General features: G+C 43.2%; 1 protein-coding gene across 1 annotated transcript; it reads right to left on the reverse strand.

Moving 5' to 3' along the window:
• Positions 1-40626: 40626 nt before the first annotated feature.
• Positions 40627-98871, reverse strand: LOC118357955 (calcium-binding protein 7). The gene is made up of 5 exons (XM_035735261.2): positions 97725-98871; positions 49362-49505; positions 48700-48812; positions 46243-46393; positions 40627-44724 (listed from the first exon to the last, which is right to left on the reverse strand). Exons 1-5 carry the CDS (start codon positions 97834-97836, stop codon positions 44597-44599), a joined length of 648 nt encoding a protein of 215 aa, XP_035591154.1. The 5' UTR covers positions 97837-98871; the 3' UTR covers positions 40627-44596.
• Positions 98872-144179: the final 45308 nt, after the last annotated feature.

Genomic DNA, 144179 nt, shown 5'->3' on the forward strand with positions numbered 1-144179 from the left:
TCCAAAGACTGTCCAGGATGGGGCACAAAGACATGTTCCAAAGACTGTCCAGGATGGGGCACAAAGACATGTTCCAAAGACTGTCCAGGATGGGGCACAAAGACATGTTCCAAAGACTGTCCTGGATGGGGCACAAAGACATGTTCCAAAGACTGTTCAGGATGGGGCACAAAGACATGTTCCAAAGACTGTCCAGGATGGGGCACAAAGACATGTTCCAAAGACTGTCCAGGATGGGGCACAAAGACATGTTCCAAAGACTGTCCAGGATGGGGCGCAAATACATGTTCCAAAGACTGTCCAGGATGGGGCACAAATACATGTTCAACACTTGGTTGAATAGTGACCATATGCTTGTCTTGCTGGTGTAGTTTTGCTGGTGTAGTTTTGTGATCCATTTGAGCTGAGTTCTGAGGACTCTCAGCTGTGATACAGATCAATCCAAGATAAGAGCAGTCATCATGCTAATTGATTGGTAAGGTGCACTACCTGTGACAGCATAAAAACAAGTAAATAATTGACCTCATCTGAGTTTCACCGGATGGAAACAATTCTCTGCAATTAAATGTAAACAGCAGATACCTTGAGAGTGAGTGACATTTCTGACTCTTTAGTTGTTATAGTTTTAAAAGAGGGAGCAGAAGGAGCTTGACGTTTTGATGAGCATGTGGTTTGAGGACGAAACCAGTAGAGGATTACTCACGATGAGACAACACATCTGGTCTAATAGATCTCCTATGGATTCATCCACAGCTTGGGTTACACACTCAGACACACACGTACGTACGATCGCAGACACACACATACACACACACAGGCACATGCGCAAACACACGCACACGCACACACACACAATCATTTCAGACATGCAAATGTGACGTGTTCTGAAATCCTTTCAACCCTTCCCTTCTATGTACTGCAGGCCCCCAAAGCGTCAAAGATGAAAAACAAACAGCATTACTCGTAGTAAAATAACTTAAAAATGGAAATTCTGTGTACATCAGAAATATTTCTTAGGGTTATGGCTAGGGTTAGAGTTAGGGGTAGGGTTGAGACTAGGGTTAGGGTTAGAGTTAGGGGTAGGGTTGAGACTAGGGTTAGTGGACTCCATCAGAACACAGTGGACTCCATCATTCTTAAATGGTAGAAGTTTGGAACCACCAAGACTCTTCCTAGAGCTGGCTGCCCAGCCAAACTGAACAATCGTGGGAGAAGGGCCTTGGTCAGGGAGATGACCAATAACCCGATGATCACTTTGACAGACCTCCAGAGTTCCTCTGGGGAGATGGGAGAACATTGCAGAAGGACAACCATCTCTGCAGCACTCCACCAATCAGGCCTTTATGGTAGAGTGGCCAGACGGGAGCCACTCCTCAGTAAAAGGCACATGACAGCCCGCTTGGAGTTTGCCGAAATGCACATAAAAGACTCTCAGACCATGAGAAACAAGATTCTCTGGTCTGATGAAAATTGAACTCTTTGCTCTTCGCCCCCTACCATGTCCGTAAGAATCCTGACACCATCCCTACGGTGAAGCATGGTGGATGTTCTCAGCGGCAGGGACTGGGAGACTAGTCAGGATCGAGGGAAAGATAAACGGAGCAGAGTACAGAGAGATCCTTGATGAAACCTGCTCCAGAGCGCTCAGGACCGCAGACTGGGGACCTCAGAAACCTTCCAACTGGGCAACGACCCTAGGCACACAGCTAAGACAGCACAGGAGTGGCTTCGGGACATGTCTCTGAATGTCCTTGAATGGCCCTGCCAGGGCCTTGCCTTGAACTGATTGAACATCTCCGGAGAGACCTGAAAACAGCTGTGCAGCGATGCTCCCCATCCAACCTGACAGAGCTTGAGAGGATCTGCAGAGAAGAATGGGACAAAATCCCCAAATATCGGTTTGTCAAGTTTTTTCGTCATAGCCAAGAATACTCACGGCGTAATCGCTGCCCAAGGTGCTTCAACAAAGTACTGAGCAAAAATTGATGAAGGAAAAAAATGATTTAATCCATTTTAGAATAAGGCTGTAACATAACAAAATGTGGAAAACGTCAAGGGGACTGACTTCTTCCCGAATGCAGTGTAACTGTAGCCTGCTCACATATTACAGTGATGCAGTGTAACTGTAGCCTCCTCACATATTACATTGATGCAGTGTAACCCTAGCCTCCTCACATATTACAGTGATGCAGTGTAACTGTAGCCTCCTCACATATTACAGTGATGCAGTGTGACTGTAGCCTCCTCACATATTACAGTGATTCAGTGTGACTGTAGCCTCCTCACATATTACAGTGATGCAGTGTAACCATAGCCTCCTCACATATTAACAGTGTGATGCAGTGTGACTAACTGTGATGACTCCTCCTCACATATCACAGTGATGCAGTGTGACTGTAGCCTCCTCACATATTACAGTGATGCAGTGTGACTGTAGCCTCCTCACATATTACAGTGATGCAGTGTAACTGTAGCCTCCTCACATATTACAGTGATGCAGTGTGACTGTAGCCTCCTCACATATTACAGTGATGCAGTGTAACTGTAGCCTCCTCACATATTACAGTGATGCAGTGTGACTGTAGCCTCCTCACATATTACAGTGATGCAGTGTGACTGTAGCCTCCTCACATATTACAGTGATGCAGTGTAACCATAGCCTCCTCACATATTACAGTGATGCAGTGTAACTGTAGCCTCCTCACATATTACAGTGATGCGGTGTAACTGTAGACTCCTCACATATTACAGTGATTCAGCGTAACTGTAGCCTCCTCACATATTACAGTGATGCAGTGTAACTGTAGCCTCCTCACATATTACAGTGATGCAGTGTAACTGTAGCCTCCTCACATATTACAGTGATGCGGTGTAACTGTAGCCTCCTCACATATTACATTGATGCAGTGTAACTGTAGCCTCCTCACATATTACAGTGATGCGGTGTAACTGTAGCCTCCTCACATATTACATTGATGCAGTGTAACTGTAGCCTCCTCACATATTACAGTGATGCAGTGTAACCATAGCCTCCTCACATATTACAGTGATGCAGTGTAACTGTAGCCTCCTCACATATTACAGTGATGCGGTGTAACTGTAGACTCCTCACATATTACAGTGATTCAGCGTAACTGTAGCCTCCTCACATATTACAGTGATGCAGTGTAACTGTAGCCTCCTCACATATTACATTGATGCAGTGTAACCATAGCCTCCTCACATATTACAGTGATGCAGTGTAACTGTAGCCTCCTCACATATTACAGTGATGCAGTGTAACTGTAGCCTCCTCACATATTACAGTGATGCAGTGTGACTGTAGCCTCCTCACATATTACAGTGATGCAGTGTGACTGTAGCCTCCTCACATATTACAGTGATGCAGTGTGACTGTAGCCTCCTCACATATTACAGTGATGCAGTGTGACTGTAGCCTCCTCACATATTACAGTGATGCAGTGTGACTGTAGCCTCCTCACATATTACAGTGATGCAGTGTAACTGTAGCCTCCTCACATATTACAGTGATGCAGTGTGACTGTAGCCTCCTCACATATTACAGTGATGCAGTGTAACTGTAGCCTCCTCACATATTACAGTGATGCAGTGTGACTGTAGCCTCCTCACATATTACAGTGATGCAGTGTGACTGTAGCCTCCTCACATATTACAGTGATGCAGTGTAACTGTAGCCTCCTCACATATTACAGTGATGCAGTGTGACTGTAGACTCCTCACATATTACAGTGATGCAGTGTAACTGTAGCCTCCTCACATATTACAGTGATGCAGCGTAACTGTAGCCTCCTCACATATTACAGTGATGCGGTGTAACTGTAGACTCCTCACATATTACAGTGATGCAGTGTGGACGTGACATTTCCTTTATTTGACGAAACGTAACAGACGGGACACACGTGTAATTCAACATTAGTGTTTAATAGAACGGAGAAAAATCGACGTAAATATGTAAAACACTCGTTTTCTAAACCTCGTCCAATGTGAGTCGTTTCAACCCATCCCACTGTTTCATACAGACACAGAGGTATAGATATGGCTCTAGAAATAATATTACAAGGTCTTCTTCTAATGTTATTGGGAAGCAGAGGAGGCTGATCGGCAGAGATTTAGGAGGACAGGCTCATCGTAATTGCTGGAACTAAAGAAATGGAATTGTATCAAACACTTCAAACCGTTCCATATATTCCGTTCCAGCCATTACAATGAGCCGGTCCTCATTTCATCCCCCTGCTGCCTTTTTCTAAATAAGTTTTTTTCTCACGCAGAGAAGATCACCTCCAAAATATGACTAGCTAATATCTAACAAAAGCACTATCTGTCAACTGCATACAGTGCCGTGACTCATTATTTCCCCCATTTATTATTTTCTACATTTTTGCATTTTTTTTTAATACTGAATGAAATCAGATCTTCAATCAAAACCTAATATTAGAGAAAGGGAACCTGAATTTACAAACACCCCCCAACAAATTGATACTTATTTTATTTATTTAATCAAAGTTTTAACAAAGTTATGCAATACCCAATTCCCCTGTGTGAAAAGTAACTGACCCCTTACACTCAATAACTGGTTGTGCCACCATTAGCTGCAGTGACTTCAGCCAAAAGCTTCATGTAGTTGTTGATCAGTCTCTCAAGTTGCTATGTGGGAATTTTAGCCCACTCTTGCATAGAAAACTGCTGTAACTCAGCAACTTTTGTGGGTGTTCAAGCATGAACTGCTTGTTTCAAGTCCTGGCACAACATCTCAATAGGGATAATGGGACCCACGTCGTCCAAAAGTTCTACTTTTGAATTATCTGTCCATACAACATTCTTCCAAGAGTCTTGATGATCATCCAGGTGCTTCCCGGTGTTTTTAGACAAACGTAATTAAACTTTTTGAAATACATGATTAATTGCCTGGTCATGTGACTTCAGCTGCACATATTTAAACACCTCTGTTTTGGTGTTTGTTGGCGGCCGCCCACAGGAAGTGATGCAGTCTGGAGGCATGGCGGACCCTTTTAGAAGAGTATGTGATGGCTAAAATAGAGTTAGTATGATAAACTAGAATGTATGAAGAGATGGTTCCTTACCTGCTGGACTATGTCGCTTTTTGCTTGGTTTGTCGTGCTGTAAATAGCATGGTTTGTCATGTTGTAAATAGCTTGGTTTGTCATGTTGTAAATAGCTTGGTTTGGAAATCTTAAAGTATAATACAATTATACGAAGTGTCACTGATTTACGGAACTGAAATAAGAATGTGAACTGAGAACATGCTTCAACTTTGATTGCAACTTTTTTTAAATGTTAACTGTCCTTATGTCTGCCACTGCTTCACTCTGCCAGCTCAATCCAGACTTAGAACCTGTCACATTCCACCCCGTGACACTCACATTAAAATCAAAGGAACGTATTACTGTATACTCCCAAACTTCATACCACCCCATGACACTCACATTAAAATCAAAGGAACGTATTACTGTATACTCCCAAACTTCATACCACCCCGTGACACTCACATTAAAATCAAAGGAACGTATTACTGTATACTCCCAAACTTCTGAATTGACTGAATGCTTTTTCTACCAAAATATTTCTGATTCTTAAGAGGAAAAATGATTTTTAAACCTTGGCTGACGGAGCTCTTCTCTCTTCTGGAAAGTCTGCATCTGTCACAAATAACTGATGAGGGGTCATTTACAATAAGCACATAACAGAGGCAAAATGTATGGACATGGAGAAGGTACTTTGTTTTCCCACATTCAAAACATTTACCATCTCGTGTCCTGAACATGAGCCGGGTCTATTAAGCTCAGATTGTACACCTGTGAGTGAGAAACAGGTGCAGCAGGTCATTACACCAATGCGAATGATTGTTTGGCAGGACTAATGGAGATGTACAGTCTATGATTGATGATCTTCTGTAAGTGACAGTAGCTAGGGAGAGGAGATTTCCCAACCACTTGACTGGGCAGTAAAAAAGAACTGATATAATTTAGGAACTATATCCAAAATATAAGGTAATAGCCAGGGGTACGGCCGGGTATGGCAGTCGCATAGCAGGGTACGGCCGGGTATGGCAGTCGCCATGACCATACTCAACACCAACCATTTTAAATATGCTACTAAAATCATTCAAATCCCAATTTAATATGCAATTTAGCGGTAAAAGGGGCAGACTTTAGGAGTGAAGGCTGTTTGTTTGGTTGTCTGGCTTTATGGAGAGCAGAGATCTGTATATAATGACGAGATGTGTATGTCTGCGCCCCAAACAAAAGGCGGGAAGGCAGGCGACAAGTTTACTACCAAAATAAACCCATAGAAACGCATTGGTGTTATTTTGGATAGATTTTGGCGTTTGTGCTCTCTACAGAGAGGTTTCAGTTAGATGCAGCTACAGGGAACAGCGGGACTTTTTCTCAACACATTGCAGAGGTAAAAATGGCTGTAGTACATGGCATTGGCTTGGTAACTGCTGTTTGACATGACATGAAACTAGAGTTTAATCCCGGTGCTGAGCTAGTGGGTAGCAGGCAGCTGATTATTTCTTGTATGATGTGTTTGTAGAATGTTGAATTCCCTATCGACTGAGGTGAATGAAGTTACAGCAACAAGGTGGTAATGGCTGGAGTCAATTTAGCTCATTTCAGCTGTTCTACAAATTGCGGTAAATTAGCTTTAAAAAAGTGTGTTTCCTTATAGAGCAGCTGCCAGTCTGGTGCCTTTATCTCATGTTTAGAATGGGAAAGCCAGTTTGCTTTGTCGGTCAGCCGTTTAGGGAGTGCGCAGATTGCTTTGAATTTGATGTAGGCATTTGAACTCGGCCTTGTAAACCTTGTTGTAATCTGATAGCCAGAGGTTGATTAAATTGGGAATTGGTAGACATGATATTTTAATTATTTCGCCCAGTAGGCTAGTGCAATTTTGGTTTCATGTATTGAAAATAAACACAACTGAACAACTTGCAATTTAGAGCATTTCCCCAAAATGCATGTCCTGTTTTTATTTTCAAAGGCAATAACAAGCGTAGGCTGTATCACAAATAATGATTACTTCGTCGGGCTAACTTTTTTGTTGTTGCTGTAGGCCTACTTCATCCTCCTCTGTCTGCATCCCTGATTCCTACTTGTTGCCTACCTGCCTCAGCTATAATGCATTTCCACTACTCACTCTATAAATCTTGCTCATCTGTCTTTCTGAATTAAAATGAGATGTTCTAACAGATCAATCTTGCTGGCAAAACGGAACAGTTTCCAACTGATGTGTGTGTAGGCAATACAATAACATCAGCCAGAGAAAAGCTGCCCTGGGGAAAAATGTGCACCCCCAATTTTCTCTTTTTGATTCCCTTAAGTAGCCTAGAATTATTCTTCATGTATATGTGTCAGATAAACATAATTTACAATTGATACCACCATTTCTAAAGATCTGCGTGTCAGTTATGATTTTAATATAGGCCTACGCATTGTTGGCTACTTAACTGTGCCCTCAAAAATATCTTAACCATAGAGTGAGTAGTGGAAATGCATTATAGCTGAGCCAGGTTGGCTACAAGTAGGAATCAGGGATGCAGACAGAGGAGGATGAAGTAGGCCTACAGCAACAACAAAAAAGTGAGTTGATAGCGTGTATTATGCATCCATTTCATGTATTCCCCATTCCACAAGTAAATTAGTCAATTCATGAAGAGGTTGAGTGGTGGTTGACATTGTAGGCGTACACTTCATTCCACAGACCTTTAAAACTAATGCAGTAAAATATCCCCGCGGCTACTGGCCAGTGTTAGAGTTGTGGCTACTGGTCAGTGTTAGAGTTGTGGCTATTGGTCAGTGTTAGAGTTGTGGCTCCTGGCCAGTGTTTGAGTTGTGGCTCCTGGCCAGTGCTAGAGTTGTGGCTCCTGGCCAGTGCTAGAGTTGTGGCTCCTGGCCAGTGTTAGAGTTGTGGCTCCTGGACAGTGCTAGAGTTGTGGCTCCTGGCCAGTGCTAGAGTTGTGGCTAATGGCCAGTGCTAGAGTTGTGTCTACTGGCCAGTGTTTGAGTTGTTACTACTGGTCAGTGTTTGAGTTGTGGCTCCTGGCCAGTGCTAGAGTTATGGCTCCTGGCCAGTGTTAGAGTTGTGGCTACTGGCCAGTGTTAGAGTTGTGGCTACTGGCCAGTGTTCGAGTGGTGGCTACTGGCCAGTGTTAGAGTTGTGGCTACTGGCCAGTGTTAGAGTTGTGGCTATTGGTCAGTGTTAGAGTTGTGGCTACTGGCCAGTGTTTGTTGTGGCTCCTGGCCAGTACTAGATTTGTGGCTATTGGCTGGCCAGTACTGGTCAGTGTTATTTGTGGCTACTGGCCAGTGTTAGAGAGTTGTGGCTACTGGCCAGTGTTAGTGCTAGAGTTGTGGCTACTGGCCAGTGTTAGTGGCCAGTGTTGTGGCTACTGGCCAGTGTTTGAGTTGTGGCTCCTGGCCAGTGTACCAGTGTTAGTTGTGGGCTACTGGCCTAGGCCACCAGTGTTAGAGTTGTGGCTACTGGCCAGTACCAGAGTTGTGGCTACTGGCCAGTGTTTGAGTTGTGGCTCCTGGCCAGTGCTAGAGTTGTGGCTCCTGGCCAGTGCTAGAGTTGTGGCTACTGGCCAGTGCTAGAGTTGTGGCTACTGGCCAGTGTTTGAGTTGTGGCTCCTGGCCAGTGTTAGTGTTGTGGCAGTGTTTGAGTTGTGGCTACTGGCCAGTGTTTGAGTTGTGGCTCCTGGCCAGTGCTAGAGTTGTGGCTCCTGGCCAGTGTTAGAGTTGTGGCTACTGGCCAGTGTTAGAGTTGTGGCTACTGGCCAGTGTTAGAGTTGTGGCTACTGGCCAGTGTTAGAGTTGTGGCTACTGGCCAGTGTTAGAGTTGTGGCTACTGGCCAGTGTTAGAGTTGTGGCTACTGGCCAGTGTTAGAGTTGTGGCTACTGGCCAGTGTTTGAGTTGTGGCTACTGGCCAGTGTTAGAGTTGTGGCTACTGGCCAGTGTTAGAGTTGTGGCTACTGGCCAGTGTTTGAGTTGTGGCTCCTGGCCAGTACCAGAGTTGTGGCTACTGGCCAGTGTTAGAGTTGTGGCTACTGGCCCAGTGCTTACTGGCCAGTGTTTGAGTGGGCTAGTGGCCAGTGTTAGAGTTGTGGCTATTGGTCAGGCTACTGGCCAGTGTTAGAGTTGTGGCTACTGGCCACTCCTGGCCAGTGTTAGTGTTGTGGCTACTGGCCAGTGTTTGATTGACCAGAGTTGTGGCTACTGGCCAGTGTTACTGGCCAGTGTTTGTGTGCTCCTGGCCAGTGCTGGCCAGTGTTAGAGTACTGGGTGTATGGCTCCTGGCCAGTGCTAGTTGTTTGTGCTAGCTGTGGCTCCTGGCCAGTGTTAGTGTTGTGGCGTGGCCAGTGTTAGAGTTGTGACTGGCCAGTGTCTACAGTGTTAGAGTTGTGGCTACTGGCCAGTGTTAGAGTTGTGGCTATCGGTCAGTGTTAGAGTTGTGTCTACTGGCCAGTGTTAGAGTTGTGGCTACTGGCCAGTGTTAGAGTTGTGGCTACTGGCCAGTGTTTGAGTTGTGGCTGGCCAGTACTAGACTGGCCAGTGTTAGTGGCTACTGGCCAGTGTTAGAGTTGTGGCTATTGGTCAGTGTTAGAGTTGTGGCTACTGGCCAGTGTTTGAGTTGTGGCTCCTGGCCGGTACCAGAGTTGTGGCTACTGGCCAGTACCAGAGTTGTGGCTCCTGGCCAGTGCTAGAGTTGTGGCTCCTGGCCAGTGCTAGAGTTGTGGCTACTGGCCAGTGCTAGAGTTGTGGCTACTGGCCAGTGTTTGAGTTGTGGCTCCTGGCCAGTGTTTGAGTTGTGGCTCCTGGCCAGTGCTAGAGTTATGGCTCCTGGCCAGTGTTAGAGTTGTGTCTACTGGCCAGTGTTAGAGTTGTGGCTATTGGTCAGTGTTAGAGTGTGGCTACTGGCCAGTGCTCCTGGTCAGTGCTAGAGTTGTGGCTACTGGCCAGTGTTCTACTGAGTTATGGCTACTGGCCAGTGTTCGAGTTGTGGCTCCTGGCCAGTACTGGCCAGTGTTAGAGTTGTGGCTACTGGCCAGTGTTAGAGTTGTGGCTACTGGCCAGTGTTTGTGGCTACTGGCCAGTGTTAGAGTTGTGGCTACTGGCCAGTGTTAGAGTTGTGGCTACTGGCCAGTGCTAGAGTTGTGGCTACTGGCCAGTGTTCGAGTTATGGCTACTGGCCAGTGTTCGAGTTGTGGCTACTGGCCAGTGTTAGAGTTGTGGCTACTGGCCAGTGTTAGAATTGTGGCTACTGGCCAGTGTTTGAGGTGTGGCTACTGGCTAGTGTTAGAGTTATGGCTCGTGGCCAGGGTTCGAGTTGTGGCTACTGGCCAGTGTTAGAGTTGTGGCTACTGGCCAGTGTTAGAGTTGTGGCTAGTGGCCAGGGTTGGAGTGTGGCTACTGGCCAGTGTTAGAGTTATGGCTCAGTGTTAGAGTTGTGACTAGTGTCCAGTGTTAGAGTTGTGGCTACTGGCCAGTGTTAGAGGTGTGGCTACTGGCCAGTGTTCGAGTTGTGACTACTGGCCAGTGTTAGATGTGTGGCTACTGGCCAGTGTTAGAGCTATGGCTCGTGGCCAGTGTTAGAGTTGTGGCTAGTGTCCAGTGTTAGAGTTATGGCTAGTGGCCAGTGTTAGAGTTGTGGCTACTGGCCAGTGTTAGAGTTGTGGCTACTGGCCAGCATTAGAGGTTTGGCTAGTTGCCAGTGTTAAAGTTACGGCTAGTAACAGGGCTATTACAGACATTACATTTCTTCGCATTCTTTTGTTAGCTTCTCAGAAAATAAACATTTCAATGCTCAATTATAATTCCATGAATATCAAATTTTCCAATTAGTATTTCTAACCCAAAGGCTACAGCTTCCTGTGGAAAGAGAGAGTAGCATTGATTCAATCACAGCAAGAAGTTAGGTGACTTCTGATTCAATTCCCATCTTGGCTGTGGTCCATGACTGTGCCCTGCATGAGAATGTACTCACTTCTCCACCAACGACAGACAGGACAGCAGACATCGGCAACATGACACAGAGTCTGTCAGCGTTCATGAAAATTCATGACGCTGCAAATAAATGTAAGATGGATGAGACAAAACACATGTCGATAGCCCACAGCAGCTTGTAGACCAGCTGTCATGTGTTTACGATGACAACACGATAGGAATTCAAATGGGACGTGATAGGCAAAAAAATATATCTATCTGTATAGTACATCCCTGTATGTTGCCATACTCGTAACAATATTATAATTTATAGCATCCAATAGTATTATTATGTCCTGCTAATATTGTTAATTCCATTGAAATAATGCAATGTTGATTTCCATTTTTGGTCATAGAAGACTTGAACCATTTGCCAAACATAAAATACTATAATAGCAAACCATAAAAATTCTGGCTACACAACCATAAACCATTTCCAGCCCACGCCACTATTAAGAAATACGCTGACAGACACTGATACAGGCAAGCCTTTTTATCCAAACATATTTTTAATCCCAATGATGAAATAAAATATAAACCCCCTCAACACAAACAATCCAGTGCTGACTCCCGTGTCAAATTGAGTGACATTTCCCCCTGGCTGGAAAGGTAACAATGTTTGGTTTCCTTGCAGTCGGTTGATTACTCCACAGTCACTGACCTGTGAAATTAAAGGGTGAGGGAACAGGGGAGAGTTAAAGGTTGAGTTACCCTAAATATTTCAGATTTGGTGGTAGCCTATCTATGTGGAACGAGTTTGCTTGTTGCACCTGAACATGTGGGACAATAGTGAGAAATATCACTAATGTAAATAGTGTGGCTTGTTAACCTGGCAAGGAGCTGGGTTAAGGTAAGATGGACTGCTGTATGGGTGTGTGACTGTATCGCTGTGTGGCAGCCCTTTGAAGATGGCTGTGTGTCAGGTGGTATGCAGGGGAAGTGGACTGAGGTAGGGTGTAGAGAACTTCACTATGACCATTTGCAGAAACATTTTGAAAAAACCCCACATCTCAAATGGTGTGGACAGGACATAGGCCTTGTGTAGCTCCGTCCAAACGGAGGGGTCAGGCAAAATGCTAAGGGAATTTTTTATCAATAATGACTAATTATGTATACATTTCAATCAGGACTGACTAATCAGAATACTATTATGTTACTGTATATGTATGATTTTTATTTTTAATCCTAGTACTGAATATAATGTGTGTAAATATAATCAAGAATTAGAACAATGACTGTCTGTTCCTTGGTAGAAATGAATGAACTATATCGCCAGTCTGGCTAGAAGGCTTATCTACACAAACATGACCTTGGCTCGGTCATATATTATCTTAAATAGGGAGAGACATGTGAGAACCATACAGCCATTGTACTACAGCGGAGATGACATGAGCTAGTACTGAAACTAATGACGTCATTTTCAGTTTATAACCTGTGGTAAAATGTGTAAGGAGCAGTACTCTCGTGAATAAAAGCTGCTGTTTGACTTTAAGACTGGGCACTGTCCATTTCTATAAAATAAGGGTCATACAAATCCTTATGAATTGACAGAGTGTTTGATTTTAATTGGGTGTTAAAACAGAGGAATTTAATTCCTGCAACACAAAATAAAACAGTTCCATCATTATCAGAACATCAGGGCTTTTAACCACTGTGGACTCTGTGAGGTTATAAGGACTGGACTGGACTACTAGCGTTCTCATCCATACACACCATCCATGTGTACGCACACCCACACGCACACCGCACACGCACACACAAACACCTCAACACACACGCACACACACACACACACACACACACACACACACACACACACACACACACACACACACACACACACACACACACACACACACACACACACACACACACACACACACACACACACACACACACACACACACACACACACACACACACACACAAACACCTCAACACACACCCACACACACACACACCTCAACACACACGCACACACACACACCTCAACACACACGCACACACACACACACACCTCAACACACACACACACACAAACACCTCAACACACACAACACACACACACACACACACAAAACACCACACACACACACAATAAAGGGCTATCTGACCACTGTAGTGTTCAGTGAGACAGAAAGCTAGCTTATGTAATTGGTAATAAACTGCTGCTTTATCCCATCTTGGATTGGGGAATACGCATTATGATCTGTATGGAAACTTGAGAGGTTAGAATTGATTGTGGTTTACAACAGGTTTAACGCAGCATGTATGAGCGTTAAAATGTTTTTTATTTATTTATTTGAATTTTTTTAAATTTAACCTTTATTTAACCAGGTAGGCAAGTTGAGAACAAGTTCTCATTTAGAACTGCAACCTGGCCAAGATAAAGCAAAGCAGTGCAACAAAAACAACAACACAGAGTTACACGTAAACAAACATACAGTCAATAACACAATAGAAAATAAAAATAGAAAAATCTATGTAGTGTATGCAAATGTAGAAGAGGAGGGAGGTAAGCAATAAATAGACCATAGAGGTGAAATAATTACAATTTAGCATTAATACTGGAGTGATAGATGTGCAGAGGATGATGTGCAAGTAGAGATACTGGGGTGCAAAAGAGCAAGAGGATAAGTAACAATATGGGGATGAGGTAGTCGGGTGTGCTATTTACAGATTGGCTGTGTACAGGTACTGTGATCGGTAAACTGCTCTGACAGCTGATGCTTAAAGTTAGAGAGGGAGAAGACTCAGCTTCAGAGATTTTTGTAATTCGTTTCATTCATTGTCAGCAGAGAACTGGAAGGAAAGGCGGCCAAAGTAACTGTTGGCTTTGGGGATGACCAGTGCAATATACTGTACCTGCTGCAGCGCGTGCTATGGGTGGGTGTTGCTATGGTGACCAGTGAGCTGAGATAATGCGTGGCTTTACCTAGCAAAGACTTGTAGATTACCTGGAGCCAGTGGGTTTGGCGATGGATGTGTAGTGAGGGCCAGCCAACGAGAGAGAGCATACAAGTCGCAGTGGTGGATAGTATATGGGGCTTTGGTGACAAAACGGATGGCGCTGTGATAGACAGCATCCAGTTTGCTGAGAAGAGTGGTGATGTTAGTCGGGCAGAAGGGTGCGGGCAGCAAACGGTTAAACAGCATGCACTTAGTTTTACTAGCATTTAAAAGCAGTTGGAGGCCATGGAAGGAGTGTTGTATGGCGTTGAAGCTCGTTTGGAGGTTTGTTAGCATAGTGTCCAAAGAAGGGCCAGACGTACCTAGAATGGTGCAGTCTGCATAGAGATAGATCAGAGAATCACAAGCAGCAAGAGCGACCTCATTGATTATATACAGAGAAAAGCATAGGTCCGAGAATTTAACCCTGTGGCACCCCCATAGAGACTGCCAGAGGTCCGGACAACAGGCCCTCCAATTTGACACACTGAACTCAAAACAAATCAAATGTTATTTGTCACATACACATGGTTAATGCGAGTGTAGTGAAATGCTTGTGCTTCTAGTTCCGACAATGCAGTAATAACCAACGAGTAATCTATCCTAACAATTTCACAACAACTACCTTATACACACAAGTGTAAAGGGATGGAGAATATGTACATAAAGATATATGAATAAGTGATGGTATAGAACGGCATAGGCAAGATGCAGTAGATGGTATCGAGTACAGTATATACATATGAGATGAGTAATGTAGGGAATGTAAACATTATATTAAGTGGCATTGTTTAAAGTGGCTAGTGATACATTTTGTTCATCAATATTTCCATCATTAAAGTGGCTGGAGTTGAGATTTTGGCAGCAGCCACTCAATGTTAGTGGTAGCTCTTTAACCTCTTGCTCCTACCCGACACGCAGGCGTCCCATCTAGACATCTGGAAATGCAAATGCGCTACGCTAAATGCTAATAGCACTCGTTAAAACTCAAACGTTCATTAAAATACACGTGCAGGGTACTGAATTAAAGCTACACTCGTTGTGAATCCAGGCAACAAGCCAGATTTTTAAAATGCTTTTCGGCGAAAGCATGAGAAGCTATTATCTGATAGCATGTAACACCCCAAAAGACCCGCAGGGGACGTAAACAAAATAATTAGCATAGTCGGCGCTACACAAAACGCACAAATAAAATATAAAACATTCATTACCTTTGACCATCTTCTTTGTTGGCACTCCTAGATGTCCCATAAACATCACTATTGGGTCTTTTTTTTCCGATTAAATCGGTCCATATATAGCCTAGATATCGATCTATGAAGACTGTGTGATCAAGGAAAAAAATAGCGTAACGTCATTTTTTAAAATTAAAAAAGTCGACGAAAAACTTTCACAAAACACTTCGAAATACTTTTGTAATGCAACTTTAGGTATTAGTAAACGTTAATAAGCGATCAAATTGATCACGAGGCGATGTATATTCTATAGCTGTACGTCTGGAAATAATATATAAATATATAAACCAAAATATCCGGTCGGAGACCGGAAGAAAGGCGCTGCCTTGTGTCCGTTTGACCAAGAAACAAATCGTAGGCAAATGACAAGACTGTTGACATCGTGTGGAAGCTGTAGGTATTGCAACCTCGGCCCCATTTAATGTGGATCACATACAACAATGGGTTCTAGTGGCCCATGGATATATTTTCCCATTTTCAGTGATCAGATTTTCCTGCGCTTTTCGATGAAACGCACGTTCTGTTATAGTCACAGCCGTGATTTAACCAGTTTTATAAACGTCTGAGTGTTTTCTATCCACACATACTAATCATATGCATATACTATATTCCTGGCATGAGTAGCAGGGCGCTGAAATGTTGCGCGATTTTCAACAGAATGTTCGAAAAAGTAGGGGGTAGGAGTAACAGGATAAAAGTGTCCTTGAGATGGAAGCTGTTTTTCAGTCTCTTGGTCCCAGTTTTGATGCACCTGTACTGACCTCGCCTTCTGGATGATAACGGGGTGAACAGGCAGTGGCTCGGGTGGTTGTTGTCCTTGATGATCTTTACGGCCTTCCTGTGACATTGGGTGGTGTAGGTGTCCTGGAGAGCAGGTAGTGTGCCCCCAGTGATGCGTTGTGCAGACCTCACTACTCTCTGGAGAGCCTTACGGTTGTGGGCAGAGCAGTTGCCGTACCAGTCGGTGATACAGCCCGACAGGATGCTCTCAATTGTGCATCTGTAGAAGTCTTTGAGTGCTTTTGGTGACAAGCCAAATTTCTTAAGCCTCCTGAGGTTGAAGAGGTACTGCTGTGCCTTCTTCACAACGCTGTCTGTGTGGGTGGACCAATTCAGTTTGTCCGTGATGTGTACGCCGAGGATCTTAAAACTTACTACCCTCTCCACTACTGTCCCGTCGATGTGGATAGGGGGGTGCTCACTCTGCTGTTTCCTGAAGTCTACTATCATCTCTTTTGTTTTGTTGACGTTGAGTGTGAGGTTATTTTCCTGACACCACACTCCGAGTGCCCTCACCTCCTCCCTGTAGTCTCGTCGTTGTTGGTAATCAAGCCTACACTGTAGTGTCATCTGCAAACTTGATGATTGAGTTGGAGGCGTGCATGGCCACACAGTTGTGGGTGAACAGGGAGTAAAGGAGAGGGCTCAGAACGCACCCCTGTGGGGCCTCATTGTTGAGGATCAGCGGGGTGGAGATTTTGTTAACTACCCTCACCATCTGGGGGTGACCCGTCAGGAAGTCCAGTACCCAGTTGCACAGGGTGGGGTCAAGACCCAGGGTCTCGAGCTTGATGACGAGTTTGGAGGGTACTATGGTGTTAAATGCTGAGCTGCAGTCAATGAACAGCATTCTCACATAGGTATTCCTCTTGTCCAGATGGGTTAGGGCAGTGTGCAGTGTGGTTGCGATTGCGTTGTCTGTGGACCTATTGGGGTGGTAAGCAAATTGGAGTGGGTCTAGGGTGTCAGGTAGGGTGGACGTGAAATGGTCCTTGACTAGTCTCTCAAAGCACTTCATGATGACGGAAGTGAGTGCTACAGGGCGGTAGTCGTTTAGCTCAGTTACCTTAGCTTTCTTAGGAACAGGAACAATGGTGGCCCTCTTGAAGCATGTGGGAACAGCAAACTGGGATGAGGATTGATTGAATATGTTTGTAAACACACCAGCCAGATGGTCTGCGCATGCTCTGAGGATGCGGCTGGGGATGCCGTCTGGGCCTGCAGCCTTGCGAAGGTTGACACGTTTAAATATTTTACTCACGTCGGCTGCAGTGACGGAGAGTCCACAGGTTTTGGTAGCGGGCCGTGTCAGTGGCACTGTATTGTCCTCAAAGCGAGCAAATAAGTTGTTTAGTCTGTCTGGGTTGGCTTTCTTTTGTAATCCGCGATTGACTGTAGACCCTGCCACATACCTATTGTGTCTGAGCCATTGAATTGCGACTCTACTTTGTCTCTATGCTGACGCTTAGCTTGTCTGATTGCCTTGCGGAGAGAATAGCTACACTGTCTGTATTCGGTCATGTTTCCGGTCACCTTGCCCTGGTTAAAAGCAGTGGTTCACGCTTTCAGTTTTACGCGAATGCTGCCATCAAGATGGAGAGGAAAGCACTTTTGAAGAAAAACAGTTTGATGGTTGTTCCATTCTGGGTCATTGGGTCATTGGTCCAGAACAGAACGTCCAGGTTAAGGGTCAGTGGCCCAGAGTAGAAAATCCATGTTAAGGGTCAGTGTTCCAGAGTAGAACATCCAGGTTAAGGGTCAGTGGTCCAGAATAGAACGTCCAGGTTAAATGTCAGTGTTCCAGAATAGAACGTCCAGGTTAAGGGTCAGTGGCCCAGAGTAGAACATCCAGGTTAAGGGTCAGTAGCCCAGAACACAACGTCCAGGAACATTACTTTTGATTTAGGTTTTCATTTGATGAGCTACTAGTACTGCTTGTTGATTTTTAGGAGGCAGCTACAGTAGCTGGAATATATTAATATCTTTGTTTTTATTTAATTTAATGTATTTTATTTTATCTGGGTGCTTACATCACCAGCTAGCACCCTGGTACTACCGGCAGCTTCTGTTCTCCTCAGTCCATGGAAACACAGAGAGAAAGAACAACTTGTCAGATTGTGCATTGAAGACTGATGTGTTTCTGTCCTGGACAGATATATATGACAGCCCTAAAACACAGCCGTGGTGTAGCTCTTAATTTATTTATGTATTTAGCTTACACAAATAGCATGAATGTGCTCAACACCAATTGGTAGGTGATAATGATTTGTGGTGTGATCTAAAGCTCAAGGGACTGAAGGCAATTTGCAGGACTAGACAGGGCAAAGCCTTTTGCACACCCATACCAAACGACCCATACCAAACGACCCATAACAAATGACCCATACCAAATGAACCATACCAAATTACCAAATGCTCTAGATACATTAGGAGAGATAGATGGTCAACTTCAATCTATTCAATAATGGATGCTCTTCAGCTTTCTGGGTGCTGATGGTGTTATGTAATCTAATCTAATGTTATCTAATGTTTGGTTATACTGTACAATCAAATAGAAAGTGTTAAAAAATGGGAAGGTAAGGTGTGTAATGGAAACCCTACTTTTGCCGGCGGCGATCTTATAGACTTAAAAAAATATATATATAATAATGGTTATCAAATCAAATAAAATCAAATGTATTTATATAGCCCTTCCTACATCAGCTGATATCTCAAAGTGCTGTACAGAAACCCAGCCTAAAACCCCCAAACAGCAAGCAATGCAGGTGTAGAAGCACGGTGGTTAGGAAAAACTCCCTAGAAAGGCCAAAACCTAGGAAGAAACCTAGAGAGGAACAAGGCTATGAGGGGTGGCCAGTCCTCTTCTGGCTGTGCCGGGTGGAGATTATAACAGAACATGGCCAAGATGTTCAAATGTTCATAAATGACCAGCATGGTCAAATAATAATAATCACAGGCAGAACCGTTGAAACTGGAGCAGCAGCACGGCCAGGTGGACTGGGGACAGCAAGGAATCATCATGACAGGTAGTCCTGGGGCATGGTCCTAGGGTTCAGGTCCGAGAGAGAGAGAGAAAGAAAGAGAGAATTAGAGAGAGCATACTTAAATTCACACAGGACACCAGATAAGACAGGAGAAGTACTCCAGATATAACAAACTGACCCTAGCCCCCCGACACATAAACTACTTCAGCATAAATACTGGAGCTTGAGACAGGAGGGGTCAGGAGACACTGTGGCCTCATCCGATGATACCCCCGGACAGGGCCAAACAGGAAGGATATAACCCCACCCACTTTGCCAAAGCACAGCCCCCACACCACTAGGCGAATATCCTCAACCACCAACTTCCATCCTGAGACAAGGCCGAGTACAGCCCACAAATATCTCCGCCACGGCACAACCCAAGGGGGGGGCGCCAACCCAGACAGGAAGATCACATCAGTGACAACCCACTCAAGTGACACACTCCTCCTAGGGACAGCATGAAAGAGCACCAGTAAGCCAGTGACTCAGCCCCTGTGATAGGGTTAGAGGCAGAGAATCCCAGTGAAAAGAGGGGAACCGGCCAGGCAGAGACAGCGAGGGTGGTTCGTTGCTCCAGAGCCTTTCCGTTCACCTTCACACTCCTGGGCCAGACTACACTCAATCATATGACCCACTGAAGAGAGTGTCTTCAGTAAAGACTTAAAGTTTGGGACTGAGTTTGCGTCTCTCACATGTGTAGGCAGACCATTCCATAAAAATTGAGTTCTATAGGAGAAAGCCCTGCCTCCAGCTGTTTGCTTAGAAATTCTAAGGACAATTAGGACAATTATACCACAAGACTCTGGAGAGCTACTCTCCTGTTTTTTTCGGTCCAACCCTGTTCCTGGAGAGCTACCGTCCTGTAGGTTTTCCCTCCAACCCTAATCTAGTTAGCTGGTTGATAAGCTGAATCAGGTTAGTAACAACTGGGGTTGGAGGGAAGAAAAAGCTTATCTTTCTTATGTCTCAAAGATAGGATAGACCCTTCAGAACAAACTTCCTTTAGTTTTTTGGGAAGGGACTATCTGTTGTTACATGTAGTAAATCTGCTGTTCAATGCATTTGTGTGGGATAATAGCAGTAAGTCTTTCTTATACACTATATATATAAAATTATGTGGACACCCATTCAACACCACTTTTTTTATTCTCCTCAATTAGGTTGGAAAAGTATTCTCGTCGGAAGACTTCCAGTTTGGTGGAGAGCCATTTTCATTCAAATCTTCTGGAAGCTTGCTTCAGGGCCCGGGTATCTTCTGTATTCCAGGAAGCAAATGTTTTATGACAAATGTTTTAGGTTTTTAGAGGTGCAACTGTATTTAGGGTATTACGCAAGGTGAAGTTTAGATCCTCGGTTAGGTGGTTAGCTGATTTTTGTACTCCGACATCCTTGGGTAGGTGGTGGGAGTAGGGAAGGGCATCTAGGAGTCTTTGGGTTGTCCAAAAATGCATAGTGTGGCTTTTTCCAATCCGTGATTGGGGTCTGAGCAGATTATTTGTTGTGTTTTATTTCTTTACTAACCTGTTGTTCACCTAATGCCTTTTTTGCACTATTGGTAAGACACTGTAAATAAGCATTTCACTGTAAGGTCTACTACATCTGTTGTATTCAGCACACGTGACAAATAAAATTTCATTTGATTACAAACATTATAAAATAGTGATCTGATAGTCCAGGTTTATGAGGAAAATCATTCAGAGTCACAATATGAATATATCTACAAAACTAGATCCAGGGTTTGACTGTGGCAATGCGTAGGTCCGGAGACATGTTGGACAAAAAGAGTCGATGATGGCTCCAAAAGCCTTTTGGATTGGGTCGGTTGACTTTTCTATGTGAATATTATCTGTCATGACTACGAGGTCTGATAGGAGTTCAGGGAACTCAGTGAGGAACGCTGTATACGGCCTGGGAGGCCTGTAAACAATAGCTATAAAAAGTGATTGAGTAGGCTGCATAGATTTCATGACTAGAAGCTCAAAAGACGAAAACAAAGGGAGGGAATATGGTCACGAGTGTAACCAGGATAAGAGGCCTCATTTAACACAGTAAATTCAGCAGGCTTGAGCCATGGTTCAGTCAGGCCGATCCCATCAAGGTTATGATCAGTGATTAGTTAATTGACTATTACTGCCTTGGAAGTGAGGGTTCTAACATTAAGTAGTCCTATTTTGAGATGTGAGATATTACCACAATCTCTTTCAATAATGGTAGGAATAGAGGAGGTCTTTATGGCAGTGTGATTGCTAAGGCGAACACCACCATGTTTAGTTTTGCCAACTTAGATTGAGGCATAGACACGGTCTCAATGAAGAAAGCTGAGCTGACTACACTGACTGTGCTAGTGGCAGACTCTACTAAGCTGGCAGGCTGGCTAACAGCCTGCCGCCTGGCCTGCACCCTATCTCATTGTGGAGCTAGAGGAGTTAGAGCCCTGTCTATGTTGATAGATAAGATGAGAGCACACTTCCAGCTTGGATGGAGTCCGTCACTCCTCAGCAGGCCAGGCTTGGTCCTATTTGTAGGGGAGTCCCAGAAAGACAGCCAGTTATCTACTAATTCTATCTTTTGGGAGGGGCAGAATACAGTGTTCATCCAGCAATTGAGTGAGACACTGCTGTATAGCTTATCACTCCCCCTAACTGGGAGCAACACAATTAATTATGCCAACACATCTTTCTAGCTAAGTTACACTCTGAAGTTATGTTGTGCTTGGTGACCTCTGTCTGTGTCATCCTAACATTGTTGGTGCCAACATGGATGACAATATCCCTATGCTCTCTACACTCGCCAGTTTTAGCCTCAGTCAGCACCATCTTCGGATTAGCCTTTACTCCGGTAGCCCTGCCCCCCAATATATGATCGCTGGATGATAATTTTTTAGTCTAATATTGCAGGTAATGGATTCGCCAATTATTAGGGTTTTCAGAGCTAATGGTGGGAGGCTTCGGCGGCTCACATTCGGGAATGGGTGGAGGAGAGACCTGAGACGGCTCAGACTCTGACTCCAACTTGTGCGCTTCGTCACCCGTGTGTGTGTGTGGTGTGTGGTGTGTGTGTGTGTGTGTGTGTGTGTGTGTGTGTGTGTGTGTGTGTGTGTGTGTGTGTGTGTGTGTGTGTGTGTGTGTGTGTGTGTGTGTGTGTGTGTGTGTGTGTGTGTGTGTGTGTGTGTGTGTGTGTGTGTGTGTGTGTGTCCAACTCTAGAGAATTTGCATTGATTACGTTGTCGTCAAGTTTTGTAGAAGAGAACCATTCTCCACCATGGCATTTTAATTTGTGTTTTGATATGCATCACTGATGTGGTGCACAGCTTCAGATGCATGTCATTTTCCAAGTATTCTCCTCTTTTTTTCACAAACTTTAATATAATTTGAGCGAACCAGCGCTGCTGCACAAAACCTTTGAAATGCTACAGACCACCATCGAGCAGTGGCACACTGAGACCAAAAATCACACCTGGCGTATACAGTGCATTCGGAAAGTATTCAGACCCTTAATTTTTTCCACATTTTGTTACATTACAGCCTTATTCTAAAATGGATAAAATATATATTTTTTAAGCTCAACTGAACTCAATTTTAAATGAATCATGGAGAGGTCACAGTCAAACTTAAATTAATCATGGAGAGGTCACAGTCAAACTTAAATGATTCATGGAGAGATCACAGTCAAATTTAAATGATTCATGGAGAGGTCACAGTCAAACTTAAATTAATCATGGAGAGGTCACAGTCAAACTTAAATGATTCATGGAGAGGTCACAGTCAAACTTAAATGCATAAGGTACCGTTCTGAAGTGAGCTCCACCAGGGCAGTCCCGTTAGTTCTGTTATACTGCTTACACAGACAAGTTATATTTGCATTATTTTGCTTATTCCTCATTCATAATTCATTATTCATTCATGTTTGGTTTATGCATGTGACAGACCAATTCCTCACGAGGCCTCTTCTCTCCTTTCGTTCTCAAAACAAGGCTCTGGGCGTACTGCCAAATTGCAGATACTGATAGTGAGGATTCTGCCTAGGCACATTCAATCAGTCACTTGCATGAATAAAGGAAATGGCTATTAGAAAAGCACATTATTAAAATGTTCCATCTCAAGATGTTTCTACAAATTGATTGGAGTCCACCTGTGGTAAATTCAATTGATAGGACATAATCTGGAAAGTCACACACCGGTCTATATAAGGTCCCACAGTTGACAGTGCATGTCAGAGCATAAACCGAGCCATGAGGTCGTAGGAATTGTCCATAGATCTCCAAAGAGGATTGTGTCAAGACATAGATCTGGGGAAGGGTACCAAAACAATTTAGCAGCATTGAAGGTCCCCAAGAACACAGTGGCCTCCATCATTCTTAAATGGTAGAAGTTTGGAACCACTAAGACTCTTCCTAGAGCTGGCTGCCTGGCCAAACTGAGCAATCGGGGGAGAATCACCTTGGTCAAGGAGATGACCAATAACCCGATGGTCACTCTGACAGAGCTCCAGAGCTCCTCTATGGAGATGGGAGAATCTTCCAGAAGGACAATCTCTGCAGCATTCCACCACTCAGGCCTTTATGGTAGAGTGGCCAGATGGAAGACACTCCTCAGTAAACGGCACATGACAGAGCGCTTGGAGTTTGACAAAAGGATCCTAAAGGACTCTCAGACCATGAGAAACAAGATTCTCTGGTCTGATGAAACCAAGATTGAAATCTTTGGCCTGAATGCCAAACATCACATCTGGAGGAAACTAGGCATTGCTTATCACCTGGCCAATACCATCCCTACGGTGAAGTATGGTGGTGGGTGCTCTTGTGTGTAGATTGATGAGCAGAAAAAACTATATAATCCATTTTAAAATAAGGCTGTAATGTAACAAAATATGGAAAAGGTGAATGGGTCTGAATACTTCACGAATGCACTGTATAACACACCGGCCCATTATTTTCCTTGAGGCCTCTATACTGGCCCATTATTTTCCTTGAGGCCTCTATACTGGCCCATTATTTTCCTTGAGGCCTCTATACTGGCCCATTATTTTCCTTGAGGCCTCTATACTGGCCCATTATTTTCCTTGAGGCCTCTATACTGGCCCATTATTTTCCTTGAGGCCTCTATACTGGCCCATTATTTTCCTTGAGGCCTCTATACTGGCCCATTATTTTCCTTGAGGCCTCTATACTGGCCCATTATTTTCCTTGAGGCCTCTATACTGGCCCATTATTTTCCTTGATATTCATGTTCAAAATCTGGTCACCTTAGGCTACACAACCATAAACCATGTTTAGCTATATAACTAACTTTCAGCCCACGGCACCTTTAAGAACGCAGGATGCTGGTGGTACCTTCATTGGAGAGAACTGGCTTGTGGTAATGACTGGAGCGGCATCAGTAGAAGGGTATCAAATACATTAAACACATGGTTTCCAGGTGTTAGATGCAATTCCATTTGTTTTGTATTAAAATAAAGACTTTTCGCTTCCGGCCATCATTATGAGCCGATATGTTGAACCTCCCTCTCTGCCGCCTCCACTGTCTGACACACTGATACAATCACCTATCCAGCTTTGTTGCTTTAAGCCAAATTTTTTCTCCAAACACAAAGCTTTTTTTGAAGGATGTGACACCCACAATGATGAAATAAAATATAAACCCCCTCAACACAAACAATCCAGTGCTGACTCCCGTGTCAAATTGAGTGACATTTCCCCCTGGCTGGAAAGGTAACAATGTTTGGTTTCTTGCAGTCGGTTGATTACTCCACAGTCCCTGACCTTTGAAATGGAGAGCTGAGGGGACAGGGTAAACTTAGAGATGTAACACTTCAGATTTGGTGGTATCTTCTATCTATGTAGAACAAGGTCTCCTGGTGCACCAGAACACGTGGGACAATAGTGAGAAATATCACTAATGTAAATAGTGGGGCTTGTTAACCTGGCGAGAAGCTGGGTGAAGGTAAGATGGATCGCTGTGTGGCTGTATGGCTCTATCGCTGTGTGGCAACTCTTTGAAGATGGCTGTGTGTCATATGGTATGCAGATGACCCCCCTAAAATTCACACATTGGGGAACATCTCATATGTAACAAGTTATGAATAACTCTCTAAGGTATGCAATGTCTGACATGACAAGAGGAACTGATGATGCAGCTATCCAATTTAGAAATGGCATCTTGTCCATTCTACATTTACAACTTTTAAGTTTAAAGCCGGACTGAGTTCAAACCCTTCGGCGCCCCACAGTTTGGGAGTTAGAGAACTTCGCTGTGACCATTTGCAGAAACATTTTGAAAAAATCCAATCACATGGTGTGGACAGGACAAAGGCCTTGCGTAGCTCAACGATGAATAAAGTCCAAACGGAGGGGTCAGGCAAAATGAAACAGTCCCATCATTATCAGAGAGATGAAACATTTCCATGTATCTGCTTGGTGTGAACATCGGGGCTTTTAACCACTGTGGACTCTGTGAGGTTATAAGAACGGGACTGGACTACTAGCGTTCTCAGCCATGCACACCATGCACACACACACACTCATGCACACACACACACACACACACACACAATTGAGGGCTATCCGTGAGATAGAAGGCTATTTGTCACCCTATGTTCTGTAATTGGTAATAAACTAATGATTTTTTCCGGCTTGGATTGGAGAATAAGCATGATGATCTGTATGCAGACTTGAGAGGTCAGAATTGGTTGACATATTTAACTTATATTCTCAAATAGCATAAATGTGCTCAACACCAATTGGGAGGTGACAATGATTTGTGCTGTGATCTAACGCTCTAGGGACTGAAGGCAATTTGCAGGACTAGACTGGGCAAAGCTTTTTGCCCACCCATACCAAATGACCCATACCAAATGACCCATACCAAATGACCCATACCAAATGACCCATATCAAACCACCCATACCTAATGACCCATACCAAATGACCCATACCAAATGACCCATATCAAACCACCCATACCTAATGACCCATACCAAATGACCCATACCAAATGACCCATATCAAACCACCCATACCTAATGACCCATACCAAATGACCCATACCAAACGACCCATACCAAATGACCCATACCAAATGACCCATACCAAATGACCCATACCAAATTACTCATACCAAATGACCCATACCAAATGACCCATACCAAATGACCCATACCAAATGACCCATACCAAATGACCCATACCAAATGACCCATACCAAACCACCCATACCAAATGACCCATATCAAACCACCCATACCAAATGACCCATACCAAATGACCCATATCAAACCACCCATACCAAATGACCCATACCAAATGACCCATACCAAACGACCCATACCAAACGACCCATACCAAATGACCCATACCAAATTACCCATACCAAATTACTCATACCAAATGACCCATACCAAATGACCCATACCAAATTACTCATACCAAATGACCCATACCAAATTACTCATACCAAATGACCCATACCAAATTACTCATACCAAATGACCCATACCAAATGACCCATACCAAATTACCCCAAACGACCCATACCAAACTTAAATTACTCATACCAAATGACCCATACCAAATTACTCATGACCCAAAAATGACCCATACCAAATTACTCATACCAAATGACCCATACCAAATTAAATGACATACCAAATGACCCATACCAAATTACAAAAATGACCACCAAATTACTCATACCAAATGACCCATACCAAATGACCCATATCAAAAATGACCACCCATACCAAATGACCCATACCAAATGACCCCCATACCAAATTACAACCAAATGACCGACCCATACCAAACGACCCATACCAAATGACCCATACCAAATTACCCATACCAAATTACTCATACCAAATGACCCATACCAAATGACCCATACCAAATTACTCATACCAAATGACCCATACCAAATTACTCATACCAAATGACCCATACCAAATTACTCATACCAAATGACCCATACCAAATTACTCATACCAAATGACCAATACCAAATTACTCATACCAAACGACCCATACCAAACGACTCATGCCAAATTACTCATACCAAATGACCCATACCAAATTACTCATACCAAATGACCCATACCAAATTACTCATACCAAATGTCCCATACCAAATTACTCATACCAAATGACCGATACCAAATTACTCATACCAAACGACCCATACCAAACGACTCATACCAAATTACTCATACCAAATGACCCATACCAAATTACTCATACCAAACGACCCATACCAAACGACTCATACCAAATGACCCATACCAAATGACCCATACCAAATGCTCTAGATCCATTATTGAATAGATTGATGTTGACCATCTATATCTTCTAATGTATCTTGAGCATCAGCTTTCTGGTACTGATGGTTTTATGTCATCTAATCTAATGTTATCTAATGTTTTGTTATAATGTACATTTAAATAGAACGCGTTATAAATGGTACGGTGGGGTAGGGTGTCACGCCCTGGTCGAAGTATTTTGTGTTTATCTTTATTTATTGGGTCAGGCCAGGGTGTGTCATGGGGTTTTTGTATTGTGGTGTGTTTTGTCTTGGGGTTTTGGTATATAGTGGGATTGTAGCTAGAATGGTGATCTAGCAGAGTCTATGGCTGTCTGGAGTGGTTCTCAATCAGAGTCAGGTGTTTATCGTTGTCTCTGATTGGGAACCATATTTAGGCAGCCATATTCTTTGTGTGTTTCGTGGGTGATTGTCCTTAGTGTCTTTGTTCCTGTCGCTGTGTTAGTTGACAAGTATAGGCTTGTCACGGTTTTCATGTGGTGAAGGAGAGTCGGACCAAACTGCAGCGTGTATATTGCGATCCATGTTTAATCACACAACGTAACACGAATCCAAAACACAAACTCTACAAAACAATAAACGTAATGAAAACCGAAACAGCCTAAACTGGTGCAAACTAACACAGAATAAGGACGTCAAGACACTCAGGACAATCACCCACGACAAACTCAAAGAATATGGCTGCCTAAATATGGTTCCCAATCAGAGACAACGATAAGCACCTGCCTCTGATTGAGAACCACTCCAGACAGCCATAGACTTTGCTAGATAACCCCACTAGCTACAATCCCAAATACATACACACCAAAACACACCACAATACAATTACTCCATGCCACACCCTGGCCTGACCCAATACATGAAGAAAAACACAAAATACTTAGACCAGGGCGTGACAAGGCTGTTTCGGTTTTCGTTACGTTTATTGTTTTGTAGTGTTTGTGTTATTTCGTGTTTACGTTTGTTTGATTAAACATGGATCGCAATCTACACGCTGCGTTTTGGTCCGACTCTCCTTCACCACACCTCGAAAACCGTTACAGAATCACCCACCAGAAACGGACCAAGCAGCATGTCAACAGGCAGGACCAGCCCAAAGAGGAGATGCGCAATAAGGATTTTTGGACATGGGAGGAAATCCTCGACGGGAGAGGACCCTGGGCTAAACCAGGGGAGTGTAGCCGCCCAAAGGTGGAACAGGTGGAGGCAGCGAGGAGAGCAGAGTCAGCCAGAGAGAGGAGCCGGCGATATGAGGGAACACGGTTGGCAAGGAAGCCTGAGAGTCAGCCCCAAAAATGTCTTGGGGGGCTCAGGGAGAGAGTGGCAGAGTCAGGAGTCAGACCTGAGCCAAATCTCCCTGTTTATCGTGAGGAGCCGCCAAGGAGGAGACCAGAGCCGGTGTTGGAGGTGAGCGAAGCAGAGACTGTGAAGGAGTTAATGGGGAAATTGGAGGAGAGAGAAATGAGGGAGTTGGTGCTTTTTGCATGGAATTCGCCCGACGGAACGTGTCAGGGATTTGATGGCACCTGGGTCAGCGCTCCATACTCGTCCTGAGGTGCGTGTTAGTCGGCTGGTGAAGTTGGTGCCAGCCTCACGCACCAGGCCTCCTGTGCACATCCCTAGCCTTGCACGTCCTGTGCCAACACTGCTCTCAAGATCTCCAGTACGCCTTCACGGTCTAGCCCATCCTGTGCCACCTAAACACACCAGCCCTTCAGGTAGCAGCTCCCCGCACCAGGCTTCCTGTGCGTGTCCTCGGCCCAGTACAACCAGTGCCAGCACCACGCATCAGGCCTACAGTGCGCCTCGCCTCTCCTGCGCTGCCGGAGCCTCCCGCCTGTTCAGCGCAGCTAGAGCCTTCTTCCTCTACAGCGCTGCTGGAGTCTCCTGTCTGTTCAGCGCAGCCAGAGCTGTCAGCCTGCATGGAGCAGTCAGAGCTGTCAGCCTGCAAAGAGCAGCCAGAGCTGCCAGTCTGCATGAAGCAGCCAGAGCTGCCAGTCTGCATGAAGCAGCCAGAGCTGTCAGTCTGCAAGAAGCTGCCAGTCTGCAAGGAGCTGCCAGTCTGCAAGGAGCTGTCAGCCTGCATGGAGCAGCCAGAGCTGTCAGTCTGCAAGGAGCTGTCAGTCTGCAAGGAGCTGCCAGTCTGCAAGGTGCTGCCAGCCTGCATGGAGCAGTCAGAGCTGTCAGTCTGCATGAAGCAGCCAGAGCTGTCAGTCTGCATGAAGCAGCCAGAGATGCCAGTCTGCAAAGAGCTGTCAGTCTACAAGGAGCTGCCAGTCTGCAAGGATCCGCCAGTCTGCCAGGATCCACCAGTCTGCCAGGATCCGCCAGAGGTGCCAGTCAGCCAGGATCCGTCAGAAGTGCCAGTCAGCCAGGATCCGCCAGTCAGCCAGGATCCGCCAGTCTGCCAGGATCCGCCAGAACTTCCAGTCGGCCAGGATCTGCCAGTCAGCCAGGATCCGCCAGTCAGCCAGGATCTGCCAGTCAGCCAGGATCCGCCAGTCAGCCAGGATCCGCCAGTCAGCCAGGATCTGCCAGATCCGCTAGTGAGCCAGGATCCACCAGTCAGCCAGCATCTGCCGGAACTACCAGCCAGCCAGGATCTGGTAGATCCATCAACCTGCCTGAGCTTACTCTCACTCCTGAGCTTCCTCTCACTCCTGAGCTTTCTCTCACTCCCGAGCTTTCTCTCACTCCCGAGCTTTCTCTCACTCCCGAGCTTTCTCTCACTCCCGAGCTTCCCCTCAGTCCCGAGCTGCCTCAGTCCCGAGCTGTCCTTCAGTCCCGATCTGCTCCTCAGTCCAGTGGGGTTCTGGGTGAGGACTACTAAGCCATGGTCGGCGGCGAGGGTGGACTATTCAGGGACGCGAGGAGAGGGGACTAAGACATTGACTGAGTGGAGTCCACGTCCCGCGCCGGAGCCGCCACCATGGACAGACGCCCACCCGGACCCTCCCTATTGTTTTGAGGTGCGTTCGGGAGTCCGCACCTTAGGGGGGGTTCTGTCACACCCTGGTCAAAGTATTTTGTGTTTATCTTTATGTATTGGGTCAGGCCAGGGTGTGGCATGGGGTTTTTGTATTGTGGTGTGTTTTGTCTTGGGGTTTTGGTATATAGTGGGATTGTAGCTCGAAGGGTGATCTAGCAGAATCTATGGCTGTCTGGAGTGGTTCTCAATCAGAGTCAGGTGTTTATCGTTGTCTCTGATTGGGAACCAAATTTAGGCAGCCATATTCTTTGTGTGTTTCGTGGGTGATTGTCCTTAGTGTCTTTGTTCCTGTCGCTGTGTTAGTTGACAAGTATAGGCTGTTTCGGTTTTCGTTACGTTTATTGTTTTGTAGTGTTTGTGTTATTTCGTGTTTACATTTGTTTGATTAAACATGGATCGCAATCTACACGCTGCGTTTTGGTCCGACTCTCCTTCACCACACCTAGAAAACCGTTACATAGGGGGCAGTATTTTCACGTCCGGATGAAAAGCGTTCCCAAAATAAACTGCCTGCTACTCAGGCCCAGATGATAGGATATGCATATTATTAGTAGATTTGGATAGAAAACACGCTGCAGTTTCTAAAACTGTTTGAATGATGTGTGAGTATAACATAACTCATATGGCAGGCAAAAAAACTGAGAAAACATCCAACCAGGAAGTGGGAAATCTGAGGTTTGTCGCTTTTCAAGTCTAAGCCTATCCAATTTACAGTGTCTGTGGGGTCATATTGCACTTCCCAATGCTTCCACTAGATGTCAATAGACTTTAGAACCTTGTTTCAGGCTTCTACTGTGAAGTGGGAGAGAATAAGAGCTGATTGAGTCATGGGTCTGCCAGAAGGGCATGTGCTCAGTCAGGCGTGCGCCAGTGAGAGTTACCTCCATTCCTTTTCATTTCTAAAGACAAAGGAATTCTCTGGTTGAAACATTATTGAAGATTCATGATAAAAACATCCTAAAGATTGATTATATACATCGTTTGACATTCCTGATATTGAGTGATTACCATCCACTCTGGCGAAGTTGTATTGATTACATTGTCCTTGTAAAAGAAAACATTTCTCCACCATGGCATTTTAAGTCTTTAAAAAATATATGTTTTGCTGATGAGGTACAGAGCAACCTTTAAGTGCATGTTCATTGTCAAAAAACAGTGAACATCTAAATATTATTACATAACTGGTTCCACAGCCTTTTTTTTGTTCTCTCAAAATGTTTGCTCAAAATGTTACCTGAATCCAACATTTTTAGTTAGCTCAAACAAAGCCCGAACATGAGAAAATATAGGCAAACATTCAGTTAACTTAAAATGATGTGTTTGCTCAATTTGACAGCAAATAAAACAGAGGGTTGAGGAGGTTTATGTACTTGCCAATGTTGTTTTGTTAGGGTGCCTGCACGTCACCTTTTCAGTGATATCCAATTGGTAATTACAGTCTTCTCCAATTACTGCATTTCCCATACAGACTTGGGAGGGGTGAAGGTCAAGAGTCATGCCTCCTCCGAAACACAACCCTGCCAAGCTTGCTTAACCCGGAAGTCAGCCGCACCAACGTGTCAGGAGGAAGCACCATACATGAAATCCAAATAAAATTCCTTTTAACTTCTTGCGTCGAACCATCCCGGATCCGGGATCGTGAATACAGCCTCAAGCTCATTACCATAACGCAACGTTAACTATTCATGAAAATCGCAAATGAAATTAAATAAATATGCTAGCTCTCAAGCTTAGCCTTTTGTTAACAACACTGTTTTTCAAAAATATGCTTCTCAACCATAGCAAAACAAGCATTTGTGTAACAGCATTTAGCATTAGCATAGCATTTAGCGTTAGCATTCAGCAGGCAACATTTTCACAAAAACCAGAAAACCATTCAAATAAAATAATTTACCTTTGAAGAACTTCAGATGTTGTCAATGAGGAGACTCTCAGTTAGATAGCAAATGTTCAGTTTTCCCTGAAAGATTATTTGTGCAGGGGTTTTCTGCGTCATGTTTGGCTACCAAAAAAAAACAAAAATTCATTCATCCAAACGCCAAACTTTCTTCCACATTAACTCCATAATATCGACTGAAACATGGTAAACGTTGTTTAGAATCAATCCTCAAGGTGTTTTTCACATATCTCTTCATGATATATCATTCCTGGAAGTCTCCTTCTCTGTCTCAATCACATGGATGAATGCGAGCAGCTTGGAGATTACGCAACAATTTCAACAAAGGACACCGGGCGGACCCCTGGTAAATGTAGTCTCTTATGGCCAATCTTCCAATGATATGCCTACAAATACGTCACAATGCTGCAGACAATTGGAGAAACGATAGAAAGGGCAGGCTAATTCGTGGCGCTTTCACAGCCATATAAGGAGACAATGAAAAACAGAGCGTCAAAAATCCTGCTCATTTCCTGTTTGAAGTTTCATCTTGGTTTCGCCTGTAGCATCAGTTCTGGGGCACTCACAGATAATATCTTTGCAGTTTTGGAAACGTCAGAGTGTTTTCTTTCCAAAGCAGCCATATGCATAGTTGAGCATCTTTTCGTGACAAAATATTGCGCTTAAAACGGGCACGTTTTTTTTATCCAATAATGACATAGCGCCCCCATAGGTTGAAGAGGTTAAATTACAGGTTGCAACAAAATAGGGAAAACACCAAGATTGATAAATGCTTTTGCAAGGCACTGTACACCAAACTCCTTAATATGCAGTAAGTGGTGACTGTATCAGTGCACAGCCATAGGGTCACTAAAGCACAATGGGACAAGGATACCCCAGCCAGCCAAACCCAGATGACAGTGAGCTAATTGTGCAGCACCTCACTGTGATGCAGTACCTTAGACCACTGCTTCACTCACTCAGCCTTTTTCTTTTCTGTGTGTCTGGGATTAGATCCTGGTCCGAGGTGAGCAGTATGTCCTACGTCTCCGACTCGTTAAAGTACAAACTTTCATCCAAATCGAGGTTTGTTATCGCTGTTCTGATGTCCAGAAGCTGTTTTTGTTTCTAGGAAATGATGGTGGAAACATTATGTAAAAAATTATCAGCGCAAAAAAACACACACAATAGCAGAAATGGTCAGGAGCCCATTGTAGCTTTTTCCAATGTTCCTGCGACGCCATTAATATCTGTGTTAATAACTTATTTCACATGTATTGCTACACTTTGCACTTCAAAGTAAATCTCAGCTCTGTTGAAAGTACACTCAAGAAAACTCCTTGAGATATCAGGAGTACTCTAGATGTAGACTGAAGCTGCAATAAGACTTGGTGGTGTAGTAGGAAGATCTGCATGCCGTGAACCTAGAGGTTGTGAGTTCAAATCCCAGGTGTGGACACATATTAAATGCACTCTAATTGACTTGTTTGATAGACTTAATAATTGCACAAGCACATTCTTGCTTACATTTTCTCATATTGGAGCTTAGTTTGGGCAAACTTAACATGTTAAGTTCAGCTACTGTAACACTTCGACCGAAAAGTTGAGTAAACACAAAAAAAAGACTGTGGAACCAGTTACTTAATAATAATTAGTTGAAAAAAATAGATTTTGTGCGTGTTTTTTTTACAGTCTACTTTTTCAAAGCTCTATAGATCTCCAGTTTAGTAAGTGTGTATTTTAACACCAAATTTGATCTTTGAGCTAGGCAGTGGTGCTGCACAAAGCCTTTGAGATGCAGTAGACCACCCCTGAGTCTGGGTTTCAAGTCTAATAAAAAAATCAGATAGGCCTAAAGGAACTGTATGAGTCAAACTTTTTAAAGATTAAATAAAGTATTTTCGGCTCCCAAAAAAGCTTTTAGTCTCTCCTCATCTCTAGCGATATGTTGTTCCCATGGATTCATGGGAGACATCTGTGATATGTTGAACTTCAGTAAGCCCTCTGCCTACTGGGACAATACAGGTTCTGAATCCGGTGCCTGAAAACAAAGCTGCCGTGAGTAATTGAGCCTTCAAACAATCCAGGAGATACGCTATATATGGCTTGGGGGATTGTCTTCTAAACAGCACATGCATCATATCACGTATCCAACCTGGTTGAGTAGCTTTACAAGGCTAAAATAATCATCCATTCCCATTTCTACAATGTTTGTGCATCGTAGCTGTGACCTTACATTTTGACAAATGTGACAATTGGATAAATGTCTCATTTCGACTTGAGTTCGTGAGATCATGTTGCACTTATCCAAGGGGCGAGATTCAATCAGAATTTCATGCAGCCACGTTACAAGTTCAAACACTCAAATTAGGCAGACAGGCATAAATCCCCTCATTTAAATTGACATGGAAACATCAATGGTTTGACATTTGAGTCATTATTTCTAACTTTCTAGCGCCATTTTGAACTTAATAAGGGATTGGTTTGTGACACACAATAGCAGCCTCTCACCGGCTCCTACTCCTCCAACATCACCAAAACATCTATCTAATTGAATCTAAGCCAAGGTTTCTACCAATGAATCAAGCTTAGCTAGCTGACAGTTAGTCCTATCATGAAGAAGTCAAAGGGATGTATGTTGTTTTTTGAGTCTCAGTCTGCAGCTTTAATGGGTTAAAACATACACTATACATTCATTTTCAGGCTGTCATAGATCACTGTCTCCAATATATGTTGTGATGGCGGTGCCCCAGACATTCATTGTTGTTTCTTAGATGTTTGACTCTAATATATATAAGAACTAATAATAAAAAGATGAATGTCATGTCATGTATGTACTTTTGATTACTAGGAGATTCCTTGGGGCAATCGGTGCAACTATTGATTAATGTTGTTACAAAGGAAATGGGATGTTTTTTCTGCTCCTGTACGGAAGACGGAAACACCAAGTCACTCTGATTCATACTGTGACATCATCATTTTACTTTTTTCATTTTACACAAGTACAGAGGGAAATAACACATCCAGGAAATATCTGTGTGAATCGAGGTCAGTAGATTTAAATATCTGTGTGATTAGGAGTCAATAGGTTTAAATATCTGTGTGATTAGAGGTCAATAATACATATCTGTGTGATTCGAGGTCAGTAGGTTTAAATATAGCAAAGGTATAATTTATAACTTTCTGTGTATACATACTGTTCACTATATTCTGTAAATATCGCCACCTTCTCATCTTCGACGACACAGATTTATCTGTTCTGAGTTTAAATTCTTCCCAATACAAGTAGGTTGATTAATACAAACCTTTTAGGTTACACCGTAATATTTGAGCGCTGTTAAAATGGTACCCTAAAGATTACATGGAGAAGCTGGGCCTAAACCCTCGGATGGGCAATGAATATCATAGATCATGAGGCTAGCCCAGGTCTTCTTAACAGGTAAACACATATAAGGCCATTCACCACATTTTTCTATCAGTCTCATTGTTCTATCCTCCTTCATCACTTCCTGTTGAACGCGGAACGAGGGGAAGCTTGGTTTGTTGTTTTGGAAAGTTTTGAAAATCTATTGTAAAAGTTATTTACTAGCTAGCTACCTTTTTGAGTTTGAATCCCACAACGTGGTTGGCGTCAGTTGCTGGGACTACTGCTATCTCTCCAATGATCCTGCCGACCATGGCCATTTTTGCGGAGCTGTTATGCGTAGCAGCTAGCCAGCTGCCTATCATGCTAGCAGGGTTTTCTTGAGGGCTTGAACCCAGCCATTGTGACTGGACTGCGGATTGTCCCAGGCTTGTGGCTGTCTAGATCCCTGCTGTTTGTTGTTGTTGTTTTCAATCTCCCCTGTGAGTTGTTACAACAACAAGAAAATAGCTTCAAGGGTTTTGTCCAAATACTGGACGACCTGACCAGAGAGGTCCAGGACCTGAAGAACAGTTTGCAGTTCTCCCAGGGGCAGCTCAATGAGTTTAAAAAGGAAGACGGCAAGATTACAGCAATCTTTAAGTCATTGAGAGAGGACATCAGTTCCATATGTGAATCAATGAAAACAATGATGGAGAAATCATATTATCTCTATGGACAATCAAAGAGGAACAACATGGTTGTGGACGGAATTGCAAAATCTCCACATGAGACCTGGACGGAGTCTGAGGACAAAGTGAGGGAAATGATCTCTAAGAAACTGAAGATGGACCACAGGAAGATTGAGGTGGTGCGCGACCACAGGACTGGAAAACCTGCCAACGGTCCAGGTGACAGGCACACCCGCTCCCCCTCTCTGGTGCTCGAGGGTGCTGCTCCTCAGTTTGTTACCCTTGTCAGCATTGATGTCGTTATGTTTTCCTCTGTCCAGACGCTGTCCTTGTTTGTTTCTTGTCGGTTATCCATTAAATGTTCACTCCCTTTACTTGCTTCTCGTCTCCCAGCATCAGTCTTTACACTTCTCAGTGTAACCAGTGCCTGCAATCTGGTTCAGGTTATCAATCATCCTTCTAAGGTGTTTATAACCACTACAGAATCAAGATCATCCCCATGTATTGATCACATTTTTAGTACTACTGTAGAACTTTGTTCTAAAGCTGTATACGTACCCATTGGATGCGTTGATCACAATATAGTGGCTATATTCAGAAATGACAAAGTTACAAAATCTGGGCCTAATATCATGTATAAGAAATCAAACAAAATATGTAGCTTTGACTTTTGTGAATAATAAGGAGCATCCAGATGCTGCGCTTGATGAATTTATGAAATGTCTTCTTCCAATTATTGATACACATGCATCTGTTAAAAACTGACTTTTAGAACTGTTGAAGCTCCATGGATTGATGAGGAATTGAAAAATGGTATGGTTGAAAGAGATGGGGCAAAAATAATGGCTAATAATTCTGTCTGCACATCTGACTGGCTGACTTGCTGAAAATTGAGCAATTATGTGACTAAACTCAACAAAAAGAAGAATAAACTGTATTATGAAGCCAAGATCAATAATAGAAAGAATGATAGAAAGAAAAACAGTTTGAGTATTTTAAATGAAATTATGGGCAGAATAACAAATTCAACTCCATCTTTCATTTAATCCAAAGGCTTATTCATCACAAAACCATTTGTTGTTTCCAATTATTTTTATGATCAGTTCATTAGCAAAGTGGGCAAACTTAGGCAGGAAATGCTATCAACAAACAGTGAGCCATTGTACTCATGCATAAAAAATATATATAATAAAAGAAAAGCATTGAAAGTTAGAATTTTGTCAAGTTTATGTGGGAGAGGTGGAAGAATTATTGCTATTGATCAATAATGACAATCCTCCTGGCATTGACAATTTAGATGGAAAGCTACTGAATATGGTAGCTGACTATAGCCACACCTATCAGTCATATATTTAAACTGAGCCTAGAGGAAAGTCTTTGTCCTGGAGGGAAGCCAAAGTCATTCTAGAACCCAAGAGTGGTAAAGAGTGGCCTTTACTGGTTCTAACAGCAGACCTATCAGCTTGCTGCTAGCTCTTAGCAAACTGTTGGAAAAAATGGTGTTTGACCAAATACAATGCTATTTCTCTGTAAACCAATTAACAACAGACTTTCAGCATGCTTATAGAGAAGGGCACTCAACATGTAATGCACTGACATAAATGACTGATGACTGTTTGAAATAAATGAATAATAAGAAGATTGTGGGATCTGCACTGTTAGATTTCAGTATAGCCTTTGATATTATTGATGATAACCTGTTGTTGAGAACTTATGTGTTATGGCTTTTCAACATCTGCAATATCGTGGATTCAGAGCTATCTATCTAATATAACTTAGGTTTTCTTTAATGGAAGATGATCTAATTTTAAATGTGTGGTGTACCACAGGGCAGCTCTCTGGGCCCTCTACTCTTTTCTGTTTTGATCAATGACCTGCCACTGGCATTAAACAAAGCATGTGTGTCTATGTGTGCTGATGATTCAATCATATACGCATCAGCAACCACAGTTAATAAAGTAACTGAAACCCTTAACAAAGAGTTGCAGTTTTGGAATGGGTAGCCAGTAATAAACTGGTCCTGAACATCTCTAAAACTAACAGCATTGTATTTGGTGCAAATCATTCCCTAAGCTCTATACCTCAGCTAAATCTGGTAATGAATGATGTGGCTTTTGAACAAGTTGAGGAGACTAAATTACTTGGTGTTACCGTAGATTGTAAACTGTCATGGACAAAACATATAAATTCAATGGTTGTAATGATGGGGAAAGGTCTGTAATAAAGAGATGGTCTGTTTTTTTAACACGGCACTCCACAAAGCAAGCCCCGCAGGCTCTAGTTTGATCATATCTTGATTATTGTCAAGTCATAGGGTCAAGTGCTGCAAGTGCTTGCTCTTCATTGTAATCAGAGGTCTAATATTAATACTATGCAAGCCAGTCCCTAGAATTTCTAAGCAAGCAGCTGGAGGCAGGGCTTTCTCCTATAGAGTTCCATTTTTATGGAATGGTCTGCCTATCCATGTAAGAGACACAGACTCGGTCTCAACCTTTAAATCTTTATTGAAGTCTCATCACTTCTGTAGGTCCTATGATTGAGTGTAGTCTGGCCCAGGAGGGTGAATGTGAACGGAAGGCACTAGAGCAACGAACCATGCTTGCTGTCTCTGCCTGGCCGGTTCCCCTCTCTCCACTGGAACCCTGACCTGTTCACCGGACGTGCTACCTGTCCCAGACCTGCTGTTTTCAACTATCTAGAGACAGCAGGAGAGGTAGAGATACTCTGAATGATCGGCTATGAAAAGCCAACTGACATTTACTCCTGAGGTGCTGACCTGTTGCACTCTCGACAACCACTGTGATTATTATTATTTTACCCTGCTGGTCATCTATGAACATTTGAACATCTTAGGCATGTTCTGTTATAATCTCCACCCGGCACAGCCAGAAGAGGAATGGCCACCCCTCATAGCTTGGTTCCTCTCTAGGTTTCTTCCTAGGTTTTGGCCTTTCTAGGGAGTTTTTCCTAGCCACTGTGCTTCTACAGCTGCATTGCTTTTTGTACAGCACTTTGAAATATCTGCTGATGTAAGAAGGGCTTTATAAATACATTTGATTTGTTTTTTGGGGGGTTTTAGGCTGTGTTTCTGTACAGCACTTTGTGACAGCAGCTGATGTAAGAAGGGCTTTATAAATAAATGTGATTGATTGATTGACTAAGAGTTTAAGAAAGGCTAATTGCATCACTTCTTGTTTTTGTAAGAAACAATAATTTGTTGTAAATTCCAATTTGTTTGCATAGTAAACTTAAACAGAGCACTGACACACACACTTACCCCACCAGACATGCCACTAGGTTTTTTTTCTCAGTCCCCAGGTTTAGAACAAATGAAAGGAAATGTACAGTATTATACAAAGCCATGAGTGCACGGAACTCCCTTCAATCTCATATAGCGCAAGTGAACAGCAAACCTGGTTTCAAAAAATAAATGAAGCAACACTTCATGACACAACGCCTCTCCCCCATGTCACATAGTTGTTGTGTGTATGTACTGACATGTACATGGAACTGATAGAGGCACACACAAACACACTACATGTTCATATTTTAAATGTATGTAAAGTATTTTGTCTGTAATGTTTTTTCGTTGTGTCAGACCCCAGTAGTCACCATTGGCGTTGCCATGGGGATCCTAATAAATCAACACAGAAATCCCCACCTGAGGCCGAGCCTGCATACCCATGCTTTAACTATGCAGCAGACTATCTTCAGACATGTCACTCCCCTCTCCCAAATGGCAAACGACATCAAAATGACTGGATGCATGAGTTACAATAAAAAATGTCTGATGTCTTAACATTTCCACACATTGTATCAAGAGCCTAGCAAATACCACATAGTGTAAATTAACATCTCCCAAGTGTGTGTTGTTGGAGGGTAGTTTTCCAGCAGCCTGACTTGCATCAGAACGTTCAAAGGGGTGGATGAAGGTGATAAGAAGCCGAAGGATTGGTGATGATACTGGGTTAGGATCCCAAACATCTCAGTGGAGGATCCATGGCTACAGGAAGTTAGCATCATACCCAGTTGGGATCCACACATACTGTACATCATAGGATAGCATGGACTGACTATCATATCATCTGTGTTACTGTGCTCGCTAGTTAAACTGCAATGTAAGCATCTTCAAAGTGGGATGCTACCTACGGTTTTAAACCATGTGACAGATTGCACAGCTTGGACTCAGAGACTCTGAGAAACCAAGATGCTACTTCAGATGGAATAGCAATCTATAAATCCACTGAACCCAAGAAAGCCCATCCGTTTATATTGAGTTACAATCTGAAATCATATCAAACAGTATTGTGACACAGTCCATAGAGACAGTCCACAAAGTTGTCAACTGGGATTGTAGAATTGATGAATCGAAAGGATTTCACACATCGATGCATTGCGCCAATATACTTTTATTTATGTGAAATATCATTCCACAGACAGACAGGTACATATGGTGTGATCAATGAACATGTGTCACAGCGGGTGGATAATACAACATCGTTTTTGAGACATAAAGTATCAAAGTACAATTAATAGAACTTTAACATTCAGTAAACTATCAACATTTTCAATACAATATGTTTTGTTTAATCTGTAAAAAGAAAATAAATATTTGATTGGTCTTTATATTTTTGTATAGCTTTGCTTTGATAATAAACATGTCTCGGAGTGTTTCATGTCTCAGAGTATAAGGCAAAGTATTAGGTCATGGAACAACATTCTCAACACCCTCTGTTTCAAAATGCAAAATGATCTCATTAGAATATGCCAAAAGTAATGATATGTAACCATTGTAGCCAAATGTCAGCCAAACTGACATATTAGTATCACCGAAGCTGACATATTAGTATCACCGAAGCTGACATATTAGTGTCACCCAAGCTGACATATTAGTATCACCGAAGCTGACATATTAGTATCACCCAAGCTGACATATTAGGGTCACCCAAGCTGACATATTAGGGTCACCCAAGCTGACATTAGTATCACCCAAGCTGACATATTAGGGTCACCCAAGCTGACATATTAGGGTCACCCAAGCTGACATATTATTATCACCCAAACTGACATATTAGTGTCACCCAAGCTGACATATTAGGGTCACCCAAGCTGACATATTAGTATCACCCAAACTGACATATTCGTGTCACCCAAGCTGACATATTAGTATCACCCAAACTGACATATTCGTGTCACCCAAGCTGACATATTAGTATCACCCAAGCTGACATATTAGTATCACCCAAGCTGGTATATTAGTATCACCCAAGCTGGTATATTAGTATCACCCAAGCTGACATTGTAGTGTCACCCAAGCTGACATATTAGTATCACCCAAGCTGCCATACTAGTGTCACCCAAGCTGACATATTAGTGTCACCCAAGCTGATATATTAGTGTCACCCAAGCTGACATATTAGTGTCACCCAAACTGACATATTAGGGTCACCCAAGATGACATATTAGTGTCACCCAGGCTGACATATTAGTGTCACCCAAGCTGACATATTATTATCACCCAAACTGACATATTAGTGTCACCCAAGCTGACATATTTGTGTCACCCAAGCTGACATATTAGTGTCACCCAAGCTGACATATTAGTATCACCCAAGCTGACATATTAGTGTCACCCAAGCTGGCATATTTAGTGTCACCCAAGCTGACATATTTGTGTCACCCAAGCTGACATATTAGTGTCACCCAAGCTGACATATTAGTATCACCCAAGCTGACATATTAGTGTCACCCAAGCTGACATATTAGTATCACCCAAGCTGACATATTAGTGTCACCCAAGCTGACATATTAGTGTCACCCAAGCTGACATATTAGTATCACCCAAGCTGACATATTAGTGTCACCCAAGCTGACATATTTGTGCCACCCAAGCTGACATATTAGTGTCACCCAAGCTGACATATTAGTGTCACCCAAGCTGACATATTAGTGTCACCCAAGCTGACATTTTAGTGTCACCCAAGCTGACATATTAGTGTCACCCAAGCTGACATTTTAGTGTCACCCAAGCTGATACAATATGTACCAACAACAGATGAAGTGGGTTCATATATCAGTTATCTATCATCTACTCCCATTTTTTCTGAAGATGTAAGGAACATGTATATACAATACTGTAACCATTCAAGATGCATGTACAGTATGTTTTGAAATTGAACACAATCATAATGGCTGTGTATTATCATTGTGTGCATCTACGCCATATTATAAAGTGCAAAATGAAAACAAAGCTATTTGTTTACAGTACGGTGAATTGACAATGTGCAATTGTATTATGTCCTCTGTGACCTTGCTGCAACCTTACTGCGACCTTGCTGCTTTTAACAAAACGCTCAGCGAAATGAGATAATTGTTGTCTGTCTTGACTGTTTTTAGACAGGACAGTAATCATAATTCCATCACCCGGTTGCTGAATTGTAACACCAAAATATTGGTGTGCTCAATCATGTGAAACCAAATAGTCCAATACAGTAGGTTTTATTTAACTGGGCAAGTCAGATAAGAACAAATTCTTATTTACAATGACGGCCTAGGAACAGTGGATTAACTGCCTTGTTCGATCTACCAACCTTTCGATTACAGGCCCAACGCTCTAACCACTAGGCTACCTTCCATTACATTACAAAATAAATGTCCTCAGCCTCCAAAACAGATGTAAGCATTTTAGTGAAGTGTATTTATCTTTTCGTTCTTTGTTTTTGCGTCTCTCCAGTGCAATGTATTGTACTTGTCCTAGTAGTTTCTTTACAACAAATCTAATAGAAGACATCATGACTATTTTTAGAATTCCAACAACAATACATATTGATGAGCTATTCAAGTTTCCCTTTTATTTGGCAACTACATAAAAAAATGGTGTGCTTTTCCATGTACTTGTTTTACTGTTCTCTCTCTTTCCATTCTGAGAGCCATTTACTCCACACAATGGTTGACTTTCATAGCTTTGGTCAAAATGTGTATTATACAGATGTATAGAGATGATCAGTATTCCAAGATGTCACTGGCAATCATGCACAACACTCTGAAGAGCACTGGAACAGCAATGGTGGAAATATTGCCCAGAGTTGGATTAGTGCTTTATTGCAGGGCTTCACAGGCCATTTGATGATCAGTATAGCAAAGTCTGTGTCCCAGAATGGTTTCAGAAGTGTCTTTAAGATGAAAGTGCTTCCTGGTTCTTTTATCTAGTGTGAATGTCATTACTTTTTAATTAAAAAAAACAAGATAGAATATATTACTATGGTATGTTCAAAGTCGCCATAGGAAGAGGATTGCATTCCAAGGACAACAAGGAGCTACCAAGGCATGGAAGTGGATTGAAGGTTATTGTTCCTGCTTCAATTCCCCAGAGCAGAGCTTCCTCATGGATGAGCCTACAGTTCTATATTGAACATGTCTAGCCAGCGATATCACATGTGAAATGTATACTTGTGATGTATTGCCTAATATAGCAGTGTATACATTCCATCACATCCATCATATTCCCCGTGTACAGAGCAGACATCTCTGTTATAATGTTATTATGCATATATGTCACATATCAAGCAAATACTGTATGATTTCCCAGTGATATGCTAATACAACACCCATCACGTCTGAGTTATTGGTTTTTCAATGGCAGTAAGGAATGTAAGGATCCTTATGGCAGTGACATATCTTATGTTCCTTATGACAGTGAGATACGTTATGATCGTTATGGCTGTGAGATATGTTGTGGTCATTATGGAGTGCTCAGTGAAGCTAATAGTCCACAGTATGTCAATAAGAACAGTTGTCCAAAAACTACTTTTAGGATATGATCATGTAGTCCACTAAACAGCCCTTTTGATCATGCAGAACTGTGAAATATACATTTATTATGAAATATTAACTTTTCCGTTTGTTGTTGTTTGATACACAGTACAGATGTAAAACCCATTGTTCATTCCCGCCACTGACCCCTTGACCCGCGACCCTATTAACAAAGTTGGTCACAGTTGGTTCACAATAAGTTAATAATGACACACCTCTGTTTGTTACACAGTCATATGGATATACACTGATAATAAGGTCTACAAATGTTTCAAGAGACGACTGGTTAAATCCATGCACTTCATGCACAGATGATGGTCAACCTCCAGGCCACCGTAGTTAAGGGTCTCAATGGGTTCCATTCAGAAAGGAGATAAAGGAGCATGTTGGGAAATATGCCCATGAAGGCATTTGGATGAGAGCCATGCCTTTCTGTCAGTTTATGTAGATGGGGGATTAATTGTCTGTTGTTGTTGTTGAGCTGTTCTTTTCTCAGTCATTTGTCCAGGTGTCTTACAGCAGTCTCTTTCAGAGGGTCAGGAGGCCATGGCCGTCCCCGCCTACTTCATGCCACTCCGTAGCACCTGATTGGCTGCGATAAGCATGACGCTGATGATGAAAGCGATGGCAAAAGCACATATCAGGCTCTTGCGTACACACGTCTGCTTGACTTGCTGCGTTGGACTAGCTGCTTGACAGGAAAAGGAGACAAGAGGAGATGGAGGAAAGTGAGAGATGATCAAGAAGGAGAGACGTGCACCTGTGAGTCTTTTGAATAAAATCTCTTTTGATGCTCTGCACATATCTGATACCGGAGGCAAGTTACATTGTAATCTCATCTCCAAATGTACAAGTATATGAACACAATTATTACGGATGAAAATTGCTTGGAGATGTGTTTTTACACCAGTGTGTACGATACATAATTACCTAGATTACAGCTCTGATTTCAGTTAGCTCCAAACAAGATAACAAATGCATTGGCACCTGAGAAGCATGATAAAATTGAATATATTAAGGAGTTTGGTGTACAGTGCCTTGCAAAAGTTTTCATCAACCTTGGCGTTCATCCTATTTTGTTGCATTACAACCTGTAATTAAAAAAATATATATATTTGGATTTTATGTAACGGACATCCACTAAATAGTCCAAATTGGTGAAAAGAAATACATAAAAATAAAAAAATATGAAATAGTGGTGCGTGCATATGTATTCACCCCCTTTGCTATGAAGCCCCTAAATCTCGTGCAACCAATAACCTCCAGAAGTCATATAATTAGTTAAATAAAGTCCACCCATGTGCCATATAAGTCTCAAATGATCTGTCACATGATCTACACATATATCCTGTTCTGTCCCCAGAGTCTGCAACATCACCAAGCAAGGGGCACCACCAAGCAAGTGGCACCATGAAGACCAAGGAGCTCTCCAAACAGGTCAGGGAAAAAAAGTTGTGGAGAAGTACAGATCAGGGTTGGGTTATAAAACAATATCAGAAACTTTGAACATCCCGCAGTGCACCATTAAATCCATTATTAAAAAATGGAAAGAATATGGCACCACAACAGTCCTGCCAAGAGAGGGCTGACCACTAAAACTCACAGACCAGGCAAGGAGGGCATTAATCAGAGAGGAAACAAAGAGACCAAAGATAACCCTGAAGGAGCTGCAAATCTGCAAAGGGGAGATTGGAGATTGGAGTATCTGTCCATAGGAATACTTTAAGCCGTACACTCCACAGAACTGGGCTTTATGGAAGAGTGGCAAGAAAAAAAAGCCATCTACAGTATGTCATTTCTTTATTCAGCTTCTTGATATGGCACACTTGTCAGGTGGATGGCTTATCTTGGCAAAGGAGAAATGCTCACTAACAGGGATATAAACACGTTTGTGGACAACATTTTAGAGAAATAAGCTTTTTGTATGTATGGAACATTTCTGGGATATTTTATCATGCATCATGGAACCAACGCTTTACATGTCGTGTTTATGTTTTTGTTCAGCACAGATGTCTTTCTCAATTAAACTATTATACTGGAAGCATATCAAAGTGTACAATAGGTCTCCTACTGTCCATATTAACCTGAGACACGTTAAAGTGGTTACCACAAAGTGTGTACTACAAAGTGTGTACTATACAGTGTGTACTACAAAGTGTGTACTATAACATGTATACTATAAAGTGTGTACTATAAGGTTTCTTACTGTCTATATCCACCTGGCAGGCCCCTGGGTTCGCTATGTGACTCTCCTCGGTCATGATGATGTTCTCGATATCCTTCATGGTGAGGTGGTCGGAGAATGTATCATACAGCAGCCTCTTCAGCTCCTCTACCGTCAGCTTCTGCATGTCAGTCTGGACACACACACACACACACACACACACACACACACACACACACACACACACACACACACACACACACACACACACACACACACACACACACACACACACACACACACACACACACACACACACACACACACACACACACACACACACACACACTGCTCTATGGTCGATTTGGTCGATTTTAGTTTATACAATGTTATACAATGTTTTGTATTTGGGGATGGTAAGCTAAGTGATCCTGGAGATTTTAGCCAGAGAATACATCACAACACTGCCCATTGATACATGTGGCATACTGTATGACTGTCTGGACTTAGGGATTCAATTATTTTGAGCATACTGCTATAGACCTCCTATTAAAAAAAAAACATTTTCAAGAGTCAGATGTGGTTTTCAGGCACCTGTGATGTTTCACATTAATCTTTCACATGTGAACAAATCACATGACAAATGTCACGTGGGGAAAAACATACTTTTTTTTGGACACGTGTGAAGATTCACATGGATTGTTCATATTACTCAGACATGTGTGGTCTCCCAACATTTCGCATCATGAGTTTCATATGTTTGCTTTTGTAGCAGGCGGGATTAGAGGCCATGGGAGAAGCCAACGTCTTGACCATTAAACCAAGAGAGCCAAAACTCATTTAGAAGTCGCAGGCGAGACTACTTCATCATGTCACCATGAGCAACCATGTCCGCCACATGCCCTCTACATTTTCACATGTGTATCTTCATATTTTAATGTACATTTTAACTATGGGTATCAAATGTACTTGAATTTACTGCAGGTTTTTCTGTGATTAATTATTATTAATCGCAAATTTGGAATTTGCTCAAATTGAGCTGTAATTTAAGATAATTTATGCAAAAAGCATTACAAAAATATTTACATCTTGATTTTGTTCAAAGTAATGGTTAGCAAAACATTCTTTAACCTCAACGTCAACTTGTTTTGACGTGGCATAGTTGTTTTCCGCTGTATATATTATGTATGTTGGATGTCTTCAGTGTACTTGCAAAGCAATAAAAAATGTGTGCACAAAAATGACAAAAGATTAAGTTGAGATTAAATCAGTTCATTTTAACATGTTAAACAGGATAAATAAGGGCACCCAGTTTTCTAGCATGAGAAACTGAAGTTTGATTTACACGTTATTGTTTTTCATGTGGAGTTTGTGAAACTGTAAATGAGATTTTTACATGTCAAACTGCATAACCAATTTGAATACGGCCAAGCACAAATTTCACATGTGCAACTGCAATTCACATGTTAGGTGAAAACATGTTTATGTTATCACATGTGAAAAGTTGGTGTTAACATGTGAATTAAAAATGTAAGACACGTGAAAATATGGTGTCAAGTAAAATTTTAGCTCAGCATGTGAAAACAGCTATTTCACATGTGAAAATGCTAATTTTATATGTATTTTTTTTTAGGCCGGGAGGGGCACACACAATAAGATATGAGTTTCTTCTAGAATCTAGATTGTATACAAAGACACTGCATAGATCATGCTAACACAAGCCTGACTCTGAATCAGTCTCGAAATACTTTTTACTATTACTGTCAATATGGGAGGGTAATTATCTGAAAAACTGTCACACAGTAAAAACCTGATTTCATCTAAATGGATTTTTCTTCTTTTGATCGTCAGACTAGTGTATAAAATGGGTGGGGATGGTTGTTGAAAGTCAGGAAGGACAGAAGAACATTACTAAGAATACTAAGTACTAAGTAAATACTAAGGTTGCATTCCAAACACATAAAAGTCACACCCTATCCCCTCAGCCCTCAAATTAAGTGGACACTTCTGATGATGTATCATGATGTCTGACGAGTTGACACCTGCAGGGCAAGGGGTGAGGGAAGAATGAATGGATTTTAAATGGACCGCTCTCGTTCCTCCCACAGTTGTGTTTTCAGTTATCGTGCGATACAGTCCATTATGATTGGCTACAAGACAACACCTCCGCAGACATCGAATGCTAGCCAGCTGACTATATCAGGTAAATCGAAAATTACAATGTTTAAGTGTGATGTCGGGGAAAGTTGTATGCGCAAGCTAACGTTTCCAAAAGCTAATCAAATAAAAGCCTCATTACTCACGAGGGGTCACCTTATCAACCCTCCACTGAATCTGGGAATTACATTTGTTTTCCTTTCAAGTCACAAAGTCTCCATATAATGGATAAATGGTGCGATAGATGACAGTTACAGTATAGCATTACATCCTAATCACCCAGAAGCCTTTGTAGCTTGTCAGTGGTAATAAGCAGGAAGGAAGCGGTTTATGATTACTTACCTTCCAGAACACAGAGTCAAAGTCGGTTCCGTGGAACTTGTCTGGCATTCCGGCTGCTGTCAGCTTGGGTCCGAGGAGAGTGACAAACTCTTCGAAATCCACCTGACCATCACCTGTTGATGACAGGAATCTTGATGACACCTGGTATGCTAGTGTGTGTGTGTGTTTGTGTGTGTGTGTGTGTGTGTCTGTGTGTCTGTGTGTCTGTGTGTCTGTGTTTGGGTTGGTGGGTGTGAGCGCCCGTCTGTGTCGTGAATGCGTGCCTGTGTGCATGCCTGCGTGTGTCCGTGTCTGTGTGTCTGTGTGTGTGTGTGTGTGTGTGTGTGTGTGTGTGTGTGTGTGTGTGTGTGTGTGTGTGTGTGTGTGTGTGTGTGTGTGTGTGTGTGTGTGTGTGTGTGTGTGTGTGTGTGTGTGTGTGTGTGTGTCTGTGTGTGTTTGTGTGTGTATGTGTGTTTGTTTGTGTGTGTGTGTGTGTGTGTGTGTGTGTGTGTGTGTGTGTGTGTGTGTGTGTGTGTGTGTGTGTGTGTGTGTGTGTGTGTGTGTGTGTGTGTGTGTGTGTGTGTGTGTGTGTGTGTGTCTGTGTGTCTGTGTGTGTGTGTGTGTGTGTGTGTGTGTCTGTGTGTCTGTGTGTCTGTGTGCATGCCTGCGTGTGTCTATCTCACCGTCCATGTCCAGTCTCTGTATGATGACCTCCAGCTCCACCTCATTGGGCATGTACCCCAGAGACCTCATGGCCATGCCCAGCTCTTGCTTCGAGATGAAGCCATTCCCATCACGGTCAAATACCTTGAACGCCTCGCGAATCTCTGTGAGGAAGACAACACAGAGAATTGTTTTAGTGTCAGCCTACCTGTGTCATGTGCCTAAGCACTAAATAACTTCCATTTCGAAAATAAGGTTTTAAATATGCTACACAAATGACTGGTCAATCTCTACCAACAAATGTAGCGGATGCACTGAAGACGATGGAAAAAACAGAACATTTAAATTAATTACAGTTTTTTTCTCCAATAGCGATCATAGATCTCCAAGGGATAAAGTGATGTGAGGTGAACAAATGGCGCATTCACTTTCACAGTGTATAGATTGGATCTTAAGAGAGCCACTGTGGCCATTTTGACAGACCAAAATGCATCTGTTAAAAAATGAACTAGGTTTCTGTATGTAAAAGGTCACTTCAGGAAAAAAAATGTATGACAGAAACCTAAGAAGAGGAAATGTTGGCTTTTCCAATAGATATTTTAATTTAAACTAATCTAAAGCATACCAGAGATCTGTATAATGAAGAGATATTCATGTCTCCGCCCTAACAATGGGAGTCATTGTCCCAAAGGCAGGAAGGTAGGCGAAAAGCTTAGGTCTGCATACTAAGCCCATGGAAACGGATTGGGCTAATTCTGGACAGATTTTGGCGAGAGTGAGCCCTCTCATTTAGCCTCTTCCTATCTGAGCATACTGACCAGGTCTGTCCTTAAAATACTTCTCCCATAGCTCAAAAGCCCTTTACCTTACGAGTGACCGAAACCCATCACTCATATGTGTTATAGACCGTCAGCCAGTCAAATGACTGATTGTAAAGATCTAGCATACAGGAAACTGTTTCAGGTGATGATGAACAATCTTCCCTATATACGTACTACGTACACTTGATGATGGGTAGATCTGGGATGAATCTGCTCCGGTATCTACTCTGACTGTTTTTGCAGTAGCCAAGAATCACAAAACACATTGTTAAAAAAATCATGTACGATATCAGATGTGTTTAAGTCAGTGTAAGTCTTATGGAAATGAAATGTAGCTCTGTGAGAGGACATTCTAGATAACATTTGCAGGTGTAAAATAGGTGACTGCAAACATGCTTATGTAAATAGAAAAATATGAACCCCGATTTGAATTTGAATGACATTGAATAAGTCTATAATTGAATATATAAGGGACAATTTTATATATTCATTAAAGTGATTAGAGAAAGCAGGAATGAGTAGATGTACCCATCACTAAGTAAGAATTATCATAATAAAATGCACTTCATTCACTCTGTAGCTTATTGTTAGTGATGTGCGGTGTAGTAAATAACATTTGCTGTTGCATTGATGTAGTGGGGTGTCAGAATAGGGATATGTGGGCATGTCCGTGGCCAAAATAAACCCCTGACTCATTTTGACAAATATTTTGAGCAAGAAAGAAAATGTGAGACGGATGAATGAAGACAGAATGTGTTGTGTATACATGAAGTGATGCCAATGCTTTAGGAAATAGTTTAGTATTATTTCCAAGGCGCAGAACGGAATGGATACCCATCTGCTACAGGGACAGGGGCACTTGGCTATCATGGATTACAATGTGACACACAATTTATAAGGTGGAGTAGAATGACATTTCCCCACCTCATGGCCACCCCAGCTGCTTCCGATCCTATTAACAACACCTCCAAATCCACCTGAGGTCCTTCACTCCAACTTTTTCTGGTGTTTGCTGTATAAACAGCTCTTCAGCTGAGCAGAGCCCTATTCCATTGAAAAGCCCAAACGCTGCCTCTCAGGAGGGGCGAGACTCTTAGAAGGTCTATATCTCTTACAATTGGCTATGAACTATAAGAGAGTTACATCATAACAACTAATTACAATATACACTCAGTGGCCAGTTTATTGGGTACACCCACCTTTGTCTCCAGAACAGCCTGAACTCTTTGGGACATGGAAAAGTTGATCAATTGGTATCAAATCGAAGTTTATTTGTCACGTGCGCCGAATACAACAGGTGTATAACTTACAGTGAAATGCTTACTTACAGCCTCTAACCAACAGAGAACAGTCTATGACTGTGGTGACTGTGGACTTTGACAATTTTAGGGCCTTCCTCTGACACCGACTGGTGTAGAGGTCCTGGATGGCAGGCAGCTTAGCCCCAGTGATGTGCTGGGCCATACGCACTACCCTCTATAGTGCCTTGCGGTCAGAAGCCGGTCAGAAGCCTTGCGGCAGTTGCCGTGCCAGGCAGTGATGCAACCAGTCAGGATGCTCTCCATGTTGCAGCTGTAGAACCGTTTGAGGATCTGAGGACCCATGACAAATATTTGTAGTTTCCTGAGGGGGAATAGGCTTGTCATGCCCTCTTCACGACTGTCTTGGTGTGTTGGGACCATTCTAGTTTGTTGTTGATGTGGACACTAAGGAACTTGAAGCTCTCAACCTGTTCAACTACAGCCCCGTCAATGAGAATGGGGGCGTGCTTGGTCCACCTTTTCCTGTAGTCCCCAATCATCTCCTCAGTCTTGGTTACGTTGAGGGATAGGTTGTAATTCTGGCACCACCCGGCCAGGTCTCTAGCCTCCTCCTGATAGGCTGTCTCGTCGTTGTCGGTGATCAGGCTTACCACTGTAGATTTGTCTGCAAACTTAATGATGGTGTTGGAGTCATGCCTGGCCAAGCAGTCGTGGGTGAACAGGGAGTACAGGAGGGGACTGAGCACGCACCACTGAGGGGCTCCAGTTTTGAGGATCAGCGTGGCGGATGTGTTGTTTCCTACCCTTACCACCTGAGGGCGGCCCGTCAGGAAGTCCAGGATTGTTTATTCCGAGAATCCAATGTGAGAATGCTATTCATTGACTACAGCTCAGCGTTCAACACCAGAGTACTCTCAAAGCTCATCACTAAGCTAAGGTGTTCCTTTTATCCAGGTGGGAAAGGGCGGTGTGGAGTGCAATAGAGATTGCATCACCGGTGGATCTGATTGGGCGGTATGCAAATTGGAGTGGGTTTAGGGTTTCTGGGATAGTGGTGTTGATGTGAGCCCTTACCAGCCTTTCAAAGCACTTCGTGGCTACGGACGTGAGGGTTTCAGATCTGTTGACATTTAGGCATTTAGTGTTCTTGGGCACAGGGACTATGGCGGTCTGCTTGAAACATGTTGATATTACAGACTCAATCAGGGACATGTTGAAAATGACAGTGAAGGCACCTGCCAGTTAGTCAGCACATGCCCGGAGCACACGTCCTGGTAATCCATCTGACCCAGCAGCCTTGTGAATGTTGAAGGTTTTTCTCACGTCGGCTACGGAGAGCGTGATCTGGAACGACTGATGCTCTCATGCATACCTCAGTGTTGCTTGCCTCGAAGTGAGCATAGAAGTGATTTAGCTCATCTGGTAGGCTCGTGTCACTGGGCAGCTCTCGGCTGTGCTTCCCTTTGTAATCAAGAGACCTAATGTGTTCCCCACATTATTACACCACTGCCACAAGACTGTACCATTGACACCAGGCAGGATGGGGCCATGGACTCATCCTGCTAACGCCAAATCCTGACTATGCCATCAGCATGACACAACAGGAACTAGGATTCACCAGACCAGGAATTTTTTTTCCTCTCTGTAATTTCCCAGTGTTGGTGATCGTCTGCCCAATGGAGCTGCTTCTTCTTGTTTTCAGCTGATAGGAGTGGAACCCGGTGTGGTTGTCTGCTGCAATAGCAAATACGTGACAAGGACCGACAAGTTGTGCCTGTTTGTGGACTGCCTGTTAGCATGAACGATTCATTCTCCTTCAACATGTCATCAACTAACTGTTCTCTCCCACACGGATGCCCCTTACTGGATGTTTTATGTTTGTTGCACCATTCGGGCGGTGGGTAGCCTAGTGGTTAGAGCATTGGGCCAGTTATTGAAAGTTTGCTGGATGGAATCCCCAAACTGACAAGGTAAAAATGTTTCATTCTTCCCCAAAGGCAGTAAACCTACTGTGCCGTGGATGTCGACTAAGGCAACCCCCCCACACCTCTCTGATTCAGAGGGTTGGGTTAAATGTAGAAGACACATTTCAGTTGAAGGCATTCAGTTGTACAAATGACTAGGTATACCCCCTTTCCTTCTCAGTAAACTCTAGACACTGTCGTGTGTGAAAAGCCCTGGGGGCCAACTGTTTCTGCGATGCTAAAACCAGTGCACCTGGCATTGATGAACATACCACCCTCAAAATCGCTTAGGTCACTAATTTTTTCCATTCCAACATTCAATCAAACAGTAACTGAATACCTTGATGCCTGTCTGCCTGCTTTATATAGCAAGCCACGGCTACGTGACTCTCTGTCTGTAGGAGCAAACCATTTTCATATACTGGGTGTTGTACCCAATAATCTTGTAACGGCATTCTTCCTCCTCTTCTGAGGAGGAGAAGCGAGAAGGATTGGAGGACCAATGCGCAGCGTGGTAAGTGTCCATAACGTTTATTTACAGACATAAACTGAACACTACAAAACAATAAACGTGAAACGAATGAAACCGAAACAGTACCGTGTGGCAACAAACACTCACACGGAAACAAACACCCACAAACCAACAGTGAAACCCAGGCTACCTAAGTATGATTCTCAATCAGAGACAACTAACGACACCTGCCTCTGATTGAGAACCATACTAGGCCAAACTCAAAACCCAACATAGAAAAACAAACATAGACTGCCCACCCCAACTTACGCCCTGACCATACTAAAACAAAGTAAGTAAATTGTGTGTATTTGCCACCATTGCCAATACTTGTCAGCACAAGATATCTATTAACATTAATCAAATAAATCAAAACAAACTCCTAACTCCTAGCTCTCCGGCCAATTTCGGCAAAAAAAAACAAGAAGAAGAACTTGCATCTACAATGTAATCCAGGCTAGGCTAGTTAGCCCTGCGAATTCAGCTAGCTCTACTAACCCATTTAGCCCTAGAAGCTCAGCTAGCCCCTCACACCACGAGTCCAACATGGCAACCAACAATGTCAACGACCTAAACCAGAATCAGAGCAAAGGGGTCTTGGAAGCAATCTCTTCCATGAGGATGGACATTTCCCACAAACTCGAAAGTGTTGTAACAGGGATTAGTGAGGTTAAACTTTACCTTAACTCCACGCGCCTTGACAAAGCAGAGGAACGCATTAGCATGGTGGAAGATACTCTAGTCACTGTCAAAACAACGACAGAAAAGCTTAAAAACAGGTGGCTGACATTACTTCGAAACTAAGCTCGCTGGAGAACTACCACAGGAGGTCAAATTTGAAACTGGTCCATCTACCAGAAAAAGTGAAAAATGGTGATGCAGTTGCATCGCTTGAGAAATGGCTGCCCCGGCATTTGGGCCGGACATCTTTTCGGACACCCTGCCCGTTGAAAGAGCCAATTGGCTTCCAGCTCCTAAAGGCCCAAGTCCTTATCATGAAGTTTTTCAACTTTACAGACAAAGTCTGACTGTTGTGGAAAGCCGAGTCAAGGGCAAAGTGATGTACGGGGACCAAGAAATCATGTTCTTCTCTGACATATCAGCGGACCAGCACCAAAAAATAAATGGCTATGACTGGGTTAAACGCCAGCTCAGGTACATCCCTCAACATTGCCTATGGAATAGCTTTCCCAGCTAAACTATGTGTGACGTACAATGGACGGTCACAACAGTTTGAATCTCCCTCTCAAGCCTAGGCATTCATCTGTGATGTATAACGTGATTCTTCTTTCTAGCCGTGTTGCCGCTGTGAAGTTTATCACCACCCTGGACTATGGAGAATTAAACCACCTTGGATTTTGTGACTGGTTACAAGCTAGCAAACTAACGTTAGCCAATTTGTTGGCAGCTAGCTAGCATGACATTTAAGCGAATAATAACTCCTCTGAATAACAGTGTCTTGACAAGTGAGCACATTTTCTATGCCAGGTAAAACCGTGCCTCATTAGCGCATTGTTATGAATGTTTCCAAATAAATGTCATTAGAATACAGCTTAAACAAATGCAAATACAGCTACTTATCTGGCTGCACTTTTTGACGTAACTGTAAGTTACCTGTAGTTGGCTAGATAGCAACCAACAGATAATAACGTTGCCAACATGGCAATGGAACATTTAGAACGAACGACGGGTTCGCGTCCATAGATAAAGAACAAAAATACTGAACGATTGAGTCACGTCTCTGGCAACCGAACCGATAGACCAGAAGGCTTGGGTAGCAACCCTACATTTGTGTCGGGACTATGTATTGTGGAAGGATGAAATAGCATGAATAAATGTATCAAAATCAAGTTTTTATTAAAATATGTCAATCATTACTTGCACATGTTGCACATCTCAGACATTAGCACTTAAGCATGTCGCATAACATTTTGCTAGGTATGCCTATTGTTTGGTTCGTGAGGAATAATAGTCGAGAGAAGGCAGGAGACACTTTGTTTTGTTTAGCATCACTTAGATTAGACTCCCTTTACTGGATCAGTCAACCAGGCTACACTTTACGATTAGAAGGATGTGGGAGGGGAAGCTTTGAGTGTCTCCGTTAGGGAAACAGGGGAATGGGGTTCAGTGCTTTACTGTTAGGAAATATTTAGGTTTTTTCTTTCAACAGATCTTTACATATTTTCCTCACTACAAAATACTCATGCAGTGCTTGTGGTTACTAAACATATTTTAGATATGCGTTTATACCCTAGCTTATTCCATGTTCATATCTTTAGTTAAATTACTTCAAATGCAAAACTGAAATTTACTTTGTCGAATGTCCGTGGAGTTGATAAACTATCCAAGCTTAAACAGGTTATTACTAATCTATTGTGTTCCTACAAGAAACTCACTTGCTGAAGGATGAGCTAATTAAAATATGCAGGAGATGGCAAGCACAAGTGATGGCATCCTGTTTCTCCTCTCATTCTCATGGTATTATGGTTTTAATTAAAAAATCTGTTCCATTTCAAATGGAAAATAGTATAACTGATACAGCTGGGTAGATACATTTTGACACAGGAAACTCTTTTGATGGTCCTACTGATGATAATCTCAAATTATCTGAGAATTTCTTTCTATTCGTAGTATAGCCTCCCTTCCTAGTAAAGTCCTAATGGCAGGTGATTTTAATTGCACTTTTCATCCTCATCTCGATCACTCCACTTGCAGAGTAGAAAGAAATTACAGCATTTCATTAAGAATACAGAACAAGGTTTTTACATATCTTGGTATTAAAATCACACCATAAATTAGCTGATTGAGTAGTACAGCAAATGTTGAACCCATGGTAACGGGTGTAACAAAATCCGTCAACAGATGGACATCATTACAGCCTACATCTATTATTGGTAGAATAAATATAATTACTATGAATATTTTGACCCAATATCTTCATCTATTTCAATCAATTCCTCTGGCTCCACCACCCTTATTTTTCCCAAAGATCAGAAACATACTAACATTTTATCTGGAGCAACAGAAAACCAAGGCTTAGACTTTCTCTTATTTATTTTCCCTAAGACAGAGGGGGTTAAAACTTCCAAACCTACAGTGGCATTACTGGTCTCCACAACTGAGGGCTGCAATGTTTTGGTTTTCCAAGGAACCATACTTACCCTGGCTGCAGACTCAACTCTTATCCACGAAAGGCTTCACTTTGGATGAATATTTGTACTCTGCTCCCTTTCAGAAACTAAGAATAACACTACTAATCCTTTTGGTAAAAACAACCTATCTATATGGCACAACGTGCAGCAATATTGTTTGAATCCCCTGAATTATCCAGTTGTACACCAATTTTGGACGATTTCACACCTGATAAAAATGACTTGGGGTTTAAAGAATGGGAAAGAAAAGGTATTGTTAAAGTAATGGACATATACAATGAAAAAGGGCTCATGTCGTTTGAAGAACTAAAGGGCATATTGAACTTACCAGAAAAGCATTTTTTCAAAAACATACAATTGAGAAGCTTTATTTTTTCCAGTCCAAAACAATCTGCCCTACAACCTCATTTGACCACTTTAGAAATGTTCTCTGTTGATATGTGTTATGGGAGAGGTCACATGACATAATTACATGGGAAAATGGTAGCTACTCATAATGACAACTCTGATAGTAAGATACTTCAGTGGATACAAGATATGCAAGAAGATATTTCCGAAGAGGACTGGTGTATTATCTGCTCTTGAGCTCAGATACAGACACTAAACACTCGCCGGAAATTGTTGCAAAACAATTGGATAATGAGAACATACATGTATATAACCCTTGTTAAGCTTCCCAAAGTTGACCCTAAAATCCAAGACCCGTGTTTTAAAAATAACATGCATCTACATTAGGAACCTTGTATCATTGCTTGTGGGAGTGTGCTGAGATATATATAGTTATGGAGCTCAGTTCTGGGCTACATCTCTGAGATTACCTTTACCCCAATACCAATAATCCCTAAACTTTGCATCTTCAATTTTTCTGTCAGAGAATTTCTCTTTACATAGGAGAGAAAAGAAAAACGGGTGACCTCTGTCCATTACGAGCTAGACGTTCAAATGCTCTCCACTGGAAGTATGTCAATTCCCCCTCGTCATTGGTTAAAATACACTGCTCAAAAAAATAAAGGGAACACTTAAACAACACAATGTAACTCCAAGTCAATCACACTTCTGTGAAATCAAACTGTCCACTAAGGAAGCAACACTGATTGACAATAAATTTCACATGCTGTTGTGCAAATGGAATAGACAACAGGTGGAAATTATAGTCAATTAGCAAGACATCCCCAATAAAGCAGTGGTTCTGCAGTTGGTGACCACAGACCACTTCTCAGTTACTATGCTTCCTGGTTGATGTTTTGGTCACTTTTGAATGCTGGCGGTGCTTTCACTCTAGTGGTAGCACGGAGTCTACAACCCACACAAGTGGCTCAGGTAGTGCAGCTCATCCAGGATGGTATATCAATGTGAGCTGTGGCAAGAAGGTTTGCTGTGTCTGTCAGCCTAGTGTCCAGAGCATGGAGGCGCTACCAGGAGACAGGCCAGTACATCAGGAGACGTGGAGGAGGCCGTAGGAGGGCAACAACCCAGTAGCAGGACCGCTACCTCCGCCTTTGTGCAAGGAGGAGCACTGCCAGAGCCCTGCAAAATGACCTCCAGCAGGCCACAAATGTGCATGTGTATGCTCAAACGGTCAGAAACAGACTCCATGAGGGTGGTATGAGGTGGGGGTTGTGCTTACAGCCCAACACCGTGCAGGACGTTTGGCATTTGCCAGAGAACACCAAGATTGGCAAATTCGCCACTGGCGGCCTGTGCTCTTCACAGATGAAAGCAGGTTCACACTGCGCACATGTGACAGAAGTGACAGAGTCTGGAGACGCCGTGGAGAACGTTCTGCTGCCTGCAACATCCTCCAGCATGACCGGTTTAGAGGTGGGTCAGTCATGGTGTGGGGTGGCATTTCTTTGGGGGACCCCACAGCCCTCCATGTGCTCGCCAGAGGTAGCCTGACTGCCATTAGGTACCGAGATGAGATCCTCAGACCCCTTGTGAGACCATATGCTGGTGCGGTTGGCCCTGGGTTCCTCCTAATGCAAGACAATGCTAGACCTCATGTGGCTGGAATGTGTCAGCAGTTCCTGCAAGAGGAAGGCATTGATGCTATGGACTGGCCCGCCCGTTCCCCAGACCTGAATCCAATTGAGCACATCTGGGACGTCATGTCTCGCTCCATCCACCAACGCCACGAGGCACGTGGAGGCCACACACACTACTGAGCCTAATTTTGACTTGTTTTAAGGACATTGCATCAAAGTTGGATCAGCCTGTAGTGTGGTTTTCCACTTTAATTTTGAGTGTGACTCCAAATCCATACCTCCATGGGTTGACAAATTTGATTTCCATTGATCATTTTTGTGTAATTTTGTTGTCAGCACATTCAACTATGTAAAGAAAAAAGTATTTAATAAGAATATTTCATTTATTCAGATCTAGGATGTGTTATTTTAGTGTTCCCCGTTATTTTTGTAATTTGTGTTATTCATGTCAAGCTCTTGAAAAATGTACTTATATAGTGAAAAAGAAAGAGTTTCACGGAATCTGTTTTGAATTTCTGCAAACCGGTGACATTGTAGAAGCATTGGAATTGTATATTGGATTCTGTATATTCTCTCTCTTTTTGGATGTGAATATTGGCTATAGTTGAAGCATAATCTGCATTATCTGCGACTTCATATTATTATTGATTTATTTTGACTAAATGAATGTGAGGATGTGTTTTTTTCTGTTTCTCTGTTGTTAATGTTGGTTCTTGTTGTTATGTTTTAGTCTTTGTTTTGGGGTTGGGGGGGTGAAAAACATACATTTTATATACATTTTATATTTTATTTATTTAACTGTTGATTGTCATATTTGAAATAAATAAATAAGTAGTATGTGTAAATGGGTAAAAAAAAAATAATAATAAAAAAAATAAAATAAGAATATGTATAATATATCATGCACTCTTCAAGGGGAACTTGGTAAATCATAATCCTGCCGATGTCATTTAGTTTTATGGCCACATGACACACAACTCACAGTCCTTCTGTCAAGCTCTCTAATGAATCTCATATGAATATGATCAGCGATTAAATGAGGGGGACCTTAATATCGGAAACAGAATTTTAAAAGATTCCTGTTCAAAACGATCATGAGGAAGCACACTAGATATAAGGACATTTCTACCAGTTTCAAATATAACTGTGACTCACATATTACCATGAAGAGGACCGTATAGACAAAGACTACTCTAAAGTGGTTCACCTTTTACAAAGTTGTTTAGGGTGTATCTGCACAATACAACCTGAGGCAATAGTGGTAAAAAACTGGACGAAACAGAGGTTACAGTACAGACTTTAGGGCATGGAGACGATTTAAGATGCATTATAAACTGGGTGGTTCAAGCACTGAATGCTGATTGGCTGACAACACATTCATTTATACTGCTCTAATTACGTTGGTAACCATTTTATAATAGCAATAAGGTAGCTCAGGGGTTTGTGGTATATGGCCAACATACCACGGCTTAGACCTCAGCGATGCGTCATACATAAGAACAGCCCGTGGTATAATGGCCCTATACCACACCCCCTTAGGCCTTATTGCTTAATTAGCACTCCCTAATGACACAGATCAAGTGAATAATCATTGATGCTCTTGGCCTAGTTCAGATACTGTTTCCTTGGTGCCGCAGCTTTTCTGTATCGGTTTGACCCTCTTTAAACTGGCCCGTATTTCTTCCCTTTCATTTCATTTCATTTCCTGCTCGGTTCGGTGCGCTTCGTTAGTGGCCTCCTCTCTCTGGGAGTGTGTGCCGCCATTGAAGACATTAAAAAACGAAATTGTACCGAGTGGCATTTCCTTTGATGTAAGAAGCTGCTTCAAACATGCCGTTATGTACAGGCCCCTAGGGGCTTGATGGAGTGGAGATCTGGAGAAACTCCTTTAGAGTTTAACCTTACAAGAGAAAGGTGTTCCAGGCTTCTTTTCCCTACATTCCTGTAAATCAATAGGACTAAAACAGAATGTCATAAACAGAGTATCGTTACAGGTCACAAGTCACTATTTGATCATATACAAAGTACTTGGGAACCAAACAGTTGAAGTAAGTTACTTTGGGATAGCAACAACATTCACGTGAGACTCAAAGGAAACTTCATATCTGAACATTTTTCTGTGGACCTGGATTGATCTTAAATTACTGTGATTTTGGCTCGCAATTCAGATAATGCTAAGTCACGCTCTCAGTAACAGTAGCAGGATCGGACTAAACGAGAAACATCCTGCCGAATACGCCAACTGGAATACCTTGATCAAAGGTTTATGGTCAATCCCTTCATAAACACTTCATAAACATTTTAGAGAACAAATAATGAAACGGTTGAACAATCTTCAGCCCACTGCACAGACAATATGGACCTATTTGAGACATCCATTTCCTAAAGTAGAGTTGTTGCCTTGAGTTTAGTTAATAACTTTGTCATTACCAGCTGCAGTGGCTTTGTGAGAGCTTAGGAAAGTGGTGTGCAGAGGAAATACCCTGGGTTCCTCTACACACACACACACACACACACACACACACACACACACACACACACACACACACACACACACACACACACACACACACACACACACACACACACACACACACACACACACACACACACACACACACACACACTCCTTTAATCCTGGGCTCCTATCCATGCTTCAGAGCCAGAGAACTTCTCCAGTCAGTGTGCGTGCGTGCATGAGTGTGTGTGCGTGTGTGAGTGTGATGTACTCCTCCAGTCAAGCTCTCATATGCCAGGACGACTCCCTCACATCAGTAATTGCTGCAGACCAACCATGTATTTATGTAAGGCCCCTAAAAATCAATACTTCCAACCAAAACACCTCTTCACTGTGTTTGTGTGTGTGTGTGCGTGTGTTTTTGCGTGTGCGTGCCTGACTGTGTGTGTGTGTGAGCGTGCGTGCGTGTTTGTGTGGGTGAGGATGTGCAGGTATGTGCCTGTGCTCATTCCTGCACGTGTGGATGCGTGTGACTCTGCTGACTATTTTTAAACAGCTACAGTATGACATCCTTAACCCATCGTCTGCTCTAAAGGAGCCTACTTGGGCGCCCCAAATATTCGAACAATTGACAAATTCTAAAAGGATTCTTGATTATGGTGATATTATTTATCAAAGTGCAGCTGATGCTACTCTTAAAACGTTGGATGCCATCTACCATAGTGCCCCTCATTTTGTTACAGGTGACAGTTTTGATCCTCATCACTAAATCCTGTATCAAAAAGTTGGCTGGACTTTGCTAAAGAGCCGTAGATCTCTACATTACTCTCATTTTGATCACAAGGCCCTACTTCATGAACTTCTGTCTTATCTAACTTTGCTGTTGAAGTATAGACACCTAAGTTGCTTAACCCGTTCACAGGATTGGTTAAGTCTCCTGAGGGGCGCACTGGTCTAAGGCACTGCATCTCAATGCTAGAGGCCTCACTAAGACCCTGGTTCAAGTCCAGGCTTCATCACAACCGGCCGTGATTGGGAGTCCCATAGGGCGGCGCACAATTGGCCCAGCATCGTCCGAGTTATTTGTGGAAGAATGTAGTTGTTTTTCTGGGTGATATGTGAGGTTTTATGTGTGCTTACCATATCTGTGTTTTTGTATTTAGTGTGTATATATTTATATATATATATATACATGATGGTAACACCTAAATACTAGAAAATATAAAGGGATCAACAACATTGCATTCACTCTGCATTACTGGCCTGTATGACAGAGTGAAAACAGGGAAGCTTGTTTAAAAATCCACTCCAAATCATTCTGTTTACAACAAGGCTGTTAAGTAATACTGCAAAACAACGTGGCAAAGACATTCACTTTTTGGCCTAAAAGAAAAACTGCAGGTTTGAGTCAAATGCAATACAACACAACACAAAGTGAAAGCCTCTGTATTTTCATGTATTGTGGTGGCAGCATCATGTTATGGGTATGCTTGTCACCGGCAGGGACTGGGAAGTTTGTTGGGATCAAAAGAAATATGAAAAGACCAAAGCCCATGTGAAAATTGACAGTTATTTTTGAGCGATACATTTACAAAAATGCTTGCAGTATGTCAAAGCCACACCAGAATGTCTTTCCAATAGGTGTTGAGTGTTCCTGGGTGGTCTAGTGTCAGTCCTACTTAAAAATTGCTTGAAAATCAGAGGTTTGAATATTGCTGTCATCACTGATACCTAACCAAATTTACTGAGCTTGACGAATTTTGACAAAAAACAATGGAGTGAATTGTGCAAAGTTGGTAAAATATTATTCCAAATGATTCACAGCTGTAATGGCTGTCAAGTTCTTCCACTAAGTCATAACTACTGGGTGTGAAGACAGGCAATCAGGACATCATCAGTTTTAATTGAGGGGGGGGGGGGTTCTTCTATAACATTATTTTACTTTTAATATGTGGAGTTGGTTGTGTAGATCCGTAGATAAAAACATCTAAATGAATACTTTAATTTAATTTTAAGGCAGCAACATGTGAAGACTGTGCAAGGGGTGTGTACACTTTCACCTGGCACTGTATATTACCACTCAACAACTGCGTTACAAAGAGGGCTAAAGTGGACAAGACATCAATAAAGCATAGAGTTCCTTCATCTATAAGAATAATGAATGCAGCCGCTCCAGTGTATAGCTCGCTGTAAGATGGATCACTGTGTTAGTGTTCATCCTATTTCTGTGGAATATACTGAGTCATTGATCTAACTCCTCTATTCTCCATTTCCACTCCATCTTCAAAGCTGTGTGCTCAAATAATCTCTCCAGAAACCAAACTGAGTCTCTCTGTATCCTTCAGGCTAAAACCATGAGAACACCCAAAAAGGTCAAATGCAAAAATCAAATGTTCTGCTACGCATATAAACAAAGTTGTCCAAAAAGTTTATCCTAAATGTATTCAAACTATTTACAAAACATCCATTATGTTCATACCACACTGATCTTATAAAGGGCAACAACAGGGTGAGATATTGTTAACTGCACAACAGTGAATATATTTTCATAATATAAAATAAGTATACTGTATATGCTTCTATATATCCAGTGAAGATCAAATTACTTTTCATTAAACTGAGACAACCCCCAAAACTCATCACAGTTCATTTCACAGGCAATAAAGTATACATAGTCCATCTCTGCAATCGATCAAAGGGGAAATAAATGATTTAACCCTACCTTAACTGACAGAAACTAGCTAGCATTTCTATGAAATTCAGAGGCATTACTTTATCTGGCCCACATTATATTCTATCAGAAAAGTTGAACAAGAGAAGTATAGACCAGTGTCAATCTTGAGTGTGTTGTCAGGTTTTAGAAAGAGCACCCCATGAACAGATCCTAAAGTATATTGATGACAATAACATTTTGTATGACCTTCAGTCCGGTTTTAGACAATCCTATTCTACTGACACCTGTTTACAATACTTGGTTAGTCCTCAACTGGCAGCTTAATTAAATAGTACCCACAAAACACCAGTCTCAATGTCAACAGTGAAGAGGCGACTCCGGGATGCGGACCTTTTAGGCAGAGTTGCAAAGACAAAGCCATATCTCAGACTGGCCAATAAAAATAAAATATGAAGTTGGGCAAAAGAACACAGACACTGGACAGAGGAACTCTGCCGAGAAGGCCAGCATCCTCTTCACTGTTGACATTGAGACTGGTGTTTTTGGGGCACTATTTAATGAAGCTGCTAGCTGTGGACTTGTGAGGAGTTGTTTTCTCAAACTAGACAATCCTTGTCCTCTTGCTCAATTGTGCAGCAGGGCCTCCCACTCCCCTTTCTATTCTATTCTATTCTGGCTAGAGGCAGTTTGTGATGGGAGTAGTACACAGCACTGTTTATTTTACCTTTATTTAAATAGACAAGTCAGTTAAGACCAAATTCTTAATTTCAATGACGGCCTAGGAACAGTGGGTTAACTGCCTGTTCAGGGGTAGAACAACAGATTTGTACCTTGTCAGCTCGGGGATTTGAACTTGCAACCTTCCAGTTACTAGTCCAACACTCTAACCACTAGGCTACCCTGCCACCCCTGTACGAGATCTTCAGTTTCTTGGGGATTTCTCACATGGAATAGCCTTCATTTCTCAGAACAAGAATAGACTGACGAGTTTCAGAAAAAAGTTATTTGTTTCTGGACATTTTGAGCCTGTAATCTATCTCACAAATGCTGATGCTCCAGATACTCAACTAGTCTAAAGAAGGTCAGTTTTATTTCTTCTTTAATCAGACAACAGTTTTCCACTGTGCTAACATAATTGCAGAAGGGTTTTCTAATGATCAATTAGCCTTTTAAAATTATACACTTGGATTAGCTAACACAACATGCCATTGGAACACAGGAGTGATGGTTGCTGATAATAGGCCTTTGTACGCCTATGTAGATATTCCATCAAAATCATCCGTTTCCAGCTACAATAGTAATCTACAAGATTAACAATGTCTACACTGTATTTCTAATCAAGTTTATGTTATTTTAATATAGAAAAAAAAAATCTTTCAAAAACAAGGACATTTCTAGTGACCCCAAACTTCTGAACGGTAGTGTGTATCTGACATGTTATAGGGGTCAAACATTTTTAAGCCGTTTTGTTTCAAAGACTACCAAGATTTGTTTAAGACTACCAAGAAGCACACGGTGTTACCCCGATTTAGCCCACTGCAGTAAAAGGTTAACATTTATTTAGGCAATGTGGAGTCCCACTCTAATTCTTTGTTACCCCATATTGTATGGAGATAAACTATTAATATATTATAGGCCCACAGGTGAAATACAATATGCAAGGACAAGAATACAATATGTATTTTATTATGAGAAGTAAAGCCTTGTTGGTGGTCTAAAGAGATGCTGGCTAGATTATAAACAATCAGGAGTAACAAGTTCTTCTCTTTGAGTACAGTACAGTATGAGTATTTGGTCATCCTGCACCCAGAGAACCTGAAAATCAGCCAACACATCTTTGCCATGAAGATTGGTCACTGTCACGTGTTGTTCTCATCACCATGGCAACATGTGTTTCCAACGGACGGTTGGTGTTTGACCCCTTGAAAGTACACCCCCACAACGCCCACAAATTCTGCACAGGCAAACATAATGTGCATCATTTCTGACTTAGCCTACTGAGCATATCCCAGATTCTTTAAATATCTTCATTTGTATTCACTCAAGTATTTCCACAGAAATGGAAAGCAAGCCATCACCTTGAGGCTATGAGAAGATGTCAATGGTTCCGCTGCATCTAGAAGGGGAGCAACAGACATATCAAAATAGCCTTGCAGGCTGTCAGTGTCATTATTAATACACTGCTGTTATTTAAAACCTCTTAAGCTGACAGTCCCCGAAATCGGGCACTAGAATTACTTTTAAAAATATATACATTTTTACGTAAACATTTTATACAGTGGCAAGAAAAAGTATGTGAACCCTTTGGAATTACCTGGATTTCTGCATAAATTGGTCATAAAATGTGATCTTATCTTCATCTAAGTCACAACAATAGACGAACACAGTCTGCTTAAATTAATAACACACAAACAGTTATACATTTTCATGTTTTTATTCAACACACCTTGAAAACATTCACAGTGCAGGGTGCAAAAAGTATGTGAACCCTTGGATTTAATAACTGGTTGACCCTCTTTTGGCAGCAATAACCTCAACGTTTTCTGTAATTGTGGATCAGACCTGCACAACGGTCAGGAGGAATTTTGGACCATTCCTCTTTAAAAAACTCTTTCATTTCAGCAATATTCTTGGAATGTCTGATGTGAACCACTCTCTTGAGGTCATGCCACAGCATCTCAATCGGGTTGAGGTCAGGACTCTGACTGGGCCACTCCAGAAGTCATATTTTCTTCTGTTGAAGCCATTTTGTTGTTGATGTTCTTCTGTGTTTTGGGTCATTGTCCTGTTGCATCACCCAACTTCGGTTGAGCTACAATTCACGGACAGATAGCCTCACATTCTCCTGGAAAATGTCTTCATAAATTTGGGAATTTATTTTTCTGTCGATGATAGCAAGCTCTCCAGGCCCTGAGGCAGCAAGCAGCCCCAAACTATGATGCTCCCTCCACCATACTTTACAGTTGGGATGCAGTTTTGATGTTGGTGTGCTGTGCCTTTTTTTCTCCACACATAATGTTGTGTGTTCCTTCCAAACAACTCAACCTTAGTTTAATCTGTCCACAGAATATTTTGCCAGTAGTGCTGTGGAACATCCAGGTGCTCTTTTGTGAACTTCAGAAGTGCAGCAATGTTTTTTTTGGACAGCAGTGGCTTCTACCGTGGTATCCTCCCATGAATGCCATTCTTTTTAATGTTTTACATATCGTAGACTCGTCAACAGAGATGTGAGCATGTTCCAGAGATTTCTGTAAGACTAGTTGACACTCTTGGATTCTTCTTCACCTCATTGAGCATTCTGTGATATGCTCTTGCAGTAATCTTTGCAGGACGACCACCCCTAGGTAGAGTAGCAACAGTGCTGAACTTTCTTAATTCATAGATAATTTGTCTTACCGTGGACTGTTGGACATCAAGGCTTTTAGAGATACTTTTGTAACCCTTTCCAGCTTTATGTAAGTATTCTGAGATCAATTTTGTTTGAGGCATGGTTCACATCAGGCAAAACGTCTTGTCAATAGCAAACTTAAGGGCCTCCCAGGTGGTGCATTAGTCTAAGGCACTGCATCACAGTGCCCGGGAGGCCCATGGGGCAGCGCACAATTGGCCCAGCATCGTCCGGGTTAGGGAGGGTTTGGCCGGCAGGGATATCCTTGTTTCACTTGCTACTCCTGTGGTGGGCTGGGTGCAGTGCATGCTGACCAGGTTGTCAGGTGTACAGTGTTTCATCCAACACATTGGTGTGGCTTGATTGTGCATTGTGTCAAGAAGCAGCACGGCTTGGTTGGGTTGTGTTTTGGAGGACGCATGGCTCTCAACCTTCGCCTCTCCCGAGTCTGTATGGGAGTTGCAGCGATGAGACAAGACTGTAACTACTACCAATTGGATACCACGAAATTGGGGTAAAATAAAAATAGAAAACTCAAATGTTGTGAATGTTTTTTACATTGCAGGGCAGCTCTAACCAACATCTCCAATCTTGTCTCATTGATTGGACTCCAGGTTAGCTGACTCCTCCAATTAGCTTTGGAGAGGTCATTAGCCTCGGGGTTCACATACTTTTTCCAACCTACACTGTGAATGTTTAAATTATGTATTCAATATAGACAAGAAAGATACAATAATATGTTCGTTATTAGTTTAAGCAGACTGTGTTTGCCTATTGTTGTGACAGATGAAAATCAGATGCAATTTTATGACCAATGTATGCAGAAATTCAGGTAATTCCAAAGGGTTCACATACTTTTTCTTGCCATTGTAAGTCAGAAGACAGCCATCCAGACCTTCCTATGACAATAAGTAAAGAAGTCATTTTGTGTGTAAGTCAATCATTTGTTTTATGTCGGAGGCAGACACATTGCATATTCTCAGAACAACAATATTGAGCCCTAAACATAGCCCTTCTCCCCTTGTCTGTTAAAATGGCCCAAATGTTGATTTACACTACCGTTCAGAAGTTCACTTAGAAATGTCCATGTTTTTGAAAGAAAATCATTTTTTTGTCCATTAAAATAACAACAAATTGATCAGAAATACAATGTAGAAATCGTTACTGTTGTAAATGACTATTGTAGCTGGAAACGGCTTATTTGTAATGGAATATCTACATAGGCGTACAGAGTCCCGTTATCAGCAACCATCACTCCTGGGTTCCAATGGCACTTTGTGTTAGTTAATCCAACTTTAGAATTTTAAAAGGGTAATTGATCATTCGAAAACTCTTTTGCAATTATGTTCTATAAGACTGCTGAACAATTAATCAATTGGCCACCGGACTATTACATTGACCTTGTTTGTTTTGTACACTGCTGCTACTCGCTGTTTATTATCTATGCATAGTCACTTCACCCCTACCTACATGTACAAATGATGTCTAACCTGTACCCATGCACACTGACTCAGTACCCCCCTGTTTGTAGCCTTGTTATTGTTATGTTATTGTGTTACTTTTAATTATTTTTTACTTTAGTTTATTTGGTAAATATTTTCTTAATAACTCTTCTTAAACTGCACTGTTGGATAAGGGCGTGTAAGTTAGCATTTCACGGTAAGGTCTACACTTGTTGTATTCAGCCCATGTGGCAAATAAAGTTTGATTTGATTTGAAACAAGCCTAAACATTTCACAGACAGGTGTTGATTTTTTAAATTTTCTTTAATGTATTGGCAAAAGATGAGCACAGAGGAGAATCTAGGACTGCCCTATCAGGTGTCAGAAGGTCTTTAGGACTCCTCCTTCTCGTCTCCGTGCGTGATGATGTAACACAGTGACTTGTAGTCAATGTTGCCGGCCACGTCAATTGGAGCCACAGAGAAGGCCTGGTCCACCTGAGGATTTCATCAGGAGAGGACAGTGGGGTTAGGCAACTCATTGGGAACGGATCCAAAAAATGTGCACAGATATTGATTCTACTGTCCATGTGGGACTGTACTACTGATCACTCTAGCAATTTGTCAACTGTGTGATTTTTTAAATGTATTCTTCTTGTTAAGGAGTTAAGAAGGAGTTAGACATTACCAACCTAATCTGCTTTGAATTTGATTTGACTTGATTTGAAAACCAGATTTGTCCGTTGGACTGCCAGATGGTCAAGCATGATTCATCATTTGTGAGAATGCGTTTCCACTGCTCCAGAGTCCAAAGGTGGCGAGCTTTATACCACTCCAGCCGACACTTGCCATTGCGCATGGTGATCTTAGGCTTGTGTGTGACTGCTCGGCCATGGAAACCCATTTCCTGAAGCTCCTGACGAACAGTTCTTGTGCTGACATTGCTTCATTGAGGCAGTTTGGAACTCGGTAGTGAGGACAGACAAGTTTTACGCACTACGCACTTTAGCACTTGGCAGTCCCGTTCTGTGAGCTTGTGTGAGACTAGTCAAGGATCATATCACCTCCACCTTACCTGTCACGCTAGATCCACTGCAATTTGCATACCACCCCAATAGGTCCACAGACGATGTAATCGAGTAATACCTATGTAAGAATGCTGTTCATTGACTACAGCTCAGCATTCAACACCATAGTACCCTCCAAGCTCATCATTAAGCCCACCCTGTGTGATTGGGTCCTGGACTTCCTGACAGGCCGCCCCCAGGTGGTGAAGGTAGGAAACAACATCTCCACTTCGCTGATCCTCAACACTGGTGCCCCACAAGGGTGCGTGCTCAGCCCCCTCCTGTACTCTCTGTTCAACCATGACTGCGTGGCCATGAACGCCTCCAACTCGATCATCAAGTTTGCAGATGACAAAACAGTACTAGGCCTGATCACCAACAATGATGAGACAGCCTATAAGGAGGAGGTGAGGGCACTCGGGAGTGTGGTGTCAGGAAAACAACCTCCCACTCAATGTCAACAAAACAAAGGAGATGATCGTGGAATTCAGGAAACAGCAGAGGGAGCACCCCCCTATCCACATCGACTGGACAGCAGTGGAGAAGGTGAAAAGTTTTATGTTCCTCGGCATACACATAATGGACAAACTGAAATGGTCCATCCACACAGACAGTGTGGTGAAGAAAGCGCAACAGCGCCTCTTCAACCTCAGGAGGCTGAACAAATTTGGTTTGTCACCTAAAACCCTCACAAACTTTTACAGATGCACAATTGAGAGCATCCTGTATCACCGCCTTGTACGGCAACTGCACCGCCCACACCCGCAGGGCTCTCCAGAGGGTGGTGCCGTCTGCACAAAGCATCACTGGGGGCAAACTACAGCACCCGAAGTCACAGGAAGGCCAAAAAGATCATCAAGGACAACAACCACCCGATCCACTCCCTGTTCACCCCGCTACCATCTAGAAGGTGGGGTCAGTACAGGTGCATCAAAGCTGGGACTGAGAGACTGAAAAATAGCTTCTATCTCAAGGTCATCAGACTGTTAAGCAGCCATCATTAGTACATAGATGCTGCTGCCTACATACAGACTTGAAATCATTGGCCATTCTAACAAATCACTAGTCATTTTATTAAAGCCACTTTAATAAGGATGTTTACATATATGGCATTATTCATCCCATATGTATATACTGTAGTTTATACCGTCTATTGAATCTTACCTATGTTATTACTCCTAGACGTTTCCACTTCACAATAACAGTACTAACAGTTGACCGGGTCAGCTCTAGCAGGCCAGGAATTTGATGAACTGACATATTGGAAAGGTGGCATCCTATGACGGTGCCATGTTGAAAGTCACTGAGCTCTTTAGTGAGGCCATTCTACTGCCAATATTTGTCTATGGAGATTGCATGGCTGTGTGCTTGATTTTATACACCTGTCAGCAACTAAGCTTGGTCCACATACTTTTAAATAGATAGGGTATCTGAAGATGATAGAAATCTGTTTTTGAAGAGGATCCATCCTCATTCCTCCCCAATAGTGTAGGAGGAAATGATGAGAACACATCCCCTTAATCCTGGTCTTGTTGTACACACACACTTCAGCCTTCAGAGCAACACAAATTATGGCTTTTGACAACCCTCTCAGGCACTGGGAGAACGATGCTGTTTGCCTTATCCCCCTGAGTGTCCAATATGAAAATTGAAAATCAAGTTCTTGGCTATGAGTGTCAATAGTAATTGTCCTGGACATCCCCTATCACATACCAATGTGCAATTTGGCCGGCTGAAGTCAAAGCTCCCTGCCTCCCTAATCTTCTGGCTGATGCTGATGATTTTAACATCTCCGACGACCAAAGACAATTCCCGATCCTCATCTAAAGAGACTCTACCTAGCAGAGACCTTATAGAGAGCATAGTACATACAGTATACATACAGCGTTTCAGTGGTATTAGACGTGAGAAAGAACTGAAAGCTCTGTGCATCTTGGCTCCCCTTTAAAGCTTGAGTAATGAGATTTCAAATCATTCAAAATAAGCACATATTGTAAATGATAATTGTGATTCCCACAGCTATTGAAAAGGATGCATTAAAATCATTTTTAAAAACACAATGGAGATAATATAAGACTGGAAACGATAGGACACTATGAAAAATCTGGGAAACAGGGCCTGGTATTCATAGCTGACTTTGAAAAGGCTTTTGATAAAGTACGACTGAAATATAATTTTGAAGAATCTCTGGGTTAAAGTGATGTATAGTAATGGCTATTTCTCAGAAAGTTTCAAGAGGAGTAAAACAAGGCTGTCCTCTATCGGCATATCTACTATATATTGGCTATCGATATGTTAGCTATTAAAATTAGACCCCAAAATAATATCAAGGGGCTAGAAATCCAGGGTTTAAAAACAAAGGTGTCATTGTACGCTGATGATTCATGTTTTCTTTTAAACCCACAATATGGATCCCTCCAAAGCCTCATAGAGGATCTACAAAATGTTTTTTAATTACAAACAAATTATGATACTATTACATATTGGATCACAAAAGAAATCTACTTTAACATTACCTTGTAGTTAATCAATAAAATGGCTTGACGGGGATGTGGACATACTCTGTATTCATATCCGGAAAGAAGGATATGATCTCACTACAATATATTTTAATAGAAAGTTAGGAAAAATAGATAAGATCTTACTACCATGGAAAGGAACATTTGTGTAAAAATCACCCTGATTAGCTCTTTAGTCATATATCAGTTAACCTATGTGCTTATGGCCTTGCCAACACCAAGCAATTTTCTTTTTTACAATAACTGGGCCTATTTATATAATGACTATGAATTCAGAGGGCAGAAATTATGAAATATTAAACCATTAGACCTCTAAAAGCTTCAGCCATAAAAATGTTATACTTAAATCCGAACTGGTTCACTAGCAGATTAGTAAGAATGTCTCACCCCATGTTCAAGAATGGCATTTTCCCCTTTATTCAGATTACAACCTCTCACTTTCAGTTATTTAAAAAATAAATCATCTCCAAAATATCTATTGTTTTAAACAAGTCATAGAAAGTTAGTTGCAATTTCAGTTTAATCGACCAGAAAAAAACAGAACAAACAATACAACAAATATTATGGTTAATAAACGCAAAACTCAAAAGGGGTGCTAGGTAGCCTAGTGGTTGTAGCATTGGGCCAGTAACCGAAAGGTTGTTAGATCGAATCCCTGAGCTGACAAGGTAAAAAAAATCTGTTGTTCTACCACTAAACATTGTAGTTAAACAACTTTTCTTAGGACGTCATTGTAAATAAGAATTTGTTCTTAAGAGACTTGTGTCACGCCTTGGTCTTAGTATTTTGTGTTTTCTTTAATTATTTGGTCAGGCCAGGGTGTGACATGGGTTTATGTTGTTGTATTTCGTATTGGGGCTTTTGTATTATTGGGATTGTGGCTGAGTAGGGGTGTTGTATGGGCTTGGCTGCCTGAGGCGGTTCTCAATCAGAGTCAGGTGATTCTCGTTGTCTCTGATCGGGAACCGTATTTAGGTAGCCTGGTTTCGCTTTGTATTTCGTGGGTGATTGTTCCTGTCTCTGTGTAGTTTCACCAGATAGGCTCGGTCACTTTGGTTTTTCTTTTTTACTTGTTTTGGAAGAAGAGAACGAGCGCCATTCTCCTTGTGGAGATGGTGCTAAATACATCAACACAGTCGGTCCCTGGGATTGGGCTGGCCAACACGATTCGGTTTGCTTGGAAGGAAAAGGAGTTGGAGCCTTTAGGACGGGAATCTTTTGGAAGGATAATATTGATGGGGATTCTAAAGCTGACGGTGAAGGACGTGTTTTGTTTCCAAGGCAACTCGTTGGAGGGAGCATACGACATGGCACTATATACAGAGGAAAAACACGATGATATCCTGAGAAGGGCAAGAGCAGTGGGAGGTGAGAGGCCGATGTGCCACTACGAAATAACAAGCCTGGCGAAGAATAACTTTAGGGTTGTAACTGTCAACATTTACAACCCTTACGTTAAGGACGAAGAGGTGAGAGCTTTTCTGGGGAGATACATGGATAACGTCTCCTCAGCAAGGCACCTCAAAGACTCCCTTGGGTTTTGGAATGGGAGGAGAGGCTTCCAGGCCCTCCTCAGAGAGGACCCAAAGGGACATGGTGGCTACCTCCATCCTCCTGCTATGTTCTCCCTAGGGGCTGACAGGGGGACGTTGTTTTATGCACGTCAGCCCCCTTTTTGCAGGCGCTGTATGGCCTACGGTCACATATTCGCCTCGTGCAGTACAAGAAAATGCAGATTTTGTGCATCTGAGGATCACGAGGCGAGGGATTGTGACAAGCCTAAGATGTGCCAAAAAAAAAAAGCGAGGGAGGAGTGGTGGAGAAGGAGACGGTGGAAGAGCAAGTGGACTGGGTGGAAAGTGCCCTGGTGGAAGAGATGAGGGGTATGGTGGAGGAGCTGGCGGGGGGGGGGGGTATCTCTCCACTGCCGCCATCACCAAAGAAGAGAATGAAGAGAAGAGAATGAAGAGGCGGGTGCGATTGGCCGACAGTGAGAGGGAGGGGATGGCCAAGAGAGTGATGGGGGTGGGAGAAACCTCTGGGATGCTGCTGGTTTCCCCAGGCCCTCAACTTCTGTTGGGTGGGGACACACCTAACAAGACTCAGGACTGGGTACAGGAGGAGGTGGGGAGTTTTTTGTTTGGGGACTCAGCCTCCCCAATTTTTTTCCAAACCAGCTGCAACACTGGGGAGGGGGAGGATTGTGGGGGTAGACCCAGGGTCTACCCTGGGTCTACCCAGAGCCACCCCGGAGCCAAACACTATTCCTGCATCCTGGGATGGTCAAGTTTTTCGGAAGATGGCGCGGTAGAACGGATGTACCTGGGGGGTTATCTCTCTGTGAGGGGGCCCTGAGGATTCTCAGGGTCCATTTTGAGACCTCCGGCTCAGCGACGCTAAACTGGAACATGCGTATCGCAGTGGTACAGAGGAAGCTAGCAATGTGGAAAGCTAGGTATTTGTCTTTTATGGGCAAAGTCCTGGTCCTAAAGGTGGATGTGTTGCCGTCTCTTTTGTATTTGGCATACATCTACCCATTGCCGGCTTGTCTGAGGAGGCCTCTTGTGAGGCTTGTGTTTCAGTTTATGTGGAGTGGCAGGTGCGAGTGGGTCGCCAGGGCACGCATGATCTGTCCCATCGGGGAGGGAGGTAGGGGGGTACCACATTTCCCCCTCAAGCTGGACACAATTTTTGTTTCTTTCTTGTTAACGGAGCTTGCTCAGCCAGTGATACACCCGTCTGGTTACCTCCTGCGGGTGTTTTTCTCGTATCAGGCGAGAAGCATAATGGTGTGGTCTAACACGGGTCCTCTGGCGGAACAGCTGCCGTGGCACTTTGGTCATGCGGCCAAGTGGCTGCGTGCGCACCCTGAGGTTGAAGTTGCCCGAGTAGGTTTAGATCACAGGCACCTGTACGAGGAGGTAAGAAAGGCAGGGAGTCCGGCGCCTGTAGTGGGCATCTCGGAAGTGGTCTGGGAGGGAGTGCAGGCGCGGGGTCTGGACAACAGGCTCAAGGACCTGAATTGGTTGAGCCTTCATAAGTGTTTGCCGGTACGTTCCATCTTGTACCGGTATAGTTTGGTGCAATCCCCCACCTGTCCAAGATCCTCTTGTGGCAGGGAGGAGACTGTGTGCCATGTCTTTTGGGACTGTGCCTTTGCCGGAGTAGTATGGGCTAGGGCACGGGTGTTAGGTTTGGTAAAGGGGGATTTTGTATTGACGTGGGCCAGGTTAGAGAGGGGTGTAGGGAGAGCGAGAGGGACGGATAGGGACAGGTTTCTGCTCTGGCTTCTCATGAGTCTCTTTAAACGGGGGCTGTGGGAAGCAAGGCAGAACATGGTGAAGACAGGGAGAGATTGGGGGGTGGAAGGGATAGTGAGGAGGGTGGAAGGAGATTTGAGGGGGAGGATGAAGAGGGAGGAGAGGAAGTGGGGGCAGCATGCTGCTCGGGAGAGGTGGAAGGGGGGTTTAGGGCTGGGTGTCATTTAAATTTGTAAGAGGATACATTAGGGACGGGGAGATAGGGAAAGGTATTTTGTAGGGTGACGGGGAGGGAAGATGCTCCCCTGAGGTTTTGTTTGGGGTTTATGTTTAGTTTAAATAGTTTAATTAGTTTAATTAAAATACCATTATTTGAGTATGTATGTAAATTATGAGTTGTAAAGAATGAATGGTATTGAAGATAATAAATTCTTTTTTATAAAAAAATATAAAAATAAATAAAAAAAATAGGCTGTAATTAGGTATTTTGTATAGTTATTTCATGTGTCACTTTTTTCTATTAAAGTCATGAGTAACCACTACGCTGCATTTCGGTCCGACTCTCATTCTACAAACGAAGAACACCGTTACAGAATCACTCACCACACACAGACCGAGTGGCGTGGTTACAGGCAGCGACAGCAGGAGCAGAAAAAGGAGGACGTTATGGACAGCAATGGCATGGAGTATACGACGTGGGAAGAAATAGACAGGTGGGCGGCCGACCCAGAGAGAGTGCAGGAGCCCGCCTGGGATTCGCTAGAGCAGTGCAAAGAGGGCTATAGGCGAATGGAGTCAAAAAGAAAGACACTGCGGCGCAGAGCGAAAACCGAAAGTAACCCCCAAATATTTATTGGGGGAGGGCGCAGAGAGAGAGTGGCTGAGTCAGGAGTCAGACCTGAGCCTACTCTCCCTGTTAATTGTGAGAAGCAGCAATATAAGGACTTCTGATATTGGGAGATGATATTAGACGGAAAAGGACCCTGGGCGCAGCCGGGAGAATATCGCCGCAGCACGGCGACGCGGATGGAAGCCTGAAAAGCAGCCCAAAAACATTATTGGGTGGGGGCTTAATGGGAGTATGGCTATGCCAGGTAGGAGACCTGTGCAAACTCCCTGTGCTTACCGGTGGGCTAGAGAGACCGGGCAGACACCATGTTATGCTATGGAGTGCACAGTGTTTCCAGTGCTGGTGCATAGCCCGGTGCGGTTCATACCAGCCCTTCGTATTGGCCGGGCTAGAGTGGGCATCGAGCCAGGTAAGCTTGGGCAGGCTCGGTGCTCAAGAGCTCCAGTGCGCCTGCACGGTCCGGTCTATCCAGAGCCACCTCCACACACCAGTCCTCCGGTAGCAAGTACCCGCACAAGGCTTCCTGTGCGTGTCCTCAATCCTGTAGCACCAGTTCCAGCACCACGCACCAGGCCTTCTGTGCGCCTCGCCTGTACAGCACAGCCAGAGCCTTCCTTCCCTCCTGCGCTACTGGAGTCTCCTGTCTGTTCAGCGCTATCAGAGCCTTCCTTCCCTCCTGCGCTGTCGGAGTCTCCCGCCTGTTCAGCGCTATCAGAGACTTCCTCCTCTACAGCGCTGCCGGAGCCTCCTGCCTGTTCGGAGCAGCCTGAGCTGCCAGTCTGCAAAGAGCTGTCAGTCTGCAAAGAGCTGCCAGTCTGCAGGGTGCTGTCAGCCTGCATGGAGCAGTAAGAGCTGTCAGCCTGCATGACGCAGCCAGAGCTGTCAGTCTGCAAAGAGCTGCCAGTCTGCAAGGAGCTGCCAGTCTGCAAGGAGCTGTCAGTCTGCAAGGAGCTACCAGTCTGCAGGGTGCTGTCAGCCTGCATGGAGCAGTCAGAGCTGTCAGTCTGCATAAAGCAGCCAGAGCTGTCAGCCTGCATGGAGCAGTCAAAGCTGTCAGTCTGTTCGAAGCAGCCAGAGCTGTCAGTCTGCATGAAGCAGCCAGAACTGTCAGTCTGCAAAGAGCTGTCAGTCTGCAAAGAGCTGCCAGTCTGCAAGGAGCTGTCAGCCTGCATGGAGCTGCCAGAGCTGTCAGTCTGCAAGGAGCTGTCAGTCTGCATAGAGCAGCTAGATCCGCCAGTCAGCCATGATCTTCTAGATCTGCCAATCAACCAGATTCTTCCAGATCTGCCAGTCAACCAGTCTCTTCCAGATCTGCCAGTCAATAAAACAGTCAACCGAATGGTTTCTAGTCATCTCTCCTCCTTCCAGGCTTTTCATCTTTGAACTTATATGGTGATTGGCATTTAAACTTTCATAGTATTACTACACCGACTGGCAACACAGTTCGTCTTTCAATCACCCACGTGGGTATAACCAATGAGGATACATGGGTACCTGCTTCAAACCAATGAGGAGATGAGAGAGGCAGGAGAGGCAGGACTTGCAGCGTGTCTCTGCATCAGAAATAGGAATGACTTCTATTTTAGCCCTTGGAAACGCAGACGCTCGTTGACGCATGCGAGCAGTGTGGGTGTAATAATTGAATTACATAGATTCATAAATGTATTTTGCGCACATGATGCGAGCGGTGTGGTTAGCCTATAAGTGATCCATTCTATTTGCCAACGTGAAAACACTGGATAATAAACTGGTTGAGTTCGGTTCAAGACCATCCTACCAATGGAACATTAAAACTGTAATATGGTATGTTTCACCGAGTCATGGCTGAATCACGACACGAATAATATACATTTGGCTGGGTTTTCCGTGCATCAGCTAAACCAAACAGCTACTTCCGGTAAGACGTGGGGTGGAGGTGCGTGTCTATTTTTCGATAACAGCTGGTGCGCAATGTCTAATATTAAGGTAGTCTCGAGGTATTGCTCGCCTGAGGTAAAGTACATCATGATAAGTTGTAGACGACACCACCTACCAAGAGAGATTTAATCTATATGTTTTGTAGCTGTCCATTTACCACCACAAACTGATGCACTAAGACTGCACTCAAAAAGCTGTGTAAGGCCATTAGCAAACAAGAAAATGCTCCTCCAGATGTGGACGGAGACTTTATTGCAGGCAAACTTAAATCTGTTTTAACCTAATTTCTACCAGCATGTCACATGTGCAACCAGAGGAAAAAATACTCTAGACTACCTTTACTCCAATACAGGACTAAGTTTGAATACTACTACACTGGCTCTGCAGATGTGGCAGGGCTTAAAAACTATTACGGACTATTAAAGGAGAACATGGCTGCGAGCTGCCCAGTGATGCAAGCCTACAAGACGGGCTAAATACCTTTTATGCTCGCTTCAAGACAAGCAACACTGAAGCATGCATGAGAGCACCAGCTGTGCCGGATGACTGTGTGATCACGCTCTCCGTAGCCAATGTGAGCAAGACCTTTGAACAGGTCAGACAACAGGCCGCGGGGTCAAATGGATTACCAGGACGTGTGCTCAGGGCATGCGTGGACCAACAGGCAAGTGTCTTCACTGACATTTTCAAACTCTCCCTGACTGAGTCTGTAATACCAACATGTTCCAAGCAGACCACCATTGTCCCTGTGCCCAAGAAAACAAAGGTAACCTGCCTAAATGACTACCACCCCGTAGCACTCACCTTGGTAGCCATGAAGTGCTTTGAAAGACTGGTCATGACTCTCATCAACACCATCTTCCCAGAAACCCTAGACCCACTCCAATTCGCATACCGCCCAAACATATCCACAGATGATGCAATCTCAATCGCACTCCATACTGCCCTTTCCGACCTGGACAAAAGGAACACCTATGTATAATAATATAATATATGCCATTTAGCAGACGCTTTTATCCAAAGCGACTTACAGTCATGTGTGCATACATTCTACGTATGGGTGGTCCCGGGAATCGAACACACTACCCTGGCGTTACAAGCGCCATGCTCTACCAACTGAGCTACAGAAGGAATGCTGAGGAATGCTGTGAGAATGCTGTTCATTGACTACAGCTCAGCGTTCAACACCATAGTGCCCACAAAGCTCATCACTAAGCTAAGGACCATGGGACTAAACACCTCCGTCTGCTACTGGATCCTGGACTTCCTGACGGGCCGCCCCCAGGTGGTAAGGGTAGGTAACAACACATCTGCCATGCTGATCCTCAACACTCAAGCCCCTCATGGGTGCGTGCTTAGTCCGCTACTGTCAGGAAGTTAAAGCTTGGTCACAAATGGGTCTTCCAAATGGACAATGACCCCAAGCATACTTCCAAAGTTGTGGCAAAATAGCTTAAGGACAACCAAGTCAAGGTATTGGAGTGGCCATCACAAAGCCCTGACCTCAATCCCATAGAAAAAGTGTGTGCGAGCAAGGAGGCCTGCAAACCGGACTCAGTTACACCAGCTCTGTCAGGAGGAATAGGCCTCTACTGGGCTTTTACTTGGATTAAATGTCAGGAATTGTGAAAAACTGAGTTTAAATGTATTTTACTAAGGTGTGTGTAAAGTTCAGACTTCAACTGTATAAACTAGAAGTATATATGGGGGATTGGAAATAATGCAGATAATTACATTGATGGAAGCTACAATCTATCTGCAATGTCTACCCCCTGAAAACATTGTGATCATCACTGGCTGAAGGAGATGTATTTTCTTATATAGCTGTTTTTATAATTCCGTCTGTCTAAAACACTACCCTGGCACAGATTTGGGTGTAAAGCCTGATCGGCTTAGCTCATTGTGAGAGTCTGATTGCAGTGAGCCAACACCTTCCGTTTTCTTCTCATATCATTGGATAAATTCTAAATGAAACTGTATCTGTTCAAAGAGCCTGAGGCTATTGCTTACAGATGATAAATAGAACAAAATAAAACAACTAGAATTTGAGATCCATTTGTACTATATACTGTACATGAAAACTCCTCACTCTGAAAACTGGGAAATCAATTTGTAGTGCCTTGTCTTCTTTCGTAGGTCACATCAAGCAGTCAGTGTGCAAACACAATTCTATGTGCTATGTCTTTTCTCTGAAAGTCATATTTGCTCTAAAGGAATGTGACACAGTCTCATGTCGGTTATGTGGGAGTGACGGGTAGACAGAAGGAAGGAATGGTATAAATAACCTCTTAGAGCTATCCCCCTACTTTTTTCAATTTCCGCCTGAAGACATACCCAAATCTAACTGCCTGGAGCTCAGGCACAGAACCAAGGATATGCATATTCTTGGTACCATTTGAAAGAAAACACTCTAAAGTTTGTGTAAATGTGAATTGAATGTAGGAGAATATAACAAAATAGATCTGGTTTAGATAATACATTGAAAGAAAACATGTTTTTTATTTTTATTTAAAAAGATCTTTAAAATGAACAAGATATAACAAACATTCAGATAGGATGATGGGGAGAATATCAGTGAAAAACATAAGAGGGCAACAGTACTTGTGCAAAGCTTCAGAATGAGAACTTCCAAAAGGAGTGTGCTTACATGACATTTATCATGAAGTCACCCAGGTGTCCCACACAAGTATCCCAAATGTACCCAAGTGGCCAAATTGGTGAAGGTGTACATTTTGAATGGAATAACTATATACAAAATACCAAAATGGTATTCTAACACACCCCCCAAAATGTTTTAGAAAAAAACATGAAAGAAATATACACATTTACAAAATAACACTTTCAATATTTGGAAGACCCTCAGTCCTCTACACAATATTATGCTGCTGATGCCAGGTGCCAAAGCACATCCATGCCTGCAGAAATAAATTTGGGCAGATGAACACCACTTGTGGCAGGAGCTGGATGAACCAGCTTCAGTGGGGGATGGACACCTTGGTACTGGGGGCTGCCATTCGGAGTCAGTGTCACTGTGAAAGAAAATGTTCAGTTAGAATAGTTTCACATATGAGCCCTGTATCAACAGGTATAATAAACAGATATATATATATATATATATATATAGAGTATATATATAGAGTACAGGGAACATAAGGTTGAATATATTATTATAGACCTGCTAGATCTACTGTCTCTATTATATTATGACAGACCAGCTAGATCTACTGTCTTTATTATATTACAACAGACCAGCTGTATCTACGGTCTCCATTTCACTTTGCCCATTTTTGTGGGCCTGCCCTCCCCTCAACAGCCTCAAATAGTCTCTTTCATTTCACAATTCATATTTTATATTATTCATTTCAAACAACGGCATTAGCATGAGAAGAACTTACCAGTCCAAAACGATGTCCTCTCCGTTCAAAAAATATTCCTCTATTTGGGAATCGCTAAATGAATCGTCCTCGATCAATTTCTTGTAAAATTGTGTGTACATCTGTATATCTAGACTTAGATGTAGCTTTTCCTGACTTAGTCGCCATACTGATTGATATATAAACAGCTGAATATGCGCTTTACCAAAACAATGCTGTGCGCAACATGCGTTGCTCCTTCCGGTATGAAACTTCAATGGCGAATGACCCTCTTTACGCCGGAGTTTACTACATGGGTTGGTCTTCCAACAAATAAACATTACATATTGTCGTTTACCTCAGCTCATTGGCTATCTACCCAGGTAGATTTCAAGACGATCAGTGGTCATTGGGATAAAATACAGTCAGTCATGAAACAGCGGGCACAATTGGTGCACAATGATGTCATTACATGTTGTCTTCAAATCGGTTTCTTTCAGTCAATATGTCCCGTGAAATTATCCATCAGGTTTGGTTGTGTTACAAACAAACCAGTTGATTGCAATGAAACCAAACATGACTGGAAAAGTCACGTTCTGTGTGGGCGATTTACCTGGAATGTGTCGTTGAAAATGGAATGAGACGGAATTCACGACACAAGCGGTTCACAAAATGTTTCGCGTTAGGCTATAAAAATGGATTTGATTAAACAAAAAAACATTCCTTGTGTAACATGAGAATTGGGATTGCAAACAGAGGAAGATCGTCAAAGGTAAACACTTTATTTTATTGCAGTTTGTGATTTTGTTACGCCTGTGCTGGTTGAAATAGTTGTTGTTTATGGGGCTCTATCCTCAGATAATCGCATCATATTCTTTCGCAGTAAATCCTGTTTTAAATCTGACAACGCAGTTGGATTAGCAAGATTCTAGGCTTTCGAAACATGTGAGACACTTGTATTTTCATGAATGTTTAATATGACTATTTATGTAGCGATCACCGTATGTTGTCGAATTTCAGCCCGCTACCGGGTTCCGTGCGCAGATGTTAAGCAATAAGGCCCAAGTGGGTGTGGCATATGGTCAATTTACCACTGCTAAGGGCTGTTCTTAAGCACGACGCAACTCAGAGTGCCTAGATTTTTTAAATTTATTTCACCTTTATTTAACCAGGTAGTGTAACGTCGTTCTTTGTTTGTCGAAAGAGAGTCGGACCGAAATGCAGCGTAGTGGTTACTCATGACTTTAATGAAAAAAGTGATACATGAAAATAACTATACAAATACAAAAACAACAAACGGAACGTGAAACCTAATTACAGCCTATCTGGTGAAACTACACAGAGACAGGAACAATCACCCACGAAATACACAGTGAAACCCAGGCTACCTAAATACGGTTCCCCATCAGAGACAACAAGAATCACCTGACTCTGATTGAGAACCGCCTCAGGCAGCCAAGCCTATACAAGACACACCCCTAATCAACCACAATCCCAATGCCTACAAAAAACCCAATAAGACAATACAATAACCCCATGTCACACCCTGGCATGAACAAATAATTAAAGAAAACACAAAATACTAAGACCAAGGCATGACAGAACCCCCCTAAGGTGCGGACTCCCGGACGCACCTCAAAACCATAGGGAGGGTCCGGGTGGGCGTCTGTCCATGGTGGCGGTTCCGGCACGGGACGTGGACCCCACTCCATTAATGTCCTAGTTCCTCCCCTTCGCGTCCTGGGATAATCCACCCTCGCCGCCGACCATGGCCTAATAGTCCTCACCCAGAACCCCACTGAACTGAGGAGCAGCTCGTGACTGAGGGGCAGCTCGGGACTGAGGCAGCTCGGGACTGAGGGGCAGCTCGGGACTGAGGGGCAGCTCGAGACTGAGGGGCAGCCCGGAACTGAGGGGCAGCCCGGAACTGAGGGGAAGCCCAGTACTGAGAGAAAGCCCAGTACTGAGAGGAAGCCCAGTACTGAGAGGAAGCCCAGTACTGAGATGAAGCTCAGGTAGGCTCCGGTAGATCCTGGCTGGCTGGCGGATCTGGAAGATTCTGGTTGACTAGCAGATCTGGAAGATTCTGGTTGACTGGCAGATCTGGAAGAGACTGGTTGACTGGCAGATCTGGAAGAATCTGGTTGACTGGCAGATCTAGAAGATCATGGCTGACTGGTGGATCTAGCTGCTCTATGCAGGCTGACAGTTCCTTGCAGACTGACAGCTCTGACTGCTCCATGCAGGCTGACAGCACCCTGCAGACTGGCAGCTCCTTGCAGACTGACAGCTCCTTGCAGACTGACAGCTCCTTGCAGACTGGCAGCTCTTTGCAGACTGACAGCTCTGGCTGCTTTATGCAGACTGACAGCTCTGGCTGCTTCATACAGACTGACAGCTCTGACTGCTCCATGCAGGCTGACAGCACCCTGCAGACTGGCAGCTCCTTGCAGACTGACAGCTCCTTGCAGACTGACAGCTCCTTGCAGACTGGCAGCTCTTTGCAGACTGACAGCCCTGGCTGCTTCATGCAGACTGACAGCTCTGACTGCTCCATGCAGGCTGACAGCACCCTTCAGACTGGCAGCTCCTTGCAGACTGACAGCTCCTTGCAGACTGACAGCTCCTTGCAGACTGGCAGCTCTTTGCAGACTGACAGCTCTGGTTGCTTCATGCAGACTGACAGCACCTTGCAGACTGACAGCTCCCTGTAGACTGGCAGCTCAGGCTGCTCCGAACAGGCAGGAGGCTCCGGCAGCGCTGTAGAGGAGGAAGGCTCTGATAGCGCTGAACAGGCGGGAGACTCCGACAGTGCAGGAGGGAAGGAAGGCTCTGGCTGTGCTGAACAGGCGAGGTGCACTGAAGGCCTGGTGCGTGGTGCTGGAACTGGTGCTACAGGATCGAGGACATGCACAGGAAGCCTGGTGCGGGGAGCTGCTACCGGAGGACTGGTGTGTGGAGGTGGCTCTGGATAGACCGGACCGTGCAGGCGCACTGGAGCTCTTGAGCACCGAACCTGCCCAACCATACCTGGCTCGATGCCCACTCTAGCCCGGCCAATACGAAGGACTGGTATGAACCGCACCGGGCTATGCACCCGCACTGGAAACACTGTGCGCTCCATAGCATAACACGGTGTCTGCCCGGTCTCTCTAGCCCACCGGTAAGCACAGGGAGTTTGCGCAGGTCTCCTACCTGGTATAGCCATACTCCCTTTCAGCCCCCACCCAATAATTTTTTGGGGCTGCTTTTCGGGCTTCCATCCGCGTCGCCGTGCTGCCTCCTCATACCAGCGCCTCTCCGCTTTAGCCGCCTCTAGTTCTTCCTTGGGACGGCGATATTCTCCAGGCTGAGCCCAGGGTCCTCTTCCATCTAATATCATCTCCCAAGACCAGAAGTCCTTATATCGCTGTTCCTCACGATTAACAGGAAGAGTAGGCTCAGGTCTGACTCCTGACTCTGCTACTCTCTCCCTGAGCCCTCCTCCAATAAATATTTGCCGGTGACTTTCGGGTTTAGCTCTGCGCCGCCGTGTCTTTCTTTTCCACTCTATTCGCCTATAGCCCTCTTCGCACTGCTCCAGCAAATCCCAGGCGGGCTCCGGCATTCTCTCTGGGTCGGCCGCCCACCTGTCTATTACTTCCCACGTCGTATACTCCATGCCTCTGCTGTCCATAACGTCCTCCCTTCGCTGCTGCCTGTTAACACGCTGCTCGGTCCGAGTGTGGTGGGTGATTCTGTAACTTCGTTCTTCGTTTGTCAAAAGAGAGTCGGACCGAAATGCAGCGTAGTGGTTACTCATGACTTTAATGAAAAAAGTGACACATGAAAATAACTATACAAATACAAAAACAACAAACGGAACGTGAAACCTAATTACAGCCTATCTGGTGAAACTACACAGAGACAGGAACAATCACCCACGAAATACACAGTGAAACCCAGGCTACCTAAATACGGTTCCCCATCAGAGACAACAAGAATCACCTGACTCTGATTGAGAACCGCCTCAGGCAGCCAAGCCTATACTAGACACACCCCTAATCAACCACAATCCCAATGCCTACAAAAAACCCAATAAGACAATACAATAACCCCATGTCACACCCTGGCCTGAACAAATAATTAAAGAAAACACAAAATACTAAGACCAAGGCGTGACAGGTAGGCTAGTTGAGAACAAATTTTCATTTACAACTGCGACCTGACCAAGATAAAGCAAAGCAGTGCGACACAAACAACAACACAGAGTTAAACATGGAATAAACAAACATACAGTCAATAACGCAATAGAGAAAATAAGTATATATAAAGTGTGTGCAAATGAGGTAAGATAAGGGAGATAAGGCTATAAATAGGTCATAGTGGCGAAATAATGTCAATTTAGCAATTAAACACTGTGATAGATGTGCAGAAGATGAATGTGCAAGTAGAGATACTGGGGTGCAAAGGAGCAGCAAAAAAAATTACGGTATGGGGATGAGGTAGTTGGATGGGATATTTACAGATGGGCTATGTACAGGTGCAGTGATCTGTGAGCTGCTCTGACAGCTGGAGCTTAAAGTTAGTGAGGGAGATATAAGTCTCCAGCTTCAGTGATCGTTCCAGTCATTGGCAGCAGAGAACTGGAACGAAAGGCAGCCAAAGAAGGAATTGGCTTTGGGGATTACCAGTGAAATATACCTGCTGGAGCACATGCTACCTGTGGGTGTTGCTGTGGTGACCAGTGAGCTGAGATAAGGCGGCGCTTTACCTAGCAAAGGCTTATAGATGACCTGGAGCCAGTGGGCTTGGCGATGAATATGAAGCGAGGGCCTGCCAACTAGAGCACACAGGTTGCAGTGGTGGGTAGTATATGTGGCTTTGATGACAAATCGGATGGCACTATGATAGACTGCATCCAATTTGCTGAGCAGAGTGAAGTCAAGGATCGGCAGGATAGTCAGATTTACGAGGATATGTTTGATACAGTCCTTAGCCATTGTATATTGGCAACATACCACAAACACCCAAGGTACCTTATTGCTTTTATAAACTGGTTACCAATGTAATTACATCAGTAAAAATACATGTTTTGTTATACCCATGGTATATGGTCTGATATACCACGACCTTCAGCCAATCAGCATTCGTGGCTCGAACCACCAAGTTTATATTCATGCAAAAGACACAGCAAAGAACAATGTTGGTTTCTCCTATACCTTATTCCGTCTGTCTTTTGACAAAATAAGCAACTACACTCCAAAAGGGTTCTTCAGCTATCCCCATAGGTGAACCCTTTTTGGTTCCAGGTAGAACCCTTTTTGGTTCCATGTAGAACCCTCTGTGGAAAGGGTTCTACATGGAACCCAAAACAGTTATTCCTCGAACTAAAGAGTATTCTTCAAAGGGTTCTCCTATGGGGAGAGTTGACTAACCTATGTTTTTCATCTGATATGTTCTCTGTTTGCTGGTTGAGAGAGGGACAGAGAGAAAGACAGAGAGACAGACAGCAAGACAATTATACAGACAGAGAGTCAGAGAGAAAGTGAGACAGGGACAGACATAGAGACAGAGATGTATTCCCAAAACTACTAACAGTTTGAACAATCCTGTTGGCATCCACTCTACTGTAGGTGTCAAAAGATATTCAGAGTGTTAATTTAACACATTCTCAGTCTATCGGAGTTGAAACTCATCATCCAAACTAAATGATAGAATCTCGCTATTACCATTTTTCGACAAGCTCTTGTAATTGAAACCAGTCGCAGCACTGAATGGGTTTCCTCTACTGTGCCAAGCCAAAGTGTGTGTGTGTGTGTGTGTGTGTGTGTGTGTGTGTGTGTGTGTGTGTGTGTGTGTGTGTGTGTGTGTGTGTGTGTGTGTGTGTGTGTGTGTGTGTGTGTGTGTGTGTGTGTGTGTGTGTGTGTGTGTGTGTGTGTGTGTGTGTGTGTGTGTGTGTGTGTGTGTGTGCGTGCGTGCCCCTGTGAGGTTGTGCATGCATATGTGACTCGAGATTCAATTAACTGTTCATCTCGTTTCTGTCCCAGCGAATTTCTGCATCAATAACCACGGTGGAGACGATCTCTCACAAGACCTGACCAGCGACACACAATCAGATGCTGTCATTCACACTTACGCATGCATTCTGTCATGGTCAGATTGGCCAACATGTAATTCATTTGGATTGTTTTACAGTACATTGATATACATCTCCTCAATCCTAAACAGCACAATATAGCAATAGTCAATCCATCAGAATCAACCGTGCAACCAAGTGCTGCTGTCTGTGTCATAGTATATACCGTTACTGGAGAGTGGGTTGACTGCCTTAGGCCTGCTTCCCTCTCTGTATCTGCACTCAAAACTATTGTGTTCCCTTGAAATACAATCTATAAATATACTCTATCAGATCCATAAACCTCAATCAGATGACAGGGGGATTGTTGGGGAGTGTTGCAGTGTATAAAGCCAGCCAGACACAGTAAGACTGAATCCAACCCTACAATAGTAGATGTCTGTCACAATGAAAGCATTCAGGCATTGAGGTGATTCATCCACTGGATTTCTATTCCAATACAAGGCGGAGGAGTGTTGTAATATGTATAGCTAGTAAGGCAGCCAGCCACCACAACACTGAATGTAACTCTACAATGGGAAATGTCTGTCACAATATTTACATCAGTGAGATTCACTGTGACAGGGGGATAGTAGCAGTGTGTGATTCAATAGTAAACCAGACAGATCCCACAACAATAAATACAGCACTAAAATAAGCTTTCTGTCAAAAAGACAGATTTCTGACATAATACATGTGAGCATGTCTGTGTGTTGTAAAATGTGTATTACAGCCAGCCAACACAATACTGAATATAACCACACAATACTTAAAATAACCCCACAATACTGAATATAACCCCACGATACTGAATATAACTCCACAATACTGAATATGACCCCACAATACTGAATATAACTCCACAATACTTAAAATAACCCCACAATACTGAATATAACTCCACAATACTGAATATAACTACACAATACTTAAAATAACCCCACAATACTGAATATAACCCCACGATACTGAATATAACTCCACAATACTTAAAATAACCCCACAATACTGAATATAACTCCACAATACTGAATATGACCCCACAATACTGAATATACCTCCACAATACTGAATATGACCCCATAATACTGATTATGACCCCTATCGTGTCTTTGGCATCATTAAAAGTGAAGACTGTTATTTTCTCAAATCAATTCTCTGTAATTATTATTATGTGATTAAACTCATCAGGTACATATAATTAACTAGGAAGTCGGGGCACCAAGGAAAATCATCAGATTACAAAGTTATAATTATCCTAATATAACTCTTCAGATATTTTAATATCTGATCAATTAGTGTTGTTATTAATTAATTATTATTTACCTCACATTAGCGTCATTCCAGACGTCGTAAATTGTTGGTTTTCTGCACGAACCAGCCTTAACTATGAATCATCCATACACCAATTGGCTAAATCAGTGATTTACTAACTAACTAAATAATCACAGAAATGCATAAACAAACAACACAGTAGATATTGGTTACTAACAAGGATAGGGAAGATTCCCTAGTGGGCTAAGCCGATATGACGGCTTGGTGGACAAAGGGAAGTCGGTGTGGACTGAGCGAGAAAAAAGACCAGAGGGATCACTACACACAGTACTACTATAATTATATTAATTGAAATGCTAATCCTTTGCACATGAACACTCATTCACTCGGGAATAATTGCAAACAATATATATTCACATCCAGGTGTCATCGTGATCTCTGTTGGAATCTTCAGTCCGTCTGCTGTAGAGTCAGTTCATCCGCGTCTCTCTCTTTCTCTGCATCCCTGAAGAGTCTTTTGTGGTTAGAATGGATACTTCAGAGTACCATTCAGAAATGTTCTCATAGAGTAGATGTTTTGGCGGTTGTCGGTAATAGCATCCCAGCTTTACATAATTTCTAGCTGCAGACTAGTAATTAGTATCTAAGATTTGTTCTTATTCTGTCGGGATCGATCAACCATTTCCAGCCGTGTAGCCAATGCTCCATGTGGAATGGTTAGTAATTCAATAATGATAATAATTTAATTCAATAATAATTCAACAATAATGATTCGCAATCACAGCTCACGCTGTGGGTTTGCTTAGTCTAAACTATTCGCAATCATGGCTCATGCTGTGGGTTTGCTCAGTATTGGTACTCAAACCTGTGCCACCTCAGCTGACACCGAGGTATTAGTGGTCTGAAGAGGATTTCCTCAGGAGAGGTTTTTATTCGTGACAATAGGAAAGGACTGTTCCATGATACCAGATCATGTCTGTATTCACGGGGGCGGGCCAATGACTTAGTTAAACTTTAAAGGGAATACAATTCTCTAACATTAAAGGTTTAACATCACATTACATCATTTCACAAATGGTTTCATCTTTACTCATTCATTTTATGTCCACGGCCCAATACCACCTATTCACAAGTGGACATTTTGTTTCAAATTCTAATTTTGGGAAATTAGGAGTTGGCCATGTGAAATCCTTTGTTCTCTCTGTCACTCTTTCTGCATGTCCAGGAGGACAGAGTCTCCGCAACGAATTTACGACCAGAGATAACAGAACTTGGGTGTAGGAGAGAGCGGGAAGCCATGATCTATACCCAGAAGGAGCCACTCCATGACACCTCACAATACTGAATATAACCCCACAATACTGCATATAACACCAGAATACTGAAAATGAGCCCACAATACTGCATATAAACCCACCATACTGAGTATAACACCACAATACTGAATGTAAAACCCAACAACACTTAATAGAACCACACAATACTGAATATGACCCCACAATACTGAATACAAACCAACAATACTGGGGAAAAAACACACTACTGAATAAGACCCCACAAAAACGAGTATAACCACAGAATAGTGAAAATAACCCCCCAATACCTAATATGAACACACAATACTGAAAATGACCACACAATAATGAATATGACCCCACAAAACGAAATATAACACCGAAAATACTGAAAATAAGATCACAATACTGAATATAATACTACAATACTGAAAAAACACAGAATACTGAATATACACTAAATGCTGAAAATAACACCACAGTACTGAATATAACACCACAATGCTGAGTATAACATCACAATACTGAAAACAACCCCACAATACTGAAAAAAACAATACTGAACAATAACACCACAATGCTGAGTATAACATCACAATTCTGAATATAACCCCACAATACTGAATATTACAACACAATACTAAATATTACCCCACAATATTGAATAAAACACTACAATACTGAATATAACACCACCATAGTGAATATAACTAAACAATACTCAATATAACACCACAATCCTGAATATAACCCCACAATACTAAAAATAACCCCACAATACTGAATATGACCCCACAATCCTGAAAATAAACTCCACAATACTGAATATGACCCCACAATACTGAATATAACTCCACAATACTGAGTATAATACAACAACACTGAATATAACACCACAGTTCTCAAAATGACATGGAAAATAATGAATATGAAACAAAATACTGAAAATCACTCCACAAAAGTCAATATTATACTACAATACTGAATAACCTCACAATTCTATATATAACCCCAAGCACTGAATATAACCCCACAATAAGTACCTAGACTGTCAACTCTCCTTCCAGACTCATATCGAACATCTCCAATCCAAAATCAAATCTAGAATCGGCTTTCTATTTCACAACAAAGCCTCCTTCACTCACGCCGCCAAACTTACCCTAGTAAAACTGACTATCCTACCGATCCTCGACTTCGGCGATGTCATCTACAAAATTGCTTCCAACACTCTACTCAGCAAACTGGATGCACCTTATACCACCCACCACTGCGACCTGTATGCTCTAGTCGGCTGGCCCTCGCTACATATTCGTCGCTAGACCCACTGGCTCCAGGTCATCTACAAGTCCATGCTAGGTAAAGATCCGCCTTATCTCAGTTCACTGGTCACGATGGCACCAGCCACCCGTAGCACACGCTCCAGCAAGTGTATCTCACTGATCATCCCTAAAGCCAACACCTCATTTGGCCGCCTTTCCTGACAGTTCTCTGTGACTGGAACGATGCTGTGACTGGAACGATTTGCAAAAATCATTGAAGTTGGAGACTTTTATCTCCCTCACCAACTTTAAACATCTGCTATCTGAGCAGCTAACCGATCGCTCCATCGGTAAATAGCCCACCCAATTTACCCACCTCATCCCCATACTGTTTTTATTTATTTACTTTTCTGCTCTTTTGCACACCAGTATCTGCACATGACCATCTGATCACTTATCACTCCAGTGTTAATCTGCTAAATTGTAATTATTCGCCTACCTCCTCAATGCCTTTTGCACACAATGTATATAGACTCTTTTTTCTTTTTCTTTTTTCTATACTGTGTTATTGACTTGTTAATTGTTTACTCCATGTGTAACTCTGTGTTATTGTCTGTTCACACTGCTATGCTTTATCTTGGCCAGGTCGCAGTTGTAAATGATAACTTGTTCTCAACTAGCCTACCTGGTTGAATAAAGGTGAAATAAATAAATAAATAAAAAATACAGTAACCACACAATACAAATCAAATCAAATCAACAACAAAATATGTCACATACACATGGTTAGCAGATGTTAAAGCGAGTGTAGCGAAATGCTTGTGTTTCTAGTTCCGACAATGCAGTAATAACCAACGAGTAATCTAACCAAACAATTCCAAAACTACTACCTTATACACAGAAGTGTAAAGGGATAAAGAATATGTACATAAAGATATATGAGTGAGTGATGGTCCGGAACGGCATAGGCAAGATGCAGTAGATGATATTGAGTACAGTATATACATATGAGATGAGTAATGTAGGGTATGTTTACATACAAGTGGCATATTGATGGCTAGTGATACATGTATAACATAAAGATGGCAAGATGCAGTAGCTGATATAGAGTACAGTATATACATATACATATGAGATGAGATGAGTAATGTAGGGTATGTAAAAATTATATTAAGTGGAATTGTTTAAAGTGGCTAGTGATAAATTTTTACATCAATTTCCATCAATTTCCATTATTAAAGTGGCTGGAGTTGAGTCAATATGTTGGCAGCAGCCACTCAATGTTAGTGGTGGCTGTTTAACAGTCTGATGGCCTTGCGATAGAAGCTGTTTTTCAGTCTCTCGGTCCCTGCTTTAATGCACCTGTACTGACCTCGCCTTCTGGATGATAGCGGGGTGAACAGACAGTGGCTCGGGTGGTTGTTGTCCTTGATGATCTTTATGGCCTTCCTGTGACATCGGGTGGTGTAGGTGTCCTGGAGGTCAGGTAGTTTGCCCCCGGTGATGCGTTGTGCAGACCTCCTATCCTCAGGAGAGCCTTACGGTTCTGGGCGGAGCAGTTGCCGTACCAGGCGGCGAGACAGCCCGAAAGGATGCTCTCGATTGTGCATCTGTAGAGTGCTTTTGGTGACAAGCCGAATTTCTTCAGCCTCCTGAGGTTGAAGAGGCGCTGCTGTGCCTTCTTCACAACTGTGTGGGTGGACCAATTCAGTTTGTCCGTGATGTGTACGCCGAGGAACTTAAAACTTACTACCTTCTCCACTACTGTCCTTTCGATGTGGATAGGGGGGTGCTCGCTTTGCTGTTTTGTTTTGTTGACGATGAGTGTGAGGTTATTTTCCTGACAACACACTCCAAGGGCCCTCACCTCCTCCCTGTAGGCCATCTCATCGTTGTTGGTAATCAAGCCTACCACTGTAGTGTCGTCCGCAAACTTGATGATTGAGTTGGAGGCGTGCATGGCCACGCAGTCGTGGGTGAACAGGGAGTACAGGACAGGGCTCAGAACGCACCCTTGTGGGGCCCCAGTGTTGAGGATCAGCGGGGTGGAGATGTTGTTACCTACCCTCACCACCTGGGGGCGGCCCGTCAGGAAGTCCAGTACCCAGTTGCACAGGGCGGGGTCGAGACCCAGGGTCTCGAGCTTGATGACGAGTTTGGAGGGTACTATGGTGTTAAATGCTGAGCTGTATTCGATGAACAGCATTCTCACGTAGGTATTCCTCTTGTCCAGATGGGTTAGGGCAGAGTGCAGTGTGGTTGCGATTGCATCGTCTGTGGACCGATTGGGGCGGTAAGCAAATTGGAGTGGGTCTAGGGTGTCAGGTAGGGTGGAGGTGATATGGTCCTTGATTAGTACCTCAAAGCACTTCATGATGACGGAAGTGAGTGCTACGGGGCGATAGTCATTTAGCTCAGTTACCTTAGCTTTCTTAGGAATGGAAATAATGGTGGGCCTCTTGACGAATGTGGGCACAGCAAGTTGGGATAAGGATTGATTGAATATGTCCATAAACACACCAGCCAGCTGGTCTGCGCATGCTCTGAGGACGCTTCTGGGGATGCCGTCTGGGCCTGCAGCCCTGCGAGGGTTATAACGTTTAAATGTTATACTCACGTCGGCTGCAGTGAAGGAGAGTCCGCAGGTTTTGGTACCAGGCCATGTCAGTGGCACTGTATTGTCCTCAAAGCGAGCAAAGATGTTATTTAGTCTGTCTGGGAGCAAGACATCCTGGTCCGCGACGGTGCTGGTTTTGTTTTTGTAATCCGTGATTGACTGTAGACCATGCCACATACCTCTTGTGTCTGAGCAGTTGAATTGCAACTCTACTTAATCTCTATACTGACATTTAGCTTGTCTGATTGCCTTGCGGAGGGAATAGCTACACTGCTTGTATTCGGTCATGTTTCCGGTCAGCTTGCCCTGGTTAAAAGCAGTGGTTCGCGCTTTCAGTTTCGCGCGAATGCTGCCATCAATCCACGGTTTCTGGTTCGGGAATGTTTTAATCATTGCTGTGGGTATAACATCGCCGATGCACTTTCTAATTAACTTGCTCACCGAATCAGCGTATTCGTCTATGTTCTTGTTGGACGCAATGCGGAACATATCCCAATCCATGTGATCGAAGCAGTCTTGAAGCGTGGATCAGATAGGTCTGACCAGCGTTGAACAGACCTGAGCGCTGGAGCTTTTTGTTTTAGTATCCGTCTGTAGGCTGGAAGCTACAAAATGTCATGGAGTCATGGTCAGCTTTTCCGAAAGGAGGGCGGGGGAGGGCCTTATATGCGGAGTCTTGTTTTCAGATTAGCCTTGTTACAATCCCCAGCTACAATGAATTCAGTCACAGGATATGTGGTTTCCAGTTTACATAGAGTCAAATAAAGTTTGTTCAGGGCCATTGATGTGTCTGCTTGGGGGGTAATATATATGGCTGTGATTTTAATTCCCTTGGTAGACAATCAGGTCGACATTTGATTGTGAGGAATTCTAAGTCAGATGAACAGAAGGTCTTGAGTTCCTGAATGTTGTTATGATCACACTACGTCTCGTTAATCATAAGGCATACCCCCCCCCCCGAACCCTCTTCTTACCAGAAAGATGCTTGTTTCTGTCGGTGCGATGCGTGAAGAAATCAGCTGGCTGCACTGACTCCGATAGCTTCTCTCGAGTGAGCCATGTTTCCGTGAAGCAAAGAATGTTACAGTCTCTGATGTCTCTCTGGAATGCTACCCTTGCTCGGATTTCATCAACCTTGTTGTCAAGAGACTGGACATTGGCGAGTGGTATGCTAGAGAGTGGTGCGCGATGTGCCCGTCTCTGGAGCCTGACCAGAAGACCTCTTCGTTTGCCCCTTTTACGGCGACGTTGTTTTGGTTCGCTGGCTGGTATCCGATCCATTGTCCTGGGTTGAAGGCAAAACACAGGATCCGCTTCGGGAAAGTCATATTCCTGGTCGTAATGATGGTGAGTTGACATTCCTCTTATATTCAGTAGTTCCTCCCGACTGTTATGTAATGAAACCCAAGATTACCTGGGGTACCAATGTAAGAAATAACACGTAAAATAACTAAATACTGCATAGTTTCCTAGGAACGCGAAGCGAGGCGGCCTTCTCTGTCGGCGCCGGAGTATGGTATACTGAATGTAACCCAACAATCCTGAATATAACACCACAATACTGAATATAACACTGCAATACTATAATCCACAATACTGAATATAACACCACAATACTGAATATAACACCAAAAATGTAATATGACCCCACAAAACTGAATATAACACCATAATAATGAATATAACCCCACAATGTAATTTTTAATTTTACCTTTATTTAACTAGGCAAGTCAGTTAAGAAAAAATTCTTATTTTCAATGACGGCTTAGGAACAGTGGGTTAACTACCTTGTTCAGGGGCAGAACGACAGACTTTGTACCTTGTCAGCTCGGGGGTTTGAACTTGCAACCTTCCGGTTACTAGTCCAACGCTCTAACCACTAGCCTACCCGGCCACCCCAAAATACAGAATAGAACCACACAAAAGGGAATATAACACCACAATACTGAATAAAATGATACAATACTGAATATACTATAACCATACAATACTGAATGTAACACCACAATACTGAATATTACACCATAATACTGAATATAGCCTCAGAATTTTGAATATAACACCACAATACTGAATGTAACACCACAATACTGAATATTACACCATAATACTGAATATAACCTCAGAATGTTGAATAATGCTCGCTCGTTGAATATAACCCCACTCGTTGAATATAACCCCACAATACTGAATATAACCCCACAATACTGAATCTAACACCAGAATACTGAATATAAAACCACAGTACTGAATATTACCCCACAATACTGAATATAACCCCACAATGGGCTATGTTTGTCACAGTGTCAGCGTTTTCTCATTGAGATGATTTCTCCACAGGGTTTTCTATGTAATGGAACTTTTGTGTCTGCCACAGGCTTACATCTAATTTTCTGTTCATATAGATGCTGATAATCTTGCAATAGGGAAACATGCTTGCGTGAGGATCAATAAATACAAACATTAACAATGGTGATCTCTAACCCTTATCTGGGAGAGTTAGAGGGAGCAACACCTTCATACTAGAATGTTACTGATGGTCAGTCACTGACTGGCAAGTCCACCATGAGACAATTACAACATACAGGTGTGCTCTCATTAAAATGACCTTACATTAGAAATAAATCCCAAATAAATGATCAGTGATGAGCTAAAACAAAATTGAATGTCAATCTTATCTGGGCAAATGGTGGATAGGCTTGTAGAACTGTCTTTAAAAGATAATATGTGGACATCCCACGCCTCTCACAAATCCCCTTTCACCTGCAAACACAACATGTTTATACTACACACAATTGGCCCACTAACTGACGATCAAATAAATTGATTAATTGATAACTTCATAACTAGATCAACTATAAAGTTGAGGTAGCGAAGTAACAAATTATCTGTAAGTGACCATCTACAGTGGGTGGAAGCTAATTCAAACCGAGTCGCACCTAGTCAACATGGTGAGGCAAGGGACTGATTCAAATACGGACTCCCTGAGTGGCGCTGTCCGTGGTGCTGAATCTACTTGCACTGAAGGCGACAGTCTAAAAGAACTCACCGCTCTCTTGCCATTACTTTGACTCAAGACCTCTCTTCACCAAGTGTGAATTGTTAATGAAACGATTATGTGAGATGAAAGGCTACAGCATAGCTGCGAGCTGGCAATGGAACCAGACCTGGGAACAGAACCAGAGCTGGGAACAGAACATGTAAACTCTCCTCCTCACCTTCCACCTCGTCCTCAGGCAGGTTGACCGGGGCTCGGTAGGCGAGCATGTCTGGGATGGTGCAGATGCCCCGGTACATCAAATTGGAGGTGATTGGATGCATGATAGGCATGGCTGCGGTGACGGTCTGGGGCTGCCACCTGTGCCCTGATCTTCATATAAGGGAGAGTTCAAGAGAGTCACTCAAAACTTTTCTCCAGTTTCAAACAGGGTGCGGAGGATCAAGTCCATGAATAGAAAGGAACAGATGTGGTCCCAGATTCGAGAGGCAGGAGAGAAGAGAGGATCCGTGGTAGCCTATCCCCCCGTTCCTTGGTGAATGAACACGGATAAGACTAGTGGATTATTGTTTTTATATATAAATATAAACTTGACGTTGTCACTGTATCTACTTTTTATTTATCTGGATACTTGACAGTTATTTGTTACACAAATTGCGAGATATATCTAGCCTGGGTTGAGGAAATTAATTCACAATCATCGAGTTGAATTAATTGCCTAAATTGTCACACTTATACAGGCTATTTGCTGAACAAGACTAAACACATCACGATGGCTCCATCTGCTGAGACACACCGCTAGTGAGATGTCAGTGCAGATGAAAAGGAACAGCGGTTTCTCTCACTGGATTAGAAAACAAACAGATAAAATCCAAAGACAATGAGATCATTCAAAGATGCTTAATCTGTTGTTTTAGTCCAGTCATTAGTGCAGAAGCAGAATATTCGTTCATCCACTTGTTGGATCTTTTGGATGCGAGTTATTTTCTTGGTAGGCACGGTGTCCTTTTACCTTTCCATTGAGCTTTTAGTGATACGATCCAGGTGAGAAACACAAAATAAATACGGACAGGGTAGAAATCAAAAGTCCAAATGTACCTTCACTCAAACACAATAAATGTAAAGTCACCGAATCCTTAGAACATTCACTGAAAATAGCCTATGCATTCAGCGCGTGGGCACACTCGCTCGCTCTTATTTGGTCATTGGAACGGGGGCGGCTTTCCATCTCCAATTCACTCTGCGCTCCACAGGTGAGGGGACGACGCTCTGTGTGGATTTTGTGAACTGCAACCCTGGCTCCTGTGTATAGTCAGCTATCTCTCTCCCACAGGAACACACACACACATTCCGTACCCTGACTCCAGTGTGTGTGGCTCTCTCGAACTGGGTGAATTCTGTATTCCACACAGCGCACGCACTAAATCCCGGTCTTGCTTGCCCGTAGCGACACACGTGCTCCCCGGGTACCAAACAAACCATGAGTGCTGTGATTAATGACCACGAGCCACATTGTAGGATACGGATGATTTCTACCCTAGCATCTCTCCTAATGGAAATTAATATATTTTAATATTAAGCCTTAAATGACACACTCTAGATGTTATACACTGAACAGCCAGGTGTGACATTGTGTCTGTTGACCAGAAACCATCGAAGGTGAAGCCAGTAAATGAGTAGAATTGAAATCATGTTAGTGGCTGTCATAATGCAGTAACAGTAAGTAACACACGTTTCTCATTAAGTTGATAAGGATGAAAAATGTTTCTGTTTTTTCAGATAGCGGTTCATTACTGGCCTGTTGTTGTGTGGTTTAATAAACTGCTTAGTGTTTAAAAAGATAAGTCACACACCCTTCCTTCCCGAGAGTGGCTGCAGAGGCAGATATATTTGCATAAGAATGGACAAGGGCATATACAGTAGGTTAATTTGCTTTTGAAAACCTTCACAATTTTGCATCATTAGCCCTTATCAACACTGCTGTGTGTGTGTTGCGCTTCGGGGGTAGTGGTACTCGCTAAGAAAGAAACGTGATGCCCATAACACTAGCAAGGCAGAGGTCCTGGTTTCTATTCTTGGTGTAGCCTGAATTAAGAGGAAGTGGTTCTCGCTTAACAAGCAGCGTGACGTCCTTTTCACATGAGTGTGTCTCTCTCACCCTTTCTCCCTCCCCCTCTCTGTCTAACTCCCTTTCCCTCTCTCTCTCTCTCTCTCTGATGCACCAAAAATTCTTCCTGACTGGGTATGATAACATTGTTTGATCACACTGTGGTTGAAGCTATGTTGACGACTGTGGAGCACAAGGTTGGGTCAATTCCATCTAAACTGAGGAATCAAATTTCCAGTCCTGAATTGAATTCCAAAATGGCTGCAATCCTGGTGTTGTTGAGTCATGTTTAATTCTTAGAATTGAAAAGTAATTACATGACATCAAACAAATCATGAATATATTGTTAAGAGTAAACAGACACACACAAACAAACACACACACACACACACACACACACACACACACACACACACACACACACACACACACACACACACACACACACACACACACACACACACACACACACACACACACACACACACACACACACACACACACATACACTACCGTTCAAAAGTTTGGGGTGACTTAGAAATGTAATTGTTTTTGAGAAAAAAGGTATATTTATTGTTAATTAAATTAACATAAAAATACTCAGTTGTGCACCGGGACCTCCCACTCCTCTTTCTATTCTGGTTAGGGCCAGTTTGCGCTGTTCTGTGAAGGGAGTAGTACACAGTGTTGTATAAGATCTTCAGTTTCTTTGAAATTTCTCACATGGAATAGCCTTAATTTCTCAGAACAAGAACAGACTGACGAGTTTCAGAAGAAAGTCCTTTGTTTCTGGCCATTTTGGGCCTGTAATTGAACCCACAAATGCAGATGCTCCAGATACTCAACTAGTCCAAAGAAGGCCAGTTTTATTGCTTCTTTAATCAGAACAACAGTTTTCAGATGTGCTAACATTATTACAAAAGGGTTTTCTATGATCAGTTAGCCTTTTAAAATGATATAATAGGATTAGCTAACACAACGTGTTATTGGAACACAGGAGTGATGGTTGCTGACAATCGGCCTCTGTACGCCTATGTAGATATTCCACAAAAAAAAATCTGCCGTTTTTCCAGCTTCATTAGTCATCCACAACATTATTAACAATGTCTACACTGTATTTTTGATCAATTTAATGTTATTTTAATTGACAAAAAAATAGCTGACAAAACAATGACATTTCTAGTGACCCCAAACCTTTGAACGGTGGTGTACATATACCTGTGAGACACACATGACATCCTGTGGACCTCAATTCTATTAATCCTTCCTCTGATCTCTCTCTCTCTCTCTTGCTCTCCCTCTCTCTCTGTTCCTCTGATCTCTCTCTCTCCTTTGCTCTCCCTCCATATCTCGCTCTCTCCCCTCTCTCTATGTCTCTCTCTCTCTCTGTCTTTCTCTCTCTTTCTTTCCCTGCCTCTATTCCACCCTCCATACATCCCATCCCTGTGTTAAATCAAAAGGCTGAGTAAAAACAACTCTCCACGTGATTGTTTGTTTCAACCAAGCATGGTCTGTGACTAACAATACCCTTCTCAGAAGAAACATTGAAAGCTTCTTTGGCATCTCCAAAATGATTCTCTGCAGCTACCACTTCCTCCTTATTGTCTAAAGGAGAAAACCCATTGCACCGAGTGACGGTTTGCCGGTTCGTCTGCCATTTCTTCACCGTTCATTTGGCACTGTGTGTTTTAGGGACCAAAACACACCGTCACTCTGTTCGGAGATGCTAAGTAATCTCGGCTGGTAAATGCTACCGACCGGTGTGTCTGTGCCTTAACAGCACAAACCTGGACTCTCACACTTTTATGTTCATAAAGCAGCCTACCTAAAGTCCACTCAATGGGGAGGCACTGAGAAGGTCAGACTGCTTTGTGCTTCCAATAGACACTCAATAGCCCTGACGTTTAGAACCTGATGCAGTCAGGGCCTTCCTTTGTAACTGCAGGTATATAATGATTTCCCTTTCCTGTGCAAGAGTATGTATCCTACTGTTTCTCTCTGGTTCACCTCAATGCCAGTGGTTTGGTGTGTCTGTCTGTCTCACTGTCTGTCTCAGCGCTAGCACTAGATGGCAGTGTTCCTACCATTACTGCCCACACAACACTCACTGCTTAAGCCCTCTGAAATTTACTGAATTCCAAATTGACAAATATACTTTGTACCCCTAAGGCAGTTGTGTAGATGCGAGAAACAGTTAGGGGGAAGAGGATAGATGTGGAAGTCAGTGTATGTTGTCTGGTAGATGTTCCCCATAAACATTATTTTTGCTGACCCTGTTTCAGTTCTTAGGAACAACTTCTTCCCACTCTGTGTCCATGAGTTATGCGATAGTGTAGCATAGAGACAAGGCATGCCTGGGCTGGGCTTGGAAGAACTAGAAGCCAAGAGATCACATAGAATGGAACTAATGGGCTAGGGGAGCTGGGGTAGGTATTTAAGTTAGGGGAGCTAGGGTAGGTATTTGAGTTAGGGGAGCTGGGGTAGGTATTTGAGTTAGGGGAACTAGGGTAAAGTATTTAAGTTAGGGGAGCTGGGGTAGGGTATTTGAGTTAGGGGAGCTGGGGTAGGGTATTTGAGTTAGGGGAGCTCAGGTAGGGTAGTTGAGTTAAGGGAGCTGGGGTAGAGTAGTTAAGTTAGGGGAGCTGGGGTAGGGTATTTGATTTAGGGGAGCTGGGGTAGGGTCTTTGAGTTAGGGGAGCTGGGGTAGGGTCTTTGAGTTAGGGGAGCTGGGGTAGGGTCTTTGAGTTAGGGGAGCTGGGGTAGGGTCTTGGAGTTAGGGGAGCTGGGGTAGGGTCTTTGAGTTAGGGGAGGTGGGGTAGGGTATTTGAGTTAGGGGAGCTGGGGTAGGGTAGCTGAGTTAAGGGAGCTGGGGTAGAGTAGCTAAGTTAGGGGAGCTGGGGTAGGGTATTTGAGTTAGGGGAGCTGGGGTAGGGTCTTTGAGTTAGGGGAGCTGGGGTAGGGTCTTTGAGTTAGGGGAGCTGGGTAGGGTATTTGAGTTAGGGGAGCTGGGGTAGGGTATTTGAGTTAGGGGAGCTGGGGTAGGGTCTTTGAGTTAGGGGAGCTGGGGTAGGGTATTTGAGTTAGGGGAGCTGGGGTAGGGTATTTGAGTTAGGGGAGCTGGGTAGGGTATTTGAGTTAGGGGAGCTGGGTAGGGTATTTGAGTTAGGGGAGCTGGGGTAGGGTATTTGAGTTAGGGGAGCTGGGTAAGGTATTTGAGTTAGGGGAGCTGGGGTAGGGTATTTGAGTTAGGGGAGCTGGGTAGGGTATTTGAGTTAGGGGAGCTGGGTAGGGTATTTGAGTTAGGGGAGCTGGGTAGGGTATTTGAGTTAGGGGAGCTGGGGTAGGGTATTTGAGTTAGGGGAGCTGGTGTAGGGTATTTGAGTTAGGGGAGCTGGGGTAGGGTATTTGACTTGGGGGTGCATAACGGGGGGCTCCGGTGAAGCCCATCAGGTCTCTGATGACAGCTTGGCATTGCAGATTTAAACTTACTCACACAGAGCCTAGCTCCTCAGCTGCCTGGCAGTTATTCCCCAAAGACAGGAGGCTCACAGGAGGCTGATAGGCTTTTCCTTAGACTATTTTTCTCTATCGCACCATCTCTTTAGAGAAGAGGAAGAATTGACAAGTCTGTAACAAGGACCAAGTGGAGGAGAGAGGCAGAGCTAAATAAGTAGGAAAGACAGAGAATGGGAGGAGGGGAGAGACAGAGAGGAGATTGAACATTTGAGAAAAAATTATTTTATCCAAATACATTTTATAACACAGAATGCAATAATAATCTCAAATCCTTCAAAGTACACAAACCAGATTTAGTTTTAAATTCGCAAATTGACATCAGCAGTTGGAGATTTAAATAAATAATGAATACAGCAGAAACACAGGCAGGCTGACGTAAAACTACAACCCCAAAGTAAAATTAGAGGAACATTGTGTATGTCATTTCAGAACACTCTATTGTAAGACATCCAGATTGTACTACCATGTCCATCCATCCCCCCAGAACCCAGTTAGGGATGAGCAAGTCTGTTCGTCTGTCTGGGGGGCTAGTACCCTTCACTTTCTTTCATATTTGCCCCTGAACCAATCATCCTCTCCATTCAGACCGCATTTCTCGCTTGCTGCAGAGAGAGCCTCAGAGCAGCCAGGAAACTACAGTACTTGGGAGTGAATAATGGTCCACATTGCAGCTTATTCAGCTGCAGCCGGATTAGGGCTACGTCCCAAATGACACCCCTTTTCCTATGGCACATAGCACTCTGGTCAAAAGTAGTGCACTATATACGAAACAGGGTGCTATTTGGAAGATTTAAACTGCAGACTGGAGCCACAGGGACTTGCAGGCTGAAGGATAAGAAAGCAGGAGAGAGAGTGGAAAGGGCTATTTTTCTGAATTTGGGACTGAGGAACAGACTTTATGGTTATTTGGATAAAAGCACAACACACTAATGCATCTTTATTACCGGCCACTTTCTTTCTATGGGATCCATTTAGATTTCTTTTATTTCTGCACTGAATGTTTGTGTAAGCAGTAAGCACTGACGTTGTGTAACATTCACTACAATACAGGATCAGACAGAGCTTTGTTCCAATTGGATTTCCCCTCCATGTCCCATTTCAAACGTTCCCATTTGGAAAGCATTGGCACCGCTAGACTTGTTTCAAATCCTCTTTTGCTGACTCTCATACTGCTGGTCTGTGCATACTCACTGAAACACACAGCAGACCCACTTGGTCCGTCACATCATTTAGACATGGAACATGGGATAATATTTGGTAGATACGTAGATTCATGATATTTCAACCTATTTTCACCCACTCAAAAAGACAGTCAAAAGTGTGTTGAATCCCAATGTGTTATATCTATGCTTTCAACCATCTAAAAGGACAACAAATTCCAATGGAAAATACAATGTTTGATTTTTGACTTAGTTGTCACCTAAATGTGTTATCACTGCGCATTCCACAATTTAAAAGCACACCAAAGTTTAAATTGGCAATACAATGTTCGATGTGTTGTTTATTTATACAACAACTTAAAGTGTTCTCAGTCTGCTTCATCTAATAGCACAACCAAATGACCTGTACTGCAGTTAATTGAGATTTACAATAAAGTAATGGTGCAAGTGATCAATCCTGTTTGAGATTCTATGCAGATTATCATAGCAATTTTGAAGATTTCTACAGACCTGCGACTCTGAACATACGCGCTTTCTATGATTACATAAGAAAACCCTGGTTACAACCCTGGATAGGAGACGGAAGGGATAGCTGTAGATAGATCAACTCTCCATTAGGAGGTGATGCCAGGCCTATAGTTTTTTTCTGTTAGTTGACATAACGTTGAAAGTCTGACATTGTTACAAAGGTACAAATTCCACATATTTTACACAAGGTTTGTCTATGTTGCAAATATGTTACCATGATGAAATAAAGTGGTAAAATGTTACCTAAAAACAGCAGTTTACGTTAATAATTGCAAAAACAAATCCAATGTATTTTTCACGTAGATTCCACATCACAATGCATTGACAAATTTCATTGAAACAACGTTGATTTAACCAGTTTGTGCCCAGTGGGGAGCTGCCAAGAGGAGTAGAGCCAGACTAAACCCTTCTCTCTAAATTCTGCAGTGTCATAAATACACTAAACAGAAAGGGGGTTTTTGGATGAAAAAGTTTCCAACTCTTTGAGAGGCCTTTTTTCTTTGGCTTTCTCTTGGGCATTGTGTTCATCTCCAATCATTCCTCCCCTCTTTCCTCTCCCCTCTCCCTTCTCTTATCTCTCCCCTCTCCCTCTCCCTCTCCCTCCCCTCTCCCTCCCCTCTCCCTCTCCTCCCTCTCTCTCACTCTCCTTCCTCCCTCACTCTCCCTCCTCCCTCTCTCCCCTCTCCCTCCCCTCTCCATCCCCTCTCCCTTCTCTTATCTCTCCCCTCTCCCTCTCCTCCCTCTCTCTCACTCTCCTTCCTCCCTCACTCTCCCTCCTCCCTCTCTCCCCTCTCCCTCCCCTCTCCATCCCCTCTCCCCTCTCCCTCCCCTCTCCCATTCCTCCCTCTCTCTCACTCTCCTTCCTCCCTCACTCTCCCTCCTCCCTCTCTCCCCTCTCCCTCCCCTCCCCTCTCCATCCCCTCTCCCCTCTCCCTCCCCTCTCCCTTTCCTCCCTCTCTCTCTCTCCTTCCTCCCTCTCTCCCCTCTCCCTCCCCTCCCCTCTCCCTCCCCTCCCCTCTCCATCCCCTCTCCCCTCTCGTCTTTCTCCCCGCTTCATCTCCTCTCTGATCTCTCCCCTCTCCGTCCCCTCTCTCCTCTACACTCTCTTCTCTTTTCTCTCTTGTCTCACCTCTCCCCCTGTCCCCCTTTTCCTCTCTGAGAAGGACAGACCATGCTGAGATTTTTAGAGGACAACACCCCAGCTCCTGTTTTTGAAGTGTTGCTCGGTTATTTGACGAACTTCCGCTGTGAGGAGGTAGGGGGTAGGGGGTAGGGGAGAAAGGTAGGCAGAGGAAGGGAGGAATAGACTTGGATGTGCGGAAGTGGAAAAGAAGAACACAACTCCTGGTGACAAACGGATGAGACAGCTCAGGCTCCCTCGGTGCCACGCTGTTGATCCGATGCTTCTAAATAAACCAAGGCTTTGCAGGAGTTCTGAAACGCTTTGAAGATATCTGAGGAAATCTTGGAAGTGGTAGAGAGCTCCTTGTGGCGTTGTGCACATTTGCATAGACAGAGTGGTGTATGTGTTTGCAGCTTTTTGTCAGCATGAGTGGGTAAGGTAATGTATACTGGTATGATATAATTAATGTTGTTTTTCTCAAAGACCCTCATATTCTCTGCAGTCAATCAGTCAGTCAAATGTATTTATAAAGCCCTTTTTACATCAGCAGATGTCACAGAAACCCAGTCTAAAACCCCAAACAGCAAGAAATGCAGATGTAGAAGCACGGTGGCTAGGAAAAAACTCCCTAGAAAGGCAGGATCCTAGGAAGAAACCTAGAGAGGAACCAGGCTGTGAGGGAAGGCCAGTCCTCTTCTGGCTGTGCTGGGTGGAGATTATAAAAGTACATGGCCATTTAAGGCCAGATGGTTCTTCAAGATGTTCAAACGTTCATAGATGACCTGCAGGGTCAAATAATACTCACAGTGGTTGTAGCGGGTGCAACAGGTCAGTACTTCAGGAGTAAATATCAGTTGGCTTTTCATAGCTGAGCATTCAGAAGTTGAGACATCAGGTTCAGTAGAGAGAGAGTCGAAAACAGCAGGTTCGGGACAGGGTAGAACGTCTGGTGAACAGGTCAGGGTTCCCTAGCCGCAGGGAGAACAGTTGAAACTGGAGCAGCAGCACGACCAGGTGGACTGGGAACAGCCAAGAGTCATCACGCCAGGTCGTCCAGAGGCATGATCCTAGGGCTCAGGTTCTCCGGGAGGAGAGAGAGAGAGAGAGAGAATTAGAGGGAGTATCCTTAAATTCACACAGGACACCAGATAAGGTAGGAGAATTACACCAGATATAACAGATTGACCCTAGCCCCTTGGCACATAGACCATTACAGCATAGATCCTGGAGACTGAATCAGGGGTGGGTCAGGGGACACTGTGGCCCTGTCCGACGATACCCCCAGACAGGGCCAACCATATTTATGTAATACATGTATCACTAGACACTTTAAACTATGCCACTTTTATGTTCACATACCCTATATTACTCATCTCATATGTATATACTGTACTCGATACCATCTACTGCATCTTGCCTATGCCGTTCTCTACCATCACCCATTCATATATCTTTATGTACATTTTCTTTATTCCTTTGCACTTGTGTCTATAAGGTAGCAGTTGTGGAATTGTTAGGTTAGATTACTCGTTGGTTACTAGTGCATTATCGGAACTAGAAGCACAAGCATTTCGCTACACTCACATTAACATCTGCTAACCATGTGTATGTCACAAATAAAATGTGATTTGATTTGAATATGCAGGATATAACCCCATCCACTTTACCAAAGCACAGGCCCCACACCACTAGAGGGACATCAACAGACCACCAACTACTAACCTGAGACAAGGTTGAGTTTAGCCCACAAAGATCTCTTCCAACGCACAAGCCTGGGGGGGGCACAAAACCAAACAGGAAGATCATGTCTGTGACTCAACCCACTCAAGTGACGCACCCCTCCTAGGCACAGCATGGAAGAGCACTAGTAAGCCAGTGACTCAGCCCCCGTAATAGGGTCAGAGAATCCCAGTGGAGAGAGGGGAGTGTGGCGATCATGTCATCAGCTGACAGTATTTCAATGTAAACAATATAATAATAAACTTAAACGGATGTCATTGGATTAACTGATGGTCCAATTAAACCAATGCAGAGTACACTCTTTACTCAGTGCCAAGCTTCAGATGTATAAATGTTCTGAAGGAGAAAGTGCTTAGGTGGTGTTACTCTAGTATTCTACACGGTTATTCATAGTTTTGGCTATGATAAATGACCACCTATTTGGTAACGGAGTGATAGTGTGGAGACTGAAAACCTACCAAATTAATGCACAGCTGTGATAATATTAGGATAGATAAATGGTAACTAAAGTATTGATTGATATGATGGAATTTCTCTCATGGAGGCCTTGTAGCTCAGACACACCGGTAGGATTGTCAAACGTTTGCCTGCCGACAATACTTAGCACCTCTGAACAGTGCCGGCAGTCAATCTCTTTTGTGTTCACACAGCAAAGACCTTGAAGTCGTCAGCCACTCAGCCGTGTTAAAATACTCCAATCCAGGTGGCCAAAGCATTGTTTGGCAATAAATGTTCATGTATGTTATTTCAAGAATACTTTTGAGGAGATGGGAAACGCCATTGGAATCGTATTCACAGCCATTATGTATGTTGCCCATGCGACATCAATGGGCTGTGCAGTGCATTTTGGATGATTCTGGGACAAGGTCACTCCTTCAATGAGTGAATGGGAGTCAAACGGAGCACTAAATCAAAAACCCAAAATTCGCATGAATTATGTGAACAAGAAGTACAGCATTACAAATAATTTCAGAGATGTGAGATTATTAACTTGTTCTCTCTAGTAGTGTATAGCTTTGAAATCTTAACATAGGTAGATTTCTAATATCTGGTTTCTTATGGTCTAGATTTCTATGTTAGCTAGCTAGTTAGCTGCGCTAATGTTGCTATTTTGTAGATAGGTCCTTGTTGTTTCTAGCCAGATGGCCAGAGCTAGCTAACTAACTAGCAAGATGACGAAGGAACCATTTAATTCCCACTCCATAATCCCATACTGCCAGTGCCAGCCCATAACAAAATGTTTAGCTAGCTAGCTAGTTAACCTATTCGCTAACTAACACAACATAGCTAGCTAGATAGCAAAGGCCACTGCACTTACTCGGCAGCCAACACAAGTAGCTCTTTCATGGAAACTAATCCATTGTGATTTAATTATAATTTCAATACTAGCTACAGTGGTTAGCTAGCTTGCAGGAAGTATTTAGTGTTGGGTGCATTGTGTCTGTGCACTTAGCTCGCTACCATCCCATAGCCACGTTACATATGAAGTGTGACTGTCTCATGATATTTAATTGTGGATGTATGGAGAGAATGCCCTATATTTTTTTATTTTGTTGTCACTCCTGTTGGCTCCCCCATGTGTGGGTTTGTACTCTCTGATCTGGAGAAAGTCAAGTTGTTGGCCACTGACAACAATTGCTATTCTACAAGTAGAAACGGTAGATTTGTCACAACCTGGTCGGCATGCAGAAGGTACCGCATTTGTTCTAGCTAAAGAAAGGAATGGTCTCCCACTATGATAAGTACCCACGTATCAGTACGATTTTTGGTGTGTTTCATGCTTTAAATTCCACATAGGAATGATTCCACATAGGAATGAAGGTACAGATGTACTAGCATCTAAATTTGATAACGCTATTGTTACAGGAGATGGAAACTTGTAGTGTATTCGAGGTTTAAAAAGGCCTTAAGTTTGTAATTTCCACTCAGACTTTATTTTCCCCCCCCAAAAAAAACATTTTATAAGCCCCTACAAAAATGTCCATTAATTATAATCCATGCAATATTTCAAATTTCCTGTTGCCGCAGGATTATTTTCCTGCTGTGAGAAACTGGTCAAATTAATTTCTTACATCTGTAAGTAAATAAGGGATGTTATTACCCTATTGTGTGTTGTCTGTTCACACTGCTATGCTTTATCTTGGCCAGGTCGCAGTTGCAAATGAGAACTTGTTCTCAACTAGCCTACCTGGTTAAATAAAGGTGAAATAAAAAAAATATTAAAAAAAATTGAAACAATAAATCTAAGGTTCTGGTATAGAATAGAAGAGTAAAAGGCTGGCTTGGGAAATAACGCTGCAAACGATCATCTCATAAAATGAGGGAGGACGATAATTTGTTTTTGTGAGCACAGCTTTATTTCTATTACAGCAAATTGAATCCCTGTCATTCATATTCCATTCACCCAGCGCAATGTAACATCAATAGGTTTAGGCTATTACATGTTACTCAGATTTTCCCTATACCCATCATGAGATTGCTACAACCTAGCCTATGATTGAAAATATACAACTTACTGTAGGTGCAGACAGTTCGAGTAATCAAGGTGACAGACACTGACACATTCAATACCACCTTGCACACTCTTGCCTGCATCTTGCTGATCTAGGGTGTAATCATTACTCCAACAGTTGCAAATCAGACTTTCTATTGGACAAATTCAGGTATGTTTTTCCCAGTTTCCTTCTGTTTGTTTCCAATTAAGAAACGTTTTACAACAAAATCCGCGGAACGAATACAACCCTGATCTCACACACACACACACACAAACAAACACACACACACACACACACACACACACACACACACACACACACACACACACACACACACACACACACACACACACACACACACACACACACACACACACACACACACACACACACAGTTCACTTTCATAGCAGCTACATACAAAAATCATGATCACTTTGTTCGTTGTATAATTCCTTTTCACATTTATGCACTCTCCTCCTCTCACCTTTTCCCTTCGCTTGTGGACTTCAGTGCACAACAAATCAGCTGTCTGTGACTAGGTGAAAAAACCTTTCCAAGCCAAACCTTCATATCATAACCGCTAACCACTACACACAGCCTACATCATTGTCACCATATTAGCTAACGTCATAATCAACATAGCTACTGGAACATTCATGCTGTACAGTTTAGCTTTTAGACCGCTGGGCCCAGGTGGATATAAATTCATCAAACTAAAAGTTTACCTTGACTTTGAAGACTTCTAATTGGGTTAGCTATAGCCAGCGGGCTAACATTGTATCCCTCTCTGTTTGAGCCAGGTGTTTGAGTAGGTTAAACTAGCTAGCTGCAATTGCTAGCTAAGTGGAAATGTAAGTGAAAAGAATACAAATATAGCTACATTTGAAATCGGAAGTCACAAATGTCTTGTTAACAAACTTTAGTTTTGGCAAGTCAGTTAGGACATCTACTTTGTGCATGACACAAGTACTTTTTCCAACAATTGTTTACAGACTGATAATTCACTATCACAATTCCAGCGGTTCAGAAGATTACATACACTAAGTTGACTTTGCCTTTAAACAGCTTGGAAATGTCCAGAAAATTATGCAATGGCTTTTGAAGCTTCTGATAGGCTAATTGACATAATTTGAGTCAATTGGAGGTGTACCTGTGGATGTATTTCAAATCCTACCTTCAAACTCGGTGCCTCTGTGCTTGACATCATAGGAAAATCAAAAGAAATCAACCAAGACATCAGAAAAAAAAGTAGACCTCCACAAGTCTAGTTCATCCTTGGGAGCAATTTCCAAACCCCTGAAGGTACCACGTTCATCTGTACAAACAATAGAACGCAAGTATAAACACCATGGGACCACGCCTTAGTCATACCGCTCAGGAAGGGGACGCATTCTGTGTCCTAGAGATGAATGTACTCTGGTGCGAAAAGGGCAAATCAATCCCAGAACAACAGCAAAGGACCTTGTTTGAGGAAACAGGTACAAAAGTATCTATGTCCACAGTAAAACGAGTCCTATATTAACATAACCTGAAAGGCCGCTCAGCAAGGAAGTAGACACTGCTCCAAAACCACCCTAAAAGAGCCAGACTCTGGTTTGCAACTGCACATGGGGACAAAGAACGTACTTTTTGGAGCAATGTCCACTGGTCTGATGAAACAAAAACAGAACTGTTTGGCCATAATGACCATAGTTATGTTTGGAGGAAAAAGGGGGAGGATTGTAAGCTGAAGAACACCATCCCAACCGTGAACCACAGGGGTGACAGCATCATTTTGTGGGTGTGCTTTGCTGCAGGAGGGACTGGTGCACTTCACAAAATAGATGGCATCATGAGGGAAGAAAATGATGTGGATATATTGAAACAACATCTCAAGACATCAGTTAAAGCTTGGTCGCAAATGGGTCTTCCAAATGGACAATGACCCCAAGCATACTTCCAAAGCTGTGGCAAATAGCTTAAGGACAACAAAGTCAAGGTATTGGAGTGGCCATCACAAAGCCCTGACTTCAATCCTATAGAAAATGTTGTCAGAACTGAAAAAGCGTATGCGAGCAAGGAGGCCTACAAACCTGACTCAGTTACACCAGCTCTGTCAGGAGGAATGGGCCAAAATTCACCAAACGTATTGTGGGAAGCTTGTGGAAGGCTACCCAGAACGTTTGACCCAAGTTAAACACTTTATAGGCAATGCTAACAAATACGAATTGAGAGTATGTAAACGTCTGACCCATTGGGAATGTGATGAAAGAAATAAAACTGTAATATATCATTCTCTCTACTACTATTCTGACATTTCACATTCTTAAAATAAAGTGGTGATCCTAACTGACCTAAGACAAATCATTTTTACTATGATTAAATGTCAGGAATTGTGAAAAACTGCATTTAAATGTATTTGGCTAAGGTGTATATAAACTTCTGACTTCAACTGTATCTCTCTCTTTCTCTCTCTCTCACTTTCTCTTGCTTCTCCTTCAATTTCCAATACATTAATGTTCAACAATTGTCTTACGCTCTCTTTGAGTCAACTACTCGCCACATTTTATACACTGCAGTGCTAGCTGTAGCTTATGCTTTCTGTACTTGATTCTTTCTCTGATACTTTGATTGGGTGAACATGTCAGTCCAAGCTACAAGAGCTCTGATAGGTTGCAGGATGTCCTACAGAAGTTGTTATAATTACTGTGTAAGTCGATGGAAGAGGATGAGAACCATGAGCCTCCTAGGTTTTCTATTGAAGTCAATGTACTCAGAAGAGGATGGAAGCTAGCTGTCCTCCGGCTACACCATGATGCTACCCTACAGAGTGCTACAGAGTGCTCTTGAGGCTACTGTAGACCTTCATTGCAAAACAATGTGTTTTAATCAATTATTTGGTGACATGATTATATTAAACATGTGACCCGTTTCAGGTGTATGTCGCGGTCACTACTTCACAGGAGAGCCATTTGAATGTAAACATATTTTTCTTTTTAAAATGGGTTCTTTGGCAGAAATGCCTTCTTGAACATGTGATCTTTCATGTGCCTTAATAACAAACTTGTATGCCATCTGTAAATATAAGTACAATTGTTAAATCACGAGCCGAGTTGGTTAAGTCACAGAAAAAGGGATGATGATTGGCTGAGATAATGAGTGGGCTGGACAAGCCGAGATATGAGTTTAGATTGGTCTGCCATATAACACACTTCTGTCTATTTGAGCTGGTCAGTTTGTGTTGGTAATCCTGTCTAACGCAGCTTTTTTTATGTATCACGTAGCAGAACTTAACAAAAGACTCAGCTATACAAGTATAAATTTCAATAGAACGTCACTGCAACAACTGTTTCAGAGCACTCTCGTCTGAGTGTGCCAGAGCGCAGAATAACTGATGAATTGACCAACGCTTAACACCGGTTGAATACGGCCGGTGTCAGTAAACATTGGCAATTGTTGCCAGGGGCACAGTTACAGTCACCAGCACTCTGGATAACATGAAAACAGCCTAACCAGCTCTGCTTGGGTGAGTAAAATGGTCTGAGTTTGGGTGGGGGTTAAAGCTGAAGATGATTCTTGTGGCATTGCACACGGTCAGTGTGAACCAGAGTGACTTGACACAACAATGGGCCAAGCAAGCTGTACAAGCAAAACAGAAACGACACAAAATGTCTTATTTAATGGAAGGGGTTGTAGTCTATCATGAAGCATTCATCCATGTATACGAGTAAGAGTCCAGCAACAGTTTCAGATATTATACGTTTCTAAATTTGTCAGAAAGCTGCTTTCATTGCAAGTTAATTAAAGCTTACTGTTAGCTAGGTTTGTATTGCTAGTACTCTGTTTTATTTCACTGTGGAGCCTTCAGTCCAGCTCAACATGCCTTAGATAGCTCTTTCGTCCCACCCCACACACATGCAGAGACCTCACCTGGCTTAACTTGTCCCTCAAGAGACGAAACCTCTCTCATCGCCTAGGTTTACCGCCACTGCACTCACATCCTACCATACCCTTGTCTGTACATTACGCCTTGAATCTATTCTACCACGCCCAGAAATCTGCTCCTTTAATTCTCTGTCCCCAACGCACTAGACGACCAGATCTTATAGCCTTTAGCCATACCCTTATCCTACTCCTCCTCTGTTCCTCTGGTGATGTAGAGGTTAACCCAGGCCCTGAAGCCTCTAGTTCCACTCCTATTCCCGAGGCGTTATCATTTGTTGACTTCTGTAACCTCAAAAGCCTTGTTTTCATGCATGTTAACATCAGAAGCCTCCTCACTAAGTTGGTTTTATTCACTGCTTTAGCACACACTGCCAACCCTGATGTCCTAGCCATGTCTGAATTCTGGCTTAGAAAAGCCACAAAAAAATCAGAATTTTCCATACCCAACTACAACATTTTCCGCCAAGATAGAACTGCCAAAGGGGGTGGAGTTGCAATCTACTGCAGAGATAGCTGGCAGAGTTCTGTCATACTATCCAGGTCTGTACCCAAACAGTTCGAGCTTCTACTTTAAAAAATCCACCTTTACAGAAATAAGTCTCTCACTGTTGCCGCTTGTTATATACCCCCCTCAGCCCCCAGCTGTGCCCTGGACACCATATGTGAATGAATTGCCCCCCATTTATCTTCAGAGTTTGTCCTGTTAGGTGACCTAAACTGCAACATGCTTAACAACCTGGCCTTCCTACAATCAAAGCTAGATGCCCTCAATCTCACACAAATTATCATGGAACCCACCAGGTACAACCCTAAATCCGTAAACACAGGCACCCTCATAGATATCACCCTGACCAACCTGCCCTCTAAATACACTGTCTTCAACCAGGATCTCAGCGATCACTGCCTCGTTGCCTGCATCTGTAATGGGTCCGCGGTCAAATGACTACCACTCATCACTGTCAAACACTCCCTAAAACACTTCAGCGAGCAGGCCTTTCTAATCGACCTGGCCTGGATATCCTGGACGGATATTGACATCATTCCGTCAGTAGAGGTTGCCTGGTTATTCTTTAAAAATGTTTTCCTCACCATCTTAAATAAGCATGCACCATTCAAAAATGTAGAACTAAGAACAGATATAGCCCTTGGTTCACTCCAGACCTGACTGCCCTTGACCAGCACAAAAACATCCTGTGGCGTTCTGCATTAGCATCGAATAGCCCCCTTGATATGCAACTTTTCAGGGAAATTAGGAACCAATATACATAGGCAGTTAGGAAAGCAAAGGCTACCTTTTTCAAACAGAAATGTGCATCCTGTAGCACAAACTCCAAAAAGTTTTGGGGCACTGTAAAGTACATGGAGAATAATAGCACCTCCTCCCTGCTGCACACTGCACTGAGGTTATGAAACACTGTCACCAATAAATCAATAAGCATTTTAATACGACTGCATGCTTTCCACCTGGCTACCCCTACCCGGTCAGCAGCTCTGCACCCCACACAGCAACTTGCTCAAGCCTCCCCATTTCTCCTTCACCCAAATCCAGATAGCAGATGTTCTGATAGAGCTGCAAAATCTGGACCCCTACAAATCAGCTGGGCTAGATAATCTGGACCCTCTCTTTCTAAAATTCTCCACCGCAATTGTTGCAACCCCTATTACTAGCCTATTCAAACTCTCTTTCTTATCGTCTGCAATCCCTAAAGATTGGAATGCTGCCGTAGGCTTCTCCCTCTTCAAAGAGGGTGAAACTCTAGACCCAAACTGCTACAGACCTATATCTATCCTACCCTGCCTTTCTAAAGTCTTCGAAAGCCAAGTTAAAACTTCTTCAGGATAGGGGGAAGTATTCGAAAGTTTGTATGACTGAGGTGCCCAAAGTAAACTGCCTCTTACTCAGGCCCAGAATCTAGGATATGCATATAATTGATAGCATTGGATAGAAAAAAACGCTAAAGTTTCCAAAACTGTTAATGTAATGTCTGAGTTTAACAGAACTGATATAGCAGACGAAAACTCAAGGAGAATCCATCCGGGAATTTTTTGGGGAGCTCACCACTCATTATAATGGCTGTCTATGGGTATATACAGTGCCTTGCGAAAGTATTCGGCCCCCTTGAACTTTGCAACCTTTTGCCACATTTCAGGCTTCAAACATAAAGATATAAAACTGTATTCTTTTGTGAATAATCAACAACAAGTGGGACACAATCATGAAGTGGAACGACATTTATTGGATATTTCAAACTTTTTTAACAAATCAAAAACTGAAAAATTGGACGTGCAAAATTATTCAGCCCCTTTACTTTCAGTGCAGCAAACTCTCTCCAGAAGTTCAGTGAGGATCTCTGAATGATCCAATGTTGACCTAAATGACTAATGATGATAAATACAATCCACCTGTGTGTAATCAAGTCTCCGTATAAATGCACCTGCACTGTGATAGTCTCAGAGGTCCGTTAAAAGCGCAGAGAGCATCATGAAGAACAAGGAACACACCAGGCAGGTCCGAGATACTGTTGTGAAGAAGTTTAAAGCCGGATTTGAATACAAAAAGATTTCCCAAGCTTTAAACATCCCAAGGAGCACTGTGCAAGCGATAATATTGAAATGGAAGGAGTATCAGACCATTGCAAATCTACCAAGACCTGGCCGTCCCTCTAAACTTTCAGCTCATACAAGGAGAAGACTGATCAGAGATGCAGCCAAGAGGCCCATGATCACTCTGGATGAACTGCAGAGATCTACAGCTGAGGTGGGAGACTCTGTCCATAGGACAACAATCAGTCGTATATTGCACAAATCTGGCCTTTATGGAAGAGTGGCAAGAAGAAAGCCATTTCTTAAAGATATCCATAAAAGTGTCGTTTAAAGTTTGCCACAAGCCACCTGGGAGACACAACAAACATGTGGAAGAAGGTGCTCTGGTCAGATGAAACCAAAATTGAACTTTTTGGCAACAATGCAAAACGTTATGTTTGGCGTAAAAGCAACACAGCTCATCACCCTGAACACACCATCCCCACTGTCAAACATGGTGGTGGCAGCATACAGGACCATTCTGGAAGAAATCCTGATGGAGTCTGCAAAAGACCTGAGACTGGGACAGAGGTTTGTCTTCCAACAAGACAATGATCCAAAACATAAAGCATAAATCTACAATGGAATGGTTCAAAAATAAACATATCCAGGTGTTAGAATGGCCAAGTCAAAGTCCAGACCTGAATTCAATCGAGAATCTGTGGAAAGAACTGAAAACTGCTGTTCACAAATGCTCTCCATCCAACATCACTGAGCTCGAGCTGTTTTGCAAGGAGGAATGGGAAAAAATGTCAGTCTCTCGATGTGCAAAACTGATAGAGACATACCCCAAGCGACTTACAGCTGTAATCGCAGCAAAAGGTGGCGCTACAAAGTATTAACTTAAGGGGGTTGAATAATTTTGCACGCCCAATTTTTCAGTTTTTGATTTGTTAGGTCGCAATGTTCAAGGGGGCCGAATACTTTCGGCACTGTAAGTCATCTAATATTTTTTAAATATTGTTATCTGGACACTCTATTTACCTGGAATTCTTCTTTATTGTAGGCTACTACATTTACCACTTTTAGTCTTAATCTTTACTACATTACTCACTGTTTAGCACATGACCTCACACGTGAATCCTTAAAGAGATGGGTGGGGCTAAGGCTGAAGAGGGTGTGAACAATGCTTCATGTGTGTAGACATAGGAGAGCTCTACAGTAGGTATCAAAATATTCAAAGGCACTTTTGTCAAAAGTGAGTTTACAAGTTTAGCAACTTTCAAAGCAGAATTACTTTCCCATTGTTCCTCAAATGCAGCATATGACATACCATTTTGAATCTCTGCTTTTATCCCATGTAAAAAAAACACCATTTCAAATGTTGGCACATAAGACCAATTTGAGCCGATCGGTCACATATATTTTTTATCTAAAAAGGATAACTTTCTAATGTTTCACTATGAACATTTTTATGAACTTTCCTGAGGAGGATGCTCCTCACCCTCTTCTTCTGAGGATCCTCCACTGATCTCATCGCATACCCGTAAACAGACAGAAAGAATGACAAAAATGAAAACAAACAATGAGGGAATAAGCATCATTAGACCCTCGTCATCCCATAATCTTGAGCTATATTTAGTTTTAACCCACGGAACTGAATTCATTTAATTTCTCTAGAAATTATTGCAATTTCCCTCAAGTTATGGTATATTAGTGGGGGGGTGGGTGTAATGTAAAGATATTTTTGAAAAGATAGGCATTGAAGCCTGAAAGTGTGTGGCAATATTTGATACCCTCCAATTCATTATTTGTCAGTGGCCTAATGGGCCTCCTCAGTGCTATAACTCTGTCCCCAAATGCAAATGAACCTGAGCGAACTGGACCAAGCCTGAGGTATGTGAGCAGTTTTTAATGCAAAGATAATACATTGCATACATCACCCAGTCACAGCGCTCATTAAAAGTCAATCACCTCCTATACGACGTGCCATACGTGGCTACGCTTTCTATTCTCATTTAAATAAAGTCTAAGTCAGTGTACATGGCCAATTGACAGGGGGTACTTCAGAAGACTCATGAGACCATAGGCCTACTGGTAAAATGGCACATGATGGGGTACTTCAGGGCCACTCCTGGCAGAGCACCACTCGTCTAAGTGTTCATCAATCAGACTTTAAAGGATTTGTCTGGTCATTACTGTTCATGGGTATTGAGATTGAGATCTCTCCCTCTCTCTCTCTCTCTCTCTCTCTCTCTCTCTCTCTCTCTCTCTCTCTCTCTCTCTCTCTCTCTCTCTCTCTCTCTCTCTCTCTCTCTCTCTCTTTCTCTTTCTCTCTCAATGATACAGAACGGACTTGCCATGCAAAAGCTTTTAAAAATCCATTACCACATCTGCCCCATGAATCTCCCCAGGCGCCTGCTGGCAATGTTAGACAGAATGACTGACCATTATATATGTACACCCACAGCCGGAGGCAAATATGGAATACTAAAACACAGATCAAGACTTTAGGCCTGATAAGAGTTTTCCTGGTAAAGCTTATTTACCCTGAAGCTCTGCAGAGTTTTTGGGCATCGTAAAAATATTTTAAAAACAGTCAAGACTCCTTCCTTTGTTTCTCTCAGACTTCAAAGCTGTTAAAATCAGGGCAAGATGTCTCTGTCATATTTCCTCTTCCACCAGTGAGCTGCAGTTTGTTTGCACACACCTTTAGAGGGGAGCAATTTTGACACATAAGAACCTCTGAGTCTGCAGGCTGTGAAACTACTTCCTCCCAGTAACCCAGAAATGCGATAGTTAGGAGCTACCGATGGGGAAAACGGATAAAGGAGAGCCTCCGTTGAGCTCCCAGTGGGGATGTGATCCTTCTGGAAAGTTCAGCAAACTCCAATTTCAGCTAAATATTTGAGCCAAAGTCAAATAAAATTATTGGGACGAGATTGCAATTGACTCTTTGCCCTCAATGAAAAGACAATTGAACTTGTGTCTTGACTCCACTATCAACTAAAGTTTGAAGTCTTTGTAATCAAAAATACTGAATTTACCCATTATGTAACCTAAAGTAGACTTTCCAAAACCTTTCAAAGTATTGGTTCCAAAGGGTCAATTGCAAATCATTGGTGAGTCAAGTCCTCCCCATGTATTTCAATTGTATATGGAAATAGTTTAAATCACACTTTCCAATTCCTGAAATCAATTATTCCCAGCTGCTTAATGACAAATTGAGTCCTGACAGTTCACTGAGTGGATTCTGAGAGGCAGTTCCCTGGACTGATTCTGAAACTCAACGGCTGTCACGTCTGTGGATGGTTCTGGCTGAGTCCTGACAGTTCACTGAGTGGATTCTGAGAGGCAGTTCCCTGGACTGATTCTGAAACTCAATGGCTGTCACGTCTGTGGATGGTTCTGGCTGAGTCCTTTAACATAGAGTTAGTGATGCTGCTCTGCCGGAACGGTCTGTATGCGTGCCTCCCGCGCTTCCTGCGCCTCACCCCAAGCCTCTCTCTCCTGGTTCCCCCTGACCCATCCAGCCTGCCCTCTCCTCTACTCTGCCTCCCTTCTCCTCCCCCACCTCCCAGGCTCATCTTTCCTATGACCGTACCCTGCTGGGGAAATGTGGTTCTCTGAGGGGTCTGGAACAGCAGATATGAGAATCCCAATGTGGTTCTCTGAGAGGTTTACAACAGCACATATGAGAATATCACATCGTTTCTCTCCCAGAGAAGTGTAGTAATTCCAAGGAATAGCTGACCCACCAGTGTTAAATCACAGGGAAGGTGTGTGTGTGTGTGTGTGTGTGTGTGTGTGTGTGTGTGTGTGTGTGTGTGTGTGTGTGTGTGTGTGTGTGTGTGTGTGTGTGTGTGTGTGTGTGTGTGTGTGTGTGTGTGTGTGTGTGTGTGTGTGTGTGTGTGTGTGTGTGTGTGACAGAGAGAGGAAGTGTGTGTGTGTGAGAGAGAGAGTGTACAGTATGTGTGAGAGAGTGTGTGTGTGTGTGTGAGTGACTAAGAGATAGAGAGAGAGAGAGAGAGAGTGTGTGTGTGTGTGTGTGTGTGTGTGTGTGTGTGTGTGTGTGTGTGTGTGTGTGTGTGTGTGTGTGTGTGTGTGTGTGTGTGTGTACATACATTTGTGTTTAAGATTGCAAGCATTTGGCCAAGTGTGCTTGCGTGTGAGAGAGAGAGAGAGAGAGAGAGAGAGAGAGAGAGAGAGAGAGAGAGAGAGAGAGAGAGAGAGAGAGAGAGAGAGAGAGAGAGAGAGAGAGAGAGAGAGAGAGAGAGAGAGAGAGAGAGTGTGACAGAGAGCAAGTGCCTTGCCTATTCATTGTATTGTGGTAAATGTGTTAGGATAAAGGCAGGAAGTTGGGCCTTCGGGGGAGGAAGTCCTTGCTAGATGCGTGAGGGGTATAGTTTTTTGACCATACAGACATACATACAGGTCATAATATGTATTTTCCATATCAAGTATTATATGCTTTAAGATGATTGGAGAATCATTTATTTGTTAGATATAAGAAGAATAAACATTTTTGTTGCACCATATCCCTGGATGTCATTGAATGTTTGGCCATTTGGAAACCTTGAGTGTGGACTAAACAACCCCGCTTCAGGCTTGGGCAGTGGCTGTGGTAAAGAGGAAAGGAAGCCACTACAGTGAATGTGAGTGTGAGAGAGAGAGCATTTGTGTGTAAGTGTGTGCACTCCTCCATTTCCCCTACCTTGAATTTTGCTTTTCCTTGGCAGAGAACTTGTCCACAAATGTTTTTTTAAACAATTTGAATAACCCTGATCCTCTGCCAGTGGTAGAAGAATAAGTTGAAGGCCAATATATGCATCTTCTACAGTATCCGAGTCCTTGCTGTTCAAAGCAAGAGGCTCTGTAAAATGAGTTTTGCCCACATATAATCAGACACTGGGCAGGTCCGTTTGGGACTTTAGAAGGCTTTTTAAACCTTGAGTACATGCTGTGCAGGACAATACTCAGCTCCAGAAAGAGTGATCAAGTGTGAGAGAGTTTTTATTTAACTTTATTTTGAACGGAAAGACATATTGAGACCTAGGTCTCTTTTTCAAATGTGCCTGGTATAATACAACATAAATATATACATTATATACAATATATATATATATACTGCTCAAAAAAATAAAGGGAACACTAAAATAGTGTGGTTGTTGTCTATTGCTAGCAAAGCATCCAGGACCTGGTTTTCTGGAAATAGCCTAAAAGAAAAGCTTTGACTATAGTTTTTCTGATCATTCATCAATCAGCATCCAGCCCAATATCAATGTGAATAGGCTTAGAAGTTATTTCAAAGAGATAGACTGCTGAAATAAAATGGTGATTAAATGCATCAATGATGGTCTTTTTTTCTGTAATGAGGCCAGTGTCTGAATGAATTTGTTGTGGCAGAGCGAAGGAAGTAAAACCCTTCAGGGATTTTCCAGTTTTCCAGAATTTAGCCGGGTTCCCGTTACAATCCTTTCTGATTTTTTTTTTTACACAATGATTCCTTAGTTGCTTAAAAGCTTGCCAGTTCGGGCCTAAGCCTGTGTTCCTGACTTGACCCAAGCATCATCTCTTTTAGAAATTACTTTAGATAATTCCAGAGTGTACCAGGCATTCCATCTACCTTTAACCCTTCATTTGAAAGGAGCCTGATTATCCACAATAGTATTGAAGACATCTGCAAAGAGCCTCTAAGCTAAATGAGGTCCAGGGATAGTTGAAATACAATGAAGGTCACTAAAATAAACATTGTGTATGAAAGTCTGTTCACTGAAGTTTTTAAAGTTCCTCTTTGTGAAGACACGAGGTTTCGAGTTTTGTATTCTCACATCTCTAACACAAACAACTGGGAAATGGTCACTAATATATTGGACAAAGACACCAGCAGAAACATATTTATCTGTTGTATTCATTAAAAAACTAAGATCAATCAGAGTTGACTTTGAAGGATCTTTAGGGTTGGGCAGTGTAGGTTTAGGCACCGTATGGGTTAGCCTGCATTCCCAATCGTAATTTAGGTCACTTTGGATTTAGTCAAAGAGTACAACAAACCAGTTAACTCTTCGAGTGCACAAAGGGAGGACAGTAGACCCGTATAACAGTTATGGATACATTTTTCCCCATTCAAAAGCTTAAAGATTGTAGCTCAACTTTTTTGGTAAGGGAAATCGATTTCAGAAATACAATTTTATAAAAATGGCCATTCCACCACCTCTACCCTGTCTGTCAGCTCTGAACACATGATAACCCTCAAGTCCAAAATGTCCCAAGAGATCCATGTTTCAGTCAACACCAGAAAGACAGGATTCATCAGCATAGCACAGATCTTAATGTAATCATGTTAATGAAGTAAGCTCCTAATGTTCAGCTGCATCAACCCAAGTAATAAAAAAATAAAAAGTAAGTCACATGGAAACTCCAACTCAAACGATGTTCAGTAGGCGAATGCAGGGCCCTGTCTGAAGGTTTATATTGATATAGTTGCTATGGCTATAAGATTGCATAGAACTGCACCATTTGGTCTATCCCCATTAGTAATAGAGGAAGGAGAAAAACATTGGAATTAGCCAATGTCAAGAGGAACTGTCAGAGTAACCAATGATGAAATGTTATAAATTGACATGGGCTTTGGTTGCTATAGTGTAACAGCCCAAGCCCTCTACATGATTTGAAACCGAGGGGGTTTTCAAGTTTATGGAATTCACATTGGAACTCTTTTGAGCTAACAATAGCAGATTTAAGAGTGGAGTTCAAATGAATGGGTACAATATTACAACTGACAACACCCCTGGCAGTACAGACAACAGTACGACGATAACGCTTAGAGAGGATGGAAGATATTACCTGAGCGGGGCTTGGTCTGTTTCTGAGTCAATATCAAGATGGTCAGAAGAGGCAATTCTAACTTAATGGATATATGAGTTTTACAGCAGTTTTAAGGGTAGGAACATGCTTCATCACGTTTGGTTATCAATTTCACCAAAATTACTCAAATGTTTCAGTTCATCTTTAAAGTGACAAACCCGGTCATCTATGTTTCTATAAATCTGGTTCAATTACACATATAATATAATAATAACATGGGCAAACACTAATTGCTACAAATAGTCTTGTTTAGTATCCAAGCATATTCAAGCCTGAAGCTTGCATTTTGCGTAAAACAACCTCTCTTGCACACGCAGACACACACACACACACACACACACACACACACACACACACACACACACACACACACACACACACACAGACACACACACGCACACGCACACACACACACACACACGCACACACGCACACACGCACACACGCACACACGCACACACGCACACACACACGCACACACGCACACACACACACACACACACACACACAAAATTAGAAAAGTAAGAGAAAAGTGAATGCCCTCTGCATTCGTCCCAGCAGAGGAAGGCTGTCTGAGGCGTATTCAGGGGAACAGTGGGCTCCAATCAGGTTTACCTGGTACCCATGCAGGTGTCCTTGTTGTGAGTGGAAACACTGACTGCGGGTGGGCTGGAGGCGATGCCAGCAGGTGGGCCAGATAGACAGATGTGAGCACCATTCATTGATCGTTTGTTTGTTTGGCTCCCTCTCAGTCCTGCACCCCTGCTCTTTTTTCAGGCACTGGCCTCAATAATATGCATCCTGATGAACGTCCAGTTGTCTGTCTCTTGTTGTTCCTTTTCCTCTCTGGGTGTCCATCATCCAGCAATCTGTTTGTCCTCTAAAACCTATTCTTAGAGGAAACATCTGGTGTCCATTAGAGTTCATGTAGTATTTGATTTATTAGAAATACCTTGAGCATTTGATTGACCCCTAGCTGGGGTGACTCACCCCTACCTGGGTTGCCAGATGGGCGGCTTTTGGGACTTGGAACTGTTTAATTGGTTCCATTGCTGTCATGGATCCCTCTGGAACTTTCATTGCGCACACCTGGCCCGTATTCCCACTGATTGTATTTGTATATATATGTGCCCTTTGTTCAACATGGTATGTTACAATTTCCAATGGTGCATGTGAGCACCTGTGCTGTGTGTTTTGGTCTTTCATGCACTTGTGGATTACACAGATGATTACGGGTCTCGTCCCACGTGTTAATCGTTGTGCGCTTGTGTTATTTATTCAAGGTACTCCTCGCTTTTTTGTTTGGGTTTCAACCCTGTGTTTTTTTACGTGTTTGTTTGGACTTCGTCCCCGTGCCTTTACACGGCACGCCGTAATGCTGCAGAGTAATGTCTTACATAACTGTTGCTCATTTGACACCACAGTATCTAAGCCCCTGAAAAATCATTCACAACCACAGTTTAAGAAACAAATTAAATAGTGAGAGCGTAAACCTCAGGTGCTAGTATGGAGCAGAGTGTAAACTGGTACCATATGCTACTAAATATACTTAAGAATGCCAACGTATTACTTGGTGTACTTTGAGGACAGTCTCAGTAAAACAAAGACACATTTCCAGTCTGTCTGTGAGTCTTCATTCTCGGTAGCCTACTTCCCTAAACAGGTTGATAGCGTAGTGGTCTGGGCACGGTATGGACCCTGCCAAGGTTAGAAGGACCTAAGCAGTTATCAAATCCCTCAAAGACAGGCTGAGAGTCATGGTGAGATTAGAATGAACATTTAAAAAAATAAAAAGTGTAATCTTTCCCTCCATCCTTATACCTTCAAGCCAGACAGATTTATTTAAAACAGAGATAGATTTTCAATGTGAAATAAGCCTATTTTAAATGATAGCCTTAGCTTAATATTAACACTTCATGTAGTGAGTGCATGCATTTTCATACTGATCTCCCAAGGGAATTAAACCCACAACCAAGGGTTGCCAACACCATGCTCTACCAATGGAGCTACACGAGACATTGTACACCAATACAAAGAATCTGTACTGACTCAACAAACGACTATTTTTGATGTTATTATACCACAGTATACAATGGTAACAAAAATCACAAATAGACCTACACACTAGACAAAAATGTCCTCCAAAATATGTAATTAAATATATCTCAGCTCCAAGTGAAAATACTGTATTTCTACTGTGTTTATCCTCTCTCATCCACAGGATCCCCACAATGGTAAGAGAGTGTGTGGGTTAGAGATTGTTTCCACCCTCCTGAATCCTGTATGAGTCAGAGCTGTGTTTCACAGTGAGAGGAGATGGGAAGCTACTCAACCATTACATACAATGTGCTCCCCGGGGCTACCCTGAGTGTGATCTGAATAGCTGAGTAGCTGACAGGAAAGGGGTTGCATTGCACTCCTTGCCATCACCATAACAACGATACTCGTGCTTTGATTAGAACCAATGAGGCACAAACTCATGATCTCTACTAATATCAGCATAATAAGGTGGTGTATTTAGTGAAAAGTCTTCATTTACATTTCTTAGAAGATTTGTTTACATGACTCTTTATTACTTTTTCAGTTAGTCAAACATATCATTCTAAGGTTCCAGACTTGACAGGAACTTGAAAGGTATTTGTGTCACAGACAGACAGGAGCATGTTGAGAGACAAACACAAAGCTGAGCTATAGGGTGAATGAAGTCAAAGCCTCTGAAAGCAACCAAACCACATTCCCCTCTCCTCCTCTCCTGCTGCACCCAGGCTTCGTCTGGCTTTGCTGTCCTTTGCAATGGGAAACAGAGGGACATTCAGAGGCTAATGTATTATACTGCCTGTCGGGGGGATATCAAGCTGCTGTCTCATGGGAAACAGAAAGTGATCTTCATTAGGCTCAGAAGGCGTCCCCTGCCTGCTTCTCACTGTGGAAACGGCTTCCCCGTTCGCCTCTTCGGTTCTGAGAGGAGATTAGGAAGGCCCCACAACCTCCTGCTGGACCAATTGGGTAAAATCATAAGCTACCTCCTTGAGTTTTACATCAGGAACTGGCAACCCGTCTTCATATGAGAAATATTCTCTCTCTCTCACTTAATCTATCTCTCTCTCTCACTTGCTCTCTCTCTCTCTCTCCCTCTCTTGCTTAATTTCTCTCTCTCGCTTAATCTCTCTCTCTCTCTCTCTCTATTAAAGTCATTGTCGATGCTGTTAATGAGGAGCCCCTTGGCTAGGCAGGCAGTGTGATTATATTAACGGGTATGTTTGACACTTTCTCTGACAGTTGTAGTTAGAATTCATAATTGATTTAGGATAGAGCATAGGTCAAAGCTTAAATTCTACTTACCGGTAGTGTGCATGCATGGACGCACACACACACACACACACACACACACACACACACACACACACACACACACACACACACACACACACACACACACACACACACACACACACACACACACACACACACACACACACACACAGAGTCTGTCAATCACAAGTCCAATGAGAAATGTAATTCCATTATAAGTAAGTGCACACCTGTTAGTCAATATTGATTGATTATCATCGTAATCCTTACTGGGAAAATGTATGACATTTGATATTTAGTTTGCTGTTAGTTCCAATTATAGTTTTTTCCAACTGCTTACACACGGTTTTTCAAAACGGTGTCCTTTTTTCAAAACTCTACACACAATTCCCAAAACTGCACACACACCCGCCCTGTGCAACTGGGTACTGGACTTCCTGACAGGCCACCCCCAGGTGGTGAGGGTAGGTAACAACATCTATACCCCGCTGATCCTCAACACTGGGGCCCCACAAGGGTGCATTCTGAGCCCTCTCCTGTACTCCCTGTTCACCCACGACTGCGTGGCCATGCACGCCTCCAACTCAATCATCAAGTTTGCGGACGACACTACAGTGGTAGGCTTGATTACCAACAATGACGAGACGGCCTACAGGGAGGAGGTGAGGGCCCTCGGAGTGTGGTGTCCGAGAAAATAACCTCACACTCAACGTCAACAAAACTAAGGAGTTGATTGTGGACTTCAGGAAACAGCAGAGGGAGCACCCCCCTATCCACATCGATGGGACAGTAGTGGAGAGGGTAGTAAGTTTTAAGTTCCTCGGCATACACATCACAGACAAACTGAATTGGTCCACCCACACAGACAGCACTGTGAAGAAGGCGCAGCAGCACCTCTTCAACCTCAGGAGGCTGAAGAAATTAGGCTTGTCACCAAAAACACTCACAAACTTCTACAGATGCACAATCGAGAGCATCCTGTCGGGCTGTATCACCGCCTGGTACGGCAACTGCTCCACCCACAACCGTAAGGCTCTCCAGAGGGTAGTGAGGTCTGCACAACGCATCACCGAGGGCAAACTACCTGCCCTCTAGGACACCTACACCACCCGATGTCACAGGAAGGCCATAAAGATCATCAAGGACAACAACCACCCGAGCCACTGCCTGTTCACCCCGCTATCATCCAGAAGGCGAGATCAGTACAGGTGCATCAAAGCTGGGACCGAGAGACTGAAAAACAGCTTCTATCTCAAGGCCATCAGACTGTTAAACAGCCACCACTAACTTTGAGTGGCTGCTGCCAACACACTGACTCAACTCCAGCCACTTTAATAATGGCAATTAATGGAAATTGATGTCAAATATATCACTAGCCACTTTAAACAATGCTACTTAATATAATGTTTACATACTCTACATTATCCATCTCATATGTATATGTATATACTGTACTCCATCATCTACTGCATCTTTATGTCATATGTGTATCACTAGCCACTTTAAACTATGCCACTTTGTTTACATACCCTACACTACTCATCTCATATGTATATACTGTACTCGATACCATCTACTGCATCTTGCCTATGCCGTTCTATACCATCACTCATTCATATCTTTAACATCTGCTAACCATGTGTGACAAATACATTTGATTTGATTTGATTTGTAAATTGCATGCAGAAAAGTGAGCATATGGCCGGTGTTTTACGGACCCAGTGTGGCATTGTGATAGAGGACCCCGTTTTGAGTGATGGCAGCACACATAGTTATATTACCCCCACGCTGTCCAGGGACATTGGTAATTGCCCTCTGTCCTATTACATTTCTTCCGTGGCGCCTGGTTTTGGTGAGGTTGAAGCCAACCTCATCCACATAAATAAATTCATGGCCGAATTATATGGGCATCCAGCTCCAATACTCTCTGTAACAGACAAAGGGATATACAGATGAGTAAATATGGTCTGAAGTATGAAGTTATGGGCCAGAGGCTGGTGGAGCAGGAGGAGGACTTTGCAGGGAGGGCAGCCTCCTACCAGACAGAAATAAAGCACCTCCAGAGGCTTCTACGAGACAAACAGCACGACCTGGACGGAGTGCTGCAGCAGAAAAGAGAGGTGGAAGGTGAGTTGGAGGTGGTGTGGGTGGCAGCGACCAGAGAGAACCAAAGAATTAGAGAGACCCTCCAGGACTCCAGCCCATCTCTCACCTCCCTCAGCCCAGCCAGAGTGCACCATGGCAGGGGTCTGAGCGATGGACCCTCCCCCAGCTGGCTCTCCCACCCCCAGGATGAGGTGTGCTACCCCCGTCCGCACCCTGACAGCTCTGGCCCTCCTCCCTGCATCTCCTCTCCCCAGAGCGGCGGCCGGCCCGGCCTCCACCACAGCCCTATGTTCGAGTCTGACTCGGACCAGCACCAGAACCCCTCCTCAGATGAGAGCGAGAAGAACGGCATGGACTTCTATTCTTAGTGTCCTTTTTTGTATTGGTCTTAGGGAAGACAAGTAGCCTGGTCCCAGATCTGTTTTAGTAGCCTGGTCGCAGATCTGTTTAGTAGCCTGGTCCCTGATCTGTTTAGTAGCCTGGTCGCAGATCTGTTTTAGTAGCCTGGTCACAGATCTGTTTTAGTAGCCTGGTCCCAGATCTGTTTTAGTAGAGCATGGCGCTTGTAACACCAGGGTAGTGGGTTCGATTCCCGGGACCACCCATACGTAGAATGTATGCACACATGACTGTAAGTCGCTTTGGATAAAAGCGTCTGCTAAATGGCATATATATATATATAAGTACTGGAAGTAGTGTTGCATACATACCTCTACGAAGTCATGTCGCATATTCTTGACTCTGTTAGAGTTTCTCTCAAATGGCACCTTGTAAAGTTGTTTCATCGTCACTCGGTGCCGTTGGAGGATGTGTTGTGTGGTCGACAGGCTTACAGCATTGATGTTGTTAAATATGCTATCATTATTCAAGATATGCTCTCTTATCTCTCGAATCCTAATTGCATTGTTGGCCAAAACCATATTTATAATTGCAGTCTCTTGTACATCTGTAAACAAGTGTCCTCGTCCTCCATGATGTCTTTGCCTTTCCACTCTGGACAGAATTCAAACACAATATGTGTTCAGCATAGGAACTGTAAACAATGTACAATAAAATGTAGTACAGCATGATAACCAACCTCATTCATTCAATTGCAGTGCAGTAAATGGATGGCTTAGAGTTACAAATGTTTATGCAATACTATGCAGTCATACGTATTTTACAGTACATTACTGTAATGCTAAAATAGTCATTAGATAATTGCATACCTGTTCTCATTTCTGAAGGTTCGAATTATGGACGCCACTGTAAATCAACTCAAGTTGGGCTGGACTCTCAGTCCAGCCTCTCTCTATGTCAAACCGTGGTTGATCACATGATCAACAAGTTTTGCCCTAATCTCATCAGCGATGGCTCTCCTTCCTTCTCTTCTTTGCCCTCGTCCTCTTCCTCTCCCTCCTACTCCTCTTGCTCTCTGTCCATTGTTGGCATCCATTGTTCAAAACAGGTAATCTGACCTTTGACCTATTTATAGGCCTATACTACAGTAAAGCAGTGATTGGTTAGTGATCAGTTGAGCTATTAGTGTTTGCACATGTGAGGAGTGTGTGTGTGACCTGGTGAATAAGTGTAGCATTTTGATTGGTTGTGTTTGGAAAAGGAAAGCAAGTCACTTCCTGATAGATTTTTGTGTGTGTGTGTGCACACGTGTGAGAGAGAGAGAGAGAGAGAGAGAGAGAGAGAGAGAGAGAGAGAGAGAGAGAGAGAGAGAGACAGAGAGAGAGAGAGAGAGAGAGAGAGAGAGAGAGAGAGAGAGAGAGAGAGAGAGAGAGAGAGAGAGAGAGAGAGAGAGAGAGAGAGAGAGAGAGAGAGAGAGAGAGAGAGAGAGAGAGAGAGAGAGAGAGAGAGAGAGAGAGAGAGAGAGAGAGAGAGAGAGAGAGAGAGAGAGAGAGAGAGAGAGAGAGAGAGAAACACCACTGGCTTCACACAGAGCTCAGAGCTCAGTTGCGTGTCTTTTAGAGCCCAAGTTTTAAAGTCCTCCTTCCTCAACTATTTGCCTAGATAATCACTAGCAGAATATGCAGCTTTTATGTGTTGTTTTTAATTTCTTATCTCTGTATAATTACGTCCTCTCCTATTTATCCCAAAATGGCTCATTCAGTGTGTGTAACAAAATGTCTCCACTTACTTGAACCTATTTAACTTGCTGTACAGCACAGTAGTTCACCTGTCATTTACACACCTGCTGTATCACAATGAGTGAGACAACACACAAACAAACACACACACACATTATGATTGGACAACTGTTGTCGTGGAACCACCCCAGAATCAACAATCACTGCTTCCCTTGGACACTCACTGACAAATACTGCAGAATAATGAAGTCGGAGTGTGTGCCACTGCTGCCACAAGTATAGATTCATAAAAGTACTCTAGAACTGCATGTGGTTGCTGTTGGAGTGGCAGTTTAGGCCAATGACATGACACACATACCAGAAGCGTTCCGTATGATGCTCGTCCAATCAAAGCAACAACTTATGAAGGACGTTCATTAAAAAAAAATCTTTAGACAACTAGAGTTCGAAAACAGGTTAACAAGTAGAATCTACGGTAGCATACAGTATGTCATGTAAAGTTTTTGCACAAGTTAGCTTGCTATTCTATACGGTCTCTGCTTTCTCGTAATAGTGTGGGTTGGCCATGCCGAAGCTCTGTACCCAGAACCAGAGAGACTAGCTATGCCCTGACCAACTCATCCATCATCTGACTCCCTGGTTTCTTCCTGATCATTAGGGACTCCTGACTGGGAGTCTGCTTCTGCTCTGGTCTGTTTCTGGTCTGTGAGCTCACTAACAGCACGGAAAAGGGATGAGTCAGAGGAGAGTGAAAGCCGCTGGAGTTTCTGCCGAGCAGATGCTCACCACCTCTGACTGGCCCATGCCCAAATCTTACCCAGCCCAGTCCAGCTAATACCAGCCTAGCCTTGTGGTACAGCGGTAGGTGGGCATGGTCAACAGCCTGTAGGTCCAGGTGTTCCAGCCCTGGGCCAGGTGTGGAAATGTACCGTCTGTCACATCCTGGCGAGCAGACATGGAGGCGGGGAAAGCGGGTTGGCTAGCGAGATAGATAGCCATGTCGGGGGCATCTGATGGGGTGATGATGGAGAGAGTGAAAGTGTTGAAGAAGTGTAGAAGTGGATGAAAGAGAAGCGTGCGTGCCTGTGTGTGTGTGTGTGCGTGTGTGTGTGTGTGTCCCGTCTCTGATCTCTAAACCCCATACCAGACACATCTCATTCATCCCAGTCAGTCACTAATTGCCCTTTCCTTCACGGAAACGACCTAACCTGTCATTATGCTAAAGTCTACTTGTGAATGTGTTTGTCCTACAACAATGCGTCAGCCATAGCTTAAAAATAAACGCTGTCAACTAGAAAATGATTCATTATCACGTATTTATAACTGCTAGGAAGCTGACAGAGCAGCGGTCTTTACACGACTGGTTCTGTTCTGTCACCATTCCACAGATTGATGCTGTACTGTCAATGTCTACATTTGACATTTTTCATTGTTGTGATAAGGGCATGACAAACTGACCAAGATGATAGATCTCATTTTAATTTGTTTCACTCGTACACACACGCAAGAACAAACACACACACACACACACACACACACACACACACACACACACACACACACACACACACACACACACACACACACACACACACACACACACACACACACACACACACACACACACACACACCTTTACTTGTCAGCCATTTGATAAGAGAACATTAAAATAAATGAGGGCACAAAAGGATGACATGAAAGCCACTATTTAATTCAAACAGAGTCAATTACTTCTCTGAGGGTAATTTGAAAATTAATGAAATGAAACTCACAAAACACGAGAGACTCTCATTAACCATGAATATATGCCACATAAATGCACATCGGTTTATTCATATCAATCCTCATTACAGCAGCAGGTATTATAATGACTTCGATCAAAATCTAGAAGAATGTATTCACTGTGATTGTATCAGGAGTAGTTAATATAATATGTTTTAATAGGATTAAACTGGAGCCATGAAAACCCGAGGGAAGGATAACGAAATGGCTCCAAGACCACCAAATAACATCTTTCACAGATGATTATTGGGTTTCTTTCTCAATTTGTCTTTCCTCGATTCCTTGCATCCTCTCCCTGTGTCCTCTCTCGTCACTTTCTTCTCGAACCAAAGTCCATCCCCTAGAACTTCCTCCAATGTGTTTTTAGGTAACGAGAGAGGACACAACGTGTAGGATTATTTCCTGAGTAATTATTTAATTTATATGGCAGTTATACACATTGCTGATCTGTGTTACAGGAAATAACTGTTTGCTGGTTTCTTTACCTGGTAACTAATTATTTGTTTTTCAATGCTTTAATTGTGTGGGGTTAAGCTTTATTGATACAGGAAGTGACATACAGTTCTACTACCAGCTTTAATTGTGTGGGGTTAATCTTTATTGATACAGGAAGTGACATACAGTTCTACTACCAGCTTTAATTGTGTGGGGTTAATCTTTATTGATACAGGAAGTGACATACAGTTCTACTACCAGCTTTAATTGTGTGGGGATAATCTTTATTGATACAGGAAGTGACATACAGTTCTACTACCAGCTTTAATTGTGTGGGGTTAAGCTTTATTGATACAGGAAGTGACATACAGTTCTACTACCAGCTTTAATTGTGTGGGGTTAAGCTTTATTGATACAGGAAGTGACATACAGTTCTACTACCAGCTTTAATTGTGTGGGGTTAAGCTTTATTGATACAGGAAGTGACATACAGTTCTACTACCAGCTTTAATTGTGTGGGGTTAAGCTTTATTGATACGTGAAGTGACATACAGTTCTACTACCAGTTTTAATTGTGTGGGGTTAACCTTTATTGATACAGGAAGTGACATACAGTTCTACTTCCAGCTTTAATTGTGTGGGGTTAAGATTTATATATACAGGAAGTGACATACAGTTCTACTTCCAGCTTTAATTGTGTGGGGTTAAGCTTTATTGATACAGGAAGTGACATACAGTTCTACTTCCAGCTTTAATTGTGTGGGGTTAAGCTTTATTGATACAGGAAGTGACATACAGTTCTACTTCCAGCTTTAATTTTGTGGGGTTAAGCTTTATTGATACAGGAAGTGACATACAGTTCGACTTCCAGCTTTAATTGTGTGGGGTTAAGCTTTATTGATACAGGAAGTGACACACAGTTCTACTTCCAGCTTTAATTGTGTGGGGTTAAGCTTTATTGATACAGGAAGTGACACACAGTTCTACTTCCAGCTTTAATTGTGTGGGGTTAAGCTTTATTGATACAGGAAGTGACATACAGTTCGACTTCCAGCGGCGGATGGCAATCCATCCACTTGTACTTGGACCCCCAATTTACACAAGGAATCAAGGAAATTTACATTAGTCAACCCAGCCTGGTAAATTAGGGGATTATGGAGACAGGCGTGTGGTGGGGCACAGTTCTTATTTAAATTCTGCCTGTGGATTCAACACCTCAGCCTAGTCAGCAGTATTTTACTTTAAATGCCATAATCTGTGAAGGCGAGAAACACCACTCACTCCCTCTGTTTGTTTTGACTATAGTCGACCTGTCTCACACACATACACACAAACACAAAAACACACACAAAAACACAAACATATACGCACCCATCCTATTTTGTATATGTTGTGTGTGTGTGTGTGTGTGTGTGTGGCAGCCAGTGTGTCTGTACAACCAATGTGCCACATTCTGTCATCAAATATTTGAATTATGCAATGAGTATATTGAGCATAGGCATCTACTGCATAATCATCGCTGTAATTAAATATATTCCTGTACTAACTGATATTCTATACATTATAGACTATCTACAGAAAACGTACTGTCAGAAGAAAATACGATTTTGATTGTTAAAATAGCTGTAGTAATCAGATGTGATATTTTCTCCATGAGTCACGTTGGTGTAGGACATTTCCAGAAGTTAAAGCAACAATAAAAAACATGACTGAAACGTAAGTCGATCTCGGATCGACTGTCTGGGAAGAAGTTAACTTCCCCTTTCATATCAGAAAGAAAGCCACGACCGTCATCATTTTAGGAAAAGAGGATCATTTTGTACGAGTCTTAAATAGTATGACCAATTCCAGTCTCCTTGAGTAGAAGTCTTAGGTCCTCACTAGGATCATTTTAATGTAGAAAGACTGAGAAGATCAGTTCTGATGACTTTTTAAAGGGAAATTGTACGACAAAATGAATTAAAAACACTCTGAAAAAATAATCTCTCTCCAGAATTAACATATTGGTGTCACGGTCGTCCTCCTCTTCATCTGGAGAGGCGAGAAGGATCGGAGGACCAATATGCAGCGTGATATGTGTTCATGTTGAATGTTTAATTAAAGAAAGAACTGAACACTGAAACACTATACAAAAACAGTAAACAAAATAACAACCGTGAAGCTAATGTGAGCTGCGCTGAAACAAGCCATCAACATAGACAATCACCCACAAACAAACAGTGCAACCCAGGCTACCTAAGTATGATTCTCAATCAGAGACAACTAATGACACCTGCCTCTGATTGAGAACCATACTAGGCCGAAACATAGAAAACCAAACAGACTGCCCACCCAACTCACGCCCTGACCATACTAAATAAATACAAAACTAGGGAAATAAAGGTCAGAACGTGACAGTACACCCCCCCAAAGGTGCGGACTCTGGCCGCAAAACCTTGACCTATAGGGGAGGGTCTGGGTGGGCGTCTGTCCGCGGTGGCGGCTCTGGCGCGGGACGCGGACCCCACTTCACCATTGTCTTAGTCCGCTTTATTGTCCACCTCCGTGGCTTTCTAACCATGGTCACCCCTCTCAATGACCCCACTGGACAGAGGGGCAGCTCGGGACAGAGGGGCAGAAGCTCGGGACAGAGGGGCAGGAGCTCTGGCGCCTCTGGGCTGAGGGGCTCTGGCGCCTCAGACTCCGGCAGCAGCGCCGGACAGGCGGGAGACTCCGGCAGCAGCGCCGGACAGGACCACCTGCAGGGAGGAGACAGAGAGACAGCCTTGTGCGTGGGGCTGCCACAGGAAGCACCAGGCTGGGGAGACCTTCAGGAGGCTTGGTGTTGGAAGGAGGCACCTGAAGGACCGGGCTGTGGGGGAGCACTGGAGCTCTGGTGCGCAACCTTGGCACCACTTCCCCAGGCTGGACAACTACTCTAGCCCGGACCCTCCAGAGTGCAGGCTCAGGTTGAACCGGGCTATGGATAAGCACGAGGAGTGAGCTCAGGTCTGCTACCTGGCTTAGTACCACACCTCGTCTGCCCCCCCCCCCCAAAGAAAATTTGGGGCTGCCTCTCGTACCTGTCGCACTGCCGTGCTGCCTCCTCATATCGCCGCTCAGCTTTCGCTCAGATTCTGTCACGGTCGTCCTCTTCATCTGGAGAGGCGAGAAGGATCGGAGGACCAATATGCAGCGTGATATGTGTTCATGTTGAATGTTTAATTAAAGAAAGAACTGAACACTGAAACACTATACAAAAACAGTAACCAAAATAACAACCGTGAAGCTAATGTGAGCTGCGCTGAAACAAGCCATCAACATAGACAATCACACACAAACAAACAGTGAAACCCAGGCTACCTAAGTATGATTCTCAATCAGAGACAACTAATGACACCTGCCTCTCATTGAGAACCATACTAGGCCGAAACATAGAAATACCCCAAAACATAGAAAAACAAACATAGACTGCCCAAGCAACTCACGCCCTGACCATACTAAATAAATACAAAACAAAGGAAATAAAGGTCAGAACGTGACAATTGGTAAAAAATTATTTTATAGTTTTCCACAATTGTTTCCACACATTTGCTGAATCTTTGGGCCATCTTTGGGCCATTCCTAAAACTCTAAACACAAAACCGCAAAATGCAAACTCTACAAATGTCTAGCAAAAGCAAACACTGTTTTATCTCTGTCCAAGAATCATGCTACACACACATTGAGGGTGAACACATTACCTGCATCCATAATGGGTCCACGGTCAAACGACCCTCATCACTGTCAAACGCTCTCGAAAACACTTCAGCGAGCAGGCCTTTCTCATCGAACTGGCCCGGGTATCCTGGAAGGATATTGACCTCATTCCGTCAGTAGAGGTTGCCTGGTTATTCTTTAAAAGTGCTTTCCTCACCATCTTAAATAATCATCCTGCATTCAAAAAATGTTGAACTAAGAACAGAAATAGCCCTTGGTTCACTCCAGACTTGACTGCCCTTGACCAGCATAAAAACATCCTCTGGCGTACTGCATTAGCATCGAATAGCCCCCGCGATATGCAACTTTTCATAGAAGTTAGGAACCAATATATACAGGCAGTTAGGAAAGAAAAGGCTAGCATTTTCAAACAGAAATTTGCATCCTGTAGCACAAACTCAAAAAAGTTATAGGACACTGTAAAGTCCATGGAGAATAAAAACACATTCTCCTAGTTGTCCACTGCACTGAGGCTAGGAAACACTGTCACCACTGATACTGATAAATCTACGATAATTGAGAATTTCAAATAGCACTTTTATACGGCTGGCCATGCTTTCCACCTGGCTACTCCTACCCCGGTCAACAGCTCTGCACCCCCCACAGCAACTCGCTCAAGCCTCCCCATTTCTCCTTCGCCCAAATCCAGAGCAGATGTTCTGAAAGAGCTGCAAAATCTGGACCCCTACAAAATCAGCTGGGACAGAAAATCTCGACACTCTCCAAAATTATCCGCCTCAATTGTTGCAACCCCTATTACTAGCGTGTTCAACCTCTCTTTCTGATCATCTGAGATCCCTAAAGATTGGAAAGCTGCCACGATCATCCCCCTCTTCAAATGGGGGGACACTCTAGACCCAAACTGTTACAGACCTAAATTTATCCTACCCTGCCTTTCTAAAGTCTACGAAAGCAAAGTTGACAAACAGATCACTGACCATTTCAAATTCCACCACCGTACCTTATCCGCTATGCAATCTGGTTTCCGAGCTGGTTATGGGTACACCTCAGCCACACTCAAAGTCCTAAATGTTATAATAACCGCCATCGATAAAAGACAATACTGTGCAGCCGTGTTCATCGACCTGGCCAAGGCTTTCGACTCTGTCAATCACCGCATTCTTATCGTCAGACTCAACAGCTTTGGTTTCTCAAATGATTGCCTCGACTGGTTCACCAACTACTTATCAGAGAGAGTTCAGTGTGTCAAATCGGAGGGCCTCTTGTCTGGATCTCTGGCAGTCTCTTTGGAGGTACCACAGGGTTCAATTCTCGGGCTGACTCTTCTCTCTCTAAACATCAATGATGTCGCTCTTGCTGCTGGTGATTCTTTGATCCACCTCTACGCAGACAACACCATTGTATATACTTCTGGCCCATCTTTGGACACTGTGTTAACAACCTCCAGACAAGCTTCAATGCCATACATCCGTGGCCTCAAACTGCTCTTAAATGCAACTAAATGCATGCTCTTCAACTTATTGCTGCCCGCACGTCTAGCATCACTACTCTCTGACTTAAAATATGTGGACAACTACAAATACCTAGGTGTCTGGTTAGACTGTAAACTCTCCTTCCAGACTCAAATTAAGCATCTCCAATCCAAAATTTAATCTAGAATCGGCTTCCTATTTCACAACAAAGCATCCTTCACTCATGCTGACAAACATACCCTCGTAAAACTGACTATCATATTGATCCTTGACTTCGGTGATGTCATTTACAAAATAGCCTCCAACACTCTACTGGGCAAATTGGATGTAGTCTATCACAGTGCCATCTGTTTTGTCACCAAAGCCCCATATACTACCCACCACTGCGACCTGTATGCTCTCGTTGGCTGGCCCTCGCTTCATATTCGTTGCCAAACCCACTGGCTCCAGGTCATCCTAAATTGTAATTATTTCTCCACTATGACCTATTTATTGCTTTACCTCCCTAATTTCACTATATTTGCACACACTGTATATAGATTTTCTTCTGTGTTATTGACTGTACGTTTGTTTATCCCATGTGTAATTATTTTGTTTGTGTCGCACTGCTTTGCTTTATCTTGGCCAGGTCGCAGTTGTAAATGAGAACTTGTTCTCAACTGGCCTACCTGGTTAAATAAATGTGAAATAAAATTACAAATAGAGCACGCGTCATATGACTAGATCTGTCTACCAACCAACTACACACTGATGTGCTCAACACAAAACACCACTATGAATATCCCATCAGTAGACTTATGCCTTTTGCATTTTCATTGTTACAGTTTTTCCCAGTTGCTAAAACACAATTTTGCAAACTAGGCTGGTTTTATCAAAATACTTAACACAATTCACAAAACTACACACCCAAACTGCAAAATACCTCATACAATGGGGAGAACAAGTATTTGATACACTGACGATTTTGCAGGTTTTCCTACTTACAAAGCATTTAGAGGTCTGTAATTTTTATCATAGGTACACAACTGTGAGAGACGGAATCTAAAACAAAAATCCATAAGATCACATTGTATGATTTTTAAGTAATTAATTTTCATTTTATTGCATGACATAAGTATTTGATACATCAGTAAAGCAGAACTTAATATTTGGTACAGAAATTTTGTTTGCAATTACAGAGATCATACGTTTCCTGTAGTTCTTGACCAGGTTTGCACACACTGCAGCAGGGATTTTGGCCTACTCCTCCATACAGACCTTCTCCAGATCCTTCAGGTTTCGGGGCTGTCGCTGGGCAATATGGACTTTCATCTCCCTCCAAAGATGTTCTATTGGGTTCAGGTCTGGAGACTGGCTAGGCCACTCCAGGAACTTGAGATGCTTCTTACGGAGCCACTCCTTAGTTGCCCTGGCTGTGTTTTGGGTCGTTGTCATGCTGAAAGACCCAGCCACGACCCATCTTCAATGCTCTTACTGAGGGAAGGATGTTGTTGGCCAAGATCTTGCGAAACATGGCCCCATCCATCCTCCCCTCAATACGGTGCAGTCGTCCTGTCCCCTTTGCAGAAAAGCATCCCCAAAGAATGATGTTTCCACTTCCATGCTTCATGGTTGGGATGGTGTTCTTGGGGTTGTACTCATCCTACTTCTTCCTCCAAACACGGCGAGTGGAGTTTAGACCAAAAAGCTCTATTTTTGTCTCATCAGACCACATGACCTTCTCCCATTCCTCCTCTGGATTATCCAGATGGTCATTGGCAAACTTCAGATGGGCCTGGACATGCGCTGGCTTGAGCAGGGCGACCTTGCGTGCGCTGCAGGATTTTAATCCATGACGGCGTAGTGTGTTACTATTGGTTTTCTTTGAGACTGTGGTCCCAGCTCTCTTCAGGTCATTGACCAGGTCCTGCCGTGTAGTTCTGGGCTGATCCCTCACCTTCCCCATGACCTTTGATGCCCCACGAGGTGAGATCTTGCAGACCGAGGGTGATTGACCGTCATCTTGTTCTTCCATTTTCTAATAATTGCGCCAACAGTTGGTGCCTTCTCACCAAGCTGCTTGCCTATTGTCCTTCCAGCCTTGTGCAGGTCTACAATTGTATTCCTGATGTCCTTACACAGCTCTCTGGTCTTGGCCATTGTGGAGAGGTTGGAGTCTGTTTGATTGGACATGTGTCTATTATACAGGTAACAACTTTAAACAGGTGCAGTTAATACAGGTAATGAGTGGAGAACAGGAGGGCTTCTTAAAGAAAAACTATCAGGTCTGTGAGAGCTGGAATTCTTACTGGTTGGTAGGTGATCAAATACTTATGTCATGCAATAAAATGCTAATTAATTACTTAAAATCATACAATGTGATTTTCTGGATTTTTGTTTTATATTCCATCTCTCACAGTTGAAGTGTACCTATGATAAGTACAGACCTCTATATGCTTTGTAATTAGGAAAACCTGCAAAATTGTCAGTGAATCAAATATTTGTTCTCCCCACTGTATATCCTGCAAAATGAAGCACTGCAACTAAAACTACATATAGCATTATCAAAATCAAACGTTTGCACAAAATGGCACACACTTCATTCATATTACCAGATTTTTGTCTAACCAACTACACACTGTTGGGCATAATGAAAAGCACTCTCATCTTTAGTATGCTTTGCCATAATACTAAAATAGTTCAAATTGTAGAAAATTCTTCAGATGCACAGAAATATTTGCAGATACACACACATGCTGTTGAAACATTTATTTTTTACCAAACAAGTCAGTGCAACATATGCACAGCAGATATATTTACATTGGAATGAACAAAAATATGCTTACAAAAAAACAGTAAACTGAAAAAGAAAATTGCAGAATAACTGCGCAGAAACAATATAGAAAAAAAGAGGCAAGAAAAATAATCAGGCAACATCTTGCCGCACAGCTGGTTCTGGCCACAACGCCTCGTCCACATCACAGGCAATATCTTCCCTTGCCAGACATCGAGGGAAGAAGCGCCTTGAGTGCCTTATCCATCCCTGAATTGCACCCACATCAATCTCATCACATGCCTCTTCTGAAGCCTGCATAAGAGACATGAGCACAAAGGGCTGCCGGTCGTATACCTTCCACCGCCGTGCCAAAAATAACTCTTCTATGGGGTTCAGAAATGGTGAGTTGTGTCTCCTGACCCCTCCTGTCTCAGCCTCCAGTATTTATGCTGCAGTAGTTTATGTGTCGGGGGGCTAGGGTCAGTTTGTTATATCTGGAGTACTTCTCCTGTCCTATTCGGTGTCCTGTGTGAATCTAAATGTGCGTTCTCTAATTCTCTCATTCTCTCTTTCTTTCTCTCTCTCGGAGGACCTGAGCCCTAGGACCATGCCCCAGGACTACCTGACAGGATGACTCCTTGCTATCCCCAGTCCACCTGGCCATGCTGCTGCTCCAGTTTCAACTGACCTGAGCCCTAGGACCATGCCCCAGGACTACCTGACAGGATGACTCCTTGCTGTCCCCAGTCCACCTGGCCATGCTGCTGCTCCAGTTTCAACTGTTCTGCCTTACTATTATTCGACCATGCTGGTCATTTATGAACATTTGAACATCTTGGCCATGTTCTGTTATAATCTCCACCCGGCACAGCCAGAAGAGGACTGGCCACCCCACATATGCTCTCTCTAATTCTCTCTTTCTTTCTCTCTCTCGGGGAACCTGAGCCCTAGGACCGTGCCGCAGGACGACCTGACATGATGACTCCTTGCTGTCCCCAGTCCACCTGACTGTGCTGCTGCTCCAGTTTCAACTGTTCTGCCTTATTATTATTGGACCATGCTGGTCATTTATGAACATTTGAACATCTTGGCCATGTTCTGTTATAATCTCCACCCGGCACAGCCAGAAGAGGACTGGCCACCCCACATAGCCTGGTTCCTCTCTAGGTTTCTTCCTAGGTTTTGGCCTTTCTAGGGAGTTTTTCCTAGCCACCGTGCTTCTACACCTGCATTGCTTGCTGTTTGGGGTTTTAGGCTGGGTTTCTGTACAGCACTTTGAGATATCAGCTGATGTACGAAGGGCTATATAAATACATTTGATTTGATTTGATTTGGTGGGATGTATTGTACGAGAAATGGTGGGTGGTCAGCAAACCAGTTTTGGACTGGGGCTGCACGATGAAAGCTCACGTTGTCCCATACTACAACATACCGGGTTCTTTGATGGTCTGCATCATTCATACGCTCTGGTGGTATGAGAATGTTGTGGAGTCTGTCCAGAAATGTGAGAATATGGGCTGTGTTGTATGGTCCAAGGATGGCATGACGGTGGAGGACACCATGCGTATTGGAGTTGGCAGTGCACATTGTGATGTTCCCACCACGTTGGCCAGGAACATAAATAATGGCCCTGTGGCCAATGATGTTTCTCCCCCTTCTTCTGGCCTTTGCTAGGTTGAACCCAGCCTCATCTATAAAGATGAACTCCTGTGGGATTGCATGAGCATCCATTTCCAGCACTCCCTGAAAACAAAGAACAAAAGCAGTCAATATGGTGTTATCCAGTACACTGGGAAACTATGTTGCATGTTGTGTACTGCAGTCAATTGTCACGAATTCCGCCTCTTCCTGTCACGGTGCCTCTTCCTGTTCGGGCCTGCCCTCGGTGGTCGTCGTCGCCGGCCTACTAGCTGCCACCAATCCCCTTTTCTGTTTCATTTAGTTTTGTCTGATTAGTTGCACCTGTTTCTTGCTTAGGTTTTGGTTGTGGGCTATTTAAACCCGGTGTTTTCTGTTATTTGATGCGTTTGATTTCTGTGGAAGTATTTTGTTCTAGAACCGTTTCGTCCTGTTGTTTTGGACTGGGTCTTATTGCGCCCGTGTGTGTGGCGTTGACCGACACTGTTGTTTTGGACTGGGTCTTATTGCGCCCGTGTGTGTGGCGTTGACCGACACTGTTGTTTTGGACTGGGTCTTATTGCGCCCGTGTGTGTGGCGTTGACCGACACTGTTGTTTTGGACTGGGTCTTATTGCGCCCGTGTGTGTGGCGTTGACCGACACTGTTGTTTTGGACTGGGTCTTATTGCGCCCATGTGTGTGGCGTTGACCGACACTGTTGTTTTGGACTGGATCTTATTGCGCCCGTGTGTTTGTGGCGTTGACCGACACTGTTGTTTTGGACTGGATCTTATTGCGCCCGTGTGTGTGTGGCGTTGACCGACACTGTTGTTTTGGACTGGGTCTTATTGCGCACGTGTGTGTGGCGTTGACCGACACTGTTGTTTTGGACTGGGTCTTATTGCGCCCGTGTGTGTGGCGTTGACCGACACTGTTGTTTTGGGCTGGGTCTTATTGCGCCCGTGTGTGTGGCGTTGACCGACACTGTTGTTTTGGACTGGGTCTTATTGCGCCCGTGTGTGTGTGGCGTTGACCGACACTGTTGTTTTGGACTGGGTCTTATTGCGACTGTGTGTGTGGCGTTGACCGACACTGTTGTTTTGGACTGGGTCTTATTGCGCCCGTGTGTGTGTGGCGTTGACCAACACTGTTGTTTTGGACTGGGTCTTATTGCGCCCGTGTGTGTGGCGTTGACCAACACTGTTGTTTTGGACTGGGTCTTATTGCGCCCGTGTGTGTGTGGAGTTGACCGACACTGTTGTTTTGGGAATAAACATTCCACATATCAACTACCCTGCTCTCTGCACCTGACTCCTCCACCCACTACTTCTAGAAGTACATGACATCAATATTGTACTTACATCCACATATGCTCGTCTGACCTCTTTGTTTCTTTGAGAGTTTCTCTCAAATGGCACCTTATAAAGTTGTTTC

This window comes from Oncorhynchus keta, chromosome 25 (genome assembly GCF_023373465.1).
Source record: "Oncorhynchus keta strain PuntledgeMale-10-30-2019 chromosome 25, Oket_V2, whole genome shotgun sequence".
Lineage (NCBI taxonomy): Eukaryota > Metazoa > Chordata > Actinopteri > Salmoniformes > Salmonidae > Oncorhynchus > Oncorhynchus keta.

Bases quoted from the DNA above. Each gene is read 5' to 3' on its own strand.
- LOC118357955 (XM_035735261.2), bottom strand. From the start codon at position 97,836: ATGCCTATCATGCATCCAATCACCTCCAATTTGATGTACCGGGGCATC. The intron at 49,506-97,724 runs GTGAGGAGGAGA...TCTTCCTCACAG, and splicing joins GCCTGAGGACGAGGTGGAAG to AGATTCGCGAGGCGTTCAAG. The intron at 48,813-49,361 runs GTGAGATAGACA...TGTCATCAACAG, and splicing joins ACAGAGACTGGACATGGACG to GTGATGGTCAGGTGGATTTC.